Raw genomic sequence first — 121,896 nt, forward strand, 5'->3', positions numbered from 1 at the left:
AAGGGAACCCCTAGTAGGAGCCAGGGTCTCTTAAGGTGCTGTCCTGAGAGGCCAGGCTGCCTACCCCACTATACCTTTTTTTTTTTCCCTCCAGAGAGTCTTCTCCTCCCACACCTCACTGAGGGTAGCTGGTAAGTGGGCTCCCTTTTCCCTTTCAGCTCAGAGAGAGCAGGACTGTTCCTGGAGCCCCTCCTTAGGTGGCAGCAGCCGTTCCCTGGGTTTTTTTTAAACCGCATGTCGGCATTGCAGGCCGCCGCCATCTTTGTGGAGGCAGAGTAGAGACACGGCCGGCCAAAAGTGAGGTATCTGGCAAGGGACGGCACTGGGAACAGGCGCATCATAATTTCCGGCGGAAATTGCGCAAGGAAAGAAGGGAGGGGCAGTCCTGGTGCCTTTATTCCGGTTCCGGTCCGGCACAGCAGCGTCTTTGGATTCCGGAACCGGTGGTTGGAAGCCACCGAACAAAAGCAGCACCACAATGTATTCTGTGGCAGCAGTAAGTGGGACAGGCACTGGCACCAGCAAGGCCAGGGTATGGGGGTTCTACCCTGTTTACTGTGGGCCCTCTCCCCCTTGGTGGCTGGGGCCTGTCTGGGCACAGGGAGTTAGCTTGTTTTCTGCCTGTGCACCTGTGGTAAGCCACTTAGGAGGAAGCTTTGACTCACTGCGATGCTGGTGATCTCTTTTTGTCATTTGTTTCTGGCAGGCTAAGCGCTCCGAACCAGCTATCAAAGAGAGATGCCCCTCATGTAAAACAAAGTTACCATAGAGGCAGCAGTGAGTGGGACAGGCACTGGCACCAGCAAGGCCAGGGTATGGGGGTTCTACCCTGTTTACTGTGGGCCCTCTCCCCCTTGGTGGCTGGGGCCTGTCTGGGCACAGGGAGTTAGCTTGTGTTCTGCCTGTGCACCTGTGGTAAGCCACTTAGGAGGAAGCTTTGACTCACTGCGATGCTGGTGATCTCTTTTTGTCATTTGTTTCTGGCAGGCTAAGCGCTCCGAACCAGCTATCAAAGAGAGATGCCCCTCATGTAAAACAAAGTTACCATAGAGTTGGAAGAAGACTTTATGCCAAGTCTGCATTGACTCCTTAGTCGAGGAGGAAGCTTCTTCTGCATGCAATGATTTAATTGCATTAGTTAAGAAAGAGTTAGATGCTACCATAAATATATATAAATGGACTGCGCCAACTAAAACCGTGTGTCACCACTTCTTTGTGCAGGAACGTGATATTCCTGCTATTATATACCATCACTTCTAAATATCAAATATTATATGCCACCCCTTCTAATTTAAATCATGAACCTTAGTATCAAATATTAGTGCCACAATGCCTTATTATGAACCTTAAACCCTCTGTATATATGTCATACAAACCAACATATAAATACGAAATGACAAACAATATTCATTTAAGAAACCAATTATAGTGAAAACATGGTAAAAACAACCATTAAAAAAAAATGTATATCGTTACTACTGTGAATTTTTTTTTTTTTTTTTGTGAAAAAATAATTAGGTAAAAAAAAAAAAAGTCCAGCAAAACAATCTCATAGATTTTTCCAAGTGACTAATGTATCACAATCTGGATGGCCCCAGTGAGTGGTCAGCCTCCTTTTCTTGTTGCTTAATAGTGCAGCTAAATATCACCCTTATTTGTGATTCCACCACCGCTTATAAACTGGCCAATTTACGCCTTTAGTATATTGGTTGGGTAACCACTCCAAGCCCTGGATCTCCCTGCACTCACTCCAGATGGTATATTAGGCAGATGGGTATCCCATTCTCAGGAAAAATAAATTGCCATCATGGTGTAGTAAATTGAAACTGCATTTATTTTAAAATAAAAAAAATTGCACTTGCATATTATTGTGCCCTACACCGGCACTAAGCTGTTCCAGTCGCGTGTGTAGGGACCGCTGTGTTAGCGTGCTTTCCCCCGTGTACTTCCGTGCGTTCCACGCCTCACTCCCGGCAGGAAATTGCATCAAAAACTCCCAGCAGCCTCTACGCATTTCGCAAACAATTGTGTCATCAGGAAGCCCATACATATGCTACCATACAATCTTTTCGGTCTTTTGTAACACCATCCCTGAGTCAGGCAACTACCTCAGGATTCTCTCAGGGCTCACAATTAATACCAGCGGTAGAGACTGAGGCTGGCCCTCCTACCCAAGGGGAGCATTCCCCCTCTCACTCCAGGGAAGAGGAGGAAGAAGAAGATGCATCTTCAAGATACAAACTGACCTTAGAACAAGTAGACAGTCTGTTGAAAACAGTATATGCAACATTGGGATTAGATGAAGAAAAAAAGAGAATTATCACTGCATGATCAACTGTACGCAGGGCTTGTACATTCCCTGTACATTCGGTAATCTCAGAGGCCATTAAAAAGGAATGGGCTGATCCAGAGAAAAAAAACATTTTTCCCAAGAGCGCATAAGAGACGCTTTCCGTTCAATGAAGTCCCAGAGTCGCTTTGGAACAAAGTTCCAAAATTGGATGCAGCTTTTTCCCATATATATGCTGTCATTAACCGTATTATTTGTTCCAGCTTGGGCCTGAGGTACTCTACTACAACTGATGGGCTGTGAGGAGAAGCCTCCTTTTTAAAATTTGGTGGAGTTTGTGTTTCCTAGTGGGTAGAGCCACTCTCTCATGTGCTGTTCTGAAGGACTCCTGGACAACAAGTTACCGGTAAGTCTAACTTGAATTTTTTCCCCTGCTGTAACAAATTGGATCATGCTTTGCTGGGGTTTTTCGTCTTCCCCTGGATCAACTGTGGGTATAGGATTGGGTATATGGGATTGTATGATATTATTTTTTATTTATATGGTTGAACTAGATGGACTTGTGTCTTTTTTTCAACCTGACTAACTATGTAACTTCATCAGGCATGGTTCTTACAAATAACTGAGAGATTGTACTCATACAATTACATCATCGGGCATCGTTCTTCCAAATAACTGAGAGATCGTACTGATACAATGACTTCATCAGGCATGGTTCATACACATAACTGGGAGACCATACTAAAACAATTGCTTCATCAGGCATGGTTCCTACAAATAACAGCGATCCTACTCATACAATTACTTCATTGGGCATGGTTCATACAAATAACTGATTCCCCCCCTTCCAGATTAGGAGGTCCCAGATTAGGAGAGGGTGTTTGCAGGTCCGTGACTAGGGAAGCAGGCGTCTGAAGGCCATAAACTATGAGAAGGGGATCGTGGAGACCCTCTGAACTGAGAAAGAGGGTTCCTGAAGGACCTATCAGCTTCAGGGAGAAAGCCTGAATCTAAAGCCTGGGCTGAGGAAGAGCCTGCATGGGTCTTGGAGGGTTGTTTTAAACTCATATGACCCATTTTCAGCTGAGTGCGGGCTGAAGTGTCAGCTGACATCACAGAGCTGGTCCAGGCTGGGGAAAGATGTGTGAGAGAGGTTCCACCCCATCCACAGACCAGTGTCTCGGTGAGCAGGGGGGCGAGCAGAGAGTAATGCCGCGTACACACGACCGGACTTTTCGAGGGACTAGGTCCGACAGACTTTCAACGGAGTTCTGATGGAGTTCTGACAGAGTTCTGACGGACTTTCCGAATGAACGGACTTGGCCACACACAATCACACCAAAGTCCGACGGATTCGAACGTGATGACGTACGACCGGACTAGAATAAGGAAGTTCATAGCCAGTAGTAAATAGCTGCCCTAGCGTCGGTTTTTGTCCGTCGGACTAGCATACACACGAGCGGATTTCTCGGTAGGAACTGGGTCCAGCGGAGTTCTGGCGGAAAAATTTGAAACATGTTCCATTGCTAAAGTCTGTCAGACTTTTGCAAATCAAAAGTCCGCTGCAGCCCACACACGATCGAATGGTCCTCCGGAATCGTTCCGTCAGACTTTTGATGTTGAAAAATCCGGTCGTGTGTACGCGGCATTAGAGACTGACAGCCCCCAACTCTCAGCTCAGGGAGCACTGAGAATCGAGCGATCGGTGGTGTTTGATTACTCGGTTGTCAGCCTTAAAGCTGGCGGGGGACAGATGCAGAATCCACCCAGGTAAGTTTGATTCAAAAATAAAATTCCCATACTTCTCTTTTAACCACTTCAGCCCCGGACCGTTGGCTGCCTAAAGACCAGAGGACTTTTTACAATTTGGCACTGAGTCGCTTTAACGGGTATTTGCGCAGTCATGCAATGTTGTTTCCAAACAAAATTTTTTTTTTTTTTGCGCTATAAATGGAAAAAGACCGAAAATTTGGGAAAAAAAATATATTTTCTACTTTTTTTTCATAAGAAAAATCCAATAAACTAAATTTTAGTCATACATTTCAGCCAAACTGTATTCAGCCACACGTCTTTGGTAAAAAAAATGTCAATAAGCGTATATTTATTGGTTTGCGCAAAAGTTATAACATCTAGAAGCTAGGATACTTTTTCTGGAATTTACGCAGCTTTTAGTTTATGACTGCCTATCTAATTTCTTGAGGTGCTAGAATGGCAGGGCAGTACAACCCCCCCAAATGACCCCATTTGGGAAAGTAGAAACCCCAAGGAAATTGCTGAGGGGCATGTTGAGCCCATTGAATATTTTTTTTTGTTGTCCCAAGTGATTTGAAAAATGACAAAAAAATAAAAATTCTTACAAAAAGTTGTCACTAAATGATATACTGCTCACACATGCCATGGTTATATGTGGAATTACACCCCAAAATACATTCTGCTGCTTCTCGTGAGTACGGGGATACCACATGAGTGAGACTTTTTGGGAGCCTAGCCATCTACAGGACCCCAAAAACCAAATTTTTGATTTGACTCCTCACTACCTGTCATAATTTTGGAAAGTAGATACCCCAAGCTATTTGCTGTGAGGCATGGTGAGTATTTTGCAGTTCTCATTTGTTTTTGAAAATGAAGAAAGAAAATAAATTTTTTATTTTTTTTTTTGCAAGAAAATTACTCTGAACCCCCAAACATTATATATATATATTTTAAAGCAAAGGCCCTACAGGGGTATGATTCTCGTCTGCCACACTGGAGCCCTGGATAGCTCAGTCGGTAGACCATCAGACTTTTAAGCTGAGGGTCCAGGGTATCCCCCCTTTGAAATGTCTATTTCAATCTTTCCCTCATACTTAAAGTCCTACTCACCTGGCCCATTCTTCTCAGCAACTCTTTTTGGACTGCATATAGAGAAGAGCAGAGACTAACTCACTACCCCCCTCAATACAGTTTGAAGAAGGGCAATCAGGTGCTGTCTATCCCTATACCCTATGGTGTTGCATCTCGGGGAGGGAGTGTTTGTAATGGAGTGTAAAGCCCCATACACACTATCAGATTATCTGCTGAGTTTTTCCTTCAGATTTACCAAAACCATATAATATGAGGACAAACCTTAGGAGTTTCAATGTGTATGCAATGAGGCAGGACCTTCTACTACATGGTTTTGGTAAATCTGAAGGAAAAACTCAGCAGATAATCTGATAGTGTGTATGGGGCTTTAGATCTCACATAATCATCATGTCTTACATAATCATCATCTGGTATTTCCCGATTCACAAACGTGGGAGTGGATTGGTCAACAGTTTTCTCTACACACTTTTTAAGACGGGGAGAATACAGCAGACTATGGCAGCCATTATCAAGAGCGCTATTCCTATCTGTGTTAATAATCCCTGCCAACCCACCTTGATCCAGGTGAAGTATTGATCGCTGGGGTTGGTGAGCCCTGAGTTCTTTTTTTAATTCCTTGGACAAATCCTCAAGTTTCTGGATGGCTAAAGTCACTTTACCATTTGGCCCAGTGTTGTCTGGGATATAGGTACAGCATGTACTTGTCTCAGGTAACATCTTACACACACCCTCCCTTCTCAGCTAGGGCCATATCCAAGGCCATACGGTTTTGGAAGGTCATTTGTGAAGTGGCCTCTAGTTGCTCGGCTAACTTGGAGTGCATCCCTGTAAATATTTTAAGAAAGCATATCATGAAGAGTTCACAATTGAGGGATGAAAATACTTGCCAAAAATTATCCAGTAATCCAATAGTAGGATATAAAGATGACCTGGCTAATCTGATAGAAAAAGATATGGCAAAAAGCCTATTAAATAAGAAGGAAAGGAAATACCTTCAGCCTCTTGGATGCCAGATTCCCATAATATATACTATCCCTAAGATCCACAAAAACAATGAAAAACCACGGGAGACCGATAGCGAATGGAATAAATTCGGTTGGAGCTAGAATAAGGGAGTATATAGACCGGTTCTTGCAGCCAATAGCGAGGAAAACAAAGTCGTACTTAATTATTGGATACTATTAAACTTGATGACAGACCAGTGTACCTTACAAAAGCAGATGTGGCGTCTCTGTATACAATCATAAATAATGAAGAAGCAATACAAGCAACGGGATGGGCCCTGAAAGACCGTAGTGGATTGAAGTACATACAGAGGAAATTTCTCGTGAATTGTCTAAAATACAGCCTAGACTATAACTACTTTTGGTATGAGAAAAAAATATTATAAACAGATCTGTGGAATAGCAATGGGTGCTAAATATGCACCCAGTGTAGCCAATCTTTACATGGCTGAATGGGAGGCTTTATATAACCGGAAACCGCAGCAACTCCTCCTATTCAAGAGATTCATCAATGATATCATATTCTGGGCCGGTGACAGAGAAAGCCTGATGGATTTTGGGTTTGATCTGAACATGAACAATAAAATCATCAAATTGACATGGGAAATAAGCAATGAAAAAAATCTATTTTCTAGATCTGGAAATCTCAATAGGGGAGGGAAGATTAGTAACACAAACACATTTTAAGCCGGTAGATAGAAATATTTACCTCCCAGTGGATAGCTGTCATTATGTCCATGGTTGGAGTATATACCTAAAGGTCAATTGGTTAGGCTAAGGAGGAATTGCTCTAATGCCGCGTACACATGGTCGTAAATTCCACTAGCAAAAGTCCGATGTGAGCTTTTGGTTGGAAAATGCGACCGTGTGTATGCTCCATCGGACTTTTGCTGGCGGCATTTCGGCCAGCAAACGATTAAGAGCAGGTTTTTATGTATCGTGGGAGCAAATTCTGTTGCTGTCAAGATATATCCATGCTGCAGCTGAATGGTGTACTTGAAAACAAAAAAATGGTTAACAATAAAACACATAGAATACAGTAAAAAAGAGCAGAACAATGGAGGGAGAGCGAGGACAATAAAATGACAACAATTATTTTATTTTCTTTTGTGTTTTTTTTTTTTTTTTACACTTTTATTTGTAACTGTTACGGTTCGGTTCCAGGTTCGGGTCTCTTAAAATGTGATGGCATCTTTGGAGACCCTGTATGTCCTATTCTGTGCAGTGCTGTACCCTACGCTAATACTCCACTAGTGTATGATAGCGTTCAAAACATTCACCAATGTAAAGACCAGGATTGTCAGGACAGGAGGGACAATAATAGCGGGTGTCACGCCTATATCTGCAATTGCTACAGACACAACATCTTCTTTGGGAGGCTCGTTGGGTAGGGGTACTAGGGAGGACATACGGATAATGTCTCTGATGCAGCCGGCTTACTGCTTTTCGATTGGGAAGGTGAGGTGAAGCACCGTCTGGAAACAGAAGGGCTCTGACGTTCTCTTCCTGGAATTTAAGGAAGTATCCAGTCTGTCCTGAAGCTCTGTATAGTACATGAGCGTTCAGCATAGCCACTGTTTGAAAGACAAGCGGCCAGAAAACTTAATCAGGGACTCATCAACGCAGACAACTTGATGGGGAGTAAACAAGGCTGCAAAATGTTGGTTGAAGTGGTTAACGAGGGGCCAAATTTTGTAGAGCCAGTCGTATCCAGGGTCTCCACGAGGATGAGTTAATTGTCGTTGAAGTGCATGAACCGCAAGATCTGCTCGTATTGTGCCCTGGTCATGAAGGCAGAGAACACGGGCATATGGTAAATTGAGTCAGTGGACCAATATGACCACAACTCACTCTTTTTAGTTACGCCCATGAGGAGGGATAGGCTCAGAAAGATCTTAAATTTGGAAACCGTAATGGTTTCTAATCTCTGGCAAGGGAGGACAACTGGGGATTATCGGCAATGAATTGACCAGCATACAAATTACTTTGGTCCACAATAGATCTATAGAGATCTTTCGAGAAAAACAGCAAATAAAAATCAAGTGGCGTAAAATCAACTGTTTCCACCTGAATTCCGGGTTGGCCGGTGAATGGGGGAAGTACGGGTGCTGCAGAAGTGGTGGGCTCCTAATTAGGATTGGCAAATTCTGCAGGAAGGACACTATGGGCATTACGGGCCTGTCTTTGTCTTCTTGGTGGCAGCGGGGCACTACTTGTGCTTTCCATGTAGCCAGCTTGAACTGCACTTATGGAACTCGCCACGTCACCACGTGATACTGCAGTGCTGGATGTACGACAAGGGTGTACTAGGCCACTGGTGCTTGCCAGTTCACCAGAAGGATGAGCGGCACTAGTACTTCTCTGCTCCATGCAGGAGCCCTATGGTTCTTGCACGTCAACAACAGCAGAAGAAGATCGTGGTCTGGTACGCCTGACCTTGGCAGGGACCACAACTCCATCGTCGGAGCTAGCTGTCATGGAGCCGCTGTCGTCTACAGGATCGTATTCTGAGCCTTAATCTGACAGATGAGTGACTTCTTCTTCACTATCTGTCATGCTCAGAAACGTGTAGGCCTCTTCACTAGTGTACCTTCGATTTGCCATTTTGGGCTCTAAATTTACTGGTACTCTAGTAAGACACACAGGAAAAAAAGCTCCTGACTGTTGGCGACTGTATCAAACACTACCAAAAAACTGTTAGCGATCGCAGGGATCAGGCCTGACTCTGCGAACGCTGCAGTTATGTGTTTTGTAAGTGACAATGATCAATCAATACTGCACGTGGGTGGGCTGGGCTGGGCGGAGGGGCAAAACGCAGGTGCTAGCAGGTATCTGGGCTGATCCCGTTAACACTGCGTTTTTGGGAACCCTAAACTAAGCTAGTATAGATCTGATCAGATATTGATCCGTTCAGACACTATACTACTAGGGGAGGCGTATGGTGTGTGCGTGGGTGTTATGCCCCGTACACACAATCGGACTATCCGATCTGAGTCCGCCGGACAATCTGCCCGTGTGTGGGCTCCGGCGGACTTTTTTTTCTCCATAAGTCCGGCGGACTTAGAAAGAAGTTTTGACTCTAAATTGTCAAAATTGGACTACAATCTGCCCATCTGTGCGCTAGTCCGCCGGACTTTTGAAATGAACGGACTTGCCCATACACAGAGAAAAGTCAGTTCATTTTGAACGCTGCTCCAGGTAGACAGGACTAGCGAAGGAAGTCAATGTTGCCGCCTCCATCGGTGAGATTGACACCTCGCTGGTCCCGTCACCTGGTATGGACTTAAAGGGGAAGCCCTACTCCGAAAAAACGGCGTGGGGGTCCCCCCCAAAGTTCATATCAGGCCCTTATCCGAGCACGTAGCCTGGCTGGTCAGGAAAGGGGATGGGGATGAGTGAGAGCCCCCCCCTCCTGAGCCGTATTCTGCTGGCAGGGGGGCTTATTGGAGCTTTAATAAGGGGGCCCCCAGATACCGGCCCCTCACCCTATGTGAATGAGTATGGGGTACATTGTACCCCTACCCATTCACCTGGGGAAAAAAGTGTAAATAAAAAACACAACACAAGTTTTTAAAATAATTTATTGGACAGCTCCAGTGGTCTTCTCTTCTTCCGTCTTGGGGGGTCTTCTCGCCGGACTCCTCCGCTATCTTCTGCTCTTTTACTAGTGGAGGAGCCTGGCTTTCTTCTTCGTCGTTCCCGCCGTCCAGGGGTTCTTCTTCTGACTTTGGGGTCTTGTCGCGCTCTTCGGGGGTCTTGTCTCCCTCTTCGGTTCTTCTGCCGGGCCTCTGCTTTTCTTCTTCCAGCTCTTTTGCTAGCGTTGGCCCGGTCTGCTGTAGCCGCCACCGCCGCCTTCTTCTCTTCTTCTTCCTTGAGATGTTGACTTGACACTGGCCGCAATGACAGGGATGCGTTGTGCGGCGACTTATATAGGGACAAGGGGTGGGGTCACCGGATGATGTCACATGTGACCCCGCCCCCTTATGATGTCACAGTCCCGGAGGATTAGGACACAGCTGCATGAACAGAGTCCAATGGCAAAATTTTACATACAGACAGGAAAGGATGCGCGAATCCAAATGCACAGTGGTCACACTCCTGATTGGCTCCTGCTGCTGTCAATCGCAGCCAGTGAGCCAATCAGGAGATAGAGTTCGTGGGGCCGAGCCCAGGCTCCATGTGTGAAGGGACACACAGGGTCACGGCCCAGGAGCAAGACTGCTTGGGTACCCCCATAGCAAGCTGCTTACTGTGGGGGCACCCAGCAGGAGGGAGGGGCCAGGAGCCAGCGAGGGACCTGAGGAGAGGAGGATCCCGGCTGCTCTGCAAAACTGCTACACAGAGGAGGTAAGTATAACATGTTTGTTATTTACAAAAACAAGACTTTAGCCACTTGCCGACCCCACGCAATGGCAGGGGTGGGCAAATGGGCGTACCTGTACGTCCCCTTTAATTGGAGGGGCTAGAGTATGTACAGTGTGACCGTGCCCATGGGACCCGCAGACTCCATGTCTGTCGGTGTCCCTGCGATCGTGTCACGGAGCCGCAGAATGGGGCATTTCCCCCTTCTGCCTAGTGACATGACAGAGATCACTGCTCCCTGTGATTGGGAACAGTGATCGCTGTCATGTTCTAGGTAGCCCACCCCCCCCACAGTTAGAATTATTCCCTAGGACACACTTAACCCCTTGATCGCCCCCTAGGGTTCAACCCCTTCCCTGCCAGTGTCATTTACACAGTAATCAGTGCATTTTTATAGCACCGATTGCTGTATAAATAACAATGCTCCCAAAATAGTGTCAGAATTGTTCAATGTGTCCGCCATAGTGTCGCAGTCCCGATAAAAATCGCAGATTGCCGCCATTACTAATAAAAAAAATAAAAATGCCTTAAAACGATTAACTATTTTGTAGACTCTATAACTTTTGCGCAAACCAATCAATATACGCTTATTGCGATTTTTTTTTTCTTTTACCAAAAATATGTAGAAGAATACATATCGGCCTAAACTGAGGAAAACTTGTTTTGAGGGATATTGATTATAGCAAAAAGTAAAAAATATTGCTTTTTAAAAAAAAAAAAAATCGCTATTTTTTTGTTTATAGCGCAAAAAATAAAAACCGCAGAGGCGATCAAATACCACCAAAAGAAAGCTCTATTTGTGGGGGGAAAAAAAAAGACGTGAATTTTGTTTGGGTGCAACATCGCGCAATTGTCGGTTAGGATGACACAGTGCCGAATCGCAAAAAGTGCTCTGGTCATGGAGGGGGGAAAATCTTCTGTGACTGAAACGGTTAATATCACTTTAAGGTTAGCTGTGTGTGGTAAAGGATATGCATTAGAACAGTTTTATTTTATTAAAATGAGTGTACTGAAATTTGTCCTGTCTGATACATACTCGCTTGTGGCACAGTCATTAAAGAGGAAGTAAACCCTGATGAGTTTACTTCCTCTTTCATTCCCTGCAAAGGTAAAGCATAATGGACTACTGTGCATCACATAGTAGTCCATTATGTGTCACTTACCTGACACAGTAGCCAGTGAAGTCACCGCTGTCCCCTGTAGTCCAGCGCATCCATCTTCTCGTGGGTCTCGCTGCTCCGCCGCTGTCATTTGGCAAAGCCGCGATGACGTCACTCCCGCGCATGCGCACGGGAGCCGCCATGCGCGGCATATCGCCGTTGACGGCGGCATGCTCAGTGCGCCTGCGCGCCGCTGTCTACGGCGCATGCGCCGTAGACAGTGGTGCCTGTCTTTCAGCAAATATCTCCTAAACCGTGTAGGTTTAGGAGATATTTCTTGGACCTACAGGTAAGCCTTAATCTAGGCTTACCTGTAGGTCAAAGTGTGTTGTAAGGGTTTACAACCACTTTAAAGCATTTGGCCCTTTAAGCCCCTCCCACTGATGCAATCTGACCACACCCACAGTTTGGGCGTGGCACCGCTATATTGCCACATACCATTTTTCTTGAGGGGGGGCAGTGCAAGAAAATGTACTAGCTACGCCACTGGGTAGAGGGGAGGAAGGAGAGAGAACACCCATCCGCTCTCCTCCCTTTCTTGTTCCTGACCTGGAAGTGACATGTATGACGTCACTTCTGGTTCACTGGTGACAGTTTCCTGGGCCATCAAAGCCAGGAAAGAATATAATGCAGTGTGATCTGTATTACATTATATTCAGTGGAGCACAGGGGAGACATTGGGGGTCTTTTAGACCCTGAATGTCTCATTAACCACTTCCCGCCTGCCACACGTCATGTGACGTCATCAGGTTTGTTCTCCCTGTGCCTGCGTGGGTTTCCTCCGGGTACTCCGGTTTCCTTCCACACTCCAATGACATGCAGGGAGGTTAATTGGCTTCTGTCCAAAATTGGCCCTAGTATATGAACGGGGACCTTGGATTGTGGGCTCCTTGAGGGTAGGGACCAATGTGAGTGTGCAATGTACAGGGATAGGGACAATTGTAGACACTCGCTCAAGTTGAACTGGATGGACTGGTGTCTTTATTCAACCTTACTAATTATGTATATTAGGTATCTATTTACTCAGATGCCCCTCCCCTCTCCAATTAGCACAAGAAAACCAGGAAGTAATGTACTGGCCGCCACTGCATACGAACAAGGCCGAGTTCAAACTACGAGGCGGTTCTCTGGGCTGCAGTTCCTCTGAGCTGCACAAGGTGGTGATCTCACTTCTACCCAGATGGGAAGTCTCTATGGAATACAGACAGGAAGTGATGTCAGGTACAGACAGGAAGTTCCGGGTGAGAGGTGATCCGGGAGGAAGTAGAGAGGAGACATTGTTGGAAGTGGCAGCAGAGGAGGTAATAAGATCTTATTTTCTATTTATACCCAGTAACCCCCCGTCATGTCCGTCCTCTTCCTCCATAGTCACTGTGATGTCTTTTATCTCCAGCAGATGATGATACACACATATATAGTGTGGAAACCTAGATTAACCCCTTCAGGGGCAGAACATTTCCCCCACTTACGAGTTGGGAACTTTCTCCTCGTGGTGGAGATGTGTCACCTACTAACTGGAGATGAGGTGAACATTCCTGGGTTCGGTCGGAGTGTTGTTCACTTCATTTCTAATAAATTCTGAAGTCTGAGTCTGAGTCTGAATCCGAATCCTATTGAAATCAATGGGAGCCAAATCTGTCAAATTAAAAATTCTCATTTTCTGGGCTAATAGGCAAGGGGGTGTCAAACAATAGTATGGCAGGGAGGGTGGGGGGGGGGGGGGGGTTACTGTCCTGGGGGAACATGTACCAATGCAAAAAAAGTTTTAAAAAATTGAGTTTGGCTGGACGCGGTGATTATTAATACCTTAAAGTGAAACATTAAAACTATCCAATTCCTTTTAACTTATGCCGTGTACAGACGATCGTACATTCCGACAACAAAACCGTGGATTTCTTTCCGACGGATGTTGGCTCAAACTTGTCTTGCATACACACGGTCGCACAAACGTCGTCGGAAATTCCGATCACCAAGAACGCACTGAGGTACAACACGTACGACGAGCCGAGAAAAATTAAGTTCAATATCCAGTGTGGCTCTTCTGCTTGATTCCGAGCATGCGTGGAACTTTGTGCGTCTGGAGTTGTGTACACACGCTCGAAATTTCCGACAACAAGTTTTGTGATCAAACCATCTGAAAATAGTGGCAATGTCCAATACATTGAGATGTGTATGATTATACAGTGCAACTCCGAGTGGTACCGTCCAATTCAGCGGTCCGTACTTGATAAATTTACTCAGGACTTTTACCCATTGGTGGACACAGCTTTCCACCAAAATGTTATAACCAAACACGTGTGGGAATTCATTACAACTAGTCACTCCAGAGAAACCATGTTTTACGCGCTGCCAAAACTACATAAACAACTAAGAAAGCCACCCAGTAGACCTATCATCTCTGGTTGTGGCAATCTCACCGGAAACCTCAGTCGAGTGGTAGATAACCATCTAAAACCACTCGTTGCTTGCCTGTCATCCTATGTGCGTGACACCATATATTTTTTACAGACCCTTCAGACTCTGCATATCATGGACGGTGTCCTACTAGTCACCATAGACATTGAGTCCTTGTACTATACCATACCTCATATGAAAGGTCTTGCGACAATACGTCATGTATGTATACAGAAAACGAACAGAACTTTGGATAGCCGCACTCCGGGTTGAGTAAAAGGTGAAAAAAGCCTTTATTTCTTCAAGTGAAAAAACTCCATATTACACAAATATCACAGCAAAGGGAAAAGTAGAACAAAATCCTGACGCGTTTCACGCTAAAACCAGCGGTTACTCATAGCTAACTAGACTCTGCACCTCATGGACGGTGTCCTACTAGTCACCACAGACATTGAGTCCTTGTACTATACCATACCTCATATGAAAGGTCTTGCGACAATACGTCATGTATGGTCACAATTTAGTGAATATAAGCCTAAATATACAGAATTCATTTAGAATTTTTTGGAATTCATACTGTATCACAATGTCTGAGATCTTTTTGTTTGGCTATATGAATATACCGCCACAACCAATGTATATTAGAGCTGCATGATTCTGGCTAAAATTAGAATCTTTATTTTTTATTTTTTTTGCTTAGACGATAGATCACGATTCTCTCATTATTCTTACGGTGTAACATCATTTTTCACATTGAAACCAAAAAAACTAAATTGGGCTAACTACAGTTTTTTTCTTTTTTTCTTTTTATTCATTAAAGTGTATTTTTCCCAAAAAATTACATTTGAAAGACCGCTGAGCAAATACAGTGTGACATAAAATATTGCAGCAAATGCCATTTTATTCCCTAGGGTCCCTGCTAAAATATATATAATGTTTGGGTTTCCAAGTAATTTTCTAGCAAAAATTATTGATTTTTAACTTTAAAGAGGAAGTCCACCCGAAAAAAATGATTAAAAGCCAGCAGCTATAAATACTACAGCTGCTGACTTTTAATAAATGGACACTCACCTGTCCCAGGGTCCAGCGATGTCGGCAGCCAAGACCGATCGATCGCTCGGCTCTCGGCTGCTACCGCCGCCATTCTCGGTGAGGGAATCAGGAAGTGAAGCATTGTGGCTTCACTTCCCGGTTACCTACTGAGCATGCGCGAGTCACGCAGCGCAATGGAAATGGTCCACGCTGTCTCTGGGACCCGTGTGTGTCCCAGCAGACAGCGCACAGGGACAGGAAGAGGCATAGACTCCCGTGGGAGTCTATGCCCGGAAGTGGGTGAAAATACCTGTCTTAGACAGGTATCTGCACCCCCCCACCCTGAAAGGTGCCAACTGTGGGGGGGAGGATTCCGATGAGCGGAAGTTCCACTTTAGGGTGGAACTCCACTTTAAGAATCAAGCGTCAGAAAAAGATTTGGACTTTAAAGTGGAGCTCCACCCTAAAGTGGAACTTCCGCTCATCAGAACCCTCCCCCCCCTCCGGTGCCACAATTGGCACCTTTCAGAGGGAGGGGGGTGCAGATATCTGTATAATACAGGTATTTGCACCCACTTCCGGGCATAGATAGCCGCAGAATCTGAGGGTATTACGCCACATCCTGTCCCGTCCCCACTGTCTGCTGGGAAACGCACAGTTCCCAGAGACCGCAGGGACCGTCTGTATTGCGCAGCGCGTCTCAAGCATGCGCAGTAGGGAACTACTTCCTGATTCCCATGCCGAAGATGGCGGCGGCAGCACCCGAGAACCGAGCGACAGATCGGCTTCGGGTGCCGACATCGCAGGCGCGCTGGACAGGTGAGTGTCCATATTTGAAAAGTCAGCAGCTGCAGTATTTGTAGCTGCTGACTTTTAAAAAAAAAAAAAACGGCGAAACTCCCACTTTAAGTGGTTAAACTTCCTACATTTACACAGAAGTTTGATCTAAGAAGGAAGTTAGTTACAATGTTTCATGTTGTTAAAAACTTGGCAGACTGCCCGGATTTTTTCTTTACACACAGAAGTTTATCCCTTTGATCTAAGAAGGAAGCATTAGTTACAATGTTTCTTGTTAACTTGGCAGACTGCCCGAATATTTTCTTTTGACAGTTAAGAAAGCAGATACAGTCTCTCCACTTGTTATATGAAAGAATCGGCAAACTCTGCATTGGAGATCGTCAGGGGGGTTGAATCGAGATCCTAATTTTTATTTTTTATTTTTTTTTAACGATTAATTGTGCGGCTCTAATGTATATATAACCTTCTATCTGTATTTGCAAAAAAAAAACTCTCCACTTATAGATCATGACAATGTTTGCTGGTAACCTAACCTCTGTCACCCCCGGTCATCTCTGTTTAGAACTTTTGATGCTTACTATTATGTTTGTTTTACTATCACTGTATTCATCCCCCTGTGCTTTTTCACTTATTGTAAACCTGCTGGCTGCCATCAATTTTTCTTCCACTAGGTGGCTCTTTAGCCCCGCTTCCTGGCCATTCTGTGTGTACACAGACACCCGGCGGGTAAACTCCACTGGTGCAGGGCGGGTGACATATTTTTGTCTATGCCCTAGTCCTATTGCGCCAGGAGGAGCTTATCTACGTCTCTGCTGTCGTTTCCATGACAAGCAGTGAGCGTTTCCCCCTGGCCAGTGACGCGGCTACACGTGAAGTCATCACGCCCTTATATATATTTGTGTTACAGATAAGACAATAATATACCCAACTATCAAGCTCCCCTGAAGAAGGGGAAAATGCATTCCAATGCGATTTTTCCAAAACATGTCGGGATAAATGCTGTAAATTTCAAACTGAGTTCAACACAACCTAGCACTTTGAATTACTAGCTTTGGGTGATATATATTGTGATGTTTATTCATTGGTGCACTTTTTGTACTGTATAAGTGAATTATGTTCAGTTTAAACTTTTTTCTACTTTTTTTTTTAAATCAAATAAGTTTTTATTGCAAAACACATATGGTACAAACCAAACATAGGAGTAAAGTACAGTCGTACAGCAGCATTGGTTTTTACATCCAAAGGTATACAGGAAACACAAAGTACAAATAGGCTCGGTTTGTAGACCACTGAGACATGGAAAATGTCAATGAAACTAAAAAAAAAAAGTAAGAAAAAGGAACCAAGAATAAAAACAAAAGTAACATTCTCTCATAGACCACACCGCACCAGGAGGCAACCACATAAGTACCATAATTATGCCCTGCGGCCAGCATCCCTCCACCCAGTCCTACTGGTGTCTCCCTACACCCCCTACAAATACCGGGTGAGGGAGAGACATAGAATTAGCCCCTTTACCGGGAGCACAAGTGTTTATATACCTCCATGCACATGTCCTTGGACCTTCAGTCAACCCTGTAAAAGTCTGTCCTGTATAAGTTGGCGGGGAGCTAGTCCCGGAACCTCGAGCCATCCCCCCCACATGGCATTAAATTTGTGCGGTGCATTTCTGTGTTGGTATGTTATCTTTTCCCTGATCAGCATCTGGTTCACCTGTTCCGTCCATTGCTGCCTGGTGGGAACCCTGTGTGTTATCCACAATCGCGCTATTAATTTCCTGGCTACGTATAGCAGCCTAATAATGGCCGTATGAACCGAGGGCGTCAACGATTCTTCATCCAGGGCCCCCAACAGGCAGACCAACGGACACCGCGGAATACCAACAGAGAACACAGAAGAGATAGTGTCAAGGATTCCATCCCAATACCGTTTGAGTTTCGGGCACCTCCAGAACATATGCATGAGATCCCCATGGTCCCGCATACATTTAGGGCAAAGGGGAGACCCCCTAACACCCCAACTGTGCAGTTTAACTGGTGTCCTATAAGTCCTATGTAGTAAGTATAGATGGGAGAGCCTATGGGAGGCCGACACCAACACCAACGGAGCGGAGGATAAACAAAGGTTCCAGGTCTCCGCGTCCAAGGGCCCCAGGTCCGCCTCCCACTTCTGCCGACACGGAAGACGTGCCGGGTCCTGCACTGCGTCAAGAAGCATAGCATATCCCCTAGAAATCATACCTTTACGTTCAGTCTGCATGAATATCCCCTGTACCACAGGATGGTCCGTTAGGGAAAGCTGCATACTTCGTGCCTGTGTCTGTAGCGCATGACGTAACTGTAAGTATTTAAAAAAATCCCTACGTGGGATGTCAAACTCAGCCTGTAGTTCCATGAAGGACTTCAGTACCCGTCCATTATACAGCTGCGAGAGGTACCGGAGGCCGCTCCTACTCCAGTTACCAAATCCCTTGAGCTTAAAAAGCTCACCATAATTAGCGTTCCGCCAAATAGGGGTGAGGGCAAGGAAGCCACGTATTCGTAATAGTTGTTTAACATGGGACCATAAGGTATTCAGCAGCATAATAGTCGGGAACTCCTGTCCATATGAGGGAAGCCTGCTTCCAACCTGGCCAACGCTATGTCCTGGGCGACAGTGTCATCCAGTATCCTACGTATCGGGTCCAGGGGATCATCTGACCCCCAACCACCCAGGTGCTGGAGCTGCGAAGCCAAAAAATACATCCTAGCATGTGATAGTGCCAACCCCCCTTCATCCTTATTATATTGCAGGGTAAGCAAACTAAGCCTGGCTGTCTTTCTACACCATATTAATTCCCTAAACTGAGAGTCAATTTTATCGAACCAACGTTTCGGGATCCAGGTCGGGGAGTTATGACAAACGTAGAGCAACTGCGGGGCCCATACCATTTTAATGAGGTTCACCCTTCCCACTACCGATAGCGGTAGTTTGCACCAGATCTTACACTTATCCCTAAACTTAAGTAACAATGGCAGAAGATTCAGATTGGCATAGTCCGTCACCTCGGGTGATATCTGTACCCCCAGGTATTTAAAGGACGCAACCGTCTGGATCATGTTTGCACAAGAGGGTAGAGGTGCCGTTAGAGGGGACAAGGGCAGTAGTACAGACTTGTCCCAGTTAATCTTAAAACCGGATAATGTACCAAATAGGGTAATCAAGTGCATTGTGGCTGTGAGGGAACCCTGTGTGTCCCCCAGGTATATAAGCGTGTCATCCGCGTATAGTGATACCACATCCGTTCCAGTGGGCCTGCAGAATCCAACAATGTCCAGAGCCGATCTCATTCTGGCTGCTAGTGGTTCAAGCGCCATGGCAAAGAGCAGGGGTGACAAAGGGCACCCCTGTCTCGTGCCTCTATACAGCAGGAATGGGTCGGAGAGCTCCGCATTAGCTCTAATTCTAGCCGTAGGCTTGGCATATAATAGTTGGACCCAGCTAATAAATGTACTGCCCAGCCCCATCCGCTCCATCACTTTCCACAGATAAGGCCACTCAACACTATCGAAGGCCTTAGCCGCGTCCAGCGAGAGGACGGCCTGATTACCGGGGTTATCCACAGGGACCTGTAGGTTTAGGAATAAACGGCGAATATTTAGGGCAGTGGAACGCGAGGGAATAAATCCTGATTGATCCCTATGGATCAGTTTGTGTATTACCAGGGACAATCTCGTCGCCAAGACCCGAGCCAATAGTTTGACGTCTGTCGTGAGCAAGGAGATGGGCCTATATGCATCCGGTGACGTCGCTACCTTACCCGGTTTTAGAAGTACAATTATGATTGCTTCGTTCATAGAAGCAGGCAGGACCCCTGCCTCTAGGGCATTGTTGAATACTTTCAAAAGGGTGGGCAAAAGAACACCGGCATAACGCTTGTATACCTCGGATGGGAGGCCATCTGCCCCCGGAGCTTTGTTATTCTGGGAGTGTTCCAGTGCAGAAGCCAATTCATCCTCCGTTATGGGGGCGTTCAACAGCTCCCCATCCGACGCAGACAGGCATGGGATATCACAACCATTCAAAAAGTCCACAATCTCCCCGTCACTGGGCTGCACCTTGGAGGAGTACAAGTCCGCATAAAAGGACCGAAATATCTGTAAGATCCCAGGGGTGTCCGAATGGGTCACCCCCTGCGAATCGCACAGTGAGTGAACCATAGGAGCGGAACCCTGAGCCCTCGCCAGCAGAGCCAGCATATGGCCTGTCGATTCCCCCTCCTCAAAGTGCGTTTGTTGCAGGAAAAATCGTTTATTTTCTGCCAGTTGTAAAGTCACCTGTCTAGACATAGATTGCGCCCCCAACCAAGACCTCTTAGTGTCCTCCGAAGGGTTGTTAACATAGGCCTGCTCTGACTCTCTAGGTGCTCTACCAACCTCCATTTCCCAAGCTTTAGTATTCCGTTTTATACCATTTATAGCGGTGATAAATTGCCCCCTAAGGAAGGCCTTAGCTGCATCCCAGACTACGTCTATAGAGGCCGAGCCTAAATTGTCCTGCAGGAAAAGTTTAAGGGCACTTGCTATGGGGTCAGGCTGCGGGAGAAGTGCAAGCCAAAAGGGGTTAAGCTTCCAACTCCTAGGTGCGAGGTCAGTAGATAGGGACATCTCAATCCACAAGGAGGAGTGGTCGGATACATGTCTAACCCCATAGCCAGAGTCACTAATTAGGGGAAGAAGGGTGGAGTTCCCCAGTCCCAAGTCTATTCTGGACAAGCTCCCAAACGCTGGAGAGCAACAGGAGTACAAACGGGTGTGGGGGTGGGCTCTCCGCCAGACATCTACCAACCCAAGTTCAGCTAATAGAGCTGCAAAGGGAGTATCGCCATTAGGGCGGGAGGGGACCACAGGAGGAGTTGGAATCTTATCCCACAGGCCATTAACATAGTTATTAAAATCGCCCATCGCCAGCAGGGGTATGCCAGGGAACTGCGCCATGAACCCAGCTAGGCGCCTAAGAATCTCCGCCGAGTACGGCGGCGGGATATAAACGTTAGCGATAATGCAATGTACAGTAGCAATCTTACACAACAAGAAGATGTACCTCCCCCCCGGGTCAATAACCTGTTGGGAGCAAGAGAAATGGGTATGTTGTCTAATTAGGATACTTACTCCCCTTGCGTAAGCAGAGTATGTAGAATGGAATTGTTGGGTATACAGTCTAGACCCAAGGCTATGAGTGCCAGCAGGAGCAAAATGTGTCTCCTGCAGACACACAATACCAGCCTTCATATCCTTAAGGTGCCGCAACACCGCTAGCCTCTTCACCGGACTGCCCAGCCCCCTGACATTCCAAGAAAGAAATCTAACCTTAGCCATCAGGAATACAAAATATAAGTGTAGATAGGAGTGACCATATTAACATTCGTAAACAACCAGGGAGGAAAAATGCAGTTAACACATATATATCAGCAACAAGCGACTGAGAAGTCGCATCACCTGAGATGCCCCAAAAATGGGGAGAAAAAAGTCTGGCATGAGCTGTAGCAGCTAGGAAGAGGCGCCCAGACGGGTGCAGACAGGCCGGGAAATAGTCCTTGTCCGCTGTGATCCTGAGAGAAAGAAAATTAAGCAAAATGAAAAAGAAAAGAAAAACAGTTAAACAGCAAAAAACCGTGGTATCTTCTGTATTAAAGCCCGCGGGGCTCCCACACGGGAAAGATAGCAGTCTAATAGTCCCCATCCATAACTCGGGGGCTGGGGGAAGGCCATGGAAACACCCATAGAAGACTCTTCTAGATGACAAACAGGGTTTCACATGTGCAGGCATCCTGTAGCTCTAATGGGGTTGCAATGGAACCAAAAACCTCTGCCTTCCGCCGGACCTGCAAAAGTGGAAATCCAGTCATCCTGTCTGAAAGTGCCGTTATCGTGGAGGAGATCTTTGAAGCTTGGCGGCTTTGAGTGCGTTGTGCTCCTGGTCAAGCCACTGTGCTGCCGCCGCAGGGCGATCAAAAAAGTGCGTGGAGCCCAGGGCCCTAACCCTGAGCCTGGCCGGATATAGCATACCATATTGAACGTTAAGGTCCCGAAGGCGTCTCTTAACTTCAAGAAATGTCGCACGCTTCTTCTGGAGCTCTGCTGAAAAGTCCGGAAATAACGAAATCCTGGAATTCTCAATCTCCATCTTATCTGATAACCCCCACGCTTTAGAGAGAATGGTATCCCTGTCTCTATAGTTGAGGAGTTTAAACAAGAAGGGCCTGGGGCGATTGCCCGGAGGTAGGGGGCGAGACGGCACCCGGTGGGCGCGTTCTACAGCAAAAAGCGGTGACAAGGATTCTTTACCAAAGGTGGCAATCAACCAATTTTCAATAAAGTCAACCAGGTTTTTACCCTCAACACGTTCCGGAATCCCCAAAGCGCGAATATTATTGCGTCTCATGCGATTTTCCATCTCATCAAGTCGCATAGCGTGCTGTTCAGTAAGATGGCAATTATATTTTAGATCCCTTTGCATGGGGGCCAGATCATCTTCTACTGTACTCAGTCTGCCTTCCAAGGCAGCTGTTCTCTCCCTGAGCTTTTGCATGTCATGGCGGACAAAAGTTATTTCAGCTTTAACCCCTTTAATGTCCTCTGAGAGGGCTGCAATAGAGTGATTACAGGAGGTGACAGCAGCAAATATGTCCCTTAGGGTAGGCTCACTTTCCAGTACTGGAGAGGGGATGGCCTGTGCCTCAGGCCTAGCACTGTCCCTGGGTGTACTCACTGTGTGCCATGCTGCGGACAATCCATCTTCATCCTCCAAGGGGACTGTGTCATCTGCTTCAGGAGAACCTCCAGGGATAGCTTGAGGAGAGGGCTGGCCAGCCAGGGCATCCTTGTACGATTTACCACCATAGAGGAGCTTTTGTGCCGCTTCCTTGTACTGGTCTCTGGCTGCACGCCGCGCGCCGGCGCCATCTTGGCCTGGGGGGTCCGTCAGCCCCTTCCCTCCGGTATGGCGTCTGGACATCACAGCGGGGGTCCCGAGATATACCGCGGTGGTCCGGGATGCTTCTCCTAGCGTGGCAGGAGGTAAGGGCCCCGAAAACAGCGTTTCAGAGCAGACTGTAAGGATGTAAGCACGGATGGCCGGCGGAGCTCAAGGCATGCACGTCCTCCTACATCAGCCGCTAAGCCACGCCCCCAAACTTTTCTACTTTTATATATTAATAAAGTTGGCACCTTTGTGCCTTTTTATACATATTTACTCTCCATTTACTCTTTGCCGCCGTTTAAAGTCCAAGGGAGCGTCCCTTCAATGCATTTTCTTGCACGTTTTTTCTATAAAGAGGTTGTGAGGATAACACTAAACTTCCAGGATTTTGCAGAAGCATCTTCCGGGTCTGCAGCAGAAACACTAAACTTCCAGGATTTTGCAGAAGCATCTTCTGGGTCCACAGCACAAACACTAAACTTCCAGGATTTTGCAGAAGCATCTTCCGGGTCTGCAGCAGAAACACTAAACTTCCAGGATTTTGCAGAAGCTTCTTCCGGGTCCGCAGCAGGAACACTAAACTCTCAGGATTTTGCAGAAGCATCTTCCGGGTCCGCAGCACAAACACTAAACTTCCAGGATTTTGCAGAAGCTTCTTCCGGGTCCGCGGCAGAAACACTAAACTTCCAGGATTTTGCAGAAGCTTCTTCCGGGTCCGCAGCAGGAACACTAAACTTCCAGGATTTTGCAGAAGCATCTTCCCGGGTCCGCAGCACAAACACTAAACTTCCAGGATTTTGCAGAAGCATCTTCCCGGGTCCGCAGCACAAACACTAAACTTCCAGGATTTTGCAGAAGCATCTTCCGGGTCCGCAGCACAAACACTAAACTTCCAGGATTTTGCAGAAGCTTCTTCCGGGTCCGCGGCAGAAACACTAAACTTCCAGGATTTTGCAGAAGCATCTTCCGGGTCCACAGCAGAAACACTAAACTTCCAGGATTTTGCAGAAGCATCTTCCGGGTCCGCAGCACAAACACTAAACTTCCAGGATTTTGCAGAAGCATCTTCCAGGTCCACAGCAGAAACACTAAACTTCCAGGATTTTGCAGAAGCATCTTCCGGGTCCACAGCAGAAACACTAAACTTCCAGGATTTTGCAGAAGCATCTTCCGGGTCCGCAGCAGAAACACGAAACTTCCAGGATTTTACAGAAGCATCTTCCGGGTCCGCAGCACAAACACTAAACTTCCAGGATTTTACAGAAGCATCTTCCGGGTCCGCAGCACAAACACTAAACTTCCAGGATTTTGCAGAAGCATCTTCCGGGTCCGCAGCAGAAACACTAAACTTCCAGGATTTTGCAGAAGCATCTTCCGGGTCCGCAGCAGAAACACGAAACTTCCAGGATTTTACAGAAGCATCTTCCGGGTCCGCAGCACAAACACTAAACTTCCAGGATTTTACAGAAGCATCTTCCGGGTCCGCAGCACAAACACTAAACTTCCAGGATTTTGCAGAAGCATCTTCCGGGTCCGCAGCAGAAACACTAAACTTCCAGGATTTTGCAGAAGCATCTTCCGGGTCCGCAGCAGAAACACTAAACTTCCAGGATTTTGCAGAAGCATCTTCCGGGTCCGCAGCAGAAACACTAAACTTCCAGGATTTTGCAGAAGCATCTTCCGGGTCCGCAGCAGGAACACTAAACTTCCAGGATTTTGCAGAGGCTATCATGGTAAGGAGTTTGAACAATGGGGGCAGGAAGTCCCAATGACAGTGCTCCTAACAGTCCTTTTAACGGGTGGCCCAGTATTGCTTCTTCGATATGTACCCATTGTTTGCTGGGCGGCGGGTGCCACCATGGTTTAACTTGGTCCAGTATGACCGCGTAATAATAGAATTTTAAGTTGGGCACTCCCATTCCAGTTGCTGATTTAGGTCTGTATAAGATCTTATTCCTAAAGCGGGAGCGTTGTTTTCTCCAAATAAAGAGGTTCAAGGTGGACTGTAGACTCTGAAGATAAGATATGGTAAGTGGGACAGGCAGCGTTCTGAAAGGGTATAGTATTGTTGGTAAGAGCGACATTTTCGTGACTGCTGATCTACCGGACCAGGAGACTTGACATTTAGAGTAAGATCTAGTTTGTTGTCCTATGTTGCTTAGAAGAGACTTTTTACATTTCCTTCTGCTGCGGACCCGGAAGATGCTTCTATGACATCTAATTCCTGTACTGTGTAAAGCAGATACTTGTCCTCTCAATTGTAAGTGTGATTTTATATTTCTAAATAATATGAGGTGGTACACTATGATAGTCTGTATCCCTCCTGAAATAAGCGAGGTGGACCCTTATGTAGAAACATGGGGGGGTTACATTTTTCTATTGAATAGGGACATGATAGAGGGGGGTGTGTTCATATCTTATGGTGATTATGGAGAAGATAAGAGGCGTTATTTGCAATACTTCACAGCATGATGTTTCTAGAGCATTTTAATGGCCCCTTTCACACTTGTACGACTTGAAAGTCGCACGACTTCAAGCAATGCCTGTGTAATCTTGAGGTCTATGGACCTCAAGTTGCATCAAAGTCAGACCAAAGTAGTGCAGAGACTACTTTGAAGTTGCTGTGACATTGAAGTCGCACAGATATTATTGGCTGAGTATTGAAATCATACCCTGGAAGCTTCTTGGATGCAGAGAATACTTTACTGTCATGGAAAAATATCAGAACATGTCTTTATTATCATGGAACAGGAAGAGAACACAAACGACTGCATTGAGCATGGATACCCATAGAAACGTTTGCCACCTTAAACCTCTTCTCTGCTACTGACCACCTCCATTACAAAATCTCACCCCGTCCTGCCCAAATCTAGCCACTTCTGTCTGCAACAACTCACTGTCATTCTCCCTAGACAAGCTCAACCCCCCTCACTACACACAGAATGAGGTCCTGACCCCTAAAACCTTGGAAGAAAGGTGACACCAGAAGTTTCAGAAAACATAGCTGCACTCTTGAGAGCCTGTGGTGTAAGACTAATGCCCTGTACACACGACCGGTTTTGCCATCGGAATAAACTCTGAAGGTTTTTTCAACGGAATTCCACTCAAGCTGTCTTGCACACACACGATCACACCAAATTCTGACCGTCCAGAACGCGGTGACATAAAACATGTACGGCGGGACTAGAAAACGGAAGTTCAGTAGCCAATAGCTTCCATCTCGTACTTGCTTCAGAACATGCGTGATTTTTTTGGTGCATCGGAACAGCATACAGACAAGCGTTTTTTCCGCTCGAAATTTTTTCAGTTGGAAAAATTTAGAACATGTTCTCTATCTAAGTCCATCTGAATTTTCGACAGAAAAAGTCAGATGGGGCATACAGATGGTCGGAATATCCAATGAAAAGCTTCCATCTGACTTTTTCTGTCGGAATGTCCGACTGTGTGTACACGACATAAGTCCTAGAAAGTCTTCAACCAAATATAAATCTGCCTTCCAAAAATACTTTCCTGACGCCTTCATGGCAGCACACACTGGGTTGTGACTCCGCCCCCACAACCTGACAGGATTGGTTAACTATAAATTTGAAGGGGAGACCTCCCGCTGCATTCTCTTTTTTATCCTCACCTGACAGGTTGGAGCGTTCGAGTTTCAAAGATACCTACAGATGAATAAGCCTCTTACCGCCTCACCCCAGCAGGTTCAAGCCTCTCCTGTTTGGAAGTCCCTCCTGTACAGTCTCTAAATGAGCTCTATGGAGGGAATCCCCGTTCTGATGGTCTCAGGGGACTTCTCATGGATTTTTTACAGGCTTTAAATAAGCCTTTATTATGCAGTGGGCTCCCTTTTTTCATGTATCCTGCTCGTTTGTCTGCTTATGCATTTATTTCCTTTCTTACTTTTGTGCAGGAGTGGCTGGGTCTTGCTGTCCTCCAGGACAACTGTCATGGCCGCCGCTAGTGTCCTCGCCGCTCTGCGCAGGTCTGTCGGCATCTGGTTGTTTTTTCTCCCCGAAGAGAGGGTTTTTCCCTCTTCCAAGATGGCGCCGGCATCCTCGAGCCGTTCTGCGCATGCGCGGAGCGTCATTCGGCGCCGTTTTGGCGCCGTTTTTAAAATCACAGCTGTATGCTTCTGCATACTGCTGTTTTCAAGATACTGCCCTGTATTTCGATTATCATCTGGATAAGGTAAGAATATTCCTTATTTTTTTTACTGTAGCTGCATAGTTCTTTGTGTATGTATACTGCCTCCTATTTTGCAGATGCTAATTTTTTAAAGGGACAGGTTTCCAAAAAAAAAAAAAAAAATTTCTTTAAAAAAAAAAAAAAAAATGTGTGTGTTTTCTAATTATTTGTTTATTACCGGTATCGCAAGGAAAATTCTTTTCTTCTTCCCTTCAGCCTACTCTGTCTACCTTTTTTCATGGAGTCCACTGCCCACGCAGACCATCGACAGCCGGAAAGGTAAGAGGCTCTACAAAGTCGTAGGTGAGTATTGAAGGGGAAAAAGAGTGCCGACTGCTAAAGATGCTGCTTTTCTTGCAGCCCTACCAGATCAAGGGGAGCAAGTCCCAGGCATGGAAGAGGCTCAAATCGCACTTCCAGCAGGAGATCGCACAGAAGTCGCTCCAGGTCCTCATCTCGTCAGAGACATGGTCGCTCCCACCACGGTCGCACTCGGCATAGCCGCTCGGACCACAGGTCTCCTTCCTCTCATCACAGCCATCGCACCAGACCCGCAGCTAACGCCTGCTGGATATGTGGCGCACCGGCCCTTCCGGAGAAGCTTGCCTGTCGCTCTTGCTTCAATGAAGCAACTAAAGAGAAGGAAGCAGACGCCAGAATTGCGACTGACCTCATAAGGGAATCAGTGCGTGAATCTATTTTGGCAACAGCACCTGCTATGGAGGTGGCAGGCCCTAGCACATCCACTGCGCACACATATCATTCTCAAGCTTCAGAATCATCCTCAGATAATGACGGCCAGGATATGTCTGCAGGATTTGATTTTTCTTTGGTGGAACCATTTGCAAAATCGGTCAAGGAGGCTATCGGCTGGGAGGACATTATTCCTGTACCTCAGAAGACCCGCAAGTACTTTCCCAATTTAAAAAGACGACCAGAGTCCTTCCCATTTATTGAGGAACTCGGAGATCTTATTAAAGATGAGTGGGAATCAGACAAGCGTCCGAGCATAGCAAACAGGTTAGCGAAGATGTATCCGCTGGACGAATCAAAGGTTAAACCTCTGATCAATGCTCCCATAGTGGATTCCTCCCTGATGCGCCTGGCCCGTCATGTCACTTTGCCCATTGAAGATGCGGTCTCTTTTAAAGACGTATTGGACCGTAAAATGGACTTGGAGTTAAAGAAAGCGTATTCCATGGCAGGGGGCTCCTGCAGACCGGCTATTACTACGGCGGCAGTGGCAAAAGCTATTTCTGGATGGGCTACTAAATTGGAGAAGGATCTGCTAGAAGGTGCAGAAATGGAGAAATTAGTCTCTTCCTTGCAAGAGATTAGGCTGGCAGGCGACTTTGTAGCAGAGGCCTCAGTGGACATTATAAGATCTTCGGCCAGAACAATGTTGGCATCGGTAACAGCTAGAAGGGCCCTATGGCTAAAACCATGGATGGCCGATACAGCCTCTAAAATAAATTGGTGCAAGATCCCTTTCGATGGTGCTAATCTCTTTGGGGCCAAACTGGATTCGGCTATCTCCAAAGTCACAGGAGGGAAGTCTGGTCTGATTCCCTCCGACAGAAGACCCAAAGTTCACAAAGGGCCTTCTTTCAGGCGAAGTCTTCCGGACAAGTATAGAGAGTCCAGATCCTATCGTCCCGGCAGAGAATTCAGGAGGGATTGGAAGAATACCAAGCCTTCTTTTCTGAGAATGCAAAAGACCAAGGCTACACCCGCAGGGGAGCATCCTAAATCCTTTTGAAAGTTTGCCCGCTCACCCAGCCCAGGTGGGCGCCAGGCTAAGAGGGTTTATTCGGATCTGGGCAAGTCATATACAGGACAATTGGGCACTGTCCACAATCGGGTATGGGCACAAGTGGGAATTCATCAACGGGTTTCCAGGCAACCACTTTCAGCCTACCAGAATGCCTTCCACACTATTCAGGAAAAGCCTCCTGATAGAATATGTAGCGGATTTAAAACAGAAGGGGGCTATTGTGGAGGTTCCATCAACTCAAAGAGGGAGGGGTTTCTACTCCCCGTTATTTTTGGTAAGGAAGAGAACAGGAGATTTTCGTCCAGTACTGGATCTCAAGAAGCTCAACAAGAACATCAAAATAGAAGCTTTCAAAATGGAGAGTCTCCAGTCCATACTCCTGGCAATAAATCTGGGCGATTGGATGCTGTCCGTAGATTTGTCGGACGCCTATCTTCACATCCCAATACATTCGGCCTTTCAGAAATTTCTTCGGTTCTCCATCAATCATTCCCATTTCCAGTTTCGATGCCTCCCATTCGGCATTTCGTCGGCTCCCAGGACCTTTACCAAAACTCTTCTACCGTTAGTGGCGTTCCTGAGGGGGAAAGGTCTTCGAATTCACCATTATTTAGACGACATCCTGCTGTTAGCAAAAAGTCAAGAGTTATTACTTCACCATCGGGAAATTCTTCTTTCAACTCTCCACAACTTCGGGTGGATCGTCAATTTCGGAAAAAGCAGTTTACAACCTACACAGAAGATGGTGTTTCTGGGGGCACAACTGGACACCAAACAGAACAGAGTTCAGTTACCACAGGCAAAGATTCAGCTCCTAATTCAAAAGATGCGGAGACTGCTGTCAGCAAGTCATCTTTCAGCCAGGGCCTGTCTGAGCGTGCTGGGATCCATGTCGGCCACCATACCCATGGTGCAATGGTCCCAATGGCACATGAGGACCCTACAAATCTCCTTTCTCAGGCAGTGGAATGGAGTGTCCATACATCAGACTATTGTCATTTCCAAGCCGGTGAAACAGTCAGTATGGTGGTGGACACACCAGTACAATTTAGAGAAATTCAAGCCAATAGTCCCTCCAGACCCAGAAGTGGTGACTTCGGACGCCTGTCAGAGCGGCTGGGGAGGACACTACCAGGATCTAGCAGTCCAGGGCCAGTGGCAGTTCCAAGCCCTAGGGGTAGTTTCCAATATTCTGGAACTCAGGGCAGCCTTCCATGCCCTAACGGCATTCACATCTCTGCTCTCGGGGAAGAGCGTGCTTATCAGGATGGACAACAAGGTGGCAGTATCTTATGTGCAGAGACAGGGAGGTACAAGGAGTGTCACCTTGATGGAAGAAGTTCGTCCCATTTTGGAATGGGCCCAAGTTCACCTAGCAGACTTGAGAGCAGTCTATGTTCCAGCAACACAGAATGTATTGGCCGACTATCTGAGTCGGAAGCCGTTGTCCAACAACGAATGGTCTTTGAGTCCTCAAATTTTTTCTTTCCTGACGGGAACCTGGGGGACACCGGAGATAGATCTAGCAGCTACTCCCTTGAACACCAAATGTCGCAGGTTCCTGTCGAGGAATCCGTTTCCGTCAGCCGAGGGAATAGACTGCCTGACACATCAATGGAGTTTCAAGTTGGGGTATATATTCCCGCCTACTCCTCTAATTGCGAGGTTCCTGTCCAGACTTCGGAGGTCTTCAGTAACAGTAATCGCAATAATTCCGTTCTGGCCGAGGAGGCCGTGGTTTACGACTCTTCTACAACTCAGTGTCCAGCCACCAATTGCTCTGCCACTAGAACCAAACCTCCTCTCACAGGGGCAGTTTCTTCATCCTGCTCCCGAGAGGTTACATTTGATGGCCTGGAAGTTGAAAGGTCTAGGTTGAAGGCGCAAGGCTGCTCCCAGGAGGTCATTTCTACTTTAATGCAGGCTAGGAAAGTTTCCACGAATTCCGTCTATACTAGAATTTGGGAAAAGTTCTGCCTTATGGCCCAAGAAAAAGGTTGGGACCCTCTTGCTCCAGGACCACCTCAGATCCTGGAGTTTCTTCAGTCAGGAATTAACAAAGGCCTCAGTTCAAGCACCCTCAAGGTGCAGGTTTCGGCTCTCTCGGCTAAAACAGGCACCAAATGGGCTTTTCATCCTCTGGTCATCCAATTTCTGAAGGCTAGTCTGAAGATAAAGCCTCCTAGGAAGCCTATGTTTCCGGCATGGGATCTATCGGTAGTTCTCCACGCTTTTTCTAGTCCACCATTTATTCCTGCGGAATCTATCTCACTATGGGACCTGACTTTGAAGCTTGCCTTTCTGATTGCCATAACATCGGCCAAGAGAGTGTCGGAAATTCAAGCCTTGGTTATTTCGGAGCCTTATCTGGTTTTCTTTCCAGACAGGGTAGTTCTTAGACCCTCAGATCGTTTTATACCCAAAGTGGCTTCTTCCTTTCACTATAACCAAGATATTGTCCTTCCATCCTTCACTGATGATCAGGGATATCCTCATCCGCTGGACATTAAATCCACCATCACCAACTACCTGTCAGCTACAACCTCTGTTAGGAAGACGGACTCTCTCTTTGTTATTCCTCATGGAACTAGACGCGGAATGCCAGCTTCCTCACGCACTATTGCGACCTGGTTGGTGAGGGCCATTAAAAAGGCATATTCTACGCAACATTTGACGATTCCAGAGGGCGTCAGGGCTCATTCTACTAGGGCAGTGGCTACTTCCTGGGCGGCATATTGCAGAGTTTCTCCGGAGACGATTTGTAGGGCAGCTACATGGTCTTCTGAACATACCTTCATTTCTCACTATAGAGTGAACTCTGCCCTTTTGTCCTTGGCAGAGTTTGGTAGATCTGTTATTAGAGCCAACTCTTCGGCATTATAGAAATTAAATATATTTTGCATTTACCCACCCGTCTGGCGAGTTATTTCCCAGTGTGTGCTGCCATGAAGGCGTCAGGAAAACGGAAAATTCTATACTCACCTTTCCGTAATTTTCCTTTCCTGACGCATCTTCATGGCACCACACAAATCCCTCCCGTTTATTTAATTTATGTTGATATTTACAGAGAATGCAGCGGGAGGTCTCCCCTTCAAATTTATAGTTAACCAATCCTGTCAGGTTGTGGGGGCGGAGTCACAACCCAGTGTGTGGTGCCATGAAGATGCGTCAGGAAAGGAAAATTACGGAAAGGTGAGTATAGAATTTTCCGTTATTCCTGCCTTCCCACTGCCAAGTAGACCTGTTTTATCATTCTCATTAACACCTTCTCATCCAGTCCCCGTCACCTTTTCTCTACCTTGTACTCTCTACTCCGTCCTTCATGACCTCCACCCACTAACTCAATCACTGCCCAGGAGATCGCCAATCACTTCAAAAATAAGATTGATACAATTTGTGAGGAGATGTCCAATGTGCAGATACCTCTCCCATTTAAAACCCCATAATCCACAAGTTCTATCATTACTTCACTTATTCAACCCTGCTACTATAGACATGGTTGCTAACCTTTTTTTTTTTTTAACGCCAACCTAACTACCTGTCCCCTAGATCCTGCGCCCTCAGAAATTCTACGGTCACCCTCTGGTTCCATTCTCCACTCTAACTCACATCTTCAATCTCTCCCTCTCTTCTAGCTATTGGCTATGAATAAGCGCCAGAACAAGGCGTGAAAGGCCGTTAGCTTTTTTATCTTGTTTTTCCATATTTGATATGTGACTGCATTTGGATTTTATCGACCAATAAAGATGCCATTTCTCTGACGTGCGGCCATCCAGGAACTTCTTTTTATTTTCTCCTTCTCTTCTGGCATCTTCCTCAACTCCCTAAAACATGCATATGTTTTACACACATCTTGTTACTCCCCTTTTCCTCCAAACTCCTTGAATGTCTGGTCTACAACAGACTGAGCCACCATCTGACTAAGAACAAACTTCTTGATCCCCTTCAGTCTGGATTTCACCCTCAACACTCCAGAGAAGTTGCTCTCACAAATTACCTACTAATGGCTGAAACCAACACACTATTCTACACTACCCCTCCGGGACCTCTCTGCTGCCTTTGATATGGTTGACTGCCCCCTCCTCCTCCTCACAAAACCTCCACACCTTTTGGTGTCCATGACTGTGCTCTTCGATGGTTCTCATCCTAACTATGCCACCGCACCTTCAGTGTCACTTACAATTCTACTCCCCCTTCTCCTCTTCCTTTCTCCATCGGGGTCCCCCAAGGTTCTGTTCTTGGACCTCTTTTTTTTTCTCCATCTACACCTCCTCCCTTTGTCATGGCTTTCAATACCATTTCTACATCAATGATACCCAAATCCATCTCCCTTCCCCTCACCTCACAACATCAGTCTCCTCATGCATCACTAATTTACTAACAGACATATCAGCCAGGATGTGACTTAAATCCTCAAACACAACCTATGCAAAACTGAGCTCATAATACTTCCTCCCACACGTGCCCCTTCCCCTGATTTCTTGGTCATAATCAATGGCTCAATCATCTACCCGTCCCTGCATGCCAAGGTGCTAGGTGTAATCCTGCACTGTGAACTATCCTTTCCAGCCCCACATCCAATCACTGCCCAAAGCTTGCTGCCCCAACCTCCGCAACATCTCTAAGATGCGTCCCTTCCTAATCAATGACACCACAAAGCTCCTAGTTCACTCCCTGGACATCTCTCGCCTTGACTACTGCAACACCTTCCTCATTGACTTACCTCTACATGGGTTATCCACCCTTCAGTCCATCATGAATGCTGCTGCCAGGCTCATCAACCTTACAAACCCTCAGCGTCTGCTGCTCCTCTCTTCCAATCCCTTCATTGGCTGCCACTCACCCAATGAATTAAATTCAAAATACTAACAACAACTTACAAAGCCATCCACAACTCGGCCCCCAGGTACATCACTAACCTAGCCCAAAATATCAACCAAGTCATTCTCTTCATTCCTCCCAAGACCTCCTCCTTCTGTCTCGCTCCCCTGCCACCTCATCCCACATTCAACCCAGGACTTTTCCCAAGCCTCTCCCATCCTCTGGAATTCCTTACCCCAATCTGTCTGACTATCTCTATCCACATTCAGACAATCCCTGAAAAAGCATTTCATCAGAGAAGCCTATCCAGCCCCCACCTAACAATTGTACATTATTTTCTCCATCCCCACAGTTATTAACTTTTGTATATCTTGACCCTCCCTGTTAGATTGTAAGCTTGAATGAACAGGGCCCCCTGATTCCTACTGTATTATAATGTATTGTAAATGTACTGTCTACCCTCATGTTGTAAAGTGCTGTGTAAACTGTAAGCCCTTGTACACACGGTTGGATATTCCGATGGACAATGTCCGATCGGACCGTGTTGTCGGATAAATCGACAGTGTGTGGGCTCCATCGGACTGTTTCCATCGGAGTATCCGACGGACCAAGTTTTCCAACTTGTCTATAAAATTTTCTGACATCATGATCCGATCGGACTTTGTCCAATCATGTGTAGAGAATTCCGATCGGACAAACTGCCACGCACGCTTAGATCAAAATCCTAGACCAAGGCTATTTGCTACTAGCCTGAATGTAGTCCTGTCCTAACGAAATAACGTCATCATGTTAAGTACGATCGGATTTTCTGACAACTTTGTCCGACTGTGTGTATGCAACAGTTTCGGACAAAATCCGTCGGACAAAATCCGACGGATTTGGTTGTCGAAATGTCCGACCGTGTGTACAAGGGCTAAGAGCTATATGAATCCTGTATAATAATAATAATAATTAGGAGCTCTGGAGAAAATTGTGTGATATTTACACTCCGTTCCTCCACGCTTCAACTGCTCACATGAGAGGTTACGTTCATAGATTTCTGTATGGTAAATGTCAAAGTTCGCTCTTCAGTTTAGGAGAGGTAGGGCGCACCCAGGAACCACAATTTGGTTTGCACAGGAGCCTCATATCTCCCTATCCAAATGTCCCTCCATCGAGAGTCAATATGTCCTATGACATCATACTGACCTCACAGCTCCTCCTCCCAATGTCCCTCCATCCAGAGTCCATATGTCCTATGTCATCATACTAACCTCACAGCTCCTCCTCCCAATTTCCCTCCATCCAGAGTCAGCACATTCTATGACATCACACTGATTTTACAATGACCCCCAACAGTGCCTGCGAGGAAAAAGTGCCTCAGAGCAAAACTATTACAGAAGTCAGAAGATCCTATTTGTTATGTCTATAAAGTTTCAAAACTAAATAAAACAATGACCAGAAAGAAAGCACAGCCAACATAGAGACCATAACTTAGACATTGAACAATCAATACCAATACAGATAATTCTTCAATGCTATTTGTCTACAGAGAAACCTTCATAGATGACAACACCAATGAGGATGGAGGAGGACCGGAGTCACATGACTGAGAAGATACTAAACCTTACCATGGAGATCATCTACCTGCTGACCGGAGAGGTGAGGAGGATTCTGGGAGGTGACATGACATCACTCTTATCTCTATTAATAAAACAAAGACCTGACCGGAGAGGTGAGGAGGATTCTGGGATTCTAACATGCTATTCCTATTGCTTCCTCAATATAGAGATTTCCTCTTGTGAAGTCAGGTCATCATATGATCATCTCCGTACCTTTGTGTGACTCCCTAAAACCTGAGAGACACAACATGCAGAAGGTTCTAGAAGTCACCAAGAAGATGATGGAGCTGCTGACAGGAGAGGTGAGGAGGATTCTGGGAATTCTGGGACATTATCCAGTAACAGACAAGGGATGTGTCTGGATGGTGACTGTATCATTGTGTGTGTCAGGTTCCTATAAGGTGTCAGGATGTCACTGTCTATTTCTCCATGGAGGAGTGGGAGTATTTAGAAGGACACAAGGATCTCTACAAGGACGTCATGATGGACAATCAGCCGCCCCTCACATCACCGGGTAAGAGGAGACTTTATTGTAAAGGAGAGAGCAGTATGGAGGCTCCACCTAGATCCCCCATCATCTGATAAACACATAGAAACAATGTATTCAGTCAGTGTGTGTGTTTCCTACAGATGGATCCAGTAATGGGAACCCACCAGAGAGATGTCCCCGTCCTCTGTATTCCCGGGATTCCACACAGGAAGATCACACCATCCCCCACCATCATCAGGTAGATGAGGAACAATCACTGATAGTATCATTAGGATCTGTACATTATCTGCATTGTTACCATTGATGTCATTTTTATTATATATTCAGAGTGGAAACCTGAGAGATTCTAAAGTTGAAGTTAAAGAAGAGATAAAAGAGGAGGATGATGAGGATGGGGTGATGGAGGAGTCTCTAAAAGAACACAAAAATTTGTACCAGGACATCATGGTGGAGTCATCCAGTTACAGGAACCCACCAGAGAGATGTCCCCGTCCTCTGTATTCCCGGCATTCCACACAGGAAGGTCATCCCATCCCCCACCATCACCAGGTAGCCATGAATAAATCATAATTACTAATAATTGTTACAAAAGCATGTTTGTTACAATGAATGTTTTATTAAATATTCAGAGTGGAAACCTCGGGGATTATAATATTGTTGTTAAAGAAGAGTATAAAGAGGAGGATGAGGAGTATGGAGTGATGGAGGAGTTTTCAGAAGGACACAAGGATATGATGGAGCCACCTAATACCAGAAACCCACCAGAGAGATGTCCCCGTCCTCTGTGTTCCCGGGATTCCACACAGGAAGATCACACCATCCCTCACTGTTACAAGGTTGGTGTGACGGAGCTTATAAAACACAGACCCGCGGAGACAATGTGTGGATTTTTTATGTGATGTCACAATAATAAAGCTTATATTTTACAGATGATTTTCTCTCTCATTTTCTTGATTTAGAGTGGAGATCCAATCGATATAGAATTTGAGGGTAAAGCAGAAGAAGAAGAGAGGTATGTGAGGGATGATCAGCAGTCTATGGAGGAGGATGGAATAACGGGGACATTTATAGAGGAGGACACTCCTACAGAGATCAGCACAGGTGGGTCATTAACACTAAATACATTCCTCCACCCATACTGCTCACTGATTGGTCCAGAGTAGGGCGGGGACTGGGTTTTATCAGCCTTTAATACCCTGGTCACTTTCCTGAGCTGTGTTCCCCGTCCTGTAGTCCTTTTATTACTAAATCTAGGCACCTGGATGTGCTTTGGGTCTTCTGCCCCATTGCCGGGTCTAGTAAGATCTCTGACAGAACAATTCTCCCAGGATTATTTGCTCTGTTGTCTGCTGGCTGTGCCGGGTGGAGGGATATGTCTGTATAATCTCAGACCCAAGTCACTGAGTGCAGTCTCAGGAGAGGGGAGGCAGCAGTGTTGGACCTCTGCAACTTGTCTCATGTAAACATTTAAAGCGGATGCAAACTCTCCATATACCCAGTGAAGTTAACAGCCTCAGATGATACACAGAGATGAAACAAACCTTCATACATAAGTCTTACATGCATATCTTCTGTTTTCACCTTGATATACTGTTTATAAAGTGTTATACAGTTAGAATTTACTCTTCCTTGTTCCCCTGTAGGAGGGGATTATTGCTAGACACTGTGAGACAGCTGATTGGAGGAAAGGCACACACCCCCTCCCCACACATACATAGGTTGCCTGTGTATAGTTCAGCAGGCTGCTAATCTAATTATAGCAACCTCCCCCGACACATTTTTCTCGGAGAGCATGTCAAAAGTTATCAGGCTGATAACAGAGGAATGGAGCAGGACAAAGCTACGGGACATAAAGAGAGATAACAAAACACTGCAGATATATGTGCCCAGCTCAAATTTTATGAATCGGGTTTACTTCCACTTTAAAGTGGCTGTAAACCCTTACAACCAACTTTGACCTACAGGTAAGCCTAGATTAAGGCTTACCTGTAGGTTCAAGAAATATCATTCAATATTGCACTGAGCGCGCTCCTGACCCCTGCACTATATATTCTACTTTCTACATTGCATACTCCTGATCCCTGCATTATATATATTATTTTGTACATTACATCATTCTGATACTATATTGTCCTATCTGTTATATGTTGTACATTACATAGTCCTGACTTCTGTTCTCTCCCCTCTACCCACTGCTATATATACACATAATATGTATTCTCTTTTGTTACACCTATTATCTACCAGTTGGACATTTTAGACGATAATCATTTGATTGGAGCACAGACTTTTATATGTTGATAATAATTTGAGAATATCCTCAAACTTTGGAACCTTAAACAGAAAGTGATAATGAGGGAGGAGTCAATAACCCAATGATGGTGGTCTTCAGGATCAGTCCAGTCTTCATCTTAGTTGTTCTCTACAGATGGGTCGAACACCCCCTGTTCCATTCACACCAAAACTCCCAAACGCCAACTCTATTAAAAGTCTATGGGACCTGAACTTTTGGGGGCTTATATGCAAGTAATTGGCCATAAAAAGTGTACGGGGGCCCGGGTACTGCCATGCAGGCCATGCATCAATACAAACATTTTTTTTTTTTTTTTTTTTAAAAGATTGTTTTTGAAGGAGCAGTTATTTTAATGATGCTAAAAGTGAAACAATAAAAATTCCTTTAAATATACAGTAGTGCCTGGGGAGGGGCCCCCCTTAGTTTGCCTGTAAAGTGGCGCATCTGTACCATGTATAGAACCTGCTACAGCAAAACTACCATGTATAGAACCTGCTACAGCAAAACTGTTTCTAAAGATAAAAAAATGACATTTAAATTGCCAGCAATACAATACAATACAATTGGCAGCAGCAGAAAAATGTTTTAACCACTTTCGGACCTTTGAGGACGGATATCGTTGTTATAGCAGCAGCTAGCTACCACAACCCCGGTATCGCCGTGTTCGGCCAGCGGTCCGGTGGATTCACCGCAAGATCACTTTTATCTGCGGCAGGAGAGGCCCCCCCTCCCGCCGCAATCCGTTGCCCTCCGCCGCTTACTGGAGCCGATGGCAGCAGCGGAAGCAATGGAATCCTTCCCGTGGCTGTGCATGGAGACGAGTGAGGGGAAGATGGCCCCCACCCGTCTCCATGAAATTGCAGGGTGGAGGCAACGTTCAAATGTCACTTCCGCCCATAGCTCTTAAAGGGTCATTTTTTATTTAGCATTTTTTTAAATGGCAATTTTAGTGTAAATATGAGGTCTTTTTGACCACAGAACTCATATTTAAGAGGACCTGTCATGCTTTTTTTCTATTACAAGGGATGTTTACATTCCTTGTAATAGGAATAAAAGTGACACATTTTTTTTTTTTTAAAACAGTGTAAAAAAAAAAAAAAAAAAAAAAAAAAAAAAAGGTAAAATAAATAAGGAAGAAAAAATAATTTTAAACACGTCCCATCCCGCCGAGCTCGTGTGCAGAAGCAAACGCATACGTGAGTAACTAAAACATGCAACCTGTAGAATTTTTTAAATGTCACCTATGGAGAGTTTTAAGGGTAAAAGTTTGTCGCCATTCCACGAGCGGGCGCAATTTTGAAGCGTGACATGTTGGGTATCAATTTACTTGGCATAACATTATCTTTCACAATATAAAAAAAAATTGGGCTAACTTTACTGTTGTCTTATTTTTTAATTAAAAAAAGTGTAATTTCTTTTTTCAAAAGTGCGCTTGTAAGACCGCTGCGCAAATAAGATGTTACAGAAAGTATTGCAACGACCGCCATTTTATTCTCTAGGGTGTTAGAAAAAAATGTATAATGTTTGGGGGTTCTAAGTAACTTTCTGTATAAAAAAAAATGTTTTTAACTTGTAAACACATCTAAAAAAGAGGCCCAGTCCTTAAGTGGTTAAAAAATTGCATGGGGTTCCTCATCACAATCCATACCAGACCCTTATCTGAGCATGCAGGTCAGCAAAAGGGGGTGATCAGTGAGCATCCCCCTGAACCATACCGGGCCACATGTGCTCAACATGGGGGTGTGTTTTGTGCCAAAGCACCTTGTCCTTATGTTGAAGGGCACAAGGTTTACATCCCCACAACCCTGGCCAGTGGCTGTGGGGGTCTGCAGGCAGGGGGCTCCAGATCACAGCCCCCCTTATGTGAATGAGTATGGGGTAAATAGCACCCCTACCAATTCACCAAAAAAGTGTAAAAATAATTAAAAGCACGAGGCAGTTTTTGACAATTACTTTATTTTAAAAAAATAATAATAATAATAATATCCCCCGATGTAGATCCATCGTCAATCACTTTGCAGCCGCTGGACCAGAAAAAGAAGAAAAAATATGATCTGTCACCAAATAAGGCAAACCGCCAAATGCCTGGCTTGTCATTTGACATTTCTTATATAGGTAAAGCCGAGGCCACATGACAATGTTACCTGGTGGCACCACCCCCTTGTGACATCACCGACCTAGCATGCACATGTTGAGGGCATGTAGGCTGGTATAGTTAAGGAAGGGGGAGTGCTCACTTGTCCCCCTCTTTCCTGGCCTGCCAGGTAGCATACTTAGCTAAGGGTCTGGTATAGATTTTTGGGGGGACCCCACGCTGTTTTTTCACTTTTTTTGCCTGCAATTTTTTTTTCTTATTCAACTGTCAGCGGGAAAGCTCAGTGACAGCTGATGACTCATCAGTTGTTAAGGACATAGTGGCCGCCATCCCAGCCCTGCTCCTTAACAACTAGCTATTCAATGCGCCCTGATTGAGTAAAGCTTTGCCCAATCAGGGCTTAGAATGCACTGTGCAGTGTGCAGGGCGTTCGGCGGGGCGAACACCTGCGGAACTCCCTGCAAATTTGGGTGTTCAGCGAACAAAACTGTTCGCCCAACTCTATCCCCCCCATCCTCACTCCGACCTCTGGTGGGGCTCAACCCCGCTGCTATTCATGACTAAATAAGGAAGTGCAGGACTTCTTGTGTTGGGAAGATGGCAATGAGCGAGCGTCCTACAATCCCCTCATCACTGTCACTCACTCTCTGACTAAGGTCCATGAATAAAGAAATGATCTGGTAGGAGATCAGAGGACCCATTTACTAGTTACCTTGAGGGGGGAATTGTAAGATCCTCAGAGACAAAGCTGCCTGATGTGGGCGGAGTCCTGGTTTAGGGGAACCAATTAGCTCATGTCTAGTAATAATCTTTGTATTTCTATTTTAGTAGATGGACGGGAGATGAGGAAAACCTCAGAGGATTGTCTCACTTTGTCTCCAGACTGTGAAGTAGAAGATGAGGACATCACACAGTATAGTCCAGGAGAAAACCCGACTACCTCAAATGTCCATCCGGCACCACACAGTGTAGATGGACCATCGTATTCCTCTTATCCTGAGGAACCTCAGACTGTGAGGGACGGGGCCGTCCTTCCAACAGAGAAGAGGTTTTCCTGTGCTGAGTGCGGGAAGTGTTTTAATTTTAAATCTGGTCTTGATGTACATAAAAGATCTCACACGGGGGAGAAGCCGTATTCCTGTCCTGAGTGCGGGAAATGTTTTTCAGTGAAGTCCCATCTTTACAGACATCAGAAATCTCACACAGGGGAGAAGTCACTTTCCTGTCCTGAGTGTGGGAAATGTTTTTCACAGAAGTCCCATCTTTACACACATCAGAGATCTCATAGCGGGGAGAAGCCATATTCCTGTCCTGAGTGTGGGAAATGTTTTTCACGGAAGTCCACTCTTTGCACACATCAGAGATTGCACACGGGGGAGAAGCCACTTTCCTGTTCTGAGTGCGGAAAATGTTTTATAGATAAGTCTAGTCTTATTATACATCAGAGATCTCACACGGGACAGAAGCCGTACTCCTGTCCTAAGTGTGGGAAATGTTTTCCACATAATTCCACTCTTTACAGACATCAGAGATCTCACATGGGGGAGAAGCCGTATTCCTGTCCTGAGTGTGGGAAAGATTTTTCACGGAAGTCTGATCTTTACACTCATCAGAGATCTCATACGGGGGAGAAGCCGTATTCCTGTCCTGAGTGCGGGAAATGTTTTTCATTTAAATCCAGTCTTGACAGACATCAGAGATTTCACACGGGAGAGAAGCCGTATTCCTGTCCTGAGTGCAAGAAATGTTTTTCAGATAAGTCCAATTTTTACAGACATCAGAGATCTCACACGGGGGAGAAGCCACTTCCCTGTCCTGAATGAGGGAATTGTTCCTCACTGAAGTCCTGTCTTCCTGCACATCAGGGATCCCACACAACCCTCAATGTGTATAAGTGCCTTGGGTGCGGGAAATGTCTTCTATATGAATGTTGCTGGACATCACAGCTCTCATGTGGGGAATTAGCACACCCTGATATACACCTCAGATATACTCCATGGCTGATCATCATCATGTAAGAAACAGTTGATAAGGAGATCAGAGATCACCAAAGACATGGATGAAGTGTTGTACCGTGTTGGCCATTGATAGTAGTAGAAAAATTAAAATGAAGTCATTACCTCTCATTGGTTGGTTGAGTACATTTTGTGGTGTAATCTTTCTCAAAGGTTTTTTTTTTTTTTAAAGTTTTTTTTGGACAAATGTGAGAAGCTATCATCCAGCTGTGACAAGTCTTGGTTGAATTTTACGTCATACGGTGATTTTCTATGATCTTTAGCTCCATCTAGTGAGCATAAGGCAATATTGCACTATTTTTGTACTAACACTTGGCCCTTGTACACACGGTCGGAGATTCTGCCAACCAAATCCGTCGGATTTTGTCCATCGGATTGTGTCTGAAACTGTTGCATACACATGGTCAGACTAAGTTGTCGAAAAATCCGATCTTTCAGAACGTGATGACGTAATTTTGCTACGATGGGACTACGTTCAGGCTAGTAGCCAATAGCTTTGATGTAGGAATTTGATCTGAGCATGCGTGGCACTTGGTCCGATCAAAATTCTCTACACATGATCGGAGTATGTCCGATCGAACCAGTTGGTCGGGAAATATTTCCAACATGTTGGAAAATTGGGTCCGACGGATATTCGGACGGAATCAGTCCGATGCAGACCAAACACAGTTGGATTATCCGACGACCTGGTCCGATAGGACACATTCCGACGGATTCTCCGACCGTGTGTACAAGGGCTTATAGGTAAAGTTGATCCGGGGAAAAATCAGATTGCCTCTCTAGGATCAGGAAGAAAATTTTTCCCCTACTGTAGCAAATTGGAGAATGCTTTGCTGGGATTTTTCGCCTTCCTCTGGATCAGCTGTGGGTATAGGATTGGGTGTATGGGATTGTAAAATATTATTTTTTATTTATTTATATGGTTGAACTAGATGGACTTGTGTTTTTTTTTCAACCTGACTAACTATGTAACTTCATCAGGCATGGTTCCTACAAATAACTGAGAGATTGTACTCATACAATTACATCATCAGGCATGGTTCCTACACATAACTGAGAGATTGTACTCATACAATGACTTCATCAGGCATGGTTCCTACATATAACTGAGAGACCATACTCTTACAATTACTTCATCAGGCATGGTTCCTACAAATAACTGATCCCCCCCCCCATCCAGATTAGTAAGTCCCAGATTAGGAGAGGGGGTGTCTGCAGGTCCTGGACTAGGGCAGCAGGTGTCTGAAGGCCATGAACTATGAGAAAGGGATCATGGCGACCCTCTGAACTGGGAAAAAGGGTTCCTGAAGGACCTACCAACTTCTGGGAGAAAGCCTGGGCCAAGGAAGAGCCTGCATGGGTCTTGGAGGGTTGTTTTACACTCCTGTGACCCATTTTCAGCTGAGTGCAGGCTGAAGTGTCGGCTGACGTCACATAGCTGGTCCAAGCTGGGGAAAGATTGCAATCATAGGGTCGGGATCCACCCATATGCCTGGACTGGCACCCCGGCTCAGCCTCACTGAGAGAGGTCCCATATCCTCCACAGCTCAGTGTCCCAGTGAGCAGGGGGGCCGAGCAGAGAGCAAGAGACTGACAGCCCCCAACTCCCAGCTCAGGGAGCACTGAGAACTGAGCGATCGGCGGTGTTTGATTACTCGGTTGTCAGACTTAGAGCTGGTGGGGGACAGATGCAGAATCCACCCAGTTAAGTATGATTCAAAAATAAAATTCCCATACTTCTCTTTTAATTACCTGACGTCTCCTCTTTCCTGCTATCTGACCCACATGACAATTAGGCCTCATTCACATGAAGCATATGTGTCCATGCCCATGCGATGGGCATGTACCATGTGGGGATCCATGGTGTTGTGTGCATCCCTGTGCAGGCAGTCCAGTCGCAGTCAACTGGGACGCAGCAGCTGCATGCAGACAGGAAAGGATGCATGTATCCAAACGCACAGTGGTCACACTCCTGATTGGCTCAGTGGCTGTGATTGACAGCAGCGGAAGCCAATCTGGAGATGGAGTTGGTGGGGCCGAGCCATGGATCCATGTGTGAATGGACGCACAGAGTCACGGCCCAGGAGCATGCCTGCTTGGGTACCCCCATAGCATAAAAATATATACTTTTAGATGACTTGGTGTGTTGCCATGCCTATAAAGTCCATTTTGAGTCCACTAGTCTAAATTTGTCATGATGTCATTGGTCGTTAGGAGGTTGTAATGGTGTACATTGCCAAGCCACCCCTGAAGAAACCTCAAGAAACCAGGGCACCCTGGTTAAAAAAGGCTGCTTTATGTGATGAAACAAAAAAATGAATTGTGTAAGATTTAATTTAAACCCAGGCACATAACCTCCCCAAGATATACGCATGTACAAACATGCGCCTACGTCTGAAAATGTTAATTGTGAGACACACGTTACATATCACTGCGCACACCGGAATGAGGGCAATAAATTCTATCACCAGATCTCCTCCATAACACTAAACTGATGACCTATAGGGGGCTTTTAATGCATTACCTGTAGAAAATATAGGATACTGAAGTCTGTCACCATTTCACAGATGCACACAAATTTAAGGTTTGGCATGTTGGGTATTTATTTACTTAGTGCAACCTCAGCTTTTATATTTTACCAAAAAATTGGGTAATTTATTGTGACAAAAAAAATTGCAACTAACACTATTTTATTCTCTAGGGTGTCTGCTTTCAGAAAATATATCATGTTTTGGGGGTTTTATATAATCTTCAGGCCTAAGATTAAATTCCTTCCCACCCGACCTATAGCAAAATTACGACCAAGCGGGGGTCCCATTATCCTGACTGGACGTCATATGACATACAGAAGAATAAGCCACTTTGGCGCTCGGTGGTAAAGAGCTTATGATGTGGGGGCCGTGTCCAAGTTGTCGACCAGAGTGAAAGCATAGTTGAGGAGCTCCGATACTCTGCCTGCTAATCATCCTGTTTCCCTGTGAACTTACCTGCCTTTGAACCCACTGAAGTGCAGCTGAGGATCCCCAGAACTGGTATGCCCAGTAAGCGCAAATCCATTGTGCAGCAGAAACCCTCCCCAGCCCGCATTCCACCTCGTGGCGACAAAGCAGGCCCAGAAAACTCTCCAACATGGCATCCCAAACTGAGGAAGCGGACCTGGCCATCCAGGATCAAGATCACTTCACCGCCCTGATGCAGGCAATAAACACCTGTCAAACCACACTAACGGGGAAGATAGACACCATGCAACTGGAGATGGGTCTTATCCGTAAAGACATGGAGAAGTTCAGGGCCGGACTGACGGGGGTTGAGCACAGAGTGGGGGATACTGAGGATGTACTGAAAGACCACACATCCTCCCTCCGCACCCTCACCACTAAGGTCAAATCCTTTGAGTATCGTGCCGAGGATGCGGAGAACCGCAATCAGAGGAACAACCTCTGCGTCATCAGTCTCCCGGAGGGATCAGAAGACCCTGGTCCCACTGCCTTCACCGGGCGCCTCCTCCGCCAGCTGTTCCCCCAGGTGGCGTTCTCCCAGTTCTTTGCGGTCGAGCGAGCCCACAAAATGCCCCGGGAGCCCCGCCGTGCATGCTTATCCTCCGACTCCTGAACTTCCGTGACAGGAACACAGTGTTGCGGGAGAGCAGGAAGATTGAGGCTCTACGTTTTGAGGGAGCCTGCCTAATGATTTTCCCGGATTTCTCAGTAGAGACGCAAAAACAGCCCAAATCATTCTACCATGTGAAACTGGCTCTGCGACAAAAGGGCCTGAAATATAGCATGCTCTTTCCTGCCCGACTACGTGTTCAAGACAGGGATACTCACTGCTTCTTTAGGGCCCCTGAAGACGCTGCCAGTTGGCTGGAATCCCTCCCGCAGTGCTGAGACTATGGAAGCCAGACTACCTTAATTTCCTCTCTCTGGTAGGTGAGTCCCTGTATTGTTCCTTGCCGATTGCACCTAGTGGATCTTGGGCATGGATTACTGCACTCTTTCGCTCAGGTGGGAGTTACTTGCTCCTCTCCCCGATGACCCTTGCTGATGGAACCCACCACTGGATCTCACCCTGCTACTGAACGTACTGCAGCATGTTGCAGCTAGCCATACTTCAGAGCAGGGAGCCTCTCCCCCCAATGCGGGGGAACTCATATCCACACTGACAATATCTGATCCTCTATCATAGTGCAGGGAGAGTTGGAAGCTGCTGTTACAATACTGCTTTTTGTTTGGTTTTTTCCCTTATTTTCCACTATCTCTGTTCAGATTTGCATACCTGCTTTTACCCCCTTTTTTATATACACTTTTTTTTATGGTTCACTGAAAAGAATGTGTGCCCAGTACTACCTGGGTGAAAAATCTTCCCGCAGGGAGAACGATTTCTTGCTCTTAATCCGGATACTGTTTGATAGGTAGGCAGCACAGTTGCTGTCCAGTTTGTGAGCACTCTCTTTTGTGCCTCCTAAGCGCCCTGTTGATGCATTGCCTCCCAGAGACTGATAGTCATGCTTTGTTTTGGATATCAAACACACCCGAGTTCAGAGGGGTGATGTGGGGGGAATGGGTTGTTTTCAACTGTGCAGTTTTTGTTATTTTTGTGCTGCTTATTTTCATATTTTAAGATTATCCCTGACACATTATAGAGGAGTAAAGACACTGCTGGAAGAAATGCTTTTTTTTTTTAATACTCCTTTATTTCAAGAAAGGAGTGCATAACAAAAGGCATAGTCAACATTAATACAAAACATGTATTTAGTCAGCAATTTAGATTAACCAACCCTACATCCTAGTAAGGGCACAGTAGAGGAAGATTCCATCATAGCAGTGCTGATAGCATGCGGGGCCTCAGAGGCTTTCCAACCACCGCTATTTCCAACCCAGTTCTGATTATGATATGTGCCAAGTTATGCAATGCAGCAACATGGGCAAGCATTTTCTGTTTAATAGGGAAATATAGTAATTCGACTATCTGGTTGGCCCAAACATGAGACATATGATAATACATTTGTTTCTAGGATGTTCTTTTTATCCGGCCGGATACTCATGGGTGGGTACAAGCTTCTGAGACAGAGGTATACTAAGGAGAGGAAGAAGGGGATAATTAATCAGGCGATACCAATAGGGAAGGAGCTAGGGGTCAGGAAAAAGGGAAGGAGGGGAAGGGGGGGGGGGGCGAAAGGAGGAGGGAAAGCTAGTTAGGTGACAAGGCACAATTTTTGCAGTGCGTGTAGGGTAGGAGAAAGGGAAGCAAGGAAGAGTAGAGCAAAGTAAGGTGATGTCCCCTGCCCGGGAGGAGAGAGACCAGCCCATTGGGTCAAGTGTTTCAAGCCATCTCTTGGAGGTAAGCATCTGTGTATATGAAATGTTGCCAGGGTCTCCAGGTCTCCTCCCTGTTATGCAGAGTGTCGGTGAGGTCCTCCATATGCCTTAACTCATGCACTTTAGCGAACCACAGGGACTTTGCCGGTGGGTTCTCCGATCTCCAACACAGGGGGATGCAAGCTTTCGCCGCGTTCAATAGCAGAATAGTCAAGGAGTTCTTGTATTTTTTGATGGGTCGTTCTGTCAGGTGGAACAGACAGGCCTCTGGGTTACCCTCCAGTGATACATTGGTTAGGTGCCCGATCGTGCTCGTCACCTCGCGCCAAAAGGAATCGAGCTTGGGGCAGGTCCAAAAGACATGCAGCATTGTCCCCTCCGCATTGCCGCACCACCAGCAATGGTCCGACACCTGTGGAAAGATGCGATGTAGGGTAGTGGGTACTCTGTATCATCTAGTCGTTATTTTATAACAGATCTCTTGGACTCTGGTGGTGATGGACGATTTATGAGCAAAGTGAAGGATTTCCTTCCTTTGGTTGTCAGTAAAGTGGGTACCGAGTTCCGCCTCCCACTTAGACAAGAATGGGGGGACAGATCCCTCTGCTGGTTGGGTTAAGGAGGAGTAGAGGAATGAAAGACAGTGCCGCGCTGGTTCCCCGTAGTGGCATATGCGCTCCAGCTCTGTGAGTTGATGGGAGATGCCCGATTTCCACAGACAGCTGCGTAGAAAGTTCCGCAGCTGTAAACCGCTCCAAAAGTCCAGAGGAGGTCTGTCGCTGATGCCCCAGCCTCCGGGAAAAGCCGGCCATCTGGTCCCACAGAGTCGCATAGGTGATGCCTGGTGCCTGCCGCCAGACGTTGGAAGTGAGGGCTCTGCAGGCCCGCCACAAACTCCGGGTTGCCCAGTACTGGCATCGGCGCTGAGGGCACCAAAGGAATGCTTCCCTTGCTACTGACAGGGTACTTCCCACCATATCCCTTGGCAAGGGCGCTGTGATCCAAGGCCGACTCCTGATCGTGTCTCCCGAGTCCTCCGTCTCCATGGCCACCCAATGCTTTGCTTCCGCATGGCAGTGCCAATCCACTATCCTAGTGAGATGGACCGCTCTGTAATAGGCCTTTATGTCTGGGAGGCCGACCTCACCACTGTTTTTTTGCAAGGTGTAAGAGCTGCAGTCTGATGCGTGGCTTGAAATGTGACCATACAAATGCTCGGAACATGGTATCAATGCGCTTGAAGAAGGCTGGGGGTAAGCGGGTGGGTAGCGCCTGCATCAGGTACAGCACCTTCGGCGGAAGAAATGCTTTTATACTTGGCCTCAGTCTGGGGTCTAGGTGGAGATCCAGGCATCGAGGGAGGTGTAACTAATGTTCCCCTACCACTATGGCCCCTCTGAAGGTGATATCCTGGAATGTGCGGGGGTTGAACGCAAAATTTAAAAGATCAGTCGTTTTTTCAAACCTAAAGAAATACCACCTGCACATATGCATACTCCAGGAGACCCACCTCATGGGGTCCAGAATACTCTCCCTTAAAAAACCCTGGGTGGGATCCAATTTTCACTCAACTTACTCTTCTCACTCAGTATTTTAATTCATAAGGCGCTCCCCTTTGTGCTGCTGGACCTCCATCTGGACCCTGACGGGCAATATGTAATTCTACATGCTATATGTGATAGACAAGATGTGGTTGCGATAGGCCTCTATGTGCCCCCCGTCGGCAAGTATGGTGGTCTTGCATAGAATACAGGCCATTGTTGCTAATTACTCCACATCACAGAATGTAAACACTTCCTGCACTCAGTATAGCAAAACCTCTTATCTGTTGGAAGGACGGCACCATCCCTCACAATCTGAGGTTCCTCAGGATAAGAGGAATACGATGGTCCATCTACACTGTGTGGTGCCGGATGGACATTTGAGGTAGTCTGGTTTTCTCCTGGACTATACTGTGTGATGTCCTCATCTTCTATTTTACAGTCTGGAGACAAAGTGAGACAATCCTCTGAGGTTTTCCTCATCTCCCGTCCATCTACTAAAATAGAAATACAAAGATTATTACTAGACATGAGCTGATTGGTTCCCCTAAACCAGGACTCCACCCACATCAAAAAGCTTTGTCTCTGAGGATCTCACAATTCCACCCTCAGGGTAACTAGTAAATGGGTCCTCTGATCTCCTACCAGATCATTTCTTTATTCATGGACCTTAGTCAGAGAGTGAGGAAACAACGAGAACGGTCTTTTATAGGAGTGACAGTGATGAGGGGATTATAGGACGAGTGTCCCCTCCCCCTCTATCACTCATTGCCATCTTCCCAACACAAGAAGTCCTGCAATTCCTTATTTAGTCCATGATTTAGTCATGAATAACAGCGGGGCTGAGCCCCACCAGAGGTCAGAGAGTGAGGATGGGGGAGAACAACCAAGATGAAGACTGGACTAATCTTGAAGACCCCCATCATTGGGTTATTGGCTCCTCCCTCATTATCACTTTCTGTTTAAGGTTCCAAAGTTTGAGGATGTTATCACTTTATTATCAATATGTAAAAGTCTGGAAGGAAATGGGTGCAAAAGAAGTAAGGACTAAGTAATGTACAACTTATTATATAAGATACAACATAAAGTATATAGTGCAGAGGTCAGGAGTATGTAATGTACAATATAAATTATATAGTGTAATATATAGAGAATTGCTCTGTCAGAGACCATGCTGGACCTGGGAAAAGAACCCTCTCCAGGTGTCTGGGTCACAAAAAATCTTTTCCTCCTCAAATAATGGCTCAGTATGCAAAGTAGCATATAGAAAAGAATTCAATCCGGATGACCGCACTTCAACAACGATTTCTTTATTGGTTAAAAACCATACAGCAAAAGATGAAATCCACAGCTGACATGTTTCACACCATAACTACTGGTGCTTACTCATAGATCTAGACCTGGGCATGAGGCAGAAGACCCAAAGCACATACCCAGAAACTCCATGAATCTAGTCTAGATACATAAACGGTGCACAAATAAGGAATATTATCACCCAGTCTCTGCCCTACTCTAGACCAATCAGTGAGCAGTATGGGTGGAGGAATGTATTTAATGTTAATGTCCCACCCGTGCTGATCTCTTTAGGAATGTCCTCCTCTATAAATGTCCCCGTTATTCCACATCCTTACCACTCTTAGCCCTTGTACACACGGTCGGAGATTCCGACGGAATGTGTCCGATCGGACCGTTTTGTCGGATAATCCGACTGTGTGTCTTCTCCATCGGACTGTTTCCGTCGGAGTATCCGACGGAAAAAGTTTTCCAACTTGTCAGTAAGATTTTCCGACAACATGATCCGATCGGACCTTGTCCGATCATGTGTAGAGAATTCCGATCGGACAAAGTGCCACGCATGCTCAGATCAAATTCCTACAACAAAGCTATTGGCTACTAGCCTGAACGTAGTCCCGTCGTAACGAAATAACGCCATCACGTTCTGAACGATCGGATTTTCCGACAACTTTGTCCGACTGTGTGTATGCAACAGTTTTGGACAAAATCCGTCAGACAAAACCCGACGGACAAAATCCGAATTGCTGACCGTGTGTACAAGGGCTTACAGTAAAGAACCCTCTACGTAGTTTAAGGTTAAACTTCTTTTCTTCTAATTTTAATGAGTGGCCACGTGTCTTGTTAAAGCGGAGGTCCACCCTAAAATGGACCTTTCCGCTCATCGGAATCCTCCCCCCCTCCGGCGCCACAATTGGCACCTTTCAGGGGGGAGGGGGGTGCAGTTACCTGGATAATCCAGGTAACTGCACCCACTTCCGGGATAGCTCTCTGCGGAAAGGGGCGTAGATTACGCCCCTTTCCGCAAGTGCCCACCCCCTTCCGCAAGTGCCACGCTGCCTGCTGGGAAAAACACAGATCCCAGAGGCAGCGGGGACTGTCCTTATTGCGCAGCGCGACTCGCGCATGCGCAGTAGGGAACCGGGAAATGAAGCCGAAAGGCTCCATTTCCTGATTCCCATACCCAAGATGGCGGCGGCAGCACCCGAGTGATGATCTAGAGATCGGCTTCGGGTGCCGACATCGCGGGCGCGCTGGACAGGTAAGTGTCACTATTTTAAAAGTCAGCAGCTGCAGTATTTGTAGCTGCTGGCTTTTAAAAAAAAAAAAAAAACGCGGAGTCCCGGCGGACTCCCGCTTTAAACTCCCTTCTGCGAAAAAGTTTTCTCCCTATTGTGGGGTCACCAGTACGGTATTTGTAAATTGAAATCATATCCCCTCTCAAGTGTCTCTTCTCCAGAGAGAATAAGTTCAGTGCTTGCAACCTTTCTTCATAACTAAGGTCCTCCAGTCCCTTTATTAGCTTTGTTGCCCTTCTTTTTACTCACTCCATTTCCAGTACATCCTTCCTGAGGACTGGTGCCCAGAACTGGACAGCATACTCCAGGTGCGGCTGGACCAGAGTCTTGTAGAGCGGGAGAATTATTGTTTTATCTCTGGAGTTGATCCCCTTTTTAATTCCAATATTCTGTTTTCTTTGTTAGCAGCAGCTTGGCATTGCATGCCATTGCTGAGCCTATCATCTACTATGACCTCCACGTCCTTTTCCATCCTAGATTCCCCCTGAGGTTCTCTCCCAATGTATAGATTGCATTCATATTTTTGCCACCCAAATGCATTATTTTAAATTTTTCTACATTAAACCTCATTCGCCATGTAGTTGCCACCCCATTCATGTGTTCAGATCTTCTTGCAAGGTTTCCACATTCTGTGGTGAAATTTTTGCCATACTTAGCTGAGTATCATCCACAAATACAGAGATTGACCTGTTTACCCCATCCTCCAGGTCATTTATGAATAAAATAAATAGGATTGGTCCCAGCACAGAACCCTGGGGGACCCCACTACCCACCCCTGACCATTCTCCCCCATTTATCACCACCCTCTCAACTTGCCCTTGTAGCTAGTTTTCAATCCATGTACTCACCCTATTGTCCATGCCAATGGACCTTACTTTGCACAGTAAACATTTATGGGGCACTGTGTCAAATGCTTTTGCAAAATCCAGATACACCACGTCTATGGGCCTTCCTTTATCTAGTTGGCAACTCACCTCCTCATAGAATGTTAATAGATTGCTTGGGCAAGAAAGATGCTAATGATACCATTTTCATTACTAAAATCTTGTATATAGTCCCTTATCAACCCCTCCCCAATGTAGAGGAAGAGTCGTGGGCTTGGTGTATAAGATCTTCCATTTCAGCTATCCTGTTCACACGCTTAATCCATTCCACTATGGTAGGCGGGTGGAGAGATTTCCAATGTACTGGAATACACATTCTTGCAGCATTTAGGAGTTGTAGGGCCAGAGAGCGGTGGTACGCTTTCTTAGATATGGAGGAATGGTGAAGAAGTGTTTGAGCCGGTGAGAAGTCGAATTTGAGTGTGGTGATTTGGGTCGTGAGGCAGTGGATTTCTATCCAGAACTTTTGGATCAAGGGGCATTCCCACCAAATGTGCAGAAGTGAGCTGTCCCGGGTCTGACATCTACAACATGTGGGTGGGATCGAGGGGTTAAGTTTGTGTAGTTTGAGTGGGGTTTCGTACCATCTTGAGAATATTTTAAAGCCATTTTCCTGTGCTGAAACATTAATCGAACCCTTGTGTATGTAGGAGTATATTTTTGCCCAGTCTTCCTCTGAGAGGTCTAAAGAGAGTTCCTTTTCCCACTTCACAGTTGCAATGTTGGATTTAGTATTGTGCTCAGCAAATAAGAGGGCATAGATGATGGCAATCAGGTGTCACTGTGGTTCTGTGTTGGTGCAGAGCGTTTCAAATGGTGATTGTTGCCCCAGTCTAGGTCGTAATTTACCCCAAATAAATTCCATACAGGATTTGCGAAAAGAGGCAAAGAAGGTTTGTGGGATTTTTATAGGGACCGTCTGTAGGATATAAAGAATTTTTGGTAGGATGTTCATGTTAACAATGGATGTTCTACCGAACCATGAGAATAGTCCCGTCGACCACGATTTGAGGTCTTTCAGTACATTTTGAAGTATTGGGATATAGCTTGTGTTATATAGGTCAGATAGATGGAATTTGGATTCCAAGATATGTAATCAAATTTTTTTCCATGTGAATGGGAAATTTGCTTGACACTGTGTTTGTGTCTCTTTTGTCAAGGAAATATTCAGTGCTTCTGACTTAGCAAAGTTTATCCGGAAGTTACCCAAAGTGTCAAATAAGGACAGGTCTTTAAGAAGATTAGTTATCGCGATGTATGGATCTTTTAAAAATAATAGAATGTCGTCCGCAAACACTGCTAGTTTATATGTGGTCTGTGCAATTGTAATACCTTTGATGTCAGGGTTTTCCTTGATGTGTAGGCGGAAAGGTTCATAACAAATATTAGCGGGGAGAGAGGGCAGCCCTGACGTGTCCCGTTGGAGATGGAGAAGTTACATGACAGTTGGCCATTAACTCGAACCCTAGCCATCAGACCTGAGTATAGAGCCAGAATAAATTGTAACATACGGTCTTGTATGCCGATTCACTGAAGAACTTCCATTATGTAGTCCCATGCCACTCTGTCAAATGTCTTCTCCGCGTCCAAGGAAAGGAAAAACTCATGTTGTTGTGTTGAAGTTAACCATTTATGTATATTGAATGGTTTAAGGGTGTTGTCTCTCGCCTTAGGCCCCTTTCACACATGCGGACATTATGTCCGTATTTCATCCACCTGTTTGCGGATAAAATACGGGCATACATGCATCCCTATGGGATAGCGGGTGTCTGCGGATGAACATCTGCAGACACCCGCTATTGTCCGCCTCCGCAATTGTCTGATTCTGCAGACGGAGGAAAATCCTATTTTTCTAACCGTCTGCAGAGCGGATCGGATGAACACGGACAGACGGTCCGTGTTCATCCGATCCCCCATAGAGGAGAGCGGAGAGCTGACAAGGCGGTCCCTGCACAGTGTGTGGGGACCGCCCTGTTAGGCCCCTTTCACACGGGACGGATCAGTAATGATCCGCCCCGTGATGATCCGCTTGCTCAGCGGGGATCGCTCCGTTGTCCCCGCTGAGCCGGCGGATAACAGGGCGGTCCCCGCACACTGTGCAGGGACCGCCCTGTCAGCTCTCCGCTCTCCTCTATGGGGGATCGGATGAACACTGACCATCTGTCCATGTTCATCCGATCCGCTCTGCAGATGGAGGCGGACGATAGCGGGTGTCTGCGGATGTTCATCCGCAGACACCCGCTATCCCATAGGGATGCATGTATGCCCGTATTTCATCCGCAAACGGATGGATGAAATACGGACATGTGTGAAAGGGGCCTTATCCGCCGGCTCAGCGGGGACAACGGAGCGATCCCCCCTGAGCAAGCGGATCATCACGGGGCGGATCATTACTGATCCGTCCCGTGTGAAAGGGGCCTAAGATATCTATCTCGCCTGAGATATTGTGGTTAAGCCGAATTTGTGTCAACAAAGTCATTAGCTATTTCTTGTTATCAAGTCAAGCAGCCTAACTCTTAATAAGAAAGTACTAAATGTAAGTTTGTAAAAGCCCTTAGACGTGTATTTTTACTGGCATTACTGGTATATATACTACCGTTATATTCAATAAAGGTCAGAAATCATATGAACACACACTCAAGCCTGTTTCCCGTGTCATTTAGTCTCTCCCGGGTCCGAGGGTCCCAGTGGTCTGACTGCATAAACCAGGTTGGTCTTCAAGGTGTACAATTCCTTTCAGTGATAGGTACTCCTTTTTTTTTTAAATTGGGGTCTATTAGACTCTAGATCTCTCCTCTGCTCTCAAAGCATCTGACCACACCAAGATCGGTGTGATAAGATTCTTTCCCAATTTGCCAATGGCTCTGTTTATATCTGGCGAAACCGAAGTCATGAAATGCTCGTATCTTCCGGTTTCTTAGGCCATAGAGATGATTGGAGCCATTCTGGTCTTCTATCAGCTCTATGGTCAGCTGGCGGAACCACAGGCTGCATTCTCAGGTTCTCCGGTGGGACAGGAAAGCCAGAGAAAACCATGGAAGATGGTGGGAGGGGGGTTTTCCCTCCCACTGCTTGTAAAAGAAGTCTAGCGGCTAATTAGCCATTAGGTTTGCTTTTACATGAAAGCTGACCGTTGGCTGAAAAGAACAATACCAAAATGATACCTAAACATGCACGCATCATTCTGGTATAACCACTCAAAGTTCAGCAACATACCAGTAAGTTGCTGGTTCTTGTTGGGCATATATTGTAGTGTTCTTTTTTCATGCAGGCTGTGGGTTGAACGAAAAAAGAGATTGATCGGTGGGTTTGCCCACCATTAGAATACCGACCTGCATCCACCCACTTCTAATGCATACATGCACCGTTTTTTTTAAAACTGTGGTGGCGAAATCACCTCCATCAGAGCTGGAGTCGCTGATTTATATATCGTGAGAGCAAACACTGTTGCTATCAAGATAAATAATTTGGTGCTGCAGCTGAATGGTGTACCTGAAAAGCAAAAAATGGTAAAATAAAACATGAACTCAATAAAACAACAATCTGTGCCAAAAAAAAAAGAGTAAAAAATAGATGCCGAAGCGTGGGGGCAATCTGCACCTAATGTTAGGGGAAAAATTGCCCCTCCACCCCTGTCCCCATGCTTCGGCGTATATGGTCTTTTTTTTTTTTTTTTTTAACTGTAGTGGTGAAATCACCTCCTACAGCGCTGGAGTCGCCGATTTACGTATCATGAGAGCAAATGCTGTGTCTGTCAAGATAAATAAATCAGTGCTGCAGCTGAATGGCGTACCTGAAAATAAAATAATGGTAAACAGGAAAGTATAAAAGAATTACATACCTGAAAAGAAAACATGATAAAACATAGTAACAATAAAATATTGCAGTTAAAAAATACAGTAAAACAGAGCAGAACAATAGAGAGAGAGAATAAAACGCTATTTTTGGCTTTTTTATTTTATATTTTTTTGTTTTTGTTTTTTACACTTGTATTTGTAACTGTAATGCCCCATACACATGGTCGGATTTTTTGACGGAAAATGTTCGATGGGAGTTTGTTGTAGGCTCCATTGGACATTTTCCATCGGAATTTCCGTCACACAAAATTTGAGATCTGGATCTCAAATTTTCCAACAACAAAATCCGTTGTCGTAAATTCCAATTGTGTGTACACAATTCCGACGCGAAAAGTTCCACGCATGCTAAACTAACCAACTAACTGGCTAACTAGCGTCACCCGTGACACTAATTTGGCGATCAGAAACTAGATCTACTAGTGACAATGGTGACAGGGGGTGAAAGGGTTAACTAGGGGGCAATCAAGGGGTTAAACTTTTATTAGGGGGGTACCCTAGACCTACTACTAAGTACCCTAATGTTGGTTAGTGTCACAAATGACACCAGTACAGTGATCAGTGAAAACTCTGAAAACTGCACTTGGTGACACAGTGACAGGGAGTGAAGGAGTTAACTGAGGGGGATAAAATGTGTGCCTACGTGTGTTGGTGTTAGTGTAGTGTTGGTGCAACTCACTTGTAGATGTCCTTACTCCGCACTCTGGAACTTAAAAGGATTCCAGGACCGAAGATGACATAATTTCCCCTACCTGTGTTTACACTTACAGGCAGGGAAAGCATTTCATTCGTCAGAACCGATCAGTAGGTCCAGCCCAGAAATCATTGGCCTGGACCTGAACATTGATCGTTTCTGGAATGAATCTAATTGCCGCGGGCACTGCAAGGGCGCGCAGTGAGCTGGTCAGCAAGTGGTTATGTTGTATATGAATTTGCACATGGTTCAGTTTACTTAATTTATCATTAACACCATAAACTCAATGAAGTAGGTGTAAAGTGGAAGCAGCAGAACTGCAGAGAATATTATTTTGAGCACCTAGCACTTTATATATGAATGTGTCCACATATTTTAGTGTATTTGTGATGATTTATGTGCACACACAATAGGACAGCGCTGTGACACATAATGCTCTTCTAGTTGATAAAGGGAACACTTACCTTTGTTACAGCAGCAGTCCGGTATAAGTTATTTCTGTAGGTATTTGAGTTGTTACACATAGCGCGGGTTTTATTCTATTTATATTGGTGACATAATTGGCCAAATCTGGGGATCAGGAGCCATTTCCACCCTTTACTCTCGGCTGGGGCTCTTTGTATCCATATAACAGATGTTCTACATGACTAAATCTGACATCATTTTTACTGCAAAATCAAAGGGGCCAAAATGTCTCCCCCCCCGAGCAGTAATATATTTCTATCCCCCTTGGTGGGAGTGGAGATGACCCGTCTATAAGGATATACAGTACATACATACACAGCACAAGGCTATGTTCACACTACGAGAAGTTTCTAGAAGCTGCAGTTCCTCTGAGCTCCACAAGGTGATTATCTCACTTCAATACAAACAGGAAGTCTCTATGGAAGGTAGGAAGTCTCTATGAAATACAGACAGGAAGTGATGTCAGATGTAGATGAGCCGATTCATGAGGTACAAAGTACAGGAAGACATTGCTGAAAGTGGTAGCAGAGGAGGTAATAAGATCTTATTTTCTATTTACACCCAGTAACCCCCCGTCATGTCCGTCCTCTTCCTCCATAGTCACTGTGATGTCTTTTATCTCCAGCAGATGATGATACACACATATAGTTTGGATACAACCAGGGCTGTCTTTAATATTGATTGGACCGTGGGCAAACATTTTCTTGACCCCCCCCCATGCAATTAAGCTCTCCATCTGCACAGAGACATACAATAAATAGCCACTAGATTCAAAATCATTTTACAGAATCAGATCAGGCAGCGATTCCGATTGGTTGCCAGAGGTTACAGTGTATCATTATTGCTCACTAACTGGCTGCTAGAGGTTACAGAAAATAATCTGTCTCACTGATTATTTGCTATAGGTTACAGCACATGACTTCTGCTTGTTGGTTGCTAGATATGACTATATATCAATACTGCTCACGGATTGGTTGCTAGAGGTTACTGGACATCTTTACCACTCACCAATTGGTTGTTAGAGGTTACTGCACATTATTACTGCTCACTGATTGGTTGCTAGAGGTTACTACATATCCTCACCATTTAATGATTGGTTGCATGAGGTTAGTGCACATCATTATTGCTTACTAATTGGTTTCTAGAGGTTACAGCACATAATTTCCTCACTGCCTCTGTACACTATGGACTGGGAGGTGAGGGGACCCATCAATAGACAGAAAACTCCTGGGATCAGTTGCAATGCTGGGGGGGGGGGGATTAGTTAGGGGGCAGTGCATTGTGGCAAATTCTGAATCATGTAGCGCAATAAATTGGAAATCGTTGGCAAGTATATAGTGAGGGATTCTAAACTGACCACCAATGTGAGGGGGAATTTGCACTGACCACTAGGGGTGCAACGGATCAAAAAACTCACGGATCGGATCGTTCCTCGGATCAGATAATTTTTCGGACCAGCAAATAATAATTAAATTTGCAAAAACCTGTGAAAATTCCACCACCATATAGTCCTCACTGTAATATACATCTCCCCCACTGTAATATACATCTCCCCCACTGTAATATACATCTCCCCCACTGTAATTATGGCAGAGTATCGGCAGGGTATCGCAGAGTATTGGCAGAGTATGCGGGGATGGCTGTGTCTGCAGTTGTCACAGAGCTGCTGCCATCCAATCCCCTCCACTGTACAGATCAGTACACAGAGGGGAGAGAGGAACCGGCGTGATCATGACGCCGGTTTGTTTACAAGTGATTGCGCCGTCATTTGACGAAGCGATCACATTGTAAACGCTGATGGGTGCACCAAGGTGGCTGCCGCTTTGGAACTAGGCCGAAGCCACTGCCTTTCCCGAGGACGAGACCGCGGAGCACTCCGCTCAGATCCGTTCGGATCACGGATCGGTGACGATCCGTTGCACTTCTACTGACCACTAATGTAACAGGGGATTTAACATCACCCACCAATATAAAGAGGGATTTTTATACCTACACCAATGTAATAAGAGCATTTACACCAACCAGTTTTGGTTGAGCTACATGGACTTTTCTTTTTTCAACCTGACTATGTAACCACCAGTGTAACGGGGTATATACAATGACCTCCATGTAAGGGGGGATTTACACTGACAACCATTGTAGAGGAGATTTGTACTGACTAGCAATGCAAGGTTACACTTTTACACTGACCACCAATGTTAGGGGTGGATTTACACTGACCACCAATGTTAGGGCTGGATTTACACTGGCCACCAATGTTAGGGGTGGATTTACACTGACCACCAATGTTAGGGGTGGATTTACACTGACCACCAATGTTAGGGGTGGATTTACACTGACCACCAATGTTAGGGGTGGATTTACACTGACCACCAATACTAGGGCTAGATTTACACTGACCGCCAATCTTAGGGGGGGGTTTACACTGACCACCAATGTAAGGGGGGTTTATACTCACCACCATTTTAAATGGGGCTTCTACATGGACCACCAATGTAAGGAAGAATTCAAAACTGACCACAAATACAAGTTTTGATTTTTTTTTTACCAATATAAAGAGGAGTTTCTACACTGGCCACCAATGTAATAGGAGCATTCACAGTAACCACCAATGTAAGGAGGGCTTTAGAGTGACCACTAATGTAAGGGTGACCTTCACACTGGCCACTAGTATGAATGAAATGATCGTACGCCAAGTGCCAATGTAATGAGAAGATTTACACTGACCACCAATGTAACTGAGACATTTGTGTGTGTCGGAAACGCATGCAAAATCGCTTTCCTGACACCACAGAAATGTGCTGTCCTTTAGCACATACACAGCAGTAGCAGTAATTGTTAATGACACCCTCACGCGTCTGCTAAGATTTGCGGATTCACATGCACCAAACTTCACTGTGCTGTGGCACCATGTTATTTTGAAAAAGAGTTCCACCTCCAGTTCGCTTACCTTTTGCATATGACCTCGGGGGGCACGATATACATACATATGAATGCAGGTTATTACATGTAAACACAGGGTTTGTCGGTGAGTCATCTGTACACACCAGTAGGGCAGAGCTGGGCAGCATTAGTAACCAAACTTCACATTGAGATATTGGGACACAGTACGGGACTAAATGTTCAAGGGACAAGGGAATTTTAACTGGTATAGTTGGCAAGCATGAGGCAGCTGCTTTGGGCCCCACAACAATAATGGGCCCCAGGGCAGATGCCCCTTTTTTCCTGCCTTAAAGCGGGATTCCACCCTAAAGTGGAACCTCCGCTGATCGGAACCCCCCCCCCCTCCGGTGTCACAATTGACACTTTTCAGGGGGGAGGGGGGTGGAGATACCTGTCAAAGACAGGTATTTTCACCCACTTCCGGGCATAGACTCCCACGGGAGTCTACGCCATTTCCTGCCCTGCCGCGCTGTCTGCTGGGACACACACGGGTCCCAGTGACAGCGCGGAGATCTCCTATTGCGCGGCGCGGCTCGCGCATGCGCAGTAGGGAACCGGGAAGTGAAGCCGATTAGCTTTACTTCCTGATTCCCTCACCTCGAATGGCGGCGGCAGCAGCCGAGGCCCGAGCGGTCGATCGGCCTCAGCTGCCGGCATCGCTGGAACCCGGGACAGGTGAGTGTCCATTTATTAAAAGTCAGCAGCTGTAGTATTTATAGCTGCTGGCTTTTAATATTTTTTTTTTGGGCGGAATCCCTCTTTAAAGATGGTTTTGGATATGAGGATTAACCCCTTCAGGGGGGGGGATCAGTTGATGATCAATATATCTTGCTTCCAAAGCTGGCCATACATGGTTCAGTTTTATCGTTCAGCCAGTGGAATGAGAGGTAAAAACTGAAGTGATTCCCCCATCCACACATTGGAGGGGGATGGGGGAATCCTTCCCACTGCACTATTGTATTCTGACAATGGGGGTGGGGGGGCTCCTCCACTCTCAGAATACACAGATCAGTGATGAAGCTATTGGCTGCAGCCTCAGTAGCAAAGTGGGACTGTTGGACTTGCATTTTATGTAATGACATCATAATACCTGCAACAAGCTTTTAACCTGTGGAGTGAAGGGGTCCTGTGTGGGTGAATTCTATCTCAGCCGGAAGTGCGGCTTTAATAAAATGGAGACCCATATAGTGAGGTGAGGAGGATTCTGGGAATATCATTTGATTTTACTATTTGTGTTCAGATCTAGAGTTTTCCTCCTGTGAAGTCTGGAGATCATATGACCATCACATTGCCTCCACCTCCCTCCCTGATAGAATAGAGAAATACAAAGAAGATTCTAGAAGTCACCAGAGAGATGATGGAGGAGAGGTGAGGAGGATTCTGGGAATTCTGGGACATTATCCAGTAACAGACAAGGGATGTGTCTGGATGGTGACTGTATCATTGTGTGTGTCAGGTTCCTATAAGGTGTCAGGATGTCACTGTCTATTTCTCCATGGAGGAGTGGGAGTATTTAGAAGGACACAAGGATCTCTACAAGGACGTCATGATGGACAATCAGCCGCCCCTCACATCACCGGGTAAGAGGAGACTTTATTGTAAAGGAGAGAGCAGTACGGAGGCTCCACCTAGATCCCCCATCATCTGATAAACACATAGAAACAATGTATTCAGTCAGTGTGTGTGTTTCCTACAGATGGATCCAGTAATGGGAACCCACCAGAGAGATGTCCCCGTCCTCTGTATTCCCGGGATTCCACAAAGGAAGATCACACCATCCCCCACCATCATCAGGTAGATGAGGAACAATCACTGATAGTATCATTAGGATCTGTACATTATCTGTATTGTTACTATTGATGTCATTTTTATTATATATTCAGAGTGGAAACCTGAGAGATTCTAAAGTTGAAGCTAAAGAAGCGATAAAAGAGGAGGAAGGTCACACCATCCCTCACCGTCGTCGGGTAGATGGACAATTATTGGTAGTTATAATTTATACGCAGGACGTTTGTTACAATTAAAGTTTGGCGAACGGTTTTGGGGCGAGCAAAAACTTTGTCCCGAATTTTGCCTGTTCACCCGTTTGGTGAACACCCAAATTTGCAGGGCGTTCAGTGGGTGTTTGCCCTGCTGAATGCTCTGCAATGCACTGCACACTACATTCTAAACCTTGATTGGGTAATGCTTTGGCCAATCGGGGTGCAGTGAATAGCTGGATATTAAGGTGTGCCATGGTGTCGGAAAGTCTGCCGTGGTGTCCTTCACAACCGATGAGTCATCAGCTGTCAATGGGCTTCCCTGCTGACAGCTGAATAAAAAGGCAAAAAAAATCAGCGTGGGACCCCCCCCCCCCACCTCCAAGCCATACCAGACCCACATACGAGCATGCAGCCTGATAGGGCAGGAAAGAGGGGGCAAGTGAGCCCCTCCTCTTGAATTATACCAGGCCACATGCACTCAACATAAGGGGGTGCTTTGGGGCAGTAGGGGCCCTCACCCCAAAGCACCTTGGGGACAGTACCTCTTCTTGACAACCCTGGGCGTAGGTTGTGGGGATCTGCGGGTGGAAGCTTATTGGAATCTGGAAGACCCTTTACCAAGGGGACACCCAGATTCTGGCCCTCCTATGTAAATAAGTATGGGAAACATAATACCCCTACCCATTCACCAAAAAGTAATAAAAATACAGAGACCGTTTTTGACAATTCCTTTATTTAAAAAGTAAAAACACAGTGTCCCCTGATGTAGTTCCATTGTTAATCATGTTGCATTGCTGACCCGAAAAAAATAAATAAATTGCTCTGCAGTCAACTAAGGCAAGCCGCCAAATGCCTAGCTTGCCGTTTGATAGTTCTTATATAGGTAAGGGTCAGAGCTACCCATTGATGTCAACTTGTAGCACCACCCCCCTTGTGATGTCACTGACCAGTCCATGTTGCGTTCATGTGGCCTGGTATGGTCCAGGAGGGGTGGTGGCACTTGCTCGTCCCTCGCCATTCCTGACCTGCCAAGCTGCATGCTCAGATAAGGGTCTGTATAGATTTTTTGGGGGGGGGGGCAGCATTTTTTTTTTAAATGTTGCGTAGGATTCCCCTTAAAATCCATACCACACCAGAAGGACCTGATATGGATTGAGAGCACCGGCATGACGTTTTTTTTTTTTTTTATATATTTTTCTATTGCTGACAATGGTATTGTATTGCCAGCAATTTCAATGTAATTTCATTAATTTTTTTTCTTTAGAAAGGTCAGTTTTCCTGCAGCAGGTTCTATACATGGTACAGATGCGCTACTTTATAGGCAGACTAAAGGGACCCTCAGGCACTATATTTAAAGGAATTTTTCATTTTTATTGTTTTACTTTAACCACTTGCCGACCGCACTTCCATATACTTCCCTATAGCTGAATGATGGCTACGGCGCGGCTGGCTAGTTCTGGGAGGGCCTCTTTTGATGTCCTCCTGTGCTCGGGCTTCTTGCATGCCCATTGTGGCGAGCACCTGGAAGTGTCTGATCACTGGGTCCGGGGGACCCAGCGCATCACGGATCAGGGTAAAAGGCCAATCACAGTGGCCATTTACCACGTGATTGCTCTGTGTGATCACTTTGTCAACAAACCGGGATCATGCCCGGTTCATCTCATGCACCTGCAGTGTTTCTCTATACTCTCCTCACACGCTGTATCCTGTGAGGAGAGGAAAGAGATACACAGCAGAAGCGTGAGTTGGCATCATCCCGAGTGCCCCTACAGTGCCATCTCTGTGTCCCTACAGTGCCAACGCAGTTCCATCAGTGCCACTACTAGGTTGGGGTGTTAGCTTTCCAAAATGGGGTCATTTTGTGGGTGATTCCATTGTCCTGGTGCTCCAGGGCTTTCAAAATGTAATAGGTAGTCAGGAAATTAGATGTGTGATTTATGTCCCTAGAACGCCTGAACCGCCTATAACTAAAAACTCACCAATACAAACAACATTTTCACCTTTTTGTATATCTAAATGAATGTTTATATATTTTTGATATTCACTCATAGCAGGCTGACACGTATAAGATAACTCAATATCTATTTTGGATATAATTATGATGGAACACGAATGTTGATTCAATATTGATCACACATATATTTTTTCAATTAGGATATAAAATTATTTTAGGAAATCTTTGCACGCTATTGCCAATAGCTTTTTCTTTTTAAAAAAACACCAGGTTTTGGTGATAGGGTTTAGCGCCATAACCTTTTTATTTTACACTTTTCATTTCCCTCTCCTCCCCACTAAGGAAGTGAGGGCTTCAGGCACAGGCAGCTCTAACCCAGTATATTTCCTTTTCTTCCTTCACTTTTTATTTTTTATATTTCTATCACATTAGAGATCTTGCTTTGTTTTTGGTTTCTCCATAGCGCGACTTTATTTATTTATTTATAAAAACTCACCATGCCTCTTACTAAGGCTACTTTCACACTGAGGCGCTATAGCACTAAAAACAGCACCCGCAAAGTGCCTGTAAAGCGCCTCTCCTCTCACTCCAGTGTGAAAGCCCAAGGGGCCCAAGGGCTTTCACACTAGAGCTGTGCGCTGGAAGGGCGCTAAAAAAGGTCCTGCAAGCAGCATCTTTGCAGCGCTTTAGGAGCCGTGTATAATCAATGGGCAGCGCCAATTTGAGGGCGCTTTTATCTCCTTTTTCGCCCGCTAGCGGGGGTTAAAAGCGCCCAAAAAGCACTGCAAAAACAACGGTAAAGCGCCGCTAAAAATAGAGGCACGTCTCTTTCAGTGTGAAAGTGCCCTAAATACCTTAGACTGTACAAAAGGGGGTCATTTGGGGAATAATTGTGCTTTCCTGGCTTGTTAGTGTCTCAAAAAATGAGATAGGCCGTCAGTACTTCAGGTGTGATCAATTTTCAGTGATTGGCACCATAGCTTGTAGACTATAATACGATAAGACCAAATAATATACACTGATTTGGGTTATTTTTACCAAAGAAATGTAGCAGTATAAATTCTGGCCCAAATTTATGAAGAAAAATTACACATTTTCAAAATTTTATAACAGAAATGAAGAAAAATGCATTTTTTATTTTTTTTTACAAAGTTTTCAGTCTTTTTTATAGTGCAAAAAAACGGATTGTATCATACTTACCGTCATTTTCCTTTCCTGGTGCCTATCCATGGCAGAATACCTGTGATAAGCTCCGCCCTAGACTCCTCCCCTCAGGATAGTTAAATACATTACAAAAGAAACAAAACTTCCCCCCCAATAGCATTCTCCTATTATATCGAATATCATGAGAGGACATGTATGCTGCCATGGATAGGCACCAGGAAAGGAAAATTACTGTAAGTATGATACAATTTACCATTTTCCTGGTGTCTCCATGGCAGGATACCTGTGATAAAATAAATAGCGAACAACAGGGTGGGTAATGCTCATAAAGAAAATGTTATCAAGGAAACGAGAGAGCTGACTCAATCGCCCTTCTTCCAAACTCCACTGAAGTGAGTGCCCCTGGATCAATCCTGTAATGACGCATGAACGTGTTTGGGGATGACCCAAGTGGCCCCTTTGTAAATGGTCTCTAGAGAGACATTAGCCCTTGTCGCCCACAATGAAGAGACTGCCCTCATTGAGTGGGCTTTCACCGCCGGAGGATCCATCCCTCTACCACTATACATTTTTTGGATCAGCTTGCAAATCCAGGAGGCGATAGTTCTTGATGCTGCTTCCTTCCCTCTATTTCTGCCCCAAGGAAGTATGAACAATTTGTGTGATGCTCTAAAGGGGCTTGTAGCTTGCAGGTAGCATCTTAGCACCTTGGAAATGTCCAATTCTTGTAGTGAACCTGAGAGTGGATCCATAAAGCTAGGAAGCACCCAGGCTTCTGAGAGAGTGGACCGATGAAACTTTTGGGACAAACCCTTGTACTGTATGCAGTTCCACCCTATCCGGAAAGAAAGATATGTGCTCAACTTTTACCCCCAAAGCTTGTAATTCCGAGGCCCTTTTCCCTGAAGTCACTGCAATTAAAAAGACCATTTTGAGCGTCAGGTTCCATAGGGAAGCGGATTTTATTGGGATGAAAGGCTGAGACCTCAGACAGTCCAGGAGAAAGAGCAGATCCCAAGCAGGAAAAGAACATTTTACTGGAGGTCGGATTTTGTTTGACTGTCCTGAAGAATTGAATGATGAGCGAATTTTATGCCCATCTTTTCTGGGTAGCTGCCGAAATAGCTGCCACCTGAACCTTAAGTGAACTGAGACTGAGACCAAGGTCCAGGCCATCCTGTAGAAAATCCAAGAGGAGTGCAGTTGATGGCATTGTAGGAGCTGAACACTTGTCTGCCACAAACAATTTGAACTTATTCCAGATTTTTTGAATAAACATAATTCGCGGAGGGTTTTCTGCCCTTCAAAAGAGTTGAGATCACATTTGCGGAGCAACTTAAGGACTGGAATTTCTCCCTTTCAACATCCAAACATGCAGATTCAGCTTGTGAGGAGCTGGAGGCACAAATCTCCCTTGAGAGAGAAGTTGAGGTAGCACCGGAATGTTGAAAGGGTGACACGTACTGAGGCACATTACCCAGGGGAACTATGGCCTCCTCGGCCATTATGGTAGAATTTCCACAACTCTGACTGGTTCCTTCATCAACCTGAGCAGAAACTTTAAGATTAAGGGCTTGGGAGGAAATGCATAAGCTGTTTTGCAATGCCACAGGCTCAAGAGGGCATCTACTGCTTCTGCTAGAGGATGAGGCAGGCAGGAGAGAAATCTTGGCAGTTTGGTATTCATTGGTGAGGCAAAAAGGTTGATATCCGGAGGATTCTGAAGACTCATGATCCAATTGAACACAAAGGGGTGAAGAGCCCATTCGTTGTTTTGAAAACGAGACAGATGATCTGCCTCCTTGTTCAGGTGGCCCGGAAGGTAGACCACCTTCAGATCCAGCAGATTTCTCTGTGCCCACAACATAATGGGCTCCACTTCTCTTAGTAAAGGGATGCTGTCGGTTCCCCCTTGTCTTTGGATTTACGACACTGCTGCTCTGTTGTCCAGGGGTACTAGGACTTGCTTCTGGTGTAGATGTTCTCACAGACACACTAGGGCTAGATAGACCACCCGTAACTCCAAGACATTGGAGACTACCCCCTTCGTGGGAAAGTCCCACCTCAATTGTACTGCAAGGTGATCGCAGTGTGCTCCCCAACCAATCAAACTTGCATCAGTGGTAAGGAAGATCCAGGAGGGGCATTGAAGAAGACAAGGTATTGAGATTAGGTCCTTGTTTGACCACCAGAGGAGACCCCTCCTCATGGGAACTGAAATCGAAAATTCACTGACAGTAACTTCCTCCTCCACTGAGCCAGCAAGCCCACTTGAAAAATCCTCATATGCCAATGAGCCCAGGGTAGCATGGTCCCGATTAGGCTCAAACAATTTAATGCTGACAGGTGAGAAAGTGACATGACACATTTTTTGGACAATAGCCACCACTTTCTGGGGGGAGATGCACCGTTCTGGCTGAGGTGTTGAAAAGAGTGCCGAGGTAGATCATTAAGTAGGTTGGGGCCAGGAGACTCTTTTCTGCATTCACCAACCACCGAAACTCATTCAGGGTGGACAAGAGAACCTCTCTGTGCTCCAGAAGCTGGGTTGGACTGGGGGCTAGCAATAGGATGTCGTCCAAAAAGTGAAAAACTTGCAGTCCTCTTTCCCTGAGGGGTGCCAGGACTGCGATTAACACCTTTGAGAATATTCTTGGGGACGTGCACGGGCTGAAAGGAAGGCACTGGAACTGGAGGTGCGTGGGACCCACCGCCTCCCTTAGAAATTTCTGAAAGGCAGGGAGAATGGGAACATGAAAATAGGTGTCTTGCAAGTCCACCGAGATCATTCAGTCTCCCGGTTGGACCATATGGATAATAGTTTGTAAGGATTCAATTTTTAAAGAGTCTAAATGAATTAAACAATTTAATCTCTTCAAATCCACTACTGGTCTCCATTCTCCACTCTTTTTGGGGATAAGAAAGAGAGGAGAATAGAATCCTGTGAATCTCTCGGAAGGAGGGGCAGGGATTACCGCTTGCTGAACCTGCGATAGGTGAAGATATTTCTGCAGAGCCTCCGTCTTTTGAGGAGAAGCTAGCTGTTTCGTTCGAACAAATGAGTCTTGTGGTGGATGACCTAGGAACGTCCAAAAATGACCAAACCGGATGGTAGATACCACCCAGTGATCTTTTCACCGGCTGGACCAGACTTCAGCAAACCTCTTCAACCTGGCCGCCACTGGAGGAAGTTGAGTGGCCTCCTGCCAAAGTTTTCGTCGCCTCCTGGGGGTTGGAGAGACTCCTCTGTTTGTATGACTTAATAAAGTGGCCTGAGTACTTCTCCAATTCTTCTTGGGATCCCTACGTTGATGGAGAGAAGTTCCTGTTTCTGGAGGACTGAAATTTAGAGGAAACAACTCGAACGCTTAACCCTCCTGTCCTGGGGAAGTAATCCCAATTTATTTATTTATTTTCCCCACTCACTCAAGAGATTGCTTTCTCCAGCCTATCTCCAAAACAGAGCTTTGCCATCAAAGGTGATCTTGCAACAATTTTTCTTCGATGCTACGTTGGCCGTCTAAGGTTTCAGCCACAGAGTTAATTTGGCTATAATCGTGTGCAACATCGCACTAGCTGAATACCTCACCGAATCAATTGCTGCTTCCCTACGAAGTCTTCAGATAATTTGAGCTCCTCCAGTGCTTTAATGATGTCATCTTTAGGTACATCTTGACGAATGGCTACCTCAATGTTCTCGGTCCAAACCATGATGGCATTAGAGACTGAAGCTAATGCTACAGCTGGCCTGCAGGCTCCTCCTGCCAATTGGTAGGCTTTCCTTAGGTCCAAGTCAATGCACCTATTCAACCGATCCTTAAAGGAGTCCGCCATTGGCAGGGAGATGGTTTTTAGCTAGGCGCACCATTGCAGCATCGACCACTGGAGGAGTGTCCAAGAGAACAGAGTCAGACTCTGCTAAAGCGTATAGCTGTTGAAGTCGGTTTAAGGAGAAGCGTTTGTCCGTCTTCCTCCATTCCCCCTCTATAAGTTCCTTTAACTCTTCCATAAAGGGAGAAAAGGCAAGTAAGTCTTTTCTTTAAAAATGGGGAAAAAGGACTTGGCTTTCTTAGGTGGTTCCTCCCAGCCGATGGCCTGATTGACCGCAGAAACAAATGGCTGAACTAAAGAGAAGTTGAAGCCTGAGGGCTCCGATTCATCCATAGAATCATCTGATTCATCTTTGTCTCCTGTGGTCGGGGGAAGTGGCCCTGATGTGGCCATTGCAGGACCCGCTGTTGATGGGTCTGGAAGGGTTGAATCCGAAGGCTGAACCTTCCCACTAGCCATGACCTGTTGCGAGGGAGATGAGTGCATTAGCTCGGCTAATTAGTGCTTGACCACCTTTTTTTATTAAATCCATCACCGGCTGAACTTCAGTTTTTTTCTTGTTCAGCATAACCCCGAAATCAGTTTTTGCAGACCAGCTTATCTGCCATAGGGGATGCTCCACATGCCCGGCATTTTTTGGCAATTTCCCGCCTGGGAGGGCTAGATAACCGATGTCTTTTAGAAGCTGTCCTCCCATCAGAATGGTGTCGAACTAGTCGACCGACTGTGATTAGAACTTGGCCGGGAGTGTCCACTGTGATGGCCAGAAGTCTTTTTAGACAGGTCTTGGCATATAGGGCTGAAACGAGAGTGACAACATAAAAGCACTCTTTTGTTCAAAAAAACATTTTTCCTTTTTTTTTTTTTTATTGTATTAGGTGCGTGTCCTTGCCTAAGAAAACGAGGGTCTTGGTCTGATGGCGGCTGACTCATAACTGTGGGGGCAAAGGGCAAAAAGCAGCAAAACAGAACACAAGCGCAAAGACAAGGGAAAGCCATAACAATAAAAAGGGGGGAAGAAAGTACAGCCCTTCCCCCTGTCACTAAGTAGCTACACTCTATTATATATATATATATATATATATATATATATATATATATATATATATATATATAGATATATATATATATATATATATATATATATATAGATAGATAGATAGATAGATAGATAGATAGATAGAGATATATATATATAAAATCTTTTTTTTTCACATATACCCCCCCCAAAAAAAAGAAACATATAGCAAAATAAATATGTACTATATATTTAAGTAAGGCCATTATCTCTTTCCCTTTAAAAACACCAGAAAGTACTCACCATACACGTCCACTACTGAGGCTACAGGAGCATTCCAAGGGCAAGACCTGTTGGGAATGAGCCTAAAGCCCCATACACACTATCAGATTTTCTGCAAATTTTTTTCCTTCAGGTTTACCAAAACCATATAATATGGAGTCAAACCTTAGGAGTTTCAATTTGTATGCAATCAGGCAGGCCCTTGCACTACATGGTTTTGGTAAATCTGAAGACCAATATCAGCAGAAAATCTGATAGTGTGTATGGGGCTTTAGGCTAACTAACGCCCTGCGCATCTAAACAGGGAAAGGGGAGGCGGATTCACACATCCCACCTTCCCTGCTCCGCCCCCTAAATATTTCATCCTAAGTGAGGGAAAGCCCACAGGGCTTTACCCACAAGAAAGATGGCGCCTCAAGTGTCAGCCACCTGCGCATGCGCCGAGCGGCCAGGAGCACGGCTCGGACAATCGGAAACTATCTGAGATCAGAATACCGCCCCTTCAGCGGCGCTTTTGCGCCCCGGCGCTCACCGCACAAGGAATGCCAGGGGAGACAGGAATACAGGACCAAGAAAACTACACAGGCACAGTATATGAAAAAGCTCAGGATTAAGGAAGCCATTACCTGTGCCCACTGTGGAAAGCCAGCTTAGCCCAATATGCAGGACTGTCGTTCCAAGTTTGGAAACTGCTGCTGCCCCAAAATACCCTCAGAAGGGGCTCCCCTCTTATCAGCAGTGTTAGCAGCCCAAGACAGGGGACCACATCTGGGAGAGGTTTGAACCCAGACGGAAGCTGCACATGGCAGAGGAAAAGACATGCACTGACACTATCCATCAGGTATGAGGAGAAAAAAGGAAAATGCCATTGGGGGTATGGTTGTCACTTTTATAATGTATTAAAGAGGAAGTAAACCCTGATGAGTTTACTTCCTCTTTCATTCCCTGCAAAGGTAAAGCATAATGGACTACTATGCATCGCATAGTAGTCCATTATGTGTCACTTACCTGACACAGGAGCCAGCGATATCACCGCTGTCCCCTGTAGTCCGGTGCATCCATCTTCTCGGTGGGTCTCGCTGCTCCACCGCTGTCATTCGGCGAAGCCGCGATAACGTCACTTCCGTGTATGCGCACAGGAGCCGCCACGCGCGGCATATCACCGTTGGTGGCGTGCTCAGTGCGCCTGCGCGCCGCTGTCTACGGCGCATGCGCCGTAGTCAGCAGTGCCTGTCTTTCGGCAAATATATACGGTTTAGGAGATATTTCTTGGACCTACAGGTAAGCCTTAATCTAGGCTTACCTGTAGGTCAAAGTATGTTGTAAGGGTTTACAACCACTTTAACTATCCTGAGGGGAGGAGTCCGGGTGGAGCTTATCACATTTATGCTACCATGGAGGTACTAGGAAATTATTTATATATATATATATATATATATATATATATATATATATATATATATATATATATATATATATATTTTTTTTTTTTTTATTTCCAAGTGCCCGGTAGGCAAGTGGTTAAGCACCATTAATATTACTGCTCCTGAAAAAACAATCTCTTTAAAACGTTTTTTTGCATTGATACATGTCCCCCAGGGAAGTACCCAGGCCCCCATACCCTTTTATGGCCAATTATTTGCATATAAGCCTTCAAAATTAGGACTTTTGGTTTTTTCAAGTTCAGGTCCCATAGACTATTAGGGTTGGCCATTTGGGTCAGAACTTTTTCTCTGTTAGGGAGTTTTGGTGTGAACCAAACATGGGGGGTTGTTTGGCCCATCTCTAGTTACAATGAATGCTTTATTATATATTCAGAGTGGAAACCTCAGGGGTGATAATATTGATGGTAAAGAAGAGTATAAAGAGGAGGATGAGGAGTATGGAGTGATGGAGGAGTTTTCAGAAGGACACAAGGATATGATGGAGCCACCTAATACCAGGAACCCACCAGAGAGATGTCCCCGTCCTCTGTATTCCCGGGATTCCACACAGGAAGATCACACCATTCCTCACTGTTACAAGGTTGGTGGGACGGAGCATCTAAAGCATGGATTTGTGGTGACAATATGTGGATTTTTATGTGATGTCACAAAATTAAAGCTTACAGTATATCTTACAGATGATATTTTCTCTCATTTTCTTGATTTAGAGTGGAGATCCAATCGATATAGAATTTGAGGTGAAAGCAGAAGAAGAAGAGAGGTATGTGAGGGATGATCAGCAGTCTATGGAGGAGGATGGAATAACGGGGACATTTATAGAGGAGGACACTCCTACAGAGATCAGCACAGGTGGGTCATTAACACTAAATACATTCCTCCACCCATACTGCTCACTGATTGGTCCAGAGTAGGGCGGGGACTAGGTGATATCAGCCTGTAATCCCCTGGTCACTTTCCTGAGCTGTGTTCCCCGTCCTGTATTCCTGGATTTCTCTCAGATAATCTTCCTTCTCTGTGCTGCCGACACAATTTATGTATCTAGACTGGATTTATGGAGATTCTGGGGATCAGTTGGCAGAAAAATGTTAATTTTCACCATAGATGTTACTAGACCGAGGCACCTGGGGTATGTGTCTTGGGCCTCCTTCTCCATACCCAGGTCTAGTAAGATCTGACAGAAAAATTCTCCCAGGGTTACGTGCTCTGTTTATGTATATATAAAGGAATTGTGCAATCCTAAACCATATAAACTTCCAAATCACTGTGAAAACCAGAAGAGGTGATTAACAATAAAGCAGTCAGTGAAAAAATAATTTAAAAAAATAATCAAAAATTTAAGAAAAAACCTTAATTGATTTTTTTTGGACTTTAAAAGTTTTTTTTTTTTCTTTAATTTTTGATTATTTATTTTTTTACTGGTTGCTTGATTATCACCTCTTTTGGTTTTCACAGTGATTTGGAAGTTTATATGGTTTAGTATTGCGCAATTCCTTTTATATATACATATTGTTAAATTGAGTATTTCATTCTTTGGAGTAGCGGCACCTACACATATATATTTTTATTCATCTTTATACAACAATTTTTAAATCATTTATCACTTCACTATTTTTGGTAAGTGCGGAATATTTAATTTATATATTGATTTCTCTGTTATTTGCTGGCTGTGGCGGGTGGAGGGATATGTCTGTATAGTCTCAGACCCAAGTCACTGAGTGCAGTCTCAGGAGATGGGAGGCAGCGGTGTGGGACCTCTGCAACTTGTCTCCACCAAACATTTAATCTTCAACTGATTACTGAATACCAATATTATGAGTCCTGACCCTTACACTGTATAATTTATATTGTACATTACATACACCTGACCCCTGCGCTATATAGTCTATGTTGTACATTACATACTCTTGACCCTTACACTGTATAATTTATATTGTACATTACATACTCCTGATCCCTGCACTATATAGTCTATGTTGTACATTACATCATTCTGATACTATATAGTCCTATCTGTTGTATCTTATACAATATGTTGTACATTACATAGTCCTGACTTCTGCTCTCTCCCCTCTGCTATATATACACATAATATGTATTCTCTTTTGTTACACCCATTGTCTACCAGCTGGGCATTTTATATATGATGATGTGATTGGAGCACAGACTTTTACATGTTGATAATAATGTGATAACATCCTCAAACTTTGGAACCTTAAACAGAAAGTGATAATGAGGGAGGAGTCAATAACCCAATGATGGGGGTCTTCAGGATCAGTCCAGTCTTCATCTTGGTTGTTCTCCCCCCATCCTCACTCTCTGACCTCTGGTGGGGCTCAGCCCCGCTGTTATTCATGACTAAATCATGGACTAAATAAGGAAGGGCAGGACTTCTTGTGTTGGGAAGATGGCAATGAGTGATAGAGGGGGAGGGGACACTCGTCCTATAATCCCCTCATCACTGTCACTCCTATAAAAGACAGTTCTCGTTGTTTCCTCACTCTCTGACTAAGGTCCATGAATAAAGAAATGATCTGGTAGGAGATCAGAGGACCCATTTACTAGTTACCTTGAGGGGGGAATTGTAAGATCCTCAGAGGCAAAGCTGCCTGATGTGGGCGGAGTCCTGGTTTAGGGGAACCAATCAGCTCATGTCTAGTAATAATCTTTGTATTTCTATTTTAGTAGATGGACGGGAGATGAGGAAAACCTCAGAGGATTGTCTCACTTTGTCTCCAGACTGTAAAGTAGAAGATGAGGACATCACACAGTATAGTCCAGGAGAAAACCCGACTACCTCAAATGTCCATCCAGCACCACACAGTGTAGATGGACCATCGTATTCCTCTTATCCTGAGGAACCTCAGACTGTGAGGGACGGGGCCGTCCTTCCAACAAGCTTTTCCTGTCCTGAGTGCGGGAAGGGTTTCAATTGGAAAGGCAATCTTAATGTACATAGAAGAACTCACACAGGAGAGAAGCCGTATTCCTGCCCTGAGTGCGCAAAATGTTTTGCGCAAAAGTCCCATCTTTGCAGACATCAGAGATTTCACACGGGAGAGAAGCCTTTTTCCTGTCCTGAGTGTGAGAAATGTTTTGCACGGAAATCATTTCTTATCACACATGGAAGATCTCATACACGGAATAGTCCAGGAGAAAACCCGGCTACCTCAAATGTCCATCCGGCACCACACAGTGTAGATGGACCATCGTATTCCTCTTATCCTGAGGAACCTCAGACTGTGAGGGACGGGGCCGTCCTTCCAACAGAGAAGAGGTTTCCCTGTACTGAGTGCGAGAAGTGTTTTGTAAAAAAATCAGAAATTGTCAGACATCAGAGGTCTCACATGGGGGGAAAGCCATATTCCTGTCTCGAGTGTGGGAAATGTTTTTCAAACAAGCCCAATCTTTACACACATCAGAGAATTCACACGGGTGAGAAACTGTATTCCTGTCTTGAATGTGGAAAATGTTTTGTACAAAAAGTAGATCTTGTTAAACATGAAAGGTCTCACACGGGGGAGAAGCCGTATACTTGTCCTGAGTGCGGGAAATGTTTTTCACAGAAGTCCAGTCTTCACACACATCAGAGAACTCACACAGGGGAAAAGCCGTATTCCTGTCCTCAGTGCAGGAAAAGTTTTTCAGACAAGTCCCATCTTTACACACATCAGAGATCTCACACAGGGGAGAAGCCGCATTCCTGTCCCGAGTGTGGGAAATGTTTTTCACAGAAGGCCAATCTTTCCATGCATCTGAGATCTCACACAGGGGAGAAGCCGTATTCCTGTCCTGAGTGCGGGAAATGTTTTTCAGTGAATTCCCGTCTTTACAGACATCAGAGATTGCACACGGGGGAGAAGCCATATTCTTGTCTTGAGTGTGGGAAATGTTTTTCACAGAAGTCCAGTCTTTACATACATCAAAGATCTCACACAGGGGAAAAGCCGTATTCCTGTCCTGAGTGTGGGAAAAGTTTTTCAAAAAAGTCCAGTCTTTACACACATCAGAGATCTCACACGGGGGAAAAGCCATATTCCTGTCCTGAGTGCGGGAAATGTTTTTCACGGAAGTCAAGTCTTTACAAACATCAGAGATCTCACACGGGGGAGAAGCCACTTTCCTGTCCTGAGTGAGAGAATTGTTCCTCACTGAAGTCCTGTCTTCCTGTACATCAGGGACCCCACACAACCCTCGAGGTGTATTAGTGCCTTGAGTGTGGGAAATGTCTTCTATATGAATGTTGCTGGACATCACAGCTCTCAGGTGGGGAAGAAGCACACCCTGATATACACCTCAGATATACTCCATGGCTGATCTTCATCATGTAAGAAACAGTTGATAAGGAGATAAGAGATCACCAAAGACATGGATGAAGTGTTGTACCGTGTTGGCCATTCATAGCAGTAGAAAAATAAAAATGTAGTCATTACCTTTCATTGGCTGAGTACATTTTTGTGGTGTAAGATTTCACAAACACTTAGAGGTCCATTAACAAAAAACAAACGTGACCGGAATTCACCCAGCTGTGACAAGTAGTCCCATTGGGCTATGTTCATGCAATATTATTTAGATAGGTATGATTGTCTGTAAACATGAATTGCTTGCCGACCAGCCGCCGCAGTTTTAGTGCGGCAGAATGGCACGGCTGGGCGAAACGGCGTTACCTTATGTCGCTTCACCTTTTGGCCACTAGGGGCGATTGCGTGCCTGCCTGCAACGTGTGCCCGGTGGGTGCAATGACCACCGGACACATCGTGATCAGTGATCGCTTGTGACAGAGCGAGAACCGGGATCTGTGTGTGTAAACGCACAAATCCCGGTTCTTTCAGGGGAGTAGAGACAGATTGTGTTTTCATACCAAGTAGGAACACTGATCTCTCTCCTAGACAGTCCCATCCCCCTACAGTTAAAACACAGTTAATGCCTTGATCGCCCCTAAGCCTTAACCCCCTTCCCTGCCGGTGATATTTATACAGTAATTGGTACAGCATTATAGCATTTTATATCGCTAATTACAATTTTTATTACCAAAAATTTGTAGAATACATATCGGGCTAAACAGAGGAAAAAATTTAGCTTTTTTTTTTTTTTTTAAATGGGGATATTTATTATAACAAAAAGTACAAAATATTGTGTTTTTTTTTTCAAAATTGTCGCTTTTTTTTGTTTATAGCGCAAAAAATAAAAACCGCAGAGATGATCAAATACCGCCAAAAGAAAGCTCTATTTGTGGGAAAAAAAGGACGTAAAATTTGTTCAGGTACAATATCGCTTGGCGGCGAAATTGTCAGTTAAATCGATGCAGTGCTGTATCGCAAAAATATGGGCTCATTGAGCAGCTAAATCTTCCAGGGTTAAAGTGGTTAACCATGCGCAAGATTGTTATTGGGCATTAGGGATGAGCTTTCTGTTCGCGTCGAATATTGGCTGTTCACCTGTTTGTCGAAAACTGAACATTATGGGCCGTTCGCGCCAAATTAGAGTGGCCGGTAACGGCCCATAATGCACTGCGAGAGCACAAGTGCATTGCTGTATGATGATTGGCCAGAGCATGCACCATGACCTGTATGCTTTGGCCAATCACAGAGCCCTCAGCTAAGAGAGCCATAATTGGCCAAAGGCAGGGTGCTTTTTGCCAATCATGGCTTAGGGGGACTAAGTCCATGCCCACACTTTATAAGGCTGGCTGCACGTCGGCCTTGTGTAGTGTGTCATTGCTGGCATGGACAGAGAGAGTCATTTAGATTGAGCAGGCAGGCAGATTATTCAGTTAGCTGCAGTGTATTTTAGTGTATGTATGTATGTATATATATATATATATATATATATATATATATATATATATATATATATATATATATATATATATATATATAGAATTAGTCAGTCTACTGTGTGTGTGTGTATATATCTCCACTGCATACAGTTTAGCTAGATCTCACTGAGGTCCGTTCCTGGTGTACTGTTTCTAATACACTTCAGGCAGGTGATTCAGTGATCTGCAGTGCATAAAATCTATATACACCCTCATATATATATCTACTGCATTCTAGTCTAGCCAAGCCTATATCTGACTGCAGGCCATTCCTGGTGTACTTTTTCCAGTAAACTTCAGGTGGTGTTTTGCTAATAAAATTTTACAGCGTGTCTGGAAGGCTACCAAGGAGAGGCAGACGCTCACAGGCCTCTAAAAGAGGGCAAGCAGGCTCTGTGTTTACAGCCAACAGTGCTGGTCGTAGACACGGTGTATCCTCAGCACATAGCCGTGGGGCATGCTTGTCCTTTTTTTTTGGCAGCTGGCTGTGTTGATCCACAACATGCAGAAGAGTTGCTAGAGTGGATAACTAAGCCATCCTCATCCTCCTCATCCTCTGTCACCCAGGATCAGAGAAGTTTGCCTACCAATGCAGCTGCCAAAGTGGCCTATTCCATTGACTCAATGTCATCAGTCACTCCTTCCCTAGCTCCACCATCATGCACAGAGGCGTCCCCCAAACTGTTTGACCACAGTGTTGGGTACATGCTACAGGTGGATGCACAGCATTTTTAAGGTTCCAATGATGGTACCCAAGTTAAGGGAAGGCAGTAATGTGAGCCCAAAGAGAGGGGGTGCCCAAGAAGGACAAGAAACTGGCAGTCATGTTCCCCCAGCTGCAGCATACTGCCAGGTTTGCTCCAGTGATGAGGAGGGAGGGGACGATGAGGTCACTGACTCTACGTGGGTGCCTGATAGAAGAGAGGAGGAACAGGCACATCTCCAAAGAAGAGGGATGCCCTCCGTGGTCAATCTTAAGTGCAGCCACCCCACTGCATCACACCGCAGAACTCTGTATGTGCAGGGCGCTGCTGACTCCCTGCGTATTTTGAAAAGTTCTTTGGTGTGGGCCTTTTTTGATATGTGTGCAGCAGATCACACTGTTGCTGTTTGCAACATATGTCTGAAGCATATCAAGGATGGCCAAAACAGCAGCTGCTTGGGCACCACATGCTTGACCAGAAATATGATGACCCCCCCATGCAGTCCATTGGCAACAGTATTTAAAAGACCCACACCAAAGAACAAGGCAGACCTCTCCTTGCTCCTCATCAGCTGGGATCTCCAACCCCACTATACCTTCAGTCTTCTCAGAAACCTGCACCGAGAGGAATGAAGGTGAATAAATAGGTGTGCCAAGTACTTGTGGGCAATCTGCTGTCACTTTACCAACATCCACTTGTAGCAGGCAAATTTCCCTGCCCCTGTTGCTAAACCGTCAAAGAAATTTGGTCCCAGCCATCCACATGCTCAGCGGCTGAATGCTAGCTTGGCTAATTTGCTAGCACTCTAACTGCTGCCTTTTCAGCTGGTAGACTCTGCCCCCTTTCGTGGAATGTGCAGTACCTCAGTGGCAGGTTTCCAAAACGCCATTTCTTTTCACGGAAGGCCATTCCGGCTCTCTACCGGAATGGCCTTCTGACAAGTTCTGACAAGGCGGTCAGCGGTAAGGTGCATATTACCGCTAACTCATGGTCCAGCAGGCATGGACAGGGATGTTACCTTTCTTTCAAGGCGCACTGGGTAAGTCTGCTGGCAGCTGGGAAGGATGCAGGACAGGGTGCAGTATTGTAGGAGCTTGTTCCGCCACCACGCCTCAAAAATGCTAGTAGAGGGGATCTGCCACACCTCTCTCCTCCACCCCCTCCTCTTCTTCCTCCTCCTCTATGGCCTCTTCCTCTGCAGATTTCTCCTCTGAACCAGCGGTGCTCTGTAGGCATTCAAGGGGCCACGAAAGCACTCAGGCAAAAATTTACCATGCGGTTGAGTTGGTCTGCTTAGAGGACAGGAGCCACACTGGGGCAGAGATTCTGTCAGCTCTGCAGGGGCAGACTCAGAGGTGGTTGACGCCATGCCAGTTTCAGGCAGGAATGGTGGTTTGCAACAATGGCACCAACCTCCTCTCCACCCACCAACAGGGACACTTGACCCATGTTCCCTGTTTGGCTCACGTCCGTAATTTGATGGTGCAGCGGTTCTTGTGCAGGTACACGGGCTTACAGGATCTCCTGAGGCAGGCCAAGAAAGTCTGTGGGCATTTCCGCTGGTCATATAATGCCAGTGCTCGGCTGGCCTTCAAAAGCAATGCAACCTGCCCAAGAACTGCCTCATTTGTGACATGCCCACCAGGTAGAACTCAATGTTGGCAATGCTGCAGTGGCTGCACATACAGCAGAGGGCCATCAATGAGTACCTGTGTGAGTATTGGACCAGGACAGGGTCAGTGGAGCTTGGCTTTTTTTCACCACACCAGTGGCTACTGATCAAGGATACATGCACTGTCCTGTCACCATTTGAAGAGGCCACGAGGATGGTGAGCAGTGACAGTGCATGCATCAGTGATACTGTCCCTCTTGTCTTCCTGTTGGAGCACACGCTTCGTGGAATAATGGACAGGGCACTTGAGGCAGAACAGAGTGAGGAAGAGGAGGACTTCCTTACCTCTCAAGGCCTCATTTATCCTGACAGTATTCCTGCGGGCCCGCCAAACACACAGGAAGAGGAGGATGATGAGGATTGTGTCAGCATGGAGGTGGAGCCTGGCACTCAGCAGCAGTCTTAAAAGGATTGTTTTTAGTCCCCAGAAACCCATGGACTTGTACGTGGCTGGGAGGAGATGGCTGTGGATTATGTCATCCTTAGTGACCCAGAGGACTCCAGATTGAATACTTCAGCAAACCTTTGCTGCATGGCCTCCCTGATCCTGCAAAGCCAGATTCGTTGTATCAAGGAGAGGGATCACTATAGGCTGGCAACCCCTGCTTGATCCACGTTACATGGTTGCGGAGCTTATTCAGCCTTCGCAGAGGGAGCAGAGGATGAAACATCTTCAGGAGGCCTTGCAGAAAGGTTTGTGCAATGCATTTCCAGAGCCTAGGAGGTTACAGTTTCCTAGTCCTCCTGGACAACGTGTTGCTGAGGCTTCAGTCAGTCACAGAAGGAGCGGTGGAGAAGGTGGCCGTCTGACCGATGCGTTCAGACAATTCTGTAGCCTGCAGCCCCAATGTCTAATCTGTTCCAGCAACCATCACCAGCATCTGATTTACATGGTGCAGGAATACCTAGGGGCAAGATCAGCCTTGGAGACCTTTCCACCCTTAAAATCCACTGGGTTACTGGGTGTTGAGGATAGATCACTGGCCAGAGCTTGTACAATATGCAATTGAGCTACTGGCCTGTCCTGCATCCAGCATTCTTTCTGAACGCACATTCAGTGCTGCTGGAGGCATTGTAACCGATCAAAGTGCGCCTGTCCACAGACTCAGTTGATCGGCTCACCTTCACAAAAATGAATCAGTCTTGGATCACCAGCTACCAAGCACCTGATGCTGATGTAACCAATTAATTTTTCTATGAATGTGAGATCCCTTCAAGACTGCCTATGATGAGTGACTATCCTGTAATGCTAAGTGACTATCCTATTCTTCCTCAATGTTCATGTTGATAGCTTCTAAGAACATTTTTATTTCAGGGCACCACCACCAGTGCCTAAGGCCCAATTTATCTGCCCCTGTTTAACAGGGGGCATATAATTATAATTTTTGCTGTAATATTTTTGCAGCAGGGCTCGTTCTTGCACTCAACTAGAGTATCTGTGAGGGATTGCAGTGTTGTGGCACCACCACCACTGCCTAAGACCCTATTTTTCTTCCCCTGTTTAACAGGGGCGTGTAATTACAATTCTTGATATAATATTTTGCAGCAGGGCCGGTTCCAGCGCCCACCAAGAGTAAGTGAGGGAAGGTATGAGCTGAGTGTTGGGTTCGACTCGAACACCGGCGGTTCGGCAAAACATTATGGGCCATTCGCGCCAAATTTGAGTGGCGCTCAAGGCCCATAATGCACTGCGCCATCGCAGTGCATTGCTGGCTGATGATTGGCCAAGCATGCACTATGACCCGCATGCTTGGCCAATCACAGCCCTGTCAGCGAAGAGATCCTGCCTGTGGCCAATTAGGGCTCAGGGGGTTTAGTACACGCCTCACACTATGTAAAGGAATATTTCACTTTTATTTTTTCACTTTAAGCATTATTAAAATCACTGCTTCCAATTTTTATATTATATATTTTTTTTGGGGGGTGATGTTTTCAGTTGGCCATACGGACGCCCAGACCACCCCAGGTGGGATGTTGCACCAGCCCTTTTCCATTTTGTGGGACGGGCTGCTTGCTCATCCTGCTACAGGAGCCCTGTTTACTATGTCCTTTCCCTTGGTATGAACATCCCTGACATACCCCCCCATCCATCGGCAATTAGGTTTCAATGGGCTTGTGTGATGTACTAATTTTGAGGGATTTGTTCAATATATCTTTGGATTGAGGTTTTTAAAGTTATGGTAACCCTCTATTTAGTTGAATGAATGTGAGCAGCATTTGCCCAGCTGTGATGAATATTGGATGTATTTTTTCATTTCATACACTGATTTCCTTAATACCCTCTAGTGGTCATAATGCAGTATTTTTTATTTTTACTGATTGTCGTTTTTTGGTCACTAGATGGAGCTGTGGATCATAGGAAATCACTGTGTTAAATTTAAGACCAGAATTTGTAACGGCTAGATGATTGTCACTCGTGTCCAACAAATTTTCTATAAACAGACCTCTTAGTTTACTATGTCAGGGGTGGTTTAATCCTAATAACTGAGATCAGACTCATGCACTAGAGATGGGCTGAACACCCCCCTGTTCAGTTCACAGTAAAACTCCCAAAACAGAGAAAAAGTTCTGCCCCGATCACCGAACTCCATTGAACTCTGGGAGCTGTACATGAGAAATCAAAAGTGCCCAATTTGAAGGCTTATATGCAAGTAATTGGCCATAAAAGGGGTATGGGGGTCTGGGTCCTGCCTTGGCATGTATCCATGCAAATTATTATTTTTTTTTTTAAAACAATGATTTTTTCAGGAGAGGCTAGACGTGTGTCCTGGGAGCTCCGCCATACTCCGGCTTATTATCCGCTCTGTGGAGCTTAAAAATAGACATTTCTGGTACACTGATCTGGGCAGGTGAACACCAGGTCATGAGAAAAGCCGGTCACCAGACTCCGCAGAGACAGCGACAGACCCGCTCATCACGAGGCCCTGACACAGAGACACCGGCTGTCCCATCCCTTCTCCACGAGGCCTGCACAGAAAACACAGAGGATGGCTGCAGCAGCAAGGGACGCTTGTGGGACAGACTCAAGCGAGGCGGATGCCTGTGGAGCCAGACTAGCTTCTCCTGTCCCGGCTGATGCCCAGGATGCGATCACTCGCCCGATCCTGGAAGCAATCGCAGCAAGTAAGGCCGCAGTAATGGTGAGCATAGACCATTTGACAACTGAATGTACTTTAATCAGGCATGATTTAAACAAGATCAGGGGGCGGCTCACGGTAGCAGAGGAGAGACTATCGAAAGTAGAGGATGTCTCACACACACAAGGCAATCAATTATCCGAGTTGCATGCCATAGTAAAGTTGCTGCAAAGCCACACAGATGACACAGAGGATAGGCAGAGGAGAAATAATGTGCGGGTGGTGGGCCTGCCAGAGGATTCAGAAGGGTCCCACACAACCACTTTTGCCGAAAAATTTCTTTAAGCAGCTTCTGACTTTGGGTGATCAGCCATCAACATATGTGGTAGAGCGAGCCCACAGAGTTCCCACAGGGAGGCGTCCTCCGGATGAATACCCCAGGCCATTTCTGGTGCGATTCCTGAACTACAGGGACCGAGATATGATCCTGGCTGCCTCCAGAAAAACCCAAGAGCTGAAGTATGAAAACACTAAAGTAATGCTGTTCACTGACTTTTCGGCTGAAACACAGCGCAAACGGAGATCATTCACTGAGGTCCGGAGGAAACTGCGGGAGAAAAATATGCAATATAGTATGATGTACCCCAGAAAGCTGCGTGTTCAACACCAAGGTACAGTGAAATTTTTGGACAACCCGCAAGATGCATGCGACTGGCTGGATAGGAATTCATGAGAAGTTTGCAAATCTGGTCAAAGTATATTTTTTCAGTTGCACCGGTTGTGCCTTAACATGACAGATACCTACATTTTGGATGACTCAATAAGAGAAGAGTGTTGGATCTTGCTCTATAGCAAGACAGATCTGAGTATGGTTAATTGCTGTTTAAGTAATCCTGGCAACTATGGCATTTTTCCTTTTTCTACATTAGCTGGGTGTTTGGCCGTTACAACCTAATGACACTAGGTAGCGCCAAAGTATTACATATGTCTTCCATACAATATATTTGCATTCCTATGGCCCAAAGCTTATTGTACCATGCTCCATCTGTATTGATTCAGTGGAGCTCCCTGGAAGCTCCAGGAACAATATACATAGTCTTGTCGGAAAATTCTGCATTGGGAGACCTTCTAGCAACAATTGTTTCTTAATTGTTTTACAAGTTTGGGAGTATAAGCTGCATACCGGACAATGTTATTTTTTGAAGTTTTTTTTTTCTTCAAGGTTTTTTTTTTTTTTTTTTACAAGTTATCTCTGGTATAACAGCAGGGGGGGGGGGGGGGTATGTGTCTGTTCTATTTATGAAGGGGAAAGTTTTTACTCTGTTCCCATCCCCCAATTGGTGAAGGCTGCTATTCACTTGATGGGGAATGTATTCATTGAGGGTTTGGGTGTAACCCTAAGCCTACACTGCACCTTATCTATAATTTTTTTACAGGATTATGGCTAACACAATCAAGTTGGTGTTCTGGAATGTGAGAGGTTTAAATGGCAAATTTAAAAGGGCAGCGATGTTTCAATACCTAAAAATTGCAAAGCCGCATATCGTCTTCCTGCAGGAGACTCACCTGGATGGTAGTAGAATTTTAGCTTTACGCACATCCTGGGTACAAAGGGCATTTCATGCCACATACTCCACCTTTGCTAGGGGGGTCTCAATATTAATTAGTAGGGTGGTTCCATGTACAGTCCAACAGGTGGTCTCTGATCCGGGGGGACAATATGTGACACTGGTTCTGGATATATGCAATTGTAAAATGCTTCTGGTTAATGTATATGTCTCGCCTCCTTTTTCCATACAATTTCTATATGATTTACTGGTGAAGCTGGCCCCACCTGTACACCTCCCGCTTTTGCTAATGGGTGATTTTAATGCCACATTGGAGGCCAAGGACTCCTCCAACCCGGGGGGGGGGGGTCAGTGGATTTGCTGGTTTGGGCCACAGTGGCTGACTTGACTGAGATATGGAGATCGAAAAAACCCGACTGAGGTTTGTTATTCACACCTCTCTCAGTCACATCACTCATCAGCCAGAATTGACCTGCCATTTGGTAATCCGACCATGTTGTCTTATGTGAGGGGTGTGGAATACTTGGCAGGGGGCTTATCTGATCATAGCCCCCTCCAGGTTTCTCTGCTCCTCCCGATGAGTAGGGAGTTGAGAGGATGGAGGCTCGCCCCCGGTTGGCTGCAGGAGGAACAGGTATCATTCCATCTCCTGGCCTCAACCATGGAATACTGGGCCACAAACACTGAAACAGCAGAGCATCCGGTTGTGTGGGATGCCTTTAAGGCAGTAATTAGGGGGGAATGCATAACGGCCATCAAAAGAGCACTGGTCGATCAAAATGCGGAGATCCAGCGATTGCAAGACAAGGAAAGAGATTGTGCAAGGGTGAATGCTGCGGATCCTTCAGACCTTGCCTACGCGGTATTGTTAGAAGCCAGGAGGCACCTTTCCTTGCTTTGTAATGATCTGGCGCATACGGAGGCAAGAAATTTAGCTAACTCCTTGTTTGCTGAAGGGGACAAGACTGGGAAACTGTTAGCGAGATTGGTATCAGACAATAACCAAATAACCCATATTCTAATAATCAAGGGATATAGTGGAGACTTGCTCAAAGACCCGACAGACATTTTAGCTCAATTCCAAAAATACTTTGACATTGTATGCCCCGGGTAGACAATATGATCTGGTGGCCTTGGGAAACATGTTGGATGGCCTGACCCTTCCTAGGTTATCTGATGAAGATAGACTGACCTTAGATGGCAAAATCATAAACAAGGAGGTGACGGCAGCGATTTTTGCATTCCCACCCAATAAGGTTCCTGGACCCGACGGGTTCCCAGCAGATTTCTATAAGGCCTATGTGGAACAGTTGGCCCCAAGACTCACGACACTGCTAGAATAGTGTTTACAACAGAATAAGTTACCGGACTCGATGTTAGATGCCTACATGATTTTATTACTTAAACCTGGTAAGGACCCTTTAGAATGTTCCTCCTACCAACCTATAGCTTTGCTCAACATGGACCTTAAAATTTTAACTAAGGTCCTGGCAAGGAGATTGGCAGCTGTAGTCTCCTCTCTGGTGGATGTAGACTAGACAGGATTCATGCCAGGCAAGTCGACTGACACTAACTTGAGGAGACTGTTCACTCACCTGCAATTACCTAACCTAGACTCATCTTATAGAATCATTGTCTCAATTGACATTGAGAAAGCCTTCGATTCAGCCGACTGGCATTTCATGCATGCAGTCCTAGAACGCATGGGGTTTGGCCCATGCTTTCGTCAATGGATATCCCTCTTGCATAGTTGGCCACTGACAGCTATCCACATGAATACACATACATCTGAATTTTTCTCGGTGGATAGGGGTACACGTCAGGGGTGCCCTTTATCGCCCTTCTTGTTTGCACTAGTGATGGAGCCGTTGGCGGTAGCATAGAGAGCAATTAAAGCAATTAGGGTAGGCAATATTGATGAGGCATTGTATGCCGATGACCTCTTACTATTTCTAAGAGACCCTTACCTTCAGTTAGCCATTCATAGAGGCCTAAAATGTGAACTCACCCTCACCAAATCTATGAAAGCTACGATAAAGGCATGGGAGGAAGCAGTGAAATTGGCCTGCCCTAGTCTTTGGGAAATTTCCCCGTCAATCCCCCTATGGATGAACCCGAAATTGAAATATTTCTACACCCTAGAGGACATAATGGGATGGGTGAACAAAGGAGTTAAGCTACTTAAAAATATCACACGGGATGGTGAACTCTTGACGTTTAATGACCTTACGGCCAGACATGACCTCCCAAACTCTCAATATTTCCGATACTTGAAACTAAGGCACGCCTTTCAGGCGCAATTTAAGGAGGTGAGAGTTGAATCCTTCCCCTCTAGCTTAGAGGACACACTAATGACAGAGGAATTATCAAAGACTTTATCAGTGACATATAAATATTTGTTCAAAACCAGCCCCAAAGCACTAATTAAATGACAACGATGGGAAGCTAAGGTACCTGGAATACAGGGAGAGGATTGACAGTGACAGTGTTAATGTTTTTTTGATTTACTGGCTATGTTGGCGAGTATTTAGCCTGGTGTTGTGCCAAGCTGTATCTGTGTTGCATGTCAAAAACTGTTCAATGAAAATAATAAAAAAAAAAAAAAAAAAAGGAGAAATCCATGCAAAGTGATGCCTCCTACAACAGGCTCCCTACAATTGAGATAAAAGAGCCTTCTAATCGTCCTCCAGAACCAGCGTCCAAGCCAGAACAGTATGACAGAGGCCGGCTTGACACCCTCAAAGGTATGACAACACACAGCCATCTCACCATGGCAACACACAGCAGGCTAACCAAGCCACCATAGACTTTGCAAAGTTCTTTGCATGACACAAGTTCGTCACCAAAGGACTTGAAAAGTTTAATAACTGCCCTGAAAGCTACAGAGCCAGGCAGTCTTCCTTTCAAAATGCCATCAGAGACTTAGATTTGTCTTGCAGTGAAGAGATAGATCTCCTTATCAAATGGCTTGGAAATTAGTCTGTCGAGCATGCCAGGTGTATCAGGACAATAAATGTAAACCACCTAGATACTGGTCTTAAAAACGATCTGGGATAGACTGGATGAGTGTTATGGTTCAGCAGAAGCAGTAGAACGTGCACTATTCAAAAGACTTGATAACTTCCCCAAAATACCTAACAAAGCCTACCAGAAATTTAGGTAGCTAAGTGACTTGCTAATGGAACTTAAAGTAGCTAAATCCAAGGGGGACTTACAAGGACTTGCATTCCTTGACACAGCCAGGGGTGTCAACCCCATTGTACAAAAGTTACCATATAACTTGCAAGAGCAGTGGGTTACACATGGATACCAATTTAAAAGACAGCATGATGTTCCATTCCCTCCGTTTTCTATTTTTATGGACTTTGTGTGTCAGCAAGCTAAAACAAGAAATGATCCAAATTTTGATTTTACATTGTCGTGTGCTTCTCCTTTAGGACTTAACCCTCGCAAACCTCCAGTAGCAGTACACAAAACTAACGTGACTCCTCCAGATTCTTTTCACAGGTCGGCCAGCTTCTCTAACTCTGAGACAAAAAAAAAAAGATCCTGGTAAGCAGTGTCCCTTGCATCAGAAGCCACATCCTCTCCTAAAATGCAGAGCCTTCAGAGAGAAAACCCTGCAGGACCGCAAGGTCTTCCTTTAAGGAGAACCACATCTGCTACAGGTGATGTTCTTCAACATCTCACCTCACCAAGGACTGTAAGGTCAGTTTAAAATACACAGAATGTGCCAGCTCAGATCACAACACAGGTTTACATCCTGGGCCAACTCCATGGACTTTACAACACACTCTCAGCACTAGTGAGCATGGTGGGGAGGAAGAGCACACCATTACAACTACACCAGAGATCACTTCACAATGTACAGAGGTCTGCAAAGGAGTCATAGGTGGCAGGTCCTGCTCCAAAATGTGCCTAGTCAGAGTCTACCTAGCAGGCCAAAAAGACAAGGCTATTAAACTTTACGCAATTCTGGATGACCAAAGTAACAAGTCATTAGCCAGCTCAACCTTCTTTGGCATGAAAGGCCCCAGCATCCCATACTCCTTAAAAACTTGTGCTGGAATAGTGGAGACGGCAGGAAGGAGAGCATCCGGCTACCAAGTCGAGTCCATTGACAGACGATCATTCTTGTCTTAGCCAACTCTTATCGAATGCAACCAGATCCCTGACCATAGAAATTCCTGCACCAGATGTGGCTGCTCATCACCCACACTTGAAACGCATAGCGCATCTGATACCAGAACTTGACCCTCAGGCTCAGATTATCCTACTCCTTAGGAGACATAGCTTACGAGTCCACAAATCAAGAGCTAAAATTAATGGTCCCAACAATGCTCCTTATGCTAAGAGGTTAGACCTCGGATGGGTCATCATAGGAGATGTTTGTCTAGGAAGAGTGCACAAACCTAACTCCATTAGCAGCAGGCTCACAAATATTCCAGAGAGAAAGGGCGTCCCTCTCTCTTCCAGCCACGCTACAACCATTTCCTTGTTAAGGAATCAGCCTACACCACCCACTTGTCTTGTCCCTTCACAAGCCCAACTAGTGACAACTTTGCCTGTGACAGCGAACGAAAACCATTTAGGGTGCCCAAGTCTTTCAAAGAACTAAAGATGACAATCGTGTGGCAATGTCTATTGAGGACAAACGCCTCTTAGAAATAATGGAGCAAGAACTAGTCAAAGATAGCACAAACAGCTGGATCGCACCTCTTCCCTTCAGACCACAGAGACAATGCTTACCCAATAACAGAGAACAAGTGCTACAACGTTTTTCTTCCCTTAGGCGTAATTTACAAAGAAAGCCAGAGATGAGAGAACATTTCTTTTCTTTCATAGGGAAGATCTTTGAGAAAGGTCACACCGAGATAGCTCCCACCCTTAAAGACTCTGAAGAGTGTTGCTACCTCCCTATATTCAGAGTGTACCATCCTAAAAAGCCAGGTCAAATCAGAGTAGTGTTTGACTCTAGTGCCAAATTCAAGGGTGTCTCCTTGAACGATGACCTCTTGACAGGCCAAGAACTCAACAACAAACTCCTGGGAGTGCTATTAAGCTTCTGCAAAGATTCTATTGCCTTCATAGCTGACATCCAACAGATGTTCCATTGCTTCATGGTCAGAGAGGAAGACAGAAACTTCCTAAGGTTCCTTTGGTTCAGAGACAATGACCCTTCCAAAGACATCTCAGAGTATCGCATGAGGATACAAATCTTTGGCAATAGCTCTTCACCTGCAGTCACTATCTATGAACTCAGACATTTCACCCAACAAGGTGAAGTTGAGTACGGCTCAGATAGTTACATAGTTAGGTTAAAAAAAAGACACCAGTCCATCCAGTTCAACCTGAGCGAGTGTCTACAATTGTCCCTATCCCTGTACATTGTACACTCACATCAGTCCCTACCCTCAAGATACAAAACAATTCACAGAGAAAGACTTTTATGTAGATGACTGTTTGAAATCCTTACCTTCCAGTGAGTCTGCAATCTGTCTTCTTAATAGAGCACAGGAAATGCTCTCTTGTTCTAATCCCAGGCTTCACAAGATTGCTTACAACAGCAAAGAGGTAATGGAAGCTTTCCCTGCTCAAGACCATTCTAATGAGCTAAGGTACTTAGATCTAGGTACAGACTCTTTAACTGTACAGCGCAGTCTAGTTCTACTTTGGAACTTGAAATCTGATTCATTTACCTTCCAAATAAATGGAGAAGAAATGCCCTTCACTCGCAGAGGTGTCTTGTCCACAATCAATAGCCTATATGATCCATTAGGATTTGCGGCACCTGTTACAATTCAAGGTAAAGCCCTACTTAGAGACTTGATTTGTGAAACATCCGACTAGGATGCTCCACTACCTCTTGATAAGAGGAACTCCTGGGTAGAGTGAGGGAACTCTCTATCAGTCTTATCTGATCTCCATGTTTCATACCCATATGCTCCTGTACCCTCTACAAAGACACAGAGCCAAAACCTTTGCATATTCTGTGATGCTTCTATCAAGGCAATAGCTGCTGTGGCCTACTTAAGAACTGTCGACACTACAGCATGATGCCATGTAGGATTCGTCATGGGCAAGGCAAAGCTATCTCCACACTCTGAGCACACTGTACCTAGGCCAGAATTTTGTGCTGCAGTACTAGCTTTTGAACTAGCAAAACTAATAACCTCAGAGATGGACATTGACCTCAAGAATATCCAGCTCTACACTGACAGCAAGGTAGTGCTAGGCTACATCTACAATGAGACAAGAAGTTTATATGTTATATGTTATCCCGAGCACGTAGCCTGGCCAGTCAGGAAAGGGAAGAAGAAGGAAGAAGACAGAGCCACCGCTAGTAAAATAGCTGGAAGAAGAAAGCAGAGGCCCGGCAAGAAGAACCGAAGAGGGGGACAAGACCCCGAAGTCGGAAGAAGACCCCCGGACGGCAGCGGTGAAGAAGAAGAAGGCCGGGCTCCTCCGCTAGTAAAAGAGCAGAAGATAGCGGAGGAGTCCGGCAAGAAGACCCCTCCCAAGACGGAAGACCACCGGAGGTGTCTAATAAATTATTTTAAAACCTTGTGTTGTGTTTTATTTACACTTGTTTCACAAGGTGAATGGGTAGGGGTACATTGTACCCCATACTCATTCACATAGGGTGGGGGGGCGGTATCTGGGGGCTTCTGGATTCCGATAAGCCCCCGCCCGCAGTCCCCGACAACCAATGGCCAGGGTTGTTCGGAAGAGGCCCTTGTCCTTATCAACATGGGGACAAGGTGCTTTGGGGTGGGGAGGCCGAAGCTATGTGCTTGGATAAGGGTCTGATATGGACTTTGGGGGGACCCCCATGCCATTTTTTCAGCGTATGGCTTCCCCTTTAAATCCATACCAGGTGATGGGACCAGTGATGTGTCAATCTCGCCGATGGAAGTGGCGACATTGACTTTCTTCACTAGTCCGTCTACCTGGAGCTGCGTTTAAAATTAACAGACTTTAATCCGTGTGTGGGCAAGTCCGTTCATTTCAAAAGTCCTGCCCACCATAGTCCGGCGGATTGTCCGTCGGACCTAGTCTGCCGGAAAAGTCCGGTCGTATGTGGGCTGGGCCGCTCATTCGGAAAAGTCCAGCGAATCTCCGCTGCAAAGTCCGGCAGTTTGTCCAATCGCGTGTACGGGGCATTAGGAGCACGGTCATTGGGACTTCCTGCCCCACTGTTCAAACTTCTTACCATGATAGCGGCTGAAAAATCCTGGAAGTTTAGTGTATCCTCACAACCTTGTCAGGCCTCCTCAAACTACAACTCTCTTCCTCTCTGCACCCTTGAATTCTTCACTAAAGACCTCTCCCTCAGCAACTGGATGGAAGCATGAATCACTACCATCGGACACCTCTATGAAGGAGCAACACTAAGCCCCTGTACACACAGTCAGACATTCTGCCAACCAAATCCGTTGGATTTTGTCCGACGGATTGTGTCCGAAACTGTTGCATACACACGGTCGGACCAAGTTGTCGGAAAATCCGATCTTTCAGAACGTGATGACGTAATTTCGTTACGACGGGACTACGTTCACGCTAGTAGCCAATAGCTTTGATGTAGGAATTTGATCTGAGCATGTGTGGCACTTCCTTGTACACATGATCGGAGTATGTCCGATCGGACCAGTTTGTCGGAAAATATTTCCAAGTTGGAAAATTGGGTCAGACGGAAACAGTCCGATGCATACCACACACAGTCGGATTATCCAACAAAACGGTCCGATCGGAGATTCCGACGGAATGTGTCCTATTGTGTGTACAAGGGCTAAGGCCGTACTCAGAATTACAATCGCGCTTCAACCTGCCACACAAAGACCTCTACAAATACCTTTGTATCAGACACGTAATTGACTCCATCTGTAACAAAAGAGATCAAAATTCCACCAGATCTTCTTTCCTTTATCCAAGTGCATCCTAACACTACTCCACTAACCAAAAAGGAATATCACACTACCCTCTTCAAAGGAAAAATCTCATTCACTCTATGATGTTGTGGGAAAAAGATATCTCCCCAACCTTCCACAATCTACAATAGTACAACGCCACCAACAGTGTACTTAAACATTCAAGATGTACCACACACTGAGAATCCCAACTAAAACTTGTTCACCGTTGGTACTATACTCCAACATGCCTATCCAAGTTCTCCTCCTACTCCCCACTTTGCTGGAGACAATATGGACAACAAGGATATCCTTCCTGCACACGTGGTGGCATTGTCCTAAACTAACACCGTTTTGGATCAGTGTTTTTCAGTTTCTTTCCCCAAAAAAAAACTGTGTGACATAAAAAGTTGCAATGACCACCATGTTATTCTCTAGGGCAGTGATGGCGAACCTTGGCACCCCAGATGTTTTGGAACTACATTTCCCATGATTCTCATGCACTCTGCAGTGTAGTTGAGCATCATGGGAAATGTAGTTCCAAAACATCTGGGGTGCCGAGGTTCACCATCACTGCTCTAGGGCAGGGCTTGACAAATTTGCTTGGAATCTAGGAGCCAGCTTAAAAAGTTAGGAGCCAGGTCGGTAACGGCGATCCGGACCTGTCCCTGGCCTGACATGGAGACGAGTGAGGGGAAGATAGCGCCGCAGCCCCCCCCCCCCCCCCTTTTTTTTCCTTAATTAAAATATATTTTTTTTTTTACTTTTTACAAAAAATTTTTTTTATATATATATATATATATATATATATATATATATATATATATATATATATATATATATATATATATATATATATATATATATAATTAAATTAATAAATAAATTAATAATATATATATATATATATATATATATATATAATATAATGAGAAGCCATTTACCAGCCACCACACTCACCGTTGGGCAAAAGGCGCCAGATGACGCCCGCAATCACTTCCTTATCTTCACTTTGGGAAGGAAATGGGCGGGCAGTGAAAAACAGGCAGGGGAGCTTCACTCCATTAGGAATTAGCATTATTGGAATAGGGTGTAATTTCTACATCCACCACAAGATGGCGCCAGACCACCGAAAGATTTTAGAAGGCTGCAAAGCCGCGGCCTCAATTACTGGCCGGCGCGGCCCGATGCAATTGCGCGGCGGAGTTCGGGGTCCAAATGGAGACGGGATACCCCAGCAGCGTTGCCCCAGCCGCCAGGACACGAATTCTAGGCGCAAATGCGACCAGGCGCCCGGGGTTTGTCGAGCCCTGCTCTAGGGTGTCTGCTAAAACTATATATATATTATATATAATATGTTTGGGTATTCTGGGTAATTTTCTAGCAAAGAAATTCTGATTTTTACATGTAGGAGAGAAGTGTCAGAATTGGCTTTGGTTGCAAGGTGTTATTTACCATAAGTAAGTAATAAACAAATAATTATTATATATTATTTTTAAGGTAATTTACTATATTTTCAAAAACTGTACTCAAGCAGGCTGAACAAGGAGGCCTGTATCTCTGGAACTATAGGTCATAGGCACCCAAAATGTTTACCAGAGGCGGGATAGAACTTCAGCTACCTACCCCCCTCCCCCCCAAATTTGGGGTCTCTGTGACCCCAGGTCACCAAGCTACAACCCTCAGCTTTTTTTTTTTAATTATTAAACACGATTCATATAGAGCCAACGCTTTACAATGTAGAGGGGGGACAGCATATTATTATTTAATTTTTTATGTTCTCTTACATAGTTAGTAAGGCTGAATAAAGACACCAGTCCATCCTGAGTGAGTATCTACAATTGTCCCTATCCCTGTACATTGCAAATCACATCAGTCCCTACCCTCAAGGAGCCCACAAGCCAAGGTTCCCATTCCTATATTTGGGCCAATTTTTGGACAGAAGCCAATTAACCTACCTGCATGTCTTTGGAGTGTGGGAGGAAACCAGAGCACCCGGAGGAAACCCACGCAAGCACAGGGAGAACATGCAAACTCCAGGCAGGTAGTGTCCTGGTTGGGGTTCGAACCAGCGACCCTTTTTACTGCTAGGCGAGAGTGCTAACCACTACACCACTGTGCCGCTCTTGACTGCACATCTATAGCTATAAGGATATACTGTACTGTATATCGTAATAGATGGGTCATCTCCACTCCCACCAAGGGGGATAGAAATATATTACTGCTCGGGGGGGGAGACATTTTGGCCCCTTTGATTTTGCAGTAAAATTGATGTCAGATTTAGTCATGTAGAACATCTGTTATATGGATACAAAGAGCCCCAGCCGAGAGTAAAGGGTGGAAATGGCTCCTGATCCCCAGATTTGGGCAATTATGTCCCCAATATAAATAGAATAAAACCCGCGCTATGTGTAACAACTCAAATACCTACAGAAATAACTTATACCGGACTGCTGCTGTAACAAAGGTAAGTGTTCCCTTTATCAACTAGAAGAGCATTATGTGTCACAGCGCTGTCCTATTGTGTGTGCACATAAATCATCACAAATACACTAAAATATGTGGAGACATTCATATATAAAGTGCTAGGGGCTCAAATAATATTCTCTGCAGATCTACTGCTTCCACTTTACACCTACTTCACTGATCCTTTGGTGTTTATCAATAAATTAGGTAAACTGAACCATGTGCAAATGTATATACAACATAAAGTGCTTTGTCCTCAAGGTGCTGTTCCCTACAAATCCACTGCTTCCACTTTGCATCTACTTCATTAACCTTACGATATTTGCTGCTATATTAAATAAAGTAAAAATCTGTGCAAATTCATGTAATCATATAATAGTTTGTACTCAATATAGTATTCTGTGCAAGTCCACTGCTTCCACTTTGCATCTACTTCTTAAAAAAATCCACCAATCAATGAAAAGTTGATAAGGTGTAAAGTTCTCGGTGCTCCAAACTGTGGCAGCTGTAGTGTAACCACGCCTTCTTCCTCCTCTTACACACGTGATGGTGAGGGTGCCCCCTTAGTGGTGCTTCCCCACTCACCAGACCAATATGACTCCCAGCTTTTCATCTACCAGAGTCACCAACATCCTTCACACTCTCCTCACCTCCGATGGCAAAGGAATCGGATCCTCCTCGCTCACTCCTGCAAGTCTGCTGTGGTTTCTGTCAGTCTCCCTCCTAGACTTGGCTTCCTTCTCCGCTGTTCTAGCAGGAGCTCCATCTCTATACAGTACATACACACATAGCACAAGGCCATGTGCACACTACAAGATGTTTCTCGGGGCTGCAGTTCCTCTGAGCTCCACAAGGTGGTGATCTCACCTCTACCCAGACAGGAAGTCTCTATGGAATGCAGACAGGAAGTGATGTCAGGTAAAGACAGGAAGTCTTAATTTATAGGACGTAGAGAGAAGACCATTCTGGATCTGGCGGCAGAGAAGGTAATACATAAATTAACCCCTTCAGGGGATCAGTTGATGATTAATTGTTGCTGGTGTTCTTTTCTCTAGTGTTTCTCCAGGGTGCTCAGGTATGTCTCTTCATATAACTCACTCTCACACATTTCCTGCTTCACCCTATACTTCTCCTAACCTCTGGTGACATATCCCCAAACCCTGGGCCTCCATCATTTAACTGTGCCAAACCCTTCCATCATCCTACACCCTTTGCAGCAGCTGCAATCCACAGAACTTGTTTTCCATTTCTCTTCTTCCCAAAAAACAGCCTCCCCTTCTCCTGCACCCTCCGGAATGCCCGCTCTGTCTGTAACGAACTCAGCTCCACATCCTCTTTAACACAAATTCCTCTGACCTTCTTGCCATTACTGAAAACTGACTTCATGAATCTGACACTGCTTCTCCTGCCTCCCTCTCCCATGGTGGCCTTCTCTGGACTCACTCCCCCAGACCCAGCAGATAGAAGTGAGGCAGAGTGGAAATCCTGGCCCCACACAGCACCTATCAGGTACTTCACCCACCTCCCTCCCTCTCACTCTGACACTCTCTTCTTTTGAGGCACATTGTATTTGTCCATTTTCTCCCGTTTCTCTAAGAATTGCTGTCATCTACCGGCCCCCTGGACCAGTATCAACCTTCCTTGATGACTTCTCTGCCTGGCTACCCTACTTTCTGTCTTATAAACCCCACAATGATTCTCTGTGACTTCAACATTCCTGTTAATGCAAATACTACTGCTACTTCTAATTTTCTCAGTCTAACCTCCTCTCTTAACCTGAAGCAATGGATACCTGCTGCTACTCACTCTGCTATCCACACTTTTGACCTTGTATTCTTCTATCTATGCACCCCGTGCAACCTCTCCAACAATCCTTTCCCTCTCTCTGATTACCACCTTATTAGTTTTGCTCCCTTTCTGTTTTCTACCTCCTCTCCCTCCAACCGCCTAACGGTTACCCGTAAAAACTTTTGCCACCTCAAACCTTCTCTTCTTTGCTACTGACCACCTCTTTGACAAAGTCTCACCCCTGTCCTGCCCCAACCTAGTCACTTCTGTCTACAACAGCTCACTAGACAAGCTTGCCTCCTCACTACACACAGAATCAGGTCCCGACCCCTACAACCTTGGCAAACAGATGACGCCAGAAGTTTCAGAAAACGTAGCTGCACTCTTGAGCACCTGTGGCATAGACCAATATAAATGTTCCCTTCAAAAATACATCTGCTGCCTCCTCAGGGCCAATCAGACCTATTTTATCACTCTCATTAACACCTTCTCATCCCGTCCCCATCAACTGTCCTCTACCTTTAACTCTCTACTTCTTCCTCCACCCACTAACTTACTCACTGACCAGGAGATCTCCAATCACTTCAAAAATAAGATTGATACAATTTGTGAGGTGATCTCTAATGCACAGATACCTCCACCATTTAAAGCCCTATGCCCACAGGTACAATCATTGCTTCCCTTATTCAACCCCGCTACTATAGACAAGGTTGCTAAACTTTTTTCTAACGCTCACCTAACCACCTGTCCCTGGATCCTGCTCCCTTGCAAATGTTTCAGTCACCCTCTGGCTCCATTCTACACTCTCGAACTCACATCTTCAACCTCTTCCTCTCTTCTGGCATCTTCCCCAACTCTCTAATACATGCACTAGTCACCCCCATTCTTAAAAAGCTCTCACTGGACCCCGCCAATCTTAACAACCTAAGGCCCATCTCCTTTTTCTCCAAACTCCTTGAACGTCTGGTCCACAACTGACTGAATAACTATCTGACTGAGAACAAAATTCTTGATCCCCTTCAGTCTGGATTTCGCCTTCAACACTCCACGGAAACTGCTCTCATCTCACAAATTACCTACTAATGCCTAAAACCCATGAACAATATTCTGTACTCTTCCTGGACCTCCCTTTCCTCAAATAAAAACTATACTTCTTTGGTCTCCATGATTGTGCTCTTCACTGGTTCTCATCCTACTTATCCAACTGCACCTTTAGGCTACTTTCACACTCTAGCGTCGCGGGCATTGGTGGTAAAGCGGCATTATATTTAGTGGCGCTTTACCGTCATTTTAGCGATGCTATTCGGCCGCTAGGGGGGGCAGTTTTAACCCCCGCTAGCGGCCGAAAAAGGGTGAAAACCTCGCTGCAGCGGCGCTTTGCAGGCGGGTTTGCAGCGCTGCCCCATTGTTTTCAATGGGAAGGGGCGCTTTAGGTGCGGTAAATACACCTCTCCTACAGTGCTTCAAAGATACAGTTTCCAGGACTTTTTTGACCGCCCTGCAAGTGCACCACAGCAGCGGCTGTTTCAGGGTGCTTTACAGGTGCTATTTTTAGCGCTGTATCGCCTGAAAAACACCCCAGTGTGAAAGGAGCCTTAGGGTTACAATTCTACTCTCTCTTCCTTTCTCTGTACGTGTCTCTCAAGGTTCTATTCTTGGACCTCTCCTATTCTCCATCTACACATCCCTGGGTCAGCTGATACCCTCCCATGGCTTCCAATAGCATTTCTATGCTGATGACGCGCAAATTTATCTCTCTACCCCTCAGCCCACCCTTTGTCTTCTCATGTTTAACTAATTTACTAACAGACACATCAGCCTGGATGTCACACCACTTCTTAAAACTCAGTCTATCCAAAACCGATCTCATAATATTTCCTTCCCCACATGTCTCTTTTCCTGATTTCCTTGCTAAGATTGATGACACAACTATCAACCCATCCCCGCATGCCAAGGTCCTAGGTGTAATCCTGAACTCTGAACTACCGTTTCGGCCCCACACCCAATCACTGTATAAATCTTGCCGCCTCATCCTAAGCAACACCTCCAAGATAAGCCCCTTCCAAGCCAATGACACCACAAAGCTCCTAATATACTCCCTGGTCATCTCTCGCCTCGACTACTACACCTCCCTCCTCATTGGCTTACCTTTACATAGGCCATCCCCCTTTCAGTCCATTACGAATGCTGCTGCAAGGCTCATCCACCTCATCAACGCTTATTGTCTGCTACCCCTCTCTGCCAATCCCTTCATTGCATACCACTCACCCAACAAATTAAATTCAAAATACTAACAATAATTTACAAAGCCATACACAATTCCCCAGCTACATCACTAACCTAGTCTCAAAATACCAACCAAATCATTCACTTCGTTCCTCCCAATACCTCCTGCTCTCTAGTTCCCTTGTCGCCTCATCCCATGCTCACCTTCAGGACTTTTTCCAAGCCTCTCCTATCCTATGGTACTCCATACCCCAATCTGTCTGACTATCTCCTGCTCTGTTTGCTTTTAGATGATCCCTGAAAACCCTTCTTTTCAGAGAAGCCTACTCTGCCCTCACTTAACATCTGTACTTTTTCCTGAACAATAATAATAAAAAAATGTGTTCCCATGGGGGCAGTATTTCTTGAATGTTCAGAAACCCACCTATTGCCCCCTCACATCCACATCCTATTATTGTGTGACCAAAACCATCCAAATAATTCTTACTTTCATTTCCCAAAGTTATCCGTCTACAAGGAGACCTGTATAGACCAAATGATGGCACCAATGAGGATGGAGGAGGACCGGAGTCACATGACTGAGAAGATACTAAACTTCACCCTGGAGATCATCTACCTGCTGACCGGAGAGGTGAGGAGGATTCTGGGAGGTCACATGACATCACTCTTATCTCTATTAATAAAACTCAGACCTGACCGGAGAGGTGAGGAGGGTTCTGGGAGGTCACATGACATCACTCTTATCTCTATTAATAAAACACAGACCTGACCGGAGAGGTGAGGAGGGTTCTGGGAGGTCACATGACATCACTCTTATCTCTATTAATAAAACTCAGACCTGACCGGAGAGGTGAGGAGGGTTCTGGGAGATCACATGACATCACTCTTATCTCTATTAATAAAACACAGACCTGACCGGGGAGGTGAAAAGGATTCTGGGAGGTCACATGACATCACTCTTAACTCTATTACTAAAACAAAGACCTGACGGAAGAGTTGAGGAGGATTCTGTAATTCTAACATGATATTCCTATTGGTTCCTCAATACAGAGATTTCCTCTTGTGAAGTCCAGTGATCATATGACCATCACAGTGCCTCCATGTGACTCCCTAAAACCTGAGAGACACAACATGGAGAAGATTCTAGAAGTCACCAAGAAGATGACGGAGCTGCTGACAGGAGAGGTGAGCGGTGCTGGGAATTATTTTTTGTAATTGTATTTCACAAAACAGTAGAGGAGAATAGTCAATGGATTGAATTACACAACCATCACAAACAGCATGAAGAGAGTATATAGATATTACAGCATGAAGAGGGTATATACTGTAGGTATTACAGCATGAAGAGGGTATATACTGTAGGTATTACAGCATGAAGAGGGTATATAGCAGTGATGGCGAACCTTGGCACCCTAGATGTTTTAGAACTACATTTCCCATGATGCTCATGCACTCTGCAGTGTAGTGGAGCATCATGGGAAATGTAGTTCCAAAACATCTGGAGTGCCAAGGTTCGCCATCACTGGTATATAGGTATTACAGCATGAAGAGGGTATATAGGTATTACAGCATGAAGAGGGTATATAGGTATTACAGCTTGCAAAAGCCAATAGATATACAGCATACTTGGAAAGTATATGCAGTAAAGTGATATAAGTCAAAGCAACCCTCCAAGTGCTGGACTTTATTGAATAGATCCAGTTTGTCAGTTTAAGTGGAAGTCCAGCCTAACACTACAATCTCTACATCTACTAACATCCATGATCTAACACTAACCTATCCAGCCCTGTAAAGAGGAAATCAGTATACATACTGTTTTGAAGCTGCTCTGGTCTCAAGCGGTGCCCATTCATTGCTTTTATCATTTTCAATATAGGAATCCATTTATATTTTGTGTGTGGATGTGCTGCCGATCCATAGTGATAGTATGTATGAATTGGTTATGGGATGGGTGGGGTGAGAAGTAGAAAGCCAAAACCTAGAGATTGCTGTTCTAGCCGCTGTTAGGATATGATTGGCCAACGTCTATGATTGTTTCGAAATATTTAAAAAAGAAGGTAGTGGATGGGGTCATCAGTCAAGGAGACATCAAGGAACTTTTCAAGCATGGACTTAACATAAAGCCAGAAAAACAAAGAAAAGGCGCCTCTAAGTGTAGAATTAAAAGCTGTTTAATTCCCCCAAAAGGGTTAAAAACACTTGCAAGATATGTAGACTGGCAGAGCATATCATTAATATCCATGTAGGCGGTCCGGCATGAATGCAGTGGTCACTGGCATATACCAGTTCTTTAGGCTGTGTGTCCAGTAGCAGGGGGGTCCAGGGGATGCCAACAGGAAAAACAGCAGGGAGCTCCAAGAGAACTGACAGACCAGCCCGCAATCACAGTCTCAAAACACGAGGATCCTGGAAGTGACGTCAGCGGCAGGAGACAATAACCAGCAACAATATAGGTAAGGTATAGGACAGGAGGAGAAACAGAAACAAAATCCCTATCCAAACAAAATTATTATTATTTTTAAATGTCGCTTATTGGTTGTTGTTCTGTATGAAATCATATATATTTTTTTTTTTTTGGCTAGGGATTTTGTTTGTTTCTCCTCCTGTCCTATACCTTACCTATATTGTGATAATGGCCATTTACATATCCCCGCCCCTAAGGTCCGCCCAGGTAGTAAAAATTAGTCCCATACACACACACAGTCATCAGGTTGATAAATGAACCAATGAGATGTTCCGAAACGCGTCCATCTTTGATGACTGCTTCCTGTCTTGCTTCCTGTTTGTGGTCCACGCTGGTTGCTGGCTATTGTCTCCTGCCACTGACGTCACTTCCAGGATCCTTGTGTTTTGAGACTGTGATTGCGGGATGGCCTGTCAGTTCTCTTGGAGCTCCCTGCTGTTTTTCCTGTTGGCATCCCCTGGACCTCCCTGCTACTGGACACACACAGCCTAAAGAACTGGTATATGCCAGTGACCACTGCATTCATGCCGGACCACCTACATGGATATTAATGATATGCTCTGCCAGTCTACATATCTTGTAAGTGTTTTTAACCCTTTTTGGGGAAATGAAACAGCTTTTAATTCTACACTTAGAGGCAACTTTTCTTTGTTTTTCTGTTTCCTATTCAGAGATTGCTTCTCTCCATAAGTGCAGCCCTAAGTGGGGAAGAGACCCTATTATAGACTTTCTGGTTCATGAAGACATCTGTTTTTTTGCTTGGTCCAGAGCGCCCTTACAAACTGTATCTGGATTATTAACATAAAGCCAAAAGCTGGAGATCAGGAGATCTCCATAGTAAATAAAATAAAGAGCCTTTGTCTTGGCCACATCTCCAGCAGGAGTCGGGTAAAGGAGGATTAGTGGCATGGAGCACCTCAGACATCTTGTACCAGTACATCATAACTTTGTATGTGTTCTCCCTATTTACCACACATCTGGAGGATTTAGAGACCAGATTCTCTCCCAAGGTTTCGCAGGGATAGGGCAGTGGAGATTTTGGGTCCACTTCCACATATATAACCAGGATTGTGTAATAGTTTGTAGATGGAGGATATGAGGTGTAGTTGGTATGAGAGTATTGGAATCATATGTGCTGAAATTGAGCTGAGCGGTCTTAAACTAAATAATGGAGAGGGGAAACCGCATTTTAAGGACATTAACCCTGCCTAGCCAGGAGATATTATACAGTAAGTGTCCCATTAATGCAAGAAGAAGTGTATGTCTTGAAATAAAGAGGGGAAGTTAGCTTAGTATAATGAAGAGGTGTCACATGAATAACTAGGTATTTGAGGGAAGAGGTACACTAGTAAAATGATTAAGCTGATTGTAAGGTGGCCAGAGTTGTGGGAGTAATGTTGATAGAGAACCTCTGTCCTGAAATATTAATCTTATACCCCGACAGTGTACTGAATTCAGAAAGTGTTCTATGGAGAACTGGTAGGGAGAGTTTCAGCTCAGTTACGGCACTGGGAATTCTGGGACATTATCCAGTAACAGACAAGGGATGTGTCTGGATGGTGACTGTATCATTGTGTGTGTCAGGATGTCCTCATCATTTGTATTCCTGGGATTCCACACAGGAAGTTCACACCATCCCTCACCATCATCAGATAGATGAGCAACAATCACTGATAGTATCATTAGGATCTGTACATTATCTGCATTGTTACCATTGATGTAATTTTCCATATTGCAGAGCGGAAACCTCGGGGATGATAATATTGTGATTAAAGAAGAGTATCAAGAGGAGGATGAGGCATATGGGGGGATTCAGGAGCTTTCAGAAGGACACAAGGATAAGATGGAGCTACCTAATACCAGGAACCCACCAGAGAGATGTCCCCGTCCTCTGTATTCCCGGGATTCCACACAGGAAGATCACACCATCCCTCACCATTACAAGGTTGGTGGGAAGGGCATCTAGAACATGGACTCGTAGAGTTGATGTGTGGATTTTTTTACATGATCTTATATGTTACAGGTGATATTCACTCTCATTCTCATGGTTTAGGGTGAAGATCTGATAGATATAAAAGTTGAGGTTAAAGAAGAAGAAGAGACATATGTGAGTGATGATCAGCAGTCTATGGAGAAGGATGGAATAATAAGGCTAATTATAGAGGAGGACACTCCTACAGAGATCAGCACAGGTGGGTCATTAACACTAAATACATTCCTCCCCCCCGTAGAGTTGGGTGAATGGTTCAGCTCGAGCATGAGTTCGGGCCGAACATTGGCTGTTCACCAGTTCGACGAACACCCAAAACATCGGGGCCTTTCGACCATTTGTTCGGCCCGCTGAATGACCACAATGCACTGTGCTGCCACACAGTGCATTGGAAGCCCTGATTGGCTGAAGCAATGAAAGCTTTTCCTAATCAGGGCACAGAGCACTGTCAGAGCCATGATTGGAGAAAGTAATGATGACTCTATACAATCATGGCTCATTGCTCTTAGTCCCGCAATCTTTTCCCCAAGCACATCAATCATGGCAAAAGCACCAGCCATTTGGGTACCACATGCTTGACACGGCATTTAACCTCCCACCACCTGAAAGCCACACAAAAGGGATGCAATTCAGCTCCTCCTCCTCATTCCTCACCTTTCCAGTCTACACGAGATATACCTCATGACCTCTCAGCAGCCTCCACTGACAGGGATGATGGGATAGCGTAGGGTGTCCCAGGTCCTTGCAGCACACCTGGCAGTAGCACAACACCAGCTGTAGACTACAGCAGGCAAATGTCTCTACTCCATCTGCTGCAGCGAAAAAAAAAAATAGTCACTGCCACCCACATGCCCAGCATCTAAATTCAAGTTTGTCAAAGCTGCTGGCTTTTCAACTGCTGTCTTTGTATCTGGTGGACTCTGCCACCTTCCGTGAATTTTCAGAATGTGCCATACCGCAATTGCAGGTTCCCAGTCGCTATTTATTTTCACGTAAGGCTGTTCCATCTCTCTACCATCACATGGAAGGCAACTGCTGACTGGTGGTCCAGCAAGCATGGTCAGGGACAATATATTTTGTTCACAGCACACTGGGTAACTCTGCTTGAAATTCGGAAAGAAGGATGCAAGACAGGGCTCAGTGCTGCAGCTTGTTGTGCCTCTACATTGCCATACAGCTAGTGGTGATGATGCAAGATTTGTCAGCTCTACCCCCTCCTCCTCCATGCCCTCCTCTGCTGAATTGTCCCATGAACTTCAAGTACCCCCTAAGCATTCAAAGGGTTATTTAATGAGTCAGGCTAAAAGGTGCCATGCAGTGCATCAGCTGGTGTGTCTAGGGGGCAGGAACCACACCAGAGCAAAGATTCTGGCAGCTCTGCAGGGGAAGGCCCAGAGGTGGTTCATGCCAGCTGGAGCCAGGAATGGTGGTGTGCAATAATGGCACAAAACCTCCTGTCTGCTATTAGACAGGAAAAGTTGACAAATGTGCCATGCTTGGCACATGTCCTCAATTTTTTAAATAGGTACCCAGGGTTGGAAGATCACCTAAAGCAGACCAGAAGAGTCTGTAGCCATTTCTGGTGGTCATACACTGTCAGTGCTCAGTTGGCTGAAATTCAGCGGGAATTCCAGCTGCCTACAACCTACCTGATTTGTGACATGCCCACCAGATGGAACTCGACTATGGCAATGCTGCAGTGGCTGCACATGCAGCAGAGGGCCATCAAGAGTACCTGTGTGAGTATGGCACAACGACAGGCTCAGGCAAGCTCTGCATTTTTTCCCAACACCAATGGCTGCTGATAAAGGATGCATGCACTGTGCTGTCACTGTTTAAGGAGTCCATAAGGATGGTGAGCCGTGACAATGCATGCATCAGTGACACAATCCCTGTTGCGTTCCCGCTGAAGCAGACTGCATGGCATTATGGACAGGGCACGAGAGGCAGAGCAGCAGGATGAAGAGGAGGACTTCCTTTCCTCTGCAGACACCATTCTTCTTATACCACAGAGCACGCGAGAGGAGGAGGATTCTGGCAGTTTTGGAGGCATTGAAGCAGAGCAAGACATATGTGAACTCTTAACAGTAGTACGTGTCTGGGAGGAGGCAGTTCCAGATAATCCTCAGTGACCCAGAGGAGTCTGCTTCTCATGCACCTGCAAACTTGCAGAGCATGGGCCCATTCATTCATTAAAGCCTGCAAAAGGACCCAGGAATACCTGGCATCAAGGAGAAGGATCACTATTGGTTGGCAACCCACCACTGTTATAAGGGGAAAATCTCAGAACTCATCCCGTCCCCACAGAGGAAGCAGAAGATGAAATCTCTTGAGGACACTTTAAAGAGGAGTTTATGTAACACCTTTCCAATCTCTGGTAGGTTACAGTCTGGTGGAAAACATTGTTTTGGGGCTTCTGTTGGTCAAGAAAGGTGCGATGGAGAAGGGGGCAGTGATGCCTTCAAATTATTTTAGTCCTCAATGCCCAGGCCTGTCAGCTTCCACATCCACAGAAGCGTCTTCATTATATGGTGGGAGATTATCTAGAGGCAAAAACAGATATGGAGAGCTTTCAAGTTGATGATCCACTGGGTCATGAGAATAGACCACTGATCAGAACTTGCTCAGTATGCAATTGAGCTGCTAGGCTGCCCTGCATCCAGCGGGCTTTCCAAATGGGCATTCAGTGCTGCCGGAGGTTTCGTGACAGATAAGAGAGCGCGTCTGTCCACAGACGCGTTGGACCAGCTGACATTTATCAAAATCAGTCCTGGATTAGCAACAGCTATCAAACCCATGATGCCGATGTCGCTGATTAAGTGCTTTCTGGATATCAAATCTCTGAAAGACTGTCTAGGCTGCCTAGCATTGTAGGTGTTAATTTAATCTGGAAGACATTTTTTGGTGTAGGTTTCATGGGCACAGTTAACACCCAAGGACCAATTTTTCCACACCTGTATGACAGGTGCATATCATTGACATTTTTGACAGCAAGGCCAGTTCTTGCTTTTATCAAGAGTACATCTATAGAGATTACGGTGTGAAGGCACCACCAACGCCCAATTTTTCCACACCTATTACTTCTATCCAAAGTCTGCGAAAGAGACACCAGAATTTATCCAAAGAAATCTCTAATCTTGTTCTGAGTGCACTAAATTGTGGCCTTGTCATACAGGCTAGCTCCCCAAGCTGTTGTTTATAAAATAAAAAAAGCTTGAATGGAAAATTACACTTTTTTTCACTTTATAAATGTCATTATTTCTGCAGCTGGTTCTATACACAGCACAGATGTGACACTTTACAGGCAGACTAAGGGGACCCCCCCAGACACTACTATACATTTAAAGGATTTTTTTTTGTTATTTCTCATTTTGATAGTTTCGGTTTAAGCATCAGTAAATCACTGCTCATTAAAAGTGTATTTTTTTTTTTAAATACATTTTTTTTTCATTGATACATGTCCCCCCGGGGCAGTGCCCAGACCCCCATATCCATTGTATGCCCAATTATTTGGATATACGGTAAGCTTTCAAAGTAGTCACTTTTGATTTTTCCAGTTCGGGTCCCATAGACTTCAATGGGGTTCTTTATTTGGTTCCTAACTTCTGCCATTAACTGAACAAGGTGTCGTTTGGCCCATCTCTACTCCACAGATACTGCTCACTGATTTGTCCAGAGTAGGGCCACTACTGGGTGATATCAGCATGTAATACCCTGGTCACTTTCCTGAGCTGTGTTCCCGTCCTGTTATCCTGTTTTTCTCTTGTCAAACATCCCCCTTTGTGCTGCAGACACAATTTATGTATCTAGACTGGATTTATGGAGATTTTGGGGTTCAGCTGGCAGCAAAATGTTCATTTTCACCATAGATGTTACTAGACCTAGGCACCTGGGGTATGTACTTTGGGTCTTCTGCCCCATACCTGGGTCTACCAAGATCTCTGACAGAACAATCCTCCCAGAGTTACTTGTTCATTTGTCTGCTGGCTGTGCTGGGTGGAGGGATATGTCTGTATAGTCTCAGACTCAAGTCACTGAGTGCAGTCTCAGGAGATGGGAGGCAGCGGTGTGGGACCTCTGCAACTTGTCTCCAGTAAACATTTAAGCTTCCACTAATTACTGAATACCAATATTATGAGTCCTGACCATTACACTATATAATTGATATTGTACATTACATAATCCTGACCCTGACTCTATTTTGTACATTACATCCTTCTGATGCCATACAGTCCTATCTGTTGTACTGTATCTTATACAATATGTTGTCCATTACATAGCCCTGACTTCTGCTCTCTCCCCTCTACCCACTGCTATATATACACATAATATGTATTCTCTTTTATTACATCCATTTTCTACCAGCTGGACATTTTATATCTGATGATTTGATTGGAGCACAGACTTTTACATGGTGATAATAATGTGATAACATCATCAAACTTTGGAACCATAAAGAGAAAATGATAATATTTGAGGAGTCAATAACCCAATGATGGGGGTCTTCAGGATCAGTCCAGTCTTCATCTTGGTTGTTCTCCCCCCATCCTCACTCTCTGACCTCTGGTGGGGCTCAGCCCCGCTGTTATTCATGACTAAATCATGGACTAAATAAGGAAGGTCAGGACTTCTTGTGTTGGGAAGATGGCAATGAGTGATAGAGGGGGAGGGGACACTCGTCCTATAATCCCCTCATCACTGTCACTCCTATAAAAGACGGTTCTCGTTGTTTCCTCACTCTCTGACTAAGGTCCGTGAATAAAGAAATTAACTGGTAGGAGATTCAGAGGACCCATTTAATCGTTTTTGAGGTTGAGGAATTGTAATATCCTCAGAGACAAAGTTGCTTGATTTGGGTGACGTTGTAATTTAGGGGAACCAATCTGCTCCTGTCTAGTAATAATCTTTGTATTTGTATTTTAGTAGATGGACGGGAGATGAGGAAAACCTCAGAGGATTGTCTCACTTTGTCTCCAGACTGTAAAGTAGAAGACGAGGACATCACACAGTATAGTCCAGGAGAAAACCCGACTACCTCAAATGTCCATCCGGCACCACACAGTGTAGATGGACCATCGTATTCCTCTTATCCTAAGGAACCCACGGGGAAGAAGCCGTTTTACTGTTCTGAGTGCAGAAAATATTTTTCACAGAAGTCCAGTCTTTACAGACATCAGAGATCTCACACGGGGGAGAAGCCCTATACCTGTCCTGAGTGCTGGAAATGTTTTTCACAGAAGTCCAGTCTCTACACACATCAGAGATCTCACACAGGGGAGAAACCGTATTCCTGTCCTGAGTGCGGAAAATGCTTTTCAAGGAAGACCCATCTTTGCCGACATCAGAGATCTCACACTGGGGAGAAGCCGTTTTCCTGTCCTGAGTGTGGAAAATGTTTTTCACTGAAGTCCAATCTTTACACACATCAGAGATCTCACACGGGGAAGAAGCCACTTTCCATTCCTAAGTGAAGGAATTTTTACTAAAATCCTGTTTTCCTGTACATCAGGGTTCCCACACAACCATCAAGGTGTATTAGTGTCTTCTATGTGAATGTCTCTGGACATCACAGCTCTCATGTGGGGAAGAAGCACAACGTGATATACACCTCAGATTTACAGCTGTGGCCAAGAGTTTTGAGAATGGCAAAAACATTCATTTTCACAGTCTGCTGCCTCAGTTTTTATGATGGCTCAGATGAATTGCAATTAATTGCAAAGTCCCTCTTTGCCATGAAAATGAACACAATCCCATAAAAAAAAAACATTTCCACTGCATTTTTGAAGAAGGCTTCAGGGTGACCAAGAAAGTCCAGCAAGCACCAGGACTGTCTCCTTTAGTTGGTTCAGCTGCAGGATCAGGGCACCACCAGTGCAGAGCTTGCTTAGGAATGGCAGCAGGCAGGTGTAAGTGTATCTGCATGCACAGTGAGGTGAAGACTTTTGGAGGATGGCCTGGTGTCAAGAAGGGCAGCAACAAAGTCACTTCTCTCCAGGAAAAACATCAGGGACAGACTGATATTCTGCAAAAGGTACAGGGATTGGACTGCTGAGGACAGGAGGAAAGATATTATCTCTGATCAACCCACTTTCCCATTGTTTGGGGCATCCAGAAAAATCCTTGTCCAGAGAAGAAAAGGTGAGCGCTACCATCAGTCCTGTGTCATGCCAACAGTAAAGTATGCTGAGACCATTCATATCTGGGGTTGTTTCTCAGCGAAGGGAGTGGGTTCACTCTCTCAATTTGCCATGAATAAAGAATGGAACAAAAACATCCGCTGAGAGCAACTTCTCCCAACCATCCAAGAACAGTTTGGTGAGGAACAATGCCTTCTCCAGCATGACGGAGCACCTTGCCATAAGGCAGAAGTGATAACTAAGTGGCTTGGGGAACAAAGCATCAAAATTTTGGGTCCATGGCCAGGAAACTCCCCAGACCTTAATCCCATTGAGAACTTGTGGTCAGTCTTTAAGAGGCGAGTGAACAGAAGATCCCCACAAATTCTGACAAACTCCAAGGCCCAAGCATTCATTATGCAAGAATGGGCTGCCATCAGTCAGGATGTGGCCCAGAAGTTGATTGACCGCATGCAAGGGGAAATTGCAGAGGTCTTGAAAAAGGAGGGTCAACAAATCTTGTCTCTTTGCATAAACTTCATGTCATTGTCAATAAAAGCCTTTGACACTTACGAAATGCTTGTAATTATAATTCAATATCCCATAGTAACATCTGATGGGAAAAATCTAAAAACACTGAAGCAAATTTTGTGAAAATTTGATATTTGTCATTCTCAAAGCTTTTGTCCACGGCTGTAATCTATGGCCGATCTTCATCATGTAAGAAACAGTTGATAAGGAAATCAGAGATCACCAAAGACATGGATGAAGTGTTGTACCGTTTTGGCCATTGATAGCAGTAGAAAAATAAAAATTGAGTCATTACCTTTCATTGGCCGAATGCATTTTGTGGTGTAAGCTTTCACAAACACTAATGCTGCGTACACACGTTCGGACTATCCGGTGGACTTAATCCAGCGGACAAACCCCCGGCCTTTGCAGCTGAGGTCCGCCGCACTTTCCGAACGAGTGGACCTGCCCACACACGACCAGACTTTTCCGGGGGGGAAAAACCCGTCGGACTACGGTGGGAGTCCGCTGGACTTTTGAAATGAACGGACTTGCCCACAAACGGAGAAAAGTCTGTTAATTTTGAACACGGCTCCAGGTATCCGGGGCTAGCAAAGAAAGTGAATGTCTCCGCCTCCATCGGCGTGATTGACACCTCGCTAGCCCCGTCGCCTGGTATGGATTTAAAGGGGAAGCTCTACGACGAAAAAAACATCGTGGGGGTCCCCCCAACGTCCATAGCAGACCCTTATTCGAGCACGCAGCCCAGCCGGTCAGGAAAGGGGGTGGGGACAAGTGAGCGCCCCCCCCCCCTGAGCCGTACCAGGCCGCTTGCCCTCAACATGGGGGGTGTGCTTTGGGGAAGGGGGAGCCCTGCGGCCCCCCATTCCAAAGCACCTTGTCCCCATTGAGATGAGGACAAGGGCCTCTTCCCGACAACCCTAGCCGTTGGTTGTCGGTGTCTGCGAGCGGGGGGCTTATCGTAATCTGGGAGCCCCCCTTAATAAGGGGGCCCCCCAGATACTGGCCCCCCACTCTGGTGAAAAAAGTGTAAATAAAAAAACAACACACGTTTTTAAAATAATTTATTAGACAGCTGCGGTGGTCTTCCGTTTTGGGGGGTCTTCTCGCCGGACTCCTCCGCTATCTTCTGTTAGCTCTTTTACTAGAGGAGGAGCCCGGCTTTCTTCTTCGTCGTCGCCGTCCGGGGGCCTTCTTCCGACTTCAGGGTCTTGTCCCACTCTTCGGGGTCTTGTCCCGCTCTTCGGTTCTTCTGGCCGGGCCTCCGCTATCTTATGCTAGCAAGAAGAACTAAAGAGCGAGACAAGACCCCGAAGTCAGAAGAAGACCCCCGGACGGCAGCAGTGTCAACGAAGAAGAAAGCTGGGCTCCTCCGCTAGTAAAAGAGCTAGCAGAAGATAGCAGAGGAGTCTGGCGAGAAAACCCCCAAAGACGAAAAACCCCCGGAGCTGTCTAATAAATTATTTTAAAAACTTGTGTTGTGTTTTTTTATTTTACACTTTTTCACCAGGTGAATGGGTAGGGGTACAATGTACCACATAGGGTGGGGGGGCCCCCTTATTAAAGGGGGCTCTCAGACTCAGCAGACCCCCATGTTGATGAGGGCAAGGGCCTCTTCCCGATAACTCCGGCAGTTGGTTGTCAGGGTCTGCGGGCAAGGGGCTTATCGGAATCTGGGAGCCCCCCCATGTTGAGGGCACGTGGCCTGGTATGGCTCGGGGGGGGGGGGGGGCGCTCACTCGTCCCCAACCCCTTTCCTGACTGGCCGGGCTGCGTGCTCGGAAAAGGGTCTGCGAGGTGTCAATCTCGCCGATGGAGGCGGCAACATTCACTTCCTTCACTAGTCTCGGCTACCTGGAGCTGCGTTCAAAATGAATGGACTTTTCTCCATGTGGGCAAGTCCGTTCATTTCAAAAGTCCGGCGGACTAGCACATAGAAGGGCGGATTGATCACCACACTGCCGAGTCTGGCGGACAATTTTGAGTCAAAACTTCTTTCTAAGTCCGCCGGACTTTTGGAAAGAAAAAGTCCAAAGTCCGCTGCAGCCCACACACGGGCGGATTGTCCGGCGGACTCTTGTTCGCCGGATAGTCTGATCGTGTGTACGCGGCATTAGAGTTCTATTTTGAAGAAAAAAAAAACATTGAATGTGACACGCATGTGCCCAGCCGTGACAATTGTCAGACGTATTTTCTATAATAAATTCCTCCATCTAGTGGCCATAATGCTGTATGATGCTCTTTTTACTGATGGAGATATTTCAAGAGATATACTTCATTATGACCACTAGATGTAGCTGATGATCATAGAAAATAATTGTATTAATTAAATATTGGCCTAAATCTCTCACAGCTGGGCAAAGGCTTGTCACATTTGTCCAATCAATTTTCTATAAATAGAGCCCTTAGGCATGGTTTCATACTAATGGCTGCTATCATACTCGTGGACTTATGAGTTCAAAGATAATCTTGATGTTCCCATTCTGCGCAAAATCCAAACTAAACTCTCATAATACAGAGTGCAGTGGTCAGGAACATGTCACATACAGCCCAGGGTAAAGAGTGCAGTGGTCAGATAAAGTAATGGTCAGGAACATGTCATATACAGCCCAGGGTACAGAGTGCAGTGGTCAGGAACATGTCCTATACAGCCCTGTGTATAGAGTGCAGTGGTCAGGAACATGTCCTATACAGCCCTGTGTATAGAGTGCAGTGGTCAGGAAAATTTCATATACAGCCCAGGGTACAGAGTGCAGTGGTCAGTAACATGTCATATACAGCCCCGTGTATAGAGTGCAGTGGTCAGTAACATGTAATATACAGCCCTGTGTATAGATTGCAGTGGTCAGGGATATGTCATATACAGCCCAGTGTACAGAGTGCAGTGGTCAGGTAAAGTAATGGTCAGGTGTTTGTGATATACAGCCCAGCATATAGAGTACACTGGTCAGGAACACGACATATACAATCCTTGTAAGGAATACTGAATTATAGGTATACAGTGACAGCAGGGATGAAAAGATCGGTGGGCTGTGTCTAAGAAAGCTGAATCAGATTTTTTTTTTTTATGTACACAACACCCACAGACCATAAACAAAGCAAATGTGAAAGATACATGTTATAGTGAAGTAAATAACCAACCAAACAACCTAATTAGAGTACACTGTGTACAAATGGAGGGAAGCTCACATAAACAGGGCATGGCCATGACTGGGAATGGCAACAAAGGGAAGCAGAAATTCGGTAACAGGATACATGAAATCAAATATGGTAAGGTAAAGTATACAGGATCAAGCAAGGAAGTGGCTCACAGGTAGAACACCGAGGCACTGATGAAAGCTAAGGGAGGTATTATATACTTTCCCAGCAGCCAGCTTTAGATGGAGCCTAATTACTGAGATCTCCTGTTTGTTGGGAGACACCCAATGGTGGCCACCGGAAACCGCACCCATCACCTCTGGGAACCACATCGCTACCAGCAGGTTATCCAGGCCATGAAAGTTCCCCCATAAGGACCAACCTCCAGATGCTCCACTAGGCCTTGAACACAAATGTCCTTGTGAGAGACCATTGTACTGGATAAATCCAAAAAGGAGAAGATCCCGGCATCAGTGTCTGAAGACTTTCCCAATATCCTAAGGCCATAGTCCTTCAACCTGCAAGATACCCTACTGACAGCGTCTGGAAACTGGCTGGGTGCCCTGCTGCCAAGGTCTGGAAACTGGCTGTGTGTCTCAGATCAGATCCTTTAATAGGTGCTACGTCACAATGCTGGGATTCCATTAGCCATCTGAAGGTTTAGCACTGGCGTCCCTAACCCATAAAAGTACCCTGACACAAGGGTGTCCCATAGAGAACTTGACATTCTCCATCTTAGTTACAAGTTTGGTTACTAGAAACTGCTTTGCATTTTACTGACCACCCAAGTCTTTCCAAGGCCTTTCCCCTAACACACCCGTATTTGTAGATATTATGCCTGGGTCAGAGAACAGTTCAAATGTAACTCTGCCCTTCCCCAGAGTACCTCTACTACTTGAGCTGTTATAACAAGTGCAGTTACTGAATTCAGAATGGTTGTCTGGACCACCAGGCTTTGGCACAATAGAAGCAAATGGCTGCAAAATTATCTCAGGCAAGGCAGCTGTGGGAATCCCTGACCAGATGGATAACCCACACCAAACATGTCACAAACGTCAGGGTTTTTCTGATATGAAATTATAAATAATATGGATTAATATGGAGTAAGACATGCAGAATGAACTTAATATCACAAGTGTTACAAGATAAAATGAAAGATTCTCGGAGAGTTGATTTCCAAAGACATACAGTAAACTGGAACTGAGGGGAAGGTCTGATTGGATGGACCTTGTTGTCTGCTGGTATAGTCCAACTGCTTGTATTCTAAGGCCGCATACACACGGGCGGACTGTATGGCCTACTTAGTCCGTCGAAACACATTTCAGCGGACAGTCCGCTCGTGTGTGGGCTTCAGCTGACTTTTTCAGCGTGCAGTCTGGCGTACTAAGTATTTCGGAATTTCCGTAATTCTGTCCGTCATACTTTGGTTTCAGCGGACAATCCGCTCGTCAGTAGGCTAGTTCGACAGACTAAGAATGGCGCATGCTCAGAAAGGATTTACACGGCGGAAGGGTGCATTGCTGTGTATTGGACTTCCTATTTCTAGTCCCGTCATACGTGCTGTACACGTCATCGCGCAAGCTTTCGTCGGACTGTTTGGCTATCCGTGTGTGGTCAAGTCCGTTCATTCGAAAGTATGACGGACTGTCCGTCGGATTGTATGACGGACTAAGTAGGCCATACAGTCCGCCCGTGTGTACGCGGCCTAAGACAGCGGAGATTGTACCTTCTGAATTAAAAGTCATCCTAAGTTCCGAGGTTGACATTTTTAGGTGTATTAATTATTAAATAGTTATGTCATATTAAATTAACTCTAAAAAAATAAGCTGCGCTGTGTAAAAAATAAATATAGTGACATATATTCACATATACCATATATCAGCATCAATATGGACTATAATAGCTCCAAATCTACTGGTGATGAATTATGAACTGTAATACTCCAAGATTTGAGCATATAAATCAAAAATGAAGGTTATTAAACTCAAACAACAATAAAATGTGAATCGCAAATTCTTATGGGCTGAATGCCCTATATAAAGTCCACACCGCAAATATTATTGAGAAGGTTCCACAATCAAGTAGTACTCCCAGAGTAAGTTCATATGGGAAATCCTCAGCTCACTGATCATTGGTGACTTAAAACGATAAAACACCCAAGAAATAGTGATGAGTTGAGATAAAAAGATTCCTCCACCTAAGAAACAACTGCCACTTACCAGCTATATTGAGCTCTTTTTTAGGGAGATCACTTTCGCTTGTGGCTTATACTCCAGCCCGGGTCTCTATGCTTGCCAGCAAGATGTCCCCACTCCTCTGCTCAAGGTATCCTTGGTATTACCCACAGTCAGTCGTTCCTCATGTTAGAATGAAAGAAGGCTTCCATAGTGTAATTCAAAATAACATTTAATAATTTTAAAAACAGAATTGCACTTACAATGTATCATGGATAAAATAGCATGTCATATAATGTGTTTGAGCCGGCCGATGTCACATGCACGTGCCTCAGGACGACGTCATCTGTGACGAAACGGCGTAGGAAGGAGCGGCATGCTGACATAACCGTAAACAATACAAGGTCCGGAAAGAACGGGCTGTTATCGAGAGCCGGCTGACAACAGGCACAGGATCAGCAGATGCTGGCTGGGCAGCAGGCACAGGATCAGCAGAGGCAGACTGGGCAGCAGACACAGGCTCAGCAGAGGCAGGCTGGGCAACAAACACAGGATCAGCAGAGACAGGCTGGTTAACAGACACAGAATCAGCAGAGGTAGGCTGGGCAGCATACACAGGATCAGCAGAGGTAGGCTGGGCAGCAGGCACATCATCAGCAGAGGCAGGCTGGGCAGAAGGCACAGGATCAGCAGAGGCAGACTGCGCAGCAGACACATGATCAGCAGAGGCAGGCTGGGCAGGAGGCAAAGGGTCAGCAGAGGTAGGCTAGGCATGAGGCAAAGGATCAGCAAAGTCAGGCTTGGCAGCAGGCACAAAATCAGCCGAGGCAGGGTTGGCAGCAGGCACAGGATCAGCAGATGCAGGCTGGGCAGCAGGCAAAGGGTCAGTGAAGGCAGGCTGGGCAGCAGGAACACGGCCAGTGGACACTGACTGGGGCAGTAAACAGAGGATCAGTGAAGATAGATTGAATAGGATTAGTGGAGTCTGGTTGAGCAGGGAGGCAGAGGTTTGATGGAGTCAGGCTGAACATCAGACAGATGATCAATGAGTCAAAGTAGACCACAGGCAGAGGATCAGTGTCATGAGGCTGGATATCATGTGTCATGTTAAGAGAATCAGACTGAACAATGTGTCAGCAACATCAGGCTGGGAAGCAGGTAGCAGATTAGTGACATCAGGCTGGTCAGCAGGTAAAGGGTCAGTAGCATCTGGCTGGGCAGGAGGTGAAGCACCAATGGAGTCAAACTGGATTTCAGGAGAGGTATCAGCAGAGTCAAGCTGGGGGAAAGAACATGGGCTTGGTACATAGTGGCATTAAGCAGTGGTTAGTCCAAAGGATGGTGGCATGTACCTTGTGGCAGAGCCTGATGTGCAGAGGGAGACCTCTTGTACAGCTCTGGCTCAGGAACCACTGGAGTTGCAACAGTGTATGCGAGAGCACAGTGGGGTAAGAGTGCCTGCAAGGTCTTCTGTTAGCAGCAGAAATGTGTGGCCGATAAGTCGCCAGACTGGACTGGATCGCTGAGCAGCAGGGGCAGGGTCAGACAAGTCAGATCGGTCACAGATAATCAGATATGGCATAATCGGCAGGCATAGAATGATCAGAATGCAGGCAGAGGCTGGCAACAGGACATCAGACAGATAACCAGGTATAACAAATTCTAGGCAAGCCGAGGTCAAGACTGGAGATAAGCAAGCGTGGTAAAAAAAAAAAAAAAAACGGGGGAAAATAGAGGAATCAATACAGGCACAGGAACAGAACTGTTAACGCCTGCAGGACCGCACATGCACTTCTGCCTACTGCTGGAATGTCCCTGACAGATGGATGGAACTTTTTAGGCCTCATCGGATATTTTTGCGGTAGAGTAAGGCCAGGTGAATGAGAGTCCAAAATATGAGAGGACAGTAGTCAGAACTGTGGCAGAGTATGGCGCAGACTCACCCATAGTTGTTGCAGTGCTAGGCCAAACTTTGGTAGCTGGTACAGGGACAAGCAGGACTTGGCAGGAATGATTAGCGCAGGTTGGACTGAAGCAGGTTGGACTGGAGCAGCAATCACTTGAAGGAGCTGGACTGGAGCAGCAGGCAACTGAAAAAGCTGGACTGGAGTGGTAAGCACAGGAACAGGCTGGATTGAAGCAGCTGGCATGGAGGCAGACCGGTGTTAGGCAGCAGGCATGAGGGCAGGAACTGGCACTGGATCAGTGGTTGGTGCAGCAGTGCACAGTCACAGAATTGAGCGAGTGGGAAAACAAATATTGTTTCTTTTTTTGGTTTAAATGCTGGTGGGTAGGTGCCATCAAGGGACTGAAACTAGGCAAATATCCAGGCCCAGGTGGCTATACTCAGAGATTCTACAAAACATTCGCACCTCTGCTAACACTATTCCTGGCCAGGGCCTTCAATGCCATCGATAGCAGTACCCTCCCCCCCCAGAGAGCTCAGCCAACGTATCCATCCTTTTGAAACCTGGTAAAGATCCATCACAATGTAATAGCTACTACCCCATATCGCTATTAAATATAGACCTCAAGCTGTTCACGAAGGTCCTCGCCAACCGCTTCTCCCCACTACTGCCAGGAATTATCCACAGAGATCAGGTCGGTTTTGTCCCGGGTAGAGAGGCCCGAGACAATGCGACTAAGACCATACATCTCATTTCCTATATCCAATGCCACCACCAACAGGCATGTTTCCTGTCTTTTGATGCAGAAAAGGCATTAGACTGGGTCAACTGGCATTTCCTGCCACTCTCCCTAGAACAAATAGGTCTCGGATCCCCTTTATCTCTAAAATCATGTCCCTCTATTCACACCCATCTGCATCGGTCTTGGTGAATGGCACATCATCAGAAGCATTTGACATATCTAATGGCACGCGCCAAGGATGCCCCCTATCCCCACTCCTGTTTGTCATTATAATTGAGCACCTTTCATGTGCCATCCGCCAAAACACATCAATACAAGGCATCGAAAACACACTCCAAACACCATAAACTATCTCTCAATACAGATGATTATGTAGATGATATACCACTTAAGGACCGCCGTATTGCCATTGTACGTCATCGCAATGGCACAGGCAGGCACAAGCACGTACATGTACGTGCCTGCCTTCCAGCGGGTGGGGGGTCCGATCGGACCCCCTCCCGCTGGATACAGTGGTCCGGCACTTAAGGACCGCTGTATTGCCATTGTACGTCATCGCAATGGCACAGGCAGGCACAAGCACGTACATGTACGTGCCTGCCTTCCAGCAGGTGGGGGGTCCGATCGGACCCCCTCCCGCTGGATACGGTGGTCCGGTTCGTTTCAGGAGCGATCCGTGATGAGGGGATGGCCACCCCCTCTGGATCGCTCCTGGCCAATGAGAAGCTTCCACCCACTGTGTATTGTATACACAGGAAGGAGGAAGTGATGTCATTCTCCTCGGGGCGGTCTTTTTGACCGGACTACGAGGAGAAGACAAAAAGTAAGTGCACCAAAACACTACTCTAACACATAGGTACACATAGGTACACAAACCCCCCCCGATCCCCCCCGCCCCCCCCCCAGTCACAGTGTCACTGATTACATTGATCATTTATTTACTGATCACTGCATTCAGTGTCAGTTGTAACAGTAAAAACTGTCAGGGCAGTTAGTGTTAGGTCCAGGGTAGCCCCCTACCCCCCCAATAAAGGTTTAACCCCCTGATTGCCCCTAGAGTTAACCCTTTCACCCCCTTTTGCCAGTGTCACTAAGCGATCGTTTTTCTGATCGCTGCATTAGTGTCGCTAGGTAGCTAGTTATTTTTTTAGGTTCACCGCTAGGTTTTTATATCGCTAGGTACCCCCATATACTACCCAATAATGGTTTTAACCCCCTGATTGCCCCTAGTTAACCCTTTCACCCCCTTTTGCCAGTGTCACTAAGCGATCATTTTTGTGATCGCTGCATTAGTGTCGCTAGGTAGCTAGTTATTTTTTTAGGTTCACCGCCAGGTTTTTATAGCGCTAGGTACCCCGATATACTACCCAATAATGGTTTTAACCCCCTGATTGCCCCTAGTTAACCCTTTCACCCCCTTTTGCCAGTGTCACTAAGCGATCATTTTTCTGATCGCTGCATTAGTGTTGCTAGGTAGCTAGTTAGTTTTTTAGGTTCACCACCAGGTTTTTATAGCGCTAGGTACCCCGATATACTACCCAATAATGGTTTTAACCCCCTGATTGCCCCTAGTTAACCCTTTCACCCCCTTTTGCCAGTGTCACTAAGCGATCATTTTTCTGATCGCTGCATTAGTGTCGCTAGGTAGCTAGTTATTTTTTTAGCTTCATGCCAGGTTTTTATAGCGCTAGGTACCCCGATATACTACCCAATAATGGTTTTAACCCCCTGATTGCCCCTAGTTAACCCTTTCACCCCCTTTTGCCAGTGTCACTAAGCGATCGTTTTTCTGATCGCTGCATTAGTGTCACTAGTGTCGTTAGGTAGCTAGTTATTTTTTTAGGTTCACCGCCAGGTTTTTTATAGCTTTAGGTACCCCCATATACTACCCAATAATGGTTTTAACCCCCTGATTGCCCCTAGTTAACCCTTTCACCAGCGATCACAGTATAAGTGTCACTGGTGAGCCAGTTAGTTATTTAGGTTCCCCGTCAGGTTTTTATATAGCGCCAGGGACCCCCATATACTACCTAATAAAAATTTGAGCCCTCTGATTGCCCCTAGTTAACCCTTTCACCAGTGATCACCGTATAAGTGTTACGGGTGACTCTGGTTAGTTTGCTTTTTATAGCATCAGGGCACCCACCATTTATTACCCAATAAAGGTTTAACCCCCTAATCACCCTGCGGGTGATATCAATTAGGTTTTAGGGTCAGGGTCTGCGTCGCCCCAGGCAGCGCTAGGTTAGTGCCAGTACCGCTAACACCCACGCGCAAAGCATAAACCTCCCGTAGTGGTATAGAATCTGAACAGATCAATATCTGATTTGATCAGATCTATACTAGCGTCCCCAGCAGTTTAGGGTTCCAAAAAAACGCATTGTTAGCGGGATCAGCCCAGATACCTGCTAGCACCTGCGTTTTGCCCCTCTGCCCAGCCCACCCAAGTGCAGTATTGATCGATCACTGTGACTTACAAAACACTAAACACATAACTGCAGCGATCGCAGAGTCAGGCCTAATCCCTGCGATCGCTAACAGTTTTTTTGGTAGCATTTTATATTTAAATCCGGAAGGCAGTGCTTGGTTTTCGGGGTCCCGTACGTGGCTAGGCTCCCAAAAAGTCCCCCACATGTGGTATCCCCGTACTCGGGAGAAGCAGCAGAATTTATTTTGGGGTGTATTTTGACTTATGCCCATAGCATGTGTGAGCAATATATCATTTAGTGACAACTTTGTGCAAAAAAAAAAAAAAGTTTGTATTATTCCCGCAACTTGTGGCAAAATATAAAATATTCCATGGACTCAACATGCCTCTCAGTAAATATCTTGGGGTGTCTACTTTCCAAAATGGGGTCATTTTGGGGGGTTTTGTGCTATTTTGGCATTTTATGGCCTTCGAAACTGTGATAGGTAGTGAGGAGTGAAATCAAAAATTTGCACCCTTAGAAATCCTGAAGGTGGTGATTGGTTTTCGGGGTGCCGTGCGCGACTAGACTCCCAAAAAGTCATATCCCCATACTCGGGAGAAGTAGCGGAATATATTTTGGGGTGCAATTCCACATATAACTATGGCATGTGTGAGCAATATATCATTTAGTGACAACTTTTTGTAAAAAATTTTTTTTTTTTTTTGTCATTATTCAATCCCTTAGGACAAAAAAAATAAATATTCAATGGGCTCAACATACCCATCAGCAATTTCCTTGGGGTGTCTACTTTCCAAAATGGGGTCATTTGGGGGAGGGGGTTTGTACTGCCCTGCCATTTTAGCACCTCAAGGAATGAGATAGGCAGTCATAAATTAAAAGCTGTGTAAATTCCAGAAAATGTACTCTAGTTTGTAGACGCTATAACTTTTGCGCAAACCAAAAAATATACGCTTATTGACATTTTTTTTACTAACGACATGTGGCTGAATACATTTTGCCCTCAATGCATGACTAAAATTTAGTTTATTTATAACAAAAAGAAGAAAATATATATTTTTTTCAAAATTTTCGCTCTTTTTCCATTTATATCGCAAA

At 45.5% G+C, this 121,896-nt stretch overlaps 1 protein-coding gene across 1 annotated transcript; it reads left to right on the top strand.

The window, feature by feature from the left end:
• The first annotated feature begins 12,913 nt into the window (after nucleotides 1-12,913).
• On the top strand, nucleotides 12,914-110,709 carry LOC143986884 (uncharacterized). The gene is made up of 26 exons (XM_077485290.1): nucleotides 12,914-12,961; nucleotides 35,156-35,265; nucleotides 35,393-35,527; nucleotides 35,616-35,739; nucleotides 35,856-35,953; nucleotides 36,043-36,264; nucleotides 36,345-36,551; nucleotides 36,675-36,816; nucleotides 40,932-41,924; nucleotides 45,183-45,643; nucleotides 57,938-57,998; nucleotides 61,649-61,776; nucleotides 61,865-61,988; nucleotides 62,105-62,202; nucleotides 62,292-62,393; nucleotides 72,458-72,664; nucleotides 72,792-72,933; nucleotides 74,767-76,208; nucleotides 83,702-84,023; nucleotides 88,358-88,472; nucleotides 89,713-90,232; nucleotides 99,813-99,938; nucleotides 100,358-100,492; nucleotides 103,510-103,716; nucleotides 103,825-103,963; nucleotides 108,685-110,709. Exons 2-26 carry the CDS (start codon nucleotides 35,170-35,172, stop codon nucleotides 109,230-109,232), a joined length of 6,894 nt encoding a protein of 2,297 aa, XP_077341416.1. The 5' UTR covers nucleotides 12,914-12,961; nucleotides 35,156-35,169; the 3' UTR covers nucleotides 109,233-110,709.
• The last annotated feature ends 11,187 nt before the right edge of the window (nucleotides 110,710-121,896 follow it).

Source organism: Lithobates pipiens, unplaced genomic scaffold (assembly GCF_037356315.1).
Source record: "Lithobates pipiens isolate NorthernLeopardFrog02 unplaced genomic scaffold, aLitPip1_a1.2 Scaffold_18, whole genome shotgun sequence".
NCBI classification, from domain to species: Eukaryota; Metazoa; Chordata; class Amphibia; order Anura; family Ranidae; genus Lithobates; species Lithobates pipiens.

What these genes read in the sequence shown, in the direction of transcription:
- LOC143986884 (XM_077485290.1), top strand. Translation starts at nt 35,170, where the DNA reads ATGACAACACCAATGAGGATGGAGGAGGACCGGAGTCACATGACTGAG. An exon ending in GCCGCCCCTCACATCACCGG is followed by an intron (nt 61,989 to 62,104) that starts GTAAGAGGAGAC and finishes TGTTTCCTACAG; the next exon opens with ATGGATCCAGTAATGGGAAC. An exon ending in CCATTCCTCACTGTTACAAG is followed by an intron (nt 72,665 to 72,791) that starts GTTGGTGGGACG and finishes TTCTTGATTTAG; the next exon opens with AGTGGAGATCCAATCGATAT.